Source organism: Bombina bombina, chromosome 3, assembly GCF_027579735.1.
Source record: "Bombina bombina isolate aBomBom1 chromosome 3, aBomBom1.pri, whole genome shotgun sequence".
NCBI classification, from domain to species: domain Eukaryota; kingdom Metazoa; phylum Chordata; class Amphibia; order Anura; family Bombinatoridae; genus Bombina; species Bombina bombina.
The window spans coordinates 160,362,104-160,506,282 of record NC_069501.1 but is presented as its reverse complement, the minus strand read 5'-3'; positions in this window follow the sequence as shown (position 1 = coordinate 160,506,282).

The window sequence follows — 144,179 nt, the reverse complement described above, 5'->3', positions numbered from 1 at the left end:
AGCTTACTTTAAAAGTCACTCCTTGAAAACTATACCCTTTCCCCTTTTAAAGAATTTTAACAGATCATTATGTTTCCAAATAGCAAATTACAAAGGTGATTTAAGATGTGAGAGGAATACTAAAAAGCAGAGCATCTCTTAACTTTGAATTTCAAATACGTTTAAAAACTAAAAGCACAAGCCCACAACAGAGGCACCAATAAGAGCATGATATTGTTCACCTTTAGTCTAAAAAGGATTAATCTATAATTGTAAATTATCAATGGAATTATTATTTATTAGATGAGACAAATACATGTTGACCACTTGTGTGATGTATAAGTTTAAAGCTGAGGCTTCAGGTAAAGTATAGAATTTATTTATCTTCTGAAGTTTTATTACACCATCAAGTTAAACACATATGTGGCGGACTCCGTCTAACCTGACTGGGTAGCTCTGGCAAAAGGGTCCTTCCTGTACCTGGAACTTGTAGCTATTGAGCGGAGAATGTGATTTTAGCAAGAGCCCACCCTAATAACTAAACAAGACCATTATTAAGGTTACGCAAGAAAAAACTTTATTGGAAAAAATACACTGCTTTTATACACCTTGGCCATCTTGATAAGAGCCTTATCTGATCCCAAAATTCCATCCATTTCCACCCCTCCAGACAGGCCGGTGCCTCCATAGGATCAAAAGTCACATAGGGATCCCATAATGGCTAGGTCGCCATTTCGGGGTGACCCCGAAGGAGTGACAGCTATTACGGGTACCGTTGGAAAGCTCCGGGCCCCAAAGAGTCACAGTCCAAAAAGCGGCATGATTTGTCATTGGGGGCCGGAGTGGCAGTTGATCAAAGGTACACCGGGTAAGCCAGTGGTAGTAGGGGTAGAGGAGAAGTCCGAAACCCAGAATTACTAAGTGAGCTCCCTCCTGGCAATCACCCCACTCCTTCCCTTCATAGGAATTACAAATCCCCAAAAGAGCGAAGCTCTGGGGTAAAGGGCCTCTAGAGCAACCTAGGTTGAAATTCAACGGGGATCCCTAGCGAGTCCAGTCGGCGAGTAGTTCCACAAGCCCAGTTCTTCTGAAAGGGGCCAATCAGCCAGAGATCAGCTCTTTCAATGACAAAGTACAAGCAGCGTAGAAACAATTGAAAGGGGGGTTGGGGGACAAAGTAATCCAATATTGAGGGAGGGTAGCCTTGGCAGCTTGGTATCCGTGACAACATATGAGGGCCCCCATTTATTAAATAATAAACACACAAGCTTCACAACTAGATCACACTTTGTGTGACCAATTACCTGAGAGCAGGGTCTGTCAATCAGCCCTAACAAATAAGTTTGGGGTATTTTAACTTTGCCATCTCTGTGGTTGTGGAGAATTTAAAAAGTGGTGGTTAGATAACTGCTGCTCCCTAACTTGCAACAATTGAGCCTTCCTCGCAAGGGCTCCAAACCAGCTTATGCTGCTTGGTAACTAGAGTCTATGATGTCCACCTTGAAAGCAATATTAATTTTTATTTTTGGTGATTAAAAATAAGTATTGCTTTAGAAAGAGCAATGAATCATATTTCTTTAATCAATAAAAATAAATTATACCATTTGTCTGTTAATTTAGTATCAACTGCTACAACATTTTGATTCATACTTTTATGTAGTGGAGAATGGGATGAACATTTGAATTATTAATCCATGAAAATGTTCTCCTTTTTAAATAACATGCCACTAAAATATTCACTCATTTTGTCTCTGATTGGTTCTCTCAACCCCACAATTCTCTGTGAAATTTTGTTTTATTGTTTAACCTATTGATCTTTTGTTCAAGAAAATACACACAAATACTCTGCTCTCATGTAAATCAAACAATATATCATATACACAAAAAATAACTTAAAGGTATATGGAAATAAAATGTAATGATTTTGAAGAAAACAAAAACAAAACAGCTCCTATCCATCATAGCATACTATGAAAGGATTATGAGTGTGCATGTGTCTTGAGCACTGAACGTGTAAACAAAGTGATCAAAACAATGTGTTTGACCCCAATGTTAGTTACATTATAATATATATTGTGCTCAAGACTATATATTATGCTCCTGAGCACACATTACTATGCTGTCATGGACAAGAAAATAGGTTTGAAACATTACTTTGAAGAAGCCCCATGCCCTATGCTGAGTTAAAGTCACTACAGAATTATATCATATACATCTTACCACATCTGTGGCATACACTTTTTTGCACTACTAAGCAAGTCCCAATATACCAAATTTAGATGTTTGCTGATATGGGCATCTAATTCCCATGAGGAAAAAAGCTGTTTCAGTAAAACGAGTACAGTTCATTTTATTTGAATTATACATAGAGTATAGTTTACATGGAAAGTTTCAAAGAATATGAGGATGCTAAACCCAACATTAATTATGAATATTTTACATTCCAATGTTCTTCACATAGAATATATATATATCTTACATTTCAGTCAAACACCTTGTCATATACCATATATCTTTAAACTATAATAACTTTTTTAATACTATTTTAATATTTTTATTAGTGTATATATAAGTGTATATATATATGTGTATCACTTTATTTTAATATATTTATGTTTGTGTTTAATGCAACATTTTTTTTTAGTCCTAGCCCTTCATGCAAGGACAAATTTAGTTTGCGCTTCTGCTGTTTAGTGATGTCGCGAATAGTTCGCCGGCGCATATTTCCCGGCGAACATAGCATGTTCGCGTTCGCTGCGGCGGGCAAACATATGCGATGTTCGATCCGCCCCCTATTCGTCATCATTGAGTAAACTTTGACCCTCTACCTCACAGTCAGAAGAAACATTACAGCCAATCAGCAGCAGACCCTCCCTCCCAGACCCTCCCACCTCCTGCACAGCATCCATTTTAGATTCATTTGGAAGCTGCATTCTTAGTGAGAGGAGGGACGGTGTAGCTGCTGCTGATTTAATAGGGAAATCTATAGCTAGGCTAGTGTATTCAGTGTCCACTACAGTCCTGAAGGACTCATCTGATATCTGCTGTAAGGACAGCCCCCCAAAAAGCCCTTTTTAGGGCTACAACATCAGTCTGCTTTTTTTTTTTCCCTGTGTAATCTAATTGCAGTTGCCTGCCTGCCAGCGCGTGTGCCCACTTGCCCAGTGCCACCACTCATATCTGGTGTAACAGTAGTGTACATTTAAAAAAAAAATAAATAAATTAAAAACCTTTTATTTTAGTACTGGCAGACTTTCTGCCAGTACTTAAGATGGCGGGGACAATTGTAGGGTGGGGGAGGGAAGGGAGCTGTTTGGGAGGGATCAGGGGGTCTGATGTGTCAGGTGGGAGGCTGATCTCTACACTAAAGCTAAAATTAACCCTGCAAGCTCCCTACAAACTACCTAATTAACCCCTTCACTGCTAGCCATAATACACGTGTGATGCGCAGCAGCATTTAGTGGCCTTCTAATTACCAGAAAGCAACGCCGAAGTCATATATGTCTGCTATTTCTGAACAAAGGGGATCCCAGAGAAGCATTTACAACCATTTGTGCCATAATTGCACAAGCTGTTTGTAAATAATTTCAGTGAGAAACCTAAAATTGCGAAAAAATGTAAGTTTTTTTTTAAAATTGATGGCATTTGGCAGTGAAATGGTGGCATGAAATATACCAAAATGGGCTAAGATCAATACTTTGGGTTGTCTACTACACTACACTTAAGCTAAAATTAACTCTACAAGCTGCCTACATGCTCCCTAATTAACCCCTTCACTGCTGGGCATAAAACACGTGTGGTGCGCAGTGGCATTTAGCAGCCTGCTAATTACCAAAAAGCAACGCCAAAGCCATATAAGTCTGCTATTTATGAACAAAGGGGATCCCAGAGAAGCATTTACAACCATTTATGCCATAATTGCATAAGTTGTTTGTAAATAATTAATGTGAGAAACCTAAAGTTTGTGAAAAAGTGAACAATTTTTTTTTATTTGATCGCATTTGGCGGTGAAATGGTGGCATTAAATATACCAAAATGGGCCTAGATCAATACTTTGGGTTGCCTACTACACTACACTTAAGCTAAAATTAACTCTACAAGCTGCCTACATGCTCCCTAATTAACCCCTTCACTGCTGGGCATAAAACACGTGTGGTGCGCAGTGGCATTTAGCAGCTTTCTAATTACCAAAAAGCAAAGCCAAAGCCATATAAGTCTGCTATAATGGCATGTCTGGCACACAGTGTTGGGGCAAGGGTCCATCTGACCACTGATACCTGGTCTGCAAAGCATGGTCAGGGCAGGTATATCACCTACACTGCGCACTGTGAAGCGGGTGTAACCCTTACACTACCTGATCGATACAACATCATACCTGCTGTTTTAAAGCACGTTATTCCAAACAATTTAGGAATGTTAGGTGATTAATGCCCTTTATGGATTAAAACCAGACTCTGCATCAACTATGTAATTTTCCATGGGAGTTTTGCCATGGATCCCCCTCCTGCATGCCACAGTCCAGGTGTTAGTCCCCTTGAAACAACTTTTCTATCACTATTGTGGCCAGAAAGAGTCCCTGTGGGTTTTAAAATTTGCCTGCCTATTGAAGTCTATGGCGGCTCGCCCGGTTCGCCAGTTCACGAACTTTGCGGAACTTCGCGTTCGCAGTTCGCGGACCCAAATTTTTAGGTTCGCGACATCACTAGTGCTGTTGCATTTACTTGTAATATGCATGCAAGTTATAGGTGCAATATTTTAATATCGTACGCTAGCTAGCATTAGCGTGTAGTGCATTTTGTGGGTGATACTGAATCCTGACCTTCTTATATGCTGTGTGTTAATTTGTTGCAGGAGCTCATTTATATTTGTCCTTAATTTGCGACTGTAAAGAAGATACATTTTATAACACTAAGGGCTCATTTCCATTGAGCCGTTAAAAATTGAGCCGTAGGTTACAGAAGAGGCCAACAGCTAAAAGTAAATTATGGCTCTATTTTAGTACCAGGTTTCCATTTAAAAATGTTCTGTTTTGCGTGCGGTTGCTTTTTTTGTGTAGGTGTAAGTTAGCGTTGTGTTAACGCTTCCATACAATGCCAGATTTCTAAAATATTAATAGGTAACTATGGTAACCCGACCTTACACTACACTTGTGCAGATTTACGGCGTTGCATACAAGTGCAGCGTATATATTTTACCAGTCGCTCGCTGTTAAAATAAATTCAAACACCTAACGCATGTGCAATATCTACCTCTCAATTGCAACCCCCCCAATGCAATAGCAAATGTATTAACCCATAATCCGCCAACCCCCATATCGCCAAATATCTATTTAAACTATTAACCCCTAATCTGCCAACCCCCATATAGCAAGTATCTATTTAAACTTTTAACCCCTAATCCACCAACCCCCATATTGGACAGTATTTATTTAAACTATTAACCCCTAATCTTTCATGCCCCGATATCGCAAAGTATCTATTTAAACTGTTAACCCATAACCCGCCATGCTCCCACAACGCAATCCAGCTATTTAAACTATCAATCCCTAATACGCCATGCCCCCACAACGCAAATAACTAATCACTAAGCCCCCTAACCTAACACCCCCTAAATTAACCCTATTACATAAATTAAAATAATCCTAAATTACAATTAAAATAATAAATCCTAAATTACAATTAAAATAAAAAACCTAACATTACTTTAAAAATAAAAAATAAAAATTTTAATTAATCTAAAATTACAAAAAATAAAAAAGTCTAACATTACATAAAATAATAAACCAAATTATGAACCCCCCCAATCCCCATGAAAATAAAAAAGCCCTCCCAAAATAAAAACACCCCCTAATCTAATGCTAAACTATTAATAGCCCTTAATAGGGCCCTTTATAAGGCATTGCCCTAAGTTAAACAGCTCTTTTACCTTTAAAAAAAAAACTAAGTTCACCCTAATAGTAAAACACCCCACCCACCATACCCCCCAAAATAAAAAAAAACTAACACTAAAAAATCCTAAACAACCTATTGCCCCTAAAGGCATACCCAGGACATACTTGAAAACAAGATAATTCTCAATGTATCCTTCCTGGTAAAATATTTTATAAATAAATAAATAAATAAATTTGTATGGGTAAGCTCTTTTACTGCCCTTAAAATGGCATTCAGCTCCTTTACCGCCCATTAAATCCCTAATCTAAAAAGGTATTTATGGTTCCTGAAGTCCGGCGGTGAAGTCTTCTTCCAAGCCGCGACCTCTTCTATCTTCATCCTGGACCCAAGAACTGAAGACAGGCGACCGCGGAGCCACGGAGCATGGACTGTCCTCTTTGTATGATCACCGCCGTACACTGAATATTGAATGCAAGTTACGCATTTAAATGTGGCATACTTTGCATTCCTTTCGGCTGATTTGATTTTTCAAATTCAAATCAGCCAATAGGAGGAGAGCTACTAAAATCCTATTGGCTGATTTGAACAGCCAATAGGATTTCAGTAGCTCTGTTACTGTTAGGGGGAACGTAGTTTTTTTTAAAGGTAAAAGAACTGTTTAACTTAGGGCAATGCCCTACAAAAGGCCCTTTTAATAACTATTGGTAGTTTAGTATTAGATTAGGGGGTGTTTTTATTTTGGTGGAGCTTTTTTATTTTTATAGGGATTAGGTTTAATTTTAATTTTTTTAATTTTATTTTTGTAATTTTAGATTAATTTAAACTTTTTTTTTTTAAAGTATTTTTAGGATTTATTATTTTAATTGTAATCTAGGATTATTTAAATTTATGTAATGGGGTTAATTTAGGGGGTGTTAGGTTAGGGGGCTTAATGATTAGTTATTTGCATTGTGGGGGCATGGTGGATTAGGGGTTAATAGTTTAAATAGCTAGATTGAGTTGTGGGGGCATGGCAGGTTAGGGGTTAATAGTTTAAATAGATACTTTACAATATGGTGACAAGGCGAATTAGGGGTTAATAGTTTAAATAGATACTTTGCGATATGGGGGTTGGTGCATTAGGGTTTAATGTTCTAAATATATACTTTGCGATATGGGGCATGGGGGTTTAGGGGTTAATAGTTTAAGTATCTAGATTGCGTTGTGGGGCATGGCGGATTAGGGGTTAATAGTTTTAATAGCTAGTTTGCATTGTGGGGCATGGCAGATTAGAGGTTAATAGTTTAAATATCTAGTTTGCATTGTGGGGGCATGGTGGATTAGGGGTTAATAGTTTTAATAGTTCGTTTGCATTGTGGGGCATGGTGGTTTTAGTGGTTAATACATTTATTATAAGTTGCGATGTGGGGGGTGGCAGATAGAGGGGTTTTGATGTGTCGGGTTATATTTCTATGGGAAAAAGGTCTCATAAAGCACCTTTTTCCTGTTTTACACCTAGTTGAGGTGTAATTTTTCTTACTGTATCGGCAGCTTCTGACAGTGTATTAACGGTTTGCTCGGGCATTAGAAACCGGGTATAATTTAAAGATTACAAACAAAGTCTATGCGGTACAGCACAGTGGTAGCGTGTGGTGCAAGCTGTAGGGGTACCACACAAATCCCCTTAACAATATAGCACAGTCCAAAAGAAACAGCAGCACTCACCACTTATGCAAAAACGTCCATCTTTATTGAGACTTCAAAGAAAGTCTTTTTCTTTGAAGTCTCAATAAAGATGAAAGTTTTTGCATAAGTGGTGAGTGCTGCTGTTTCTTTTGGACTGTGCTATAATTTAAAGATTAGCAGCTTTTGATACTTTGTATGGAACATGATAATTGCCGAAATGGAGTTATAACGGGCCGTTGGAAGCAGTCTGTGACTGATATTGCTTCCAACAGCTTATTTAACGGTTTGTGAGTGCACGCAAGCCAAATTACAGCTCAATGGAAACGAGCCCTAAATAGGGTTCTCAAAGAGCATGTCTCTGGTCTGCAAAAAAAAAGTTTTCCTTAGGAAATGGGTCGATTCCAATCTTATGTTGCCAGTTCCAATAGCATTGCAAACTCTGTCAGTACTAGAATCAGGAGTCCATTAGGAAAAGATGAATGGTCACTTAGTGGCAGTCCTAAAGAATGTTTTGGATGTGACCAAGAACTTAAGCCAAACAATGCCAGTCTGGGTTAAGTCATTTCCTTGTTCCCTTACCTATCAAGCAAGATGCCTTTCTGGAAAAGCGTGAACCTAATTTGCATATCTCACCCAGAATCCTATGCTGCATTGGAAACAATGTAATCATAGAGTTTCTGTGGGAAAAGAAAGTCTTCTGACTTGTCTAGATTTGTAAATGTTTACACAATTAGTGATTCAACCTACTCCCAGTTAATGAGTGGCAAAAACCATGAAGCAGCTGTCCTGGGATTTGTCTGAATCACTGTACTAAACTTAGCTAAGCTTAAGAGCTATGTAATGCAGTGATGCTATGGCGTAAAGGGAAGTCTGCCTTAAAAAGCAGGCTAAAATTTAAAAAGTTAGTCATTGTGAACCTCATTTGCATATCTCGCCCAGATTCCTTTCCTGCATTGGAAACAATGTAATAAGAGAGTTTTGGTGGGAAAATCAAGTCTTCTGGCGAAAGACACGAACCTACCTTCTACGATCTACCTCCCCCGAGGATGGTAACAAGAGGTCTAGAAATCTACAAGACCTACTGGTTCTCAATGACCCGGTACACTGCTATGAATGCCAATCCTGGCTACCTAAGGTGAAACAGGGCTGTTACAGGTGTGGCAATTGTGTCACCTGTAACAACATGGTGACCTGTAATAACTTTCACCATCCACACACCAATAAGAACTTTGTCATCAGACACAGGTTGACGTGCACCTCAGAGTTCGTAGTATATGCCATCATCTGTCTGTGTTCCCTAAACTACATAGGCAAAACAGTGGCCACCTTTAGAGAATGGCTGGTGAACCATAAATCTGCCATGCTCCAGGCCATTAATAAAGGCAGTTCAGAACACAAAATATTTCCTGCAAGCAGGACACTCTGTATCAACGCTAAGAGTGATACTCATTGATCATGTCCCTCGGTTGAGACGGGGGGTGATAGGGCCTCAATTTGATGATAGACTTTGGATGTTGGTACAAATTAATTATCCACCTACGGGAACCTCCTCCATGGGACTATACATTTCTATCTATTTCTTGGGCATTGATGTCCTGTATATAGTGTCATAAAATGTCTAGCATTTTTTATGTGCATTGTACTTAAGATGGCCTGTACAAGTGTCATGGATACTTTATGTATAGATTGGCACGATAGGGTCAATTCTTAATATTGGGTTATATTTTATAATACCTGTTTATCTATGCACCATACATAGTATTTTCACCCCAGGTATTGGGCCATTTACTTGCGTTTCTTGTTAAAAAATGTTCATAGATATATTTTTTCTAATTAAGTTCAGTGTGCCCCCTCTGCATATTGTTATGTGGAGAGGTGCATTCTTAAACTGATTGTTTCCCTTGATCACCCTCCGGACTCGCCATGACATGTTTTATCTCCTCTATGAACGGTTGATTACTGTTCCCATGATGACAACACAGCTGTCTGGGACTCCCATGGCGGCGGTGGATGACGTCATTGGTAGGCGCGGTTGCACAGTGAGTACACGCAGCGTGCCTGGATGGCTGGCGTCTTGCGGTAGGGTGATAGGTATTGCACATATTTATTTCATATATTGGTGATTAGTAGGGGTATATAAGGGGGGTCTGGTTGGGTACACTTTATGTCTATAATAAGCTCCGTTTGATAAAGGTTCACATTAGAACCGTAACGTTATGGCTTAAGGCCCTATCTTTGGATTTTGCACCTTGTGGATTAAACTCTGATTTGCATCGTATCCTGTGTTGCTTGTTTTATTTCAGTATTGCCATATATCCTTGGCTAGGTTTGGTATACTAGGGACTGTTTGTATATATATATATATATATATATATATATATGTATATATATATATATATATATATATATATATAGTGATGTTGCGAATTGTTCGCCGGTGAATAGTTCCCGGTGAACACAGCATGTTCGCGTTCGCCTCGGCGGGCGAACATATGCGATGTTTGATCCGCCACCTATTCGTCATCATTGAGTAAACTTTGACCCTGTACCTCACAGTCAGAATACACATTACAGCCAATCAGCAGCAGACCCTCCCTCCCAGACCGTCCCACCTCCTGGACAGCATCCATTTTAGATTCATTTGGAAGCTGCATTCTTAGTGAGAGGAAGGACAGTGTAGCTGCTGCTGATTTAATAGGGAAATCGATAGCTAGGCTAGTGTATTCAGTGTCCACTACAGTCCTGAAGGACTCATCTGATCTCTGCTGTAAGGACAGCACCCCAAAAAGTCCTTTTTAGGGCTAGAACATCAGTCTGCTTTTTTTTTTTTTCCTGTGTAATCTAATTGCAGTTGCCTGCCTGCCAGCGTGTGTGTCAGGCTCACAGCGTATACTGTGCCCACTTGCCCAGTGCCACCACTCATATCTCATATTTAAAAAAAAAAAATGTGACTGTGAAATAATAGCAGACAGCTGCCAGTACCCAAGATGGCCGCCAATATGGAAGATGGGGAGGGTTAGAGAGCTGTTTTGGGGGGGATCAGGGAGGTTGGGGGCTAAGGGGGGATGCTACACCATATGTAAATATGCTAAAAAAAATCTAAAAAAAATGAAAAACCTTTTATTTTAGTACTGGCAGACTTTCTGCTAGTACTTAAGATGGCGGGGACAATTGTGGGGTGGGGGAGGGAAGGGAGCTGTTTGGGAGGGATCAGGGGGTCTGATGTGTCAGGTGGGAGGCTGATCTCTACACTAAAGCTAAAATTAACCCTGCAAGCTCCCTACAAACTACCTAATTAACCCCTTCACTGCTAGCCATAATACACGTGTGATGCGCAGCAGCATTTAGCGGCCTTCTAATTACCAGAAAGCAACGCCAAAGTCATATATGTCTGCTATTTCTGAACAAAGGGGATCCCAGAGAAGCATTTACAACCATTTGTGCCATAATTGCACAAGCTGTTTGTAAATAATTTCAGTGAGAAACCTAAAATTGCGAAAAAATGTAAGTTTTTTTTAAATTTGATGGCATTTGGAGGTGAAATGGTGGCATGAAATATACCAAAATGGGCTAAGATCAATACTTTGGGTTGTCTACTACACTACACTTAAGCTAAAATTAACTCTACAAGCTGCCTACATGCTCCCTAATTAACCCCTTCACTGCTGGGCATAAAACACGTGTGGTGCGCAGTGGCATTTAGCCGCCTTCTAATTACCAAAAAGCAACGCCAAAGCCATATAAGTCTGCTATAATGGCATGTCTGGCACACAGTGTTGGGGCAAGGGTCCATCTGACCACTGATACCTGATCTGCAAAGCATGGTCAGGGCAGGTATATCACCTACACTGCGCACTGTGAAGCGGGCGTAACCCTTACACTACCTCATTGGTATAACATCATACCTGATGTTTTAAAGCACGTTATTCCAAACAATTTAGGAATGTTAGGTGATTTATGCCCTTTATGGATTAAAACCAGACTCTGCATCAACTATGTAATTTTCCATGGGAGTTTTGCCATGGATCCCCCTCCGGCATGCCACAGTCCAGGTGTTAGTGCCCTTGAAACAACTTTTCCATCACTATTGTGGCCAGAAAGAGTCCCTGTGGGTTTTAAAATTCGCCTGCCTATTGAAGTCTATGGCGGTTCGCCCGGTTCGCAAACTTTTGTGGAAGTTCGAGTTCTCCGTTCGCGAACCCAAATTTTTAGGTTCGCGACATCACTATATATATATATATATATAAATCAACAACTATAACTAAATCTATCTATATTATAAATTAACTGAAGTGGTTTTTTATGTGCTCTGTTTGGAAAAAGGTTTGTAATTTATTTCAGCTGTTCACAAACAGTTTCTGCTGTGCTTTGCCTTCCTGTCACTGTCTCTGCACAGCTCACAGATACAGTTCTGGCTGATTATTTGGCCTTATCTTGGATAAAACAATTGTTATATTTTTGATCTTATTATCCTTTCTCTTTAATAAATGATTGTAAAATGAATGCTGATGTATATTGGGGGTTCTAAGATATTTAAACAAACATTTTGCAAATATTGAGTTTTTATTTTAACAATTGCAAAATTTAATCAGACAGGAAAATCTAATTTGGACAACAAATATACAATATACCCTGTAAATATACTATTTAATTTGAATTATATTATTTGAATGCAAGCTTTAAACAATAAAATTATAAAAACAAGATTTTCTGGCTAGAAGTGGTTCTCTATTAATTATATAAGGAAAATAGAAAGTTTAGAAGTTTGTAGAATGTAGGATGCACATTAATTGCATATTTATTTTTGTTTGGCCAGAGTCTTTAAATGTTAATGTAGCCCAGGGTAGCCATATGCTGCCGTCTGGTTGGAGTTAGTTGGCTGTGATTCTAAATATCCATTCTACTGAGCCAGAGGCAATTTCTATCTCAGAAAACCATGATCTCAGGCTTGTAAATAATTGATGTTTTTTAGAACATCATTTAGACTCATTCACTTCATGGTCTATATCTGAAACATTATGAACTATGCAGTGAGACATCTAAAAGTAATAAACTATGTATGTAATGAACCAGCAACAGAAGGGGGAGTTAAACTGTAATATACACCTTCAGGCACAGACAGATCATATTTATAAAAAATATTTCCTATATTATCAAAATTCAGATGATTTTCCAACAATACTGTTGCTATATTATTTCACAAAGGCTAACATTCCATAAGTCAATGGGAATCACTCCTTTAACCATTGCTTTATCATATTAGCACTTTAGTCCTCTCTTAATATACTTTTTTTAAAAGCTCTTGAAACATTAGATGAGCATTAGCATTAGCTGAGATTATTTTAAATAATTTTCCTTTTTAATATAATTTAATTTAAATGAAACAAGTTAGAGTCTAAGGGGCCGAATTATCAAGCTCCGAATATAAATCCAGGTTCAAGAGCTTGTTTCAATGCTTTCCGAGGAATGGCTGCAAAATCCTTAGAAAGGTTTATCTTGTGCATTATATTCAATATTCATAATTATTTAAGATCAGATATCTAAATAGCCACTATTTCTTAGGCTTTTAACTTGTCCATATTTAAACAATTAATAAAAAAAAGCCTTTAGCTCATGCAGAAGTTTGTCCATTAAGTAAAAAAGGAAAAGGTAATTTGTTAAGTTTAAGAAGAGATGGGTCTATAAAAAAGAAAAATCAATGTACTTTCAAAGGTGTTTAAGCATTGTTTAACTTGGACATTGCTGCATACACGAGTAATTGTCTACAAATTAAAAGAAATGCATGAATATCAGAACAAGTTTGAATTTCCAAAACTATATTTTTTTGTTATTGGTTTAAAACTTAAATTCTGGCACCTAAGGTAAAATTGTATTCTCTAATATATAAATCACTTTTTAAACATTTTAACTATTGTTTTAAAATTTAATTTAACCTGTTTTTAAATGAAAACATGTAAATTTAAAGCTGTTTATTTTGAGTTTGAAACTAAGAGAAAATGCAGATCTTAAAATGCCTTATTTTTTAATTGCCACAAAGAAAAAAAGACATGAATGTTTATTTTTAATGCTAATAATTATGTCTCTTTCCCCTTTGTCTCCAGTCATAAGCTCTGTAGGTAACAGTTTTATCTAATCCTTGTCTTTGTTTGCCTATCTCTGAGGTCAATCACAGTCCTTTAGAAAATCTTATCAAATAATTTATCTACAAAAGTCCCCTTAGATTTTAACCCTTTCACTACAGAGAATTTCAGAGGAAAACTTCCCAAAGTACTGGAGACTTTTTAGCATTTTTTTTAAAATGTACCTATGAAAACTATATATGTTTGGCATAAAAAGAGCTTTCAGTGGACTAGCTAATATTTACAGAATTAAGAAATTACTGTAAAAGTACAACAAAAAAATAAATAAAAAATAACATAAATGATTATTCATTAAAAACCTGAAGCTTTCTAGCTGTATACTCTGATTCAACAAAGACCAAACGTATATAATACTAACAAATAGTAATCTGACTCTCTAACAGTCTACAAAAATGAAAAACAAAAAGTACATAGGAAGCACTAACTGGCTATAGTTTGTTGGGATAAATATTTACACACAGGGCTAGATTACAAGTGGAGCACTAAATTATCACGCTACTGCAAATGGGCAAATTTGCCCATTTGTGGAAGCGTGATAATTAACCAGCCACTATAAGTGGCTGGTTTTGGCTACTGTGTGCTCGCAGTAGCAATTAGTGCTCCAAAAATTAACCAGATATCTGATCTCTGGTTTATTTTCTAAAAGTTCTCCAAATGCCCTCAAATAGAGGGCATTGTAGCTTTTTATTTTAAAACAATTTTTAAAAAAAACAAAAACAAAAAACAACTGCACTAGGCAGTTTTGGGGCTTTAAATTTGGTGGGAGTGGGGTGTCTTAACATTCCGGCTTATGGGAACTGTGTGTTCCCAGTAAATATATATGTATTTGCTTATATACATATACTGTATATTTATTTGTTAATATGCAAATCTACACATATTAACACAGAAATATATATATGTAAATAGTCATATACATGTATATTTACTAACTGCTGGCCATCACTGCTCTACTTACCTCTTCGTAGCATGAGGAGCCAATGGAAGTTTGCTCTTGTGAGCACAATGCTTCCCAGCAATGCAAACGCAAGCTCACGTTCACATTGTTGTAAACTTGTAATACCAGTGCACATTAGCGTTGGCTGGTATTACAAAGTGTAGCGCAAATATCACTTTTGCTAAAGAGATATTTTGCGCTGCACTTGTAATCTGGCCCAAAATGTTAATTTTAAGAAACAATATATATTAAAATATATATTAAAACAAATATTCTCCTAAATATTAACAGATACACACGCATATATTATAATGAACCTCTAAGGGAATTATATATATTATGCTCTTCTGATAACAATATTAATACAATAAATATTATTATTATTTTATTATTATCGGTTATTTGTAGAGTGCCAACAGATTCTGGCTATAAACATAGGCGGAATACAAGGAAACATTTATAGGGATCAGACAGGTAGAGGGCCCTGCCAAGAGTCGCACTGTTGTAGTCAGCTCTAAAGAAGGTTATCTACAAACAGTATGGCTCTTAGGCTTACATGCTAAGGGGGTTCAAGGGGATAGCAATGGAGGAGAGGAACTTGTATAACGAAAGGTAAGTGTAGGTTTTATGCATTCCTGAACAGTAGAGTCTTTAGGGAGCGTTTGTAGCTTTCAAAACTAGGGGAGAGTCTTATGGAGAGTAGGAGGTCATGAGCAGAGCGAAGGGGACGGGAGGGAGAGTATCTGGAGATAAGGTCTGAGATATAGGGGGGAGCAGTGCAGTTGAGGGCTTTGTATGTCAGAGTGAAATGTTTGTGTTTAATCCTGGAGGCAAGAGGAATCCAGTGAAGGGATTGGCAGAGAGGTGCAGCAGATGTAAGGAAGATGAGAGTTGAAGTAATCGAGGCAGGAAAGGATGAGTGAGTGGATTAAAATCTTAATTGTGTCTTGTGTAAGGAAATGTCTAATTTTATAGATGTTTTTAAGGTGGAAGCAGCAGGATTTAGCCAAGAACTGAATGTGAGGAGTGAAAGAAAGATATGAGTCAAGTGTGACCCCAATACATCGGGGTCGAGGTAATGATGGAGTTGTCGATAGTTATAGAGAGATTGAGGGTGGAGATTTTGGAAGAAGGGGGGAAATAAGGAGCTCAGTTTTAGAGAGATTTAGCTTGAGGTAGTGAGAGGACATCCAGGAAAAGATGTGAGAAAGACAGTTAGTGATATGGGTAAGCAAGAAAGGAGATAGGTCTGGTGCAGAGAAGTAGATTTGGGTGTCGTCGGCATACAAATGATATTGGAACCCGTGGGACTTTATTAGGGGACCTAATGATGACATGTAGATTGAGAAGAGAAGGAGACCGAGGACAGAGCCTTACGGTACCCCAACAGAAAGTGGTGATGGGGTAGAGGAGGCTCCAGAGAAGGCTACACTAAAGGAACAGTTTGACAGGTAGGAAGAGAACCACGAGAGGGCTGTGTCACAAATGCTGAAGGATTGGAGGGTTTGGAGCAAAAGAGGGTGGTCAACAGCATTCCCTCTAAGGCCAGTTTTCTGTGCGGCCCAGCAATGAAACAGTTAATTGGATCAATTAGCAAACATTATATAATGCAGACTGCAAGGTGTGGTTCACTAATTAACCATTTTATTGCTGGGCCACTCACAAAACTTGCCTTAGACAGAACACTGGTGGTCAACTGTATTAAAGGCTGCGGACAGATCAAGGAGGATAAGAAGAGAGAAATGGCCTTTTGATTTTGCTGTAAGTAGGTTGTTAGTAACCTTAACAATTGCTGTCTCTCTGGAGTGATCGGGACAAAATCCAGATTGCAGTGGGTCAAGGAGGGAGTTTAATGGAAGGAAATGGGATAGGTGGGCATATACTAGCTTTTCGAGAATCTTTGAGGCAAGAGGGAGTAAGGAAATAGGGTGGTAGTTGGATGCCGAGGTTGGATCAAGAGAAGGATTTTTTGAGGATTGGTGTGACCAGTGCATGTTTCAGAGATGAGGGAAATATACCGGTGCTGAGGGAGAGGTTAAAAATGTGTGTGAGTATAGGGGTAAGCGTAGAAGAGAAGAGAGAGAGAGAGGGGAGTAGCTTTGAGGGGATAGAGTCAAGGGGACAGGTAGTGAGGTGAGAGCGCAGGAAAAATTCAGAAATATCTTCCTCAGTAACAGGGGAGAAAAAGCTAAATTTATGGCTATGTGGAATGTGGTTGATTACGAGCGTTTGAGGGGGTGAGAGAATGGAAGTATGTTGAGAGTTGATTTAGTTTCTGATCGAGTCGATTCTGTTATTGAAGTGGCTAGCAAAGACTTGATGTTACAGAGTAAACTGCTTGTGTAATATGGATATGCATGTATATATATATATATATATATATATATATATATATATATATATATATATATATATATATATATATATATATATATATGTATATGTGTGTGTGTGTGTCTATGTATGTATGTGGGTGTAGGTATATGTATTAGTGTGTGTGTGTGTGTGAATGGATCTGTATGTCTGACAGTCTGATAATAGCCCCTAGCAATGGAAAGAGATTGCCCCTTCAACTTTTACTGCCCTGTCTCAAGAACAAAAGCCATACAAGCCTTTTTGTTTATCATGCCCTGTTTATCTCAAAAAGAATCAAGAGATAGTAAACAAAGGAGTTATTTTCTCAGGCTTCCTTCCATTCAATATAGTCACCAAATGTTTACATGTAAATAGGAGTCTTTCATGTACCTGTTGGGGTGTGGATGGTAAATAACAGGTTATCATGGACAAAAGAACATCTGACCTTACAATCAGAACAGCTGTCCAAGCCATATGATTTATAGATATCACCCCTCCAATAGCCCCTATTTACATGTAAACAGCTAGGACCAACGGCATTCAGTTTTCCAAATATGGTGAAGCGGGAAACAAATTAACCAATTGCAGCAAAGCAATACTAACATATGGGGCAATTTTGGATATATAGAACAAGATTTAGTCAGTAGGGTTAGTCAGAAGTCAGAAGGGAAGGAGAGAGGACACAGAAGGAAGAGGAGAGAGCTAGCTGAAACAGAATTATTGACAGACTTTCCACAAGATAATCCCAAGGTACCTATGTCATGTATGTTTGTGTAAATGTATATTTTGTCTGATAAGTAAATGTTAATTATTATTGTCTTTAGGCCTATGCATTGAATATTGTGCCATTTTATGTTTTATAGCTGATCTAATAAATAATTGTGTATTTTGAAACCAACAGTCATTTTAAGAGTCTTATTATATTGGGTTATTTATCAGTTTCTCATCTATATGTGTATTTATGCAATATTTTAAACTAGAACTTAGTCAATTCTATCTATTAATATAATATAGAAATATTTAATCCCATAGCTACAATTTGTACATTGTAAGCCCCTTTTTAGCTAAATAATAAGCCAGATTTCATATAATTTATGCCTTGCATGGTCAAGAAAATATAACATATATATATATCTGGATTAGTTAGAATTTAATTGTTAATTCCTCAATGAGCCATAAAAAGCTGTGTAAATAAAAAGATATATTTTATGGACGTATGCTATATTGTCACTCTGGGATGAAATCAGAAAATATTGCATAAATATACATATATATATGCACTTTACAAGTTAGATTAAGGATCTAAAATTCCTCATATTAAATAACCTTTAAGACTAAATATTATATTTGTACTCTAAATTATTACTTTTAAGAGATGGCGAACGACGTCAGGTAATAGAAATTTACGTCTCCATTAAGAAATTTTTATCCGACATATACGTTTTACACATATGGGGCGCGATCCGATATCGATCGCAGTTTGCGGCGCAAGCGAGGGAACCGGCGTCGCCCGCAGTTTCAGCTCGCAACTCGAGCTATCCCATATAGGTCGCCGTCAGATGCTAACGTGCCGTAAGTCTCACAAACCAGCGATGTCCAGAAATCTGCGTAAGTACAAATTTCTGGCGTCGCCAGTGACTTGCGCCACGTTAGAAACTGCCGGCGCCTATAAAACCTGACTAAAGTTTAAAACACCCGCACTGTCTAACACGCCTCCCTAACATAGCCCGCACTGTCTAACACACCTCCCTAACATAGCCCGCACTGTCTAACCCTCTATCCGCTATCCCCCCTCACTAGCCTAACAATAAAAATGCTATTAACCCCTAAACCGCCGCTCCTTTACCCCGCCGCAACCTAATAAAGTTATTAACCCCTAAACCGCCGCTCCCGTACCCCGCCGCCAGCTATATTATATCTATAACCCCCTAAAGTGAGCCCCTAACACCGCCGCCATCTATATTAAAATTATTAACCCCTAATGTAAGCCCCTTACACCGCCGCCATCTCTATTAAAATGATTAACCCCTTATTTAATCTACCTACCCCGCCGCCAGCTATGTTATCTATATTAACCCTAAGTATATTATAGTTAATATAGGTATTACATTATATATATTAACTATATTAACCCTAATTATATTAGGGTTAATATAGTTAATATAGTTACTATAGTATTTATATTAACTATATTAACTCTATCTAACCCTAACTAAATTTATATTAAATTAATCTAATTCATTTATAAACTAAAATATTCCTATTTAAATCTAAATACTTACCTATAAAATAAACCCTAAGATAGCTACAATATAATTAATAATTACATTGTAGCTATGTTAGGGTTAATATTTATTTTACAGGTAAATTGTTAATTATTTTAACTAGGTATAATAGATATTAAATAGTTATTAACTATTTAATATCTACCTAGTTAAAATAATTACCCAATTACCTGTAAAATAAATCCTAACCTAAGTTACAAATACACCTACACTATCAATAAATTTAATAAACTACAAACATCTATCTAAAAATACAATTAAATTAACTAAACTAAATTACAAAAAAAACAAACACTAAATTACAAAAAATAAAAAAAAGATTACAAGATATTTAAGCTAATTACACCTATTCTAAGCCCCCTAATAAAATAATAAACCCCCAAAATAAAAAAAATTCCCTGCCCTATTCTAAATTCAACAAATTTCAAAGCTCTTTACCTTACCAGCCCTTAAAAGGGCCTTTTGTGGGGGCATGCCCCAAAGAATTCAGCTCTTTTGCATACAACAAATACAATACCCCCCCCCCCATTACAACCCACCACCCACATACCCCTATTCTAAACCCACCCAAACCCCCCTTAAAAAAGCCTAACACTACCCCCCTGAAGATCTCCCTACCTTGTCTTCACCACACCGGGCCGAACTCCTGATCCGATCCGGGCGATGTCTTCCTCCAAGCGGCAAAGAAGAATTCTTCCTCCGGCGACGTCTTCCTCCAAGCGGCAGCAAAGTCTTCATTCTTCCGGCGGCATCTTCAATCTTCTTTCTTCGCTCCGCCGCCGCGGAGCATCCATCCCGGCCGACTGCTGAACTTGGAATGAGGTACCTTTAAATGACGTTATCCAAGATGGCGTCCGCCGAATTCCGATTGGCTGATAGGATTCTATCAGCCAATCGGAATTAAGTTAAAAAAATCTGATTGGCTGATTGAATCAGCCAATCAGATTCAAGTTCAATCCGATTGGCTGATCCAATCAGCCAATCAGATTGAGCTCGCATTCTATTGGCTGATCGGAACAGCCAATAGAATGCGAGCTCAATCTGATTGGCTGATTGGATCAGCCAATCGGATTGAACTTGAATCTGATTGGCTGATTCAATCAGCCAATCAGATTTTTTTAACTTAATTCCGATTGGCTGATAGAATCCTATCAGCCAATCGGAATTCGGCGGACGCCATCTTGGATGACGTCATTTAAAGGTACCTCATTCCAAGTTCAGCAGTCGGCCGGGATGGATGCTCCGCGGCGGCGGAGCGAAGAAAGAAGATTGAAGATGCCGCCGGAAGAATGAAGACTTTGCTGCCGCTTGGAGGAAGACGTCGCCGGAGGAAGAATTCTTCTTTGCCGCTTGGAGGAAGACATCACACGGATCGGATCAGGAGTTCGGCCCGGTGTGGTGAAGACAAGGTAGGGAGATCTTCAGGGGGGTAGTGTTAGGCTTTTTTAAGGGGGGTTTGGGTGGGTTTAGAATAGGGGTATGTGGGTGGTGGGTTGTAATGGGGGGGGGGGGGTATTGTATTTGTTGTATGCAAAAGAGCTGAATTCTTTGGGGCATGCCCCCACAAAAGGCCCTTTTAAGGGCTGGTAAGGTAAAGAGCTTTGAAATGTGTTGAATTTAGAATAGGGCAGGGAATTTTTTTTATTTTGGGGGTTTATTATTTTATTAGGGGGCTTAGAATAGGTGTAATTAGCTTAAATATCTTGTAATTTTTTTTTTTTTTTGTAATTTAGTGTTTGTTTTTTTTTGTAATTTAGTTTAGTTAATTTAATTGTATTTTTAGATAGATGTTTGTAGTTTATTAAATTTATTGATAGTGTAGGTGTATTTGTAACTTAGGTTAGGATTTATTTTACAGGTAATTGGGTAATTATTTTAACTAGGTAGATATTAAATAGTTAATAATTATTTAATATCTATTATACCTAGTTAAAATAATTAAGAATTTACCTGTAAAATAAATATTAACCCTAACATAGCTACAATGTAATTATTAATTATATTGTAGCTATCTTAGGGTTTATTTTATAGGTAAGTATTTAGATTTAAATAGGAATATTTTAGTTTATAAATGAATTAGATTAATTTAATATAAATTTAGTTAGGGTTAGATAGAGTTAATATAGTTAATATAAATACTATAGTAACTATATTAACTATATTAACCCTAATATAATTAGGGTTAATATAGTTAATATATATAATGTAATACCTATATTAACTATAATATACTTAGGGTTAATATAGATAATATAGCTGGCGGCGGGGTAGGTAGATTAAATTAGGGGTTAATCATTTTAATAGAGATGGCGGCGGTGTAAGGGGCTTACATTAGGGGTTAATCATTTTTATATAGGTGGCGGCGGTGTAAGGGGTCAGATTAGGGGATAGATAAGGTAGATGGCGGCGGTTTTAGAGGCTCACAGTAGGGGGTTAGTTTATGTAGATGGCGGCGGGGTCCGGGAGCGGCGGTTTAGGGGGTAATAACTTTATTAGGGATTTCGGGGGGGGGGGGGGGATCGCGGTTGACAGGGAGATAGACATTGCGCATGCGTTAGGTGTTAGGTTTATTTTAGCAGATCGCGGTTGACAGGGAGATAGACATTGCGCATGCGTTAGGTGTTAGGTTTATTTTCTAGTTAGTTTAGGGAGTTACGGGGCTCCAATAGTCAGCGTAAGGCTTCTTACGGCTGCTTTTTGTGGCGAGGTGAAAATGGAGTAAGTTTTCTCCATTTTCGCCACGTAAGTCCTTACGCTGCATATTGGATACCAAACTGCGCGGGTTTGGTATACCTGCCTATGGCCCAAAAAACTGCGGGCGACGGCACAAATATACGGGCGTAACTTCTAGGTTACGCCGTATATGTGATACCAAATCCGCGCAAATATTGGCGTCGCCGGCTTTTGCGGGCGACGATTTATATCGGATCGACCCCATGGTGAGGCTATTAGCAGTGTTCAGCCTGAGGCAGCCACCAGCAATACCTGAATTATAGTATATTCTGTTTATTGAGCTAGTAGTAATACCTTGTTGGAACGTTTACTTCTATTCAAAGAATCCTCATCATTTGAAACAAATATAGTTTAACTGTTGGTATTCATTTACAACAATTTCTAGCTATGGTTCTGACCATCGAAGATTATTAGGCGAGTCCAGGCTGCTCCAGCCGCTCAACAGTGATAAAACCACATTTATTCAATGCCATAAAATAAGCTTATTTCTGGCTTCATTTTGAACCAGTAAAATCCCTCAAGAGAGGATTAAACCTAAAACGTTTGTTTTTGAATTAAACAAATGAGTATTGCTGCCGGCTAAGTAAGGAAAACTTTCTTGTTTTATTTTAAGTTGTCTCCTTACTCTTGTTTGTTTGTTTTTTTTTTGTTTTTTTTAAATGGCATTATAATAGTCTAGCTTTTGTTCTTTTGTCATTGCACAGACTGCCATTATAAGCTAATGAGAAGTTTCGGTTTTATTGATTCTATTTAATTTTTTTTATTATTATTATTTCATTTCTTTCCATTTTATTTATTTTTTTTTGTTTTTTTTTATTATTATTATTGATTTCTGCTTTATTGCTCAGTTTTAAGTTTTACATATATTTTACTTGTGATTAGTTGGTTACAAAATGGCTACTGTTTCTAGTCTGGAAAGTTTTGTAGCAAAATACATAACAAAATATAATGTAAATGATTTTGCATGTGAAGCCAAATTGAATGAAAATCCATGGACCTATGTTCAGGATTTATTTGAACAAGAGGTTCAAAAACCCAGAAAGATTAAGAAAATGAACGGAAAAGCAGTAGCAGCCATGTTTGCTGCATGCTTAGCAATGAATACAAAAATTGAAAATTTAGAAAAAGCCCTTCAAAATTCAAATACAACAATTAACAATAATGAAAAAGAAATTGACAAATTGGAAAATCAAGTAAAAACTCTTACCTCCCTTAATGAAATCATTACTGAATCAAAGGACGAAATTACAATAAATTGTAAAACTGCACAAATTGAGGCAAAAACTTATAAAGAAAATTTAACTAAAGTAGAAACTGAAAAAGACCACATTATTAGTGCTTACACTGTGATCCAAAATCAAATTACAGAGGTTAAAAGGGTAAATCTATTGACCATACCCATTGTAAAAACAAAAGAATCACAGTTGCTACAAACTATTTCTGTTCTAAAAGGAAAAGTAGCCATTGCTGATAGAATTCATAACCATGCTTCTGCTCCCACATGTACATTATCAATGAAGGATTGTTATACAATAGACAATTGGGAGGATGATAATTGGGAGACAGATTCTACTGAGTCTGAATATACTTTGCCTGTAGCTATGGGGGAAGTTGTAAACACTGAATTACCTGGTAACTGTACTATCACAATATAACAAGAAGACAATGGGGAAGAGACACACACACATCAGACTCCAACCATGATTAGAACATGTCTATTTCCATCTACTGGGGTGGATGACACATTACTGGGATTCAACAGTACTGGAAAACCAGTGCATTCATTAAATAAAAATACTCACCCTACCCAACCCCTAAAGACACTTATGTGAGTTACTGGGTATCAGTGGCGGCTGGGGACTTTTGAAGATGGGGGAGCACTAGCCCCGCCCCTCAGATGGCTCTGCCCATTTTAATGTGTGTGTGTGTGTGTGTGTGAGTATATATACATACATACACACACACACACACTCTGCCAGTTACCTTAACACATCCTTATGTACAAGGTGAGGGCAGTATGTTATGTGAATTACTGTGTTATTAAAGTCTGTGTGCGAGGTATGTACATAACTAACCTGTGTATATAGAAAGACAAGAGCACCACATACACCCTGCAGTTACCATATATATATATATATATATAAAATATTATATATATATATATATATATATATATATATATATATATATATATATATAAATAAATATATATATATATATATATATATATATATATATATATATATATACTGGGTACAAGAGTCCTGTCACTGGGGCAGTATAAGGACATATATATATATATATATATATATATATATATATATATATATATATATATATATATATATATATATATATATAGTCCTTATACTGCCCCAGTTTTGCCCCAGTAATTTACTTTAATCATCAAATGTGCTTTGTTCTCTTTGTATTCTTTGTTTAAAGCTAAACTTAGGCTCATATGCTAATTTCTAAGACCTTCATATGATATATAATATTTGACTCCCAACAGAAAGCTAAAGCTATTGACATCCATAAAAAAGGAGAGGAACATTTCTCTATAGTTAGTAAAAATAAAAATATTTTTATATTTTATATGAGACTAAGTAAGTGACTGATGATGAATCTGCTGCCTGTATGAAAATCAGGCTCATCCTCACTCAAATACAGGCTCATCCTCACTCACTCACCAAGTCTCAGATATAATAATAAAAGATTTTTCTTTCTACTAACTTCAGAAGTCTTTATGTGTGTCTTTTTATTTAAAGTTGGGTTTAGAGGAAGGAGTGCAGTGGTGTCAAAAATGTCACTTTAAATACAAATAATCTTGTTATAGTAATAGTCCAGACAGACTCTCTGGATGATGATTGTACATATAAAATAATATATAAACAATCTATATTGATAAAATCACAGAGAGTCTGGACTATTACTATATCAAGATTATTTTTATTTAAAGTGACATTTTTAGCACCACTGCAGCCCTTCCTCACACCTCAATAAGCCTCACTTTAAATAAAAAGACACACACAAAGACTTAATGTGGGGGGGAAATGCATATACAGGGAACCAAATGCTTTGAGATGGAAGCATTAATGGAGCTAAAAGTTTTAGAGGCATCATTATATAGCAAAACATGTTTTTAATCAGTAGGGTCAGATGAAGAAGGGGTTAATATATGTTCTTATATAGGAACCCCAAGCCCCCTCCTCCCCAGCAATTACTTTTGTGATTTACTTTCTGGTGCCTGACATCTGTGAGAAACGAAGCACTCAAGCTAACCCTCCATGTCAGCTAGTTCTAACAAGCAGATTTCCCTGCAGTGAATATGCTTTGTATTGTAGGTTGATATTTATATACAACTAGTAGTAAGGGAGATAACATGCAGCACTGAGGTGGAAAGGAGAAATATGAGCAGGGGGAAGAAGCACTTATGGACACTGATTCTTTTCCATGAAGGTAGCTAAACACTGAGTGGAAAGGAATTTATGTAAAAGAGCTACTCACAGCTAAATCCATGGTTTCCTTTGCTCCAGCTCCACCCACATCCTTCATGCTTCATGCCACACAGCACAACACACGGTGTAAAACAGTTTCAAGCACCAGGTGTTATGCTGGGGGAGGTCAGAGGATCTCTTTGATTCTATTTAAGTTAAATGACCTGCCTGTTGCAGCTGTCACCACAGCACTAACCATACTGTGTCCTGAGCAATAAAAAAAGACTGTTTAACTAGCCGATCAGCTATACAAAAAAACAATAAAGCAGTGCGTTCAGCTGCCCTGTTTACCAGCCCCTAAAATGTCCCTGTCCTCCTCCTCCAGCTGAGCGGCTCCTGTGCTGCAGCTGCCTATGTCTGGTCACTGGTGTGTGTGAGACTGAGTGTATGCACGGCTTGCTGTGTCCCAATGTCAAAATACATTTTTGATAGATCATCCGATCATGGTGCAATCCCTCTATACTAATAGCAGGCACTTTACTTACTGAGATGTCAGACATCAGGACTCAACAACTCCGGAGGACCTCAGTTGCCCACACCCAGGCCAGTGCCCAACTGCCAAAATACCAGCCAGTTAAGCATTTGCAAAAGTAATTATGCTATCATATCTGCCTTTTTATTATTTATAATATTATGACGATTCAGTATTTGCATTTTTTTGCCTTGTAGACTACAAGGCAAAAAATTGCAAATACGGAATCACCATAATATTATAAGTAATAAAAAGGCAGATATGATAGCATAATTACTTTTGAAAATGCTTGGCTGGCTGGTATTTTGGCAGTTGGGCACTGGCCTGGGTATGGGCACCTGTGTTCCTCCAGAGTTGAGTCCTGATGTCTGACATCTCAGTCTGTCTCCAGTCACTAAAGTTTTGTCCCTGACCATCCCTCTCTCTCACTCAGCAGCAATGACAGTGACACACATGCCACACATGGAAAAAACTCACTCAGTAGGCAGACAGGCACTCAGTCTTTCTGCAGCTCCCTCCTCTTCAGTAGTTCCCACCAGCAGCTGATAAGATGAAGCCCACGATGCTCCTCCTCACACACACAGCTCTTAGTGTGCGAGTGTCACATGACAGCTGGCTCTCGCACACTAAGAGCTGTGCTCTTTAAGAAGGCTATGTGCTGGCCTGTAGGTGGCGCTGCAGTCAATGCAGTTTTAAAGTGGAATGGGCTTTTGCCTATACTTCTATCTATCGCACTGCACAGCATGTGCGATAGATAGAAGTATTAGGCAAAAGACCATTCTACTTTCAGCCTAAATAATTAAAATCTTCAATTTTAAATGGTTTTAGTAAAAACTGCAGTGGAGCCTGGAGGATTTTTTAAATTAAAATCAGCAAAAAAGGTTTAAAAATGTATTTTTATTTTTTATTTCTCATTCTTTTTTTTTTTTTTTTTTGTTCTTTAGGGGTCAGGGTATTCATCAAGGGTCAGGGGGTTCACGTGCTCAAGTGCTCCTATAGAGGAGCCTCCACTGCTGGGTATAAGAAATCCAAATGACCAAGTTAAAGTTTTGCAATTAACCATTGATATGCATGTGTGGAGTGCTTTACCTGACACAATTAAAGAAGGCAAATGGAATTATGATGAAACAGTAGAAGAATTACAAAAGATAATAAATCCCTCAGCAATAGGCTTAATGGCAGCATACCAAATTAAACAGAATAATGAGGAAAATCCTTTAGCCTATGCTAACAGATTATGGGCAGCATATCGCTCTGGTTATGGAAAACATGGTACAAAAGAGGATCATGAATATAAAAATCTGTTAATCTTAAATGCTCATCGTAGCATAAAAATGAAATGTGAACATATCATTGACCCTAGAAAACATGATTATGATGAAATAATTGGAATCATGCAAAGATCATTTCAGTCAATACTAACATATAAAAATAGATTAAAAGAGAAAGAAGAAAGGCATGCCCCTAAATGAATAGCAGCCTTTCAAACAAACCCCATCACAATAGAAGGTCCACAAATCCCTGCTGAAAAAACCACACCATATAACCCCAACTGGAATGCTAATACACACCTTAGAAGGGGTACAAACAGGGGAAGATCTCAATATAAAAACAGGGGAAGGGGTCAGACATATACAAACATAAACCACCAGCAGCAAAAATATGGGACACAACACACCCCAAATTATGCAGAATTAAGACAACAACTACATGAGATTCAAAATAACTCACAAAAGAATATAGAGGATAATTCAACACAACAGTTATAAAACACAGCACAGTTACAAAACACAGCACAGTTACAAAACACAGCACTATGACTGTCACAGGCCCCCAAAATAGTATCACCTATTACACTAGACAGGTGTGGGTGGCCTCAAGTTGCAGCATTGGTAGGGGGCCACCAATGCAATATGATACTAGACACAGGGGCAGCTATATCCATCCTTCATACAGAAAACCCCAAACAGTCCCTCTTATCATCAGGAAAACCATTACACCTTCAAAGCTTTTCAGGACACAATGTAAATTCTGCATTATCAAAGCCACTAAAAATTACAATAGGAAAACTGACAGTAACACAGCCCTTAGCACTAATGCCACTCCCAAATGAAACTAACTTTCTGGGGTCTGATTTCTTAGTCCCAAATGGATGTATGATAGATCTAACAAATTTACTTATTTTACAGAATGATGAACAAACAAGTTCTGACACTGTGATTATCCCTGATTCTCATTCAATTGCAGCCATAAAACTTAATGACTCTAAGTATGATTTATTCCAGGTAATTGCTGACCATCCAGAAAGAGATGTGCTTAAACCACTGCTGGAAAAGCATTCAGATGTGTTTGCAAAACATAAACATGATTGTGGAAAAGTTAATACATTCATAAACATCACAGGCACTGACCCACCTCCACAAAAACAGTACAATTTCCCAAAGGAATCTGTCTGTAACATACAAGAAACTATACAGTCGCTATTAGAGCAAGGTGTCATTAGACCATGTGTTTCCACAAACAATGCCCCAATCTGGCCAGTTAAGAAACCTGTTAACTCATGGAAACTGACAATAGATTACAGGAAACTTAACAGTGTTTCAAACAACTGTGCACCAACAGTAGCATCTGTCCCAGATGTTTTGAGCATGCTAACTCCCACACATAAATACTTCACAGCTCTAAATATTTCGAACGGTTTTTGGTCTCTCCCACTTTCCCCCCAATACCAATACAAATTTGCTTTTAATTTTTTAGGCAATCAATATACATTCAATTCTCTCCCACAGGGCTATCATAATTCACCCTCCCTCTTTCATTCTAAAATGAGAGAAATACTAACAAAATTCTCTTCCCCTAAGAATCTTTTACAGTATGTGGATGATCACCTATTAGCAACCGAGGACAACAACATCACTTGGAACTACTGGATGAGCTGTTAACGATACTTAAGGAAGTAGGATTAAAGTGCAATCCAACAAAAGCACAACTATTAAGTGGGTCTGTATCTTTTCTGGAGATCACAGTCACAGCAGGAGGTCGTGAAATAGCAACGGATAAGGTAAAAACAATCCTTAATTTACCCTTACCAGTAAGCATATCTACATTACGGTCTTTTCTAGGGTTGGTAAATTACTCCAGGTCATTCATACCAGAATTTGCACAAAAAGCTGCACCTTTGTATGACCTTTTAAAAAAAGATAGCCAATGGGAATGGACAGACGAACATACTATGGCAGTAGAAACACTGAAACAATTCCTAATTCAAGCACCTGCATTAGCCAATCCTGACCATCACTTACCATTTCACATAGGGACAGCATCCACTGACACAGCCATAGCAGCAGTTCTTTCCCAAGAAATACATGGCCAACAAAGACCAATATCATATGCCTCAAAACTTCTAAGCCCTGTAGAAATGAAATAATCTTCATGTGAAAGACACCTCCTAGCAACATTCTGGGCTGTGAAACACTTTACATATATTATAGGTCTCAATCCCATTATCTTACATTCAACACACACACCTACAAAATTCCTTCTCACAGACAGAATAAAAGATGGTAATGTTTCCAATGCTAGACTAGCACACTGGGCTCTACTATTACAAGACAGAGATATTACTATAAAATCCACCATGAATCCCTCAGCCCCAGCACATGGCCTTTTGTATAATGGAGTAGCACACAAATGGAATATCAAGCTCAAACAAAACATAACACAATTTTTTAAAGCTCTGCCCCAAGAAACTATTTCTCCTGACCAAGCGATACAGATTTTTACAGATGGTTCCTGTTTCTACATTGAAGGCTCACCCCATGCTGGATTTGGCTTGTACATAATTGATCCCAAACAAACAACCCCCACATCGATTTCAAGGTCATGCACAATCAAATCTGCCCAATATGCAGAAATGGCAGCAATTGCACATGCCCTTGAAATCATAGAGGGAGACAGAGAAGTGATCCTGTACTCAGATTCAGCATGGGTATGTAATGCCCTCACAGAATTCCTTCCCTTTTGGCAGACATATCAATACACATCCTCTGACGGGATACCATTAAAACACAAAACTTTGATACAGTATATTGTATCCCTAACAAAAAATTGACACACAAACCAAGTGTATGCAAAGTAAAAGGCCACTCAGTCAAATCCCCTCACTTTGATCAAAACAATGTAGCAGATACACTAGCCAAACAGGGATCACAAAGGGGGGAGATTTGGAATATCACACAAATGATAATGACTCAGACTTGTGCCCCACTGTTTGTGCCATAACAACTAACTTGCCTATTAATATACCAGACATTGCTGAAATACAGAAACAAGACCCAGAGATCAAGGAAATCATAAAATACATAAAACAGGAATAGCTAAACCTCACAGAGGGTAATCCACTTAACAAGTACATTAAATCCCTAAAATTATCTGAAGACAAAAATCTTCTTCTCCATATTGGGGAAGAAATAACGTGGGTAGTGCCTAGAGAATACAGGAAAGAAATTATTTATTTAGTTCATGACCTTCCAACAGGAGGGCACCAGGGGACAGAAAAAAACACATCAAAGGCTAAAAGAAGTAGGATGGTGGCCTAACATGAACACAGATATACAACAGTATTGTGACAATTGCATTGTGTGTGCTCAAGTTAACCCTGCCCCAAGAAAGATAAACGCTCCTCTCAGAATAAGGTTAAAAGAAGGAATTTGGAACTCCCTACAGATTGATTATATGGGCCCTCTTCCTACAACAGCTAAAAATAACAAATATGTCCTGGTAATAACTAATCTCTTTTCAAAATGGGTAGAAATTTTTCCCACTAAAAGTAACACTGCACAGAACACAGCAAAAATACTAGTAGAACAAGTATTTACTAGATGGGGTCTGCCAGCATCTATAGAGTCTGATCAAGGCACACATTTCACAGGAAAATTGATGCAAACATGCATGCAAATGCTGGGAGTCAAGCAAAACTTTCACATACTTTATCACCCTGAATCTTCTGGGCAAGTTGAGAGGGCCAACAGAAAAATGAAAACAATGTTAAAAAAGTTTGTAAATATAAATGCAAAAAATTGGGATAACCTACTACCCCTCCTGACAATGGCAATTAGAGCTACCCCCTCCTCCACAACGCAATTAACATCTTTTGAAGTTATGACAGGTAGAAAAATGAGGCTACCCAAACACCTATGGGTAGAAATGCATACCCCAACTATTGACAGACTATCAATGGACCAATACCTAATCAAATTAGAGAAGGCCCTCAGAGAAATACACACATTTGCAGCACAACACCTGGGGAAAGCCCAAAAGAGGGCCAAAATCCAGTTTGACAAGGGAGTGAGAGAAAACTGTTGGGACATAGGGGATAAAGTAATGCCACTGGAGCTACGCCCAACAGAAAGCAACCTTTAAAAAAAATGGAAAGGTCCCTTTACCATCATAGACAAACTTAGCCCATCAGTCTATAAAATCAGGATAAAGGAAAAAAGGTCAGAGGATAAATGGGTGCACGCCAATCAATTGAAAACATATAAGGGAGAAGGCAGCACAGAATAGGTTACATGTAAGAAAACAGATGGACAGAAAGGTAGATGGATGTAAATATTGTATTATTTATAGTCTCACTTGTTATAACTTCTATGTTTCATTATCACTAAAAAAAAATTGTTTTCCTTCCACCTCCTTATGTCACTCCAATCTATACTCTGACTACAGTACCATGAAGCTGATCATAATATGGATCGTTGTGCACAGAAGTTTAGCTGTCATCTGCAGTCCACTCTTCGGGATAAGAGTGGAAAATAATCCAGTTTACAGCCACAAAGGAGAATTGGTCCTTATTCCTGTCACAGCAGAGGGCATCAGTGGGCAAAGAGTATCTTGGTGGGGTCCAGACAAAATCAGAATATGTAAAGAGGGGGAAGTCTTGGAAACAGACTACAAGGAGAGAGTGGAAATTTTCCCAAATGGATCACTACACATCCACCAGACCCGCCCAGAGGATTCTGGGAGATGGGCATATCTATTTATCCTTTCTAGCAATGATCCAGCTCCCTCTAACCACCACGTCCCTGGTACCGTGATCCTACAAGTCCTCCCAAAATCCGTACAACAATTCACCTCACAAACACCTGTGCCATCCACTCTCACTCCTACAATACAAACTGCAGGATGCCCAGCAACACAGATAGGCCCTACAAGTGGTCTCATTGCAACACCAGTGCCAGGTGTTCTTTACAATAACGTACATTTTATCCATGTTCCAATATTGTTGAACATATCGAAATGGAATATGGCTGAATTCGGGGCCTGTAAGCACACCAATGTTTCTGCATTCTACTCATCTTTATTAAAGCAATTAATAACCTCACATGCCAGTCAAATTCAAAACACCATTCCAAAACATGACACTCCTAATTATCAGAACAGGGTTTTTAGATCTAGAAACTTGAATGGAATGGAAGGAGTTGCAGAAGCAATTCCAGAACTGTTTGGATCAGGAATGTCAATTTGGAATACGGCAGACCTGGAAGCAATACGCAAACATATTGCTAACTTTGAACAAAATGAAGGACACCATGTATTAAAACCCTCTCTAAAGGGAATAGGCGGACTGGCTGATGAGGAAAAATATGCTGTGTACAACATACATGACATAGCTAGCCTATTCAGTGAAACACAAGTTTAAGATAAATGAAATTATAAATGCTAGCAATGAGAGAGCTAGGAAAAACCATGAGGGGAGGGAAATAATCTGTACAGCCTAAGGTAGCTTTGTTATTGATAAGATACCAATGTCCTCAGAGATATACGTTTAGGTAAGATTCCGGACATCCTAAAAGATAAAGACTTGGCACAATGGTACTGTCCCCACAGGTCCATTAAACATTGTGAAATGCTTCCAACATCCATCATTCATGATATAGGTTTAGTGACACCACACCCCCGTAAGTATCACCACTGCCAGAGAAAACAAACTTCCTGTTCTCTTGGTTAAGATTTGTATGTATCTTTCACTATCTCCCTGCCAGTTTTTGATCCAGAGGGCTCCATTTTTGATAGACTGGCATTCTCACATTCAATTGGATACCTAGAAGGTACAATATACAAGGAGAGACTGAATATCCCAGAGCTTTTGGTACAAGTAAAAGGGAAATGGAAGGTACCTAACACAGCATGTTGCACTATGAGAGAAAACAGGTATCTATGTCGCTGCAATGCCTTTGAAATCAGTACCCCCATATGTGGCCTGAGGCAAGAAGAAAATCCAACAATTATGACATGAAGGGAACCCACAACAGCAGAGGCCATATTACTGATGGAGGGACAAGAGATTGAAGACAACAGCACCCAGGAAACCCAGAAAAGTACAAAAGCTATGACTGGATCTGAAGAAGAATCTAATTCAAGCTACTCTCCAACCGAACTTGGATGTCCAATTCAACTAACAAAGTGGAGAACACCAATGGTGAAAGCAGCATACAATATGGATGGACAATATTGTGTAGTCACAAACCACAAGGAATACACCCATGGAAGCCAGTTATGCCCAATAATATACCCTAACTTTTGCTATACCCCCCGTGAAGACAGTACCATTGGTAGCATAGTAATCAGACCTATTCCTGTCTTTAAGGAGGAAATACTCATTTACAGCGAACCTGATGTTCCGGAACCTGAAACATATATCCCTGTGTTCGACGTTTATATCGATCCAATATCACTAAATCTCCACAATTTATTAGAAAGGAAAGATAACCATATAATACAAATTAGTAACAATATTGATAAGGCAGGTGGAGTATTAGATGAGTTATTACACAATGGAGATTTTAGCCTTGTCTTAACTAACACATGGATAGAAATAGGAATTAAGGGTTTTCTTTTAGCACAGGGTATTCTTGTAATCATTTTAATAATTATATCCATACGGCTGAACAGATTATTTAAAGAGCACCGGGTAAAGTTGGAAAATTTATTGGAATTAAGACACAAGCAACTACTGTCATAGGTGTGGCCAAGCAACCCAGGTTTATTGTCCACAAGGGGACAACTGTTACAGAGTAAACTGCTTGTGTAATATGGATATGCATGTATATATATATATATATGTGTGTGTGTGTGTGTCTATTTATGTATGTATGTGGGTGTAGGTATATGTATTAGTGTATGTGTGAATGGATCTGTATGTCTGACAGTCTGATAATAGCCCCTGGCAATGGAAAGAGATTGCTCCTTCACCTTTTACTGCCCTGTCTCAAGAACAAAAGCCATACAAGCCTTTTTGTTTACCATGCCCTGTCTATCTCAAAAAGAATCAAGAGATAGTAAACAAAGGAGTTATTTTCTCAGGTTTCCTTCCATTCAATATAGGGGCGGAGAAGAGTATTGAAAGTGGAGAACAGGTGTTTTGAGTTTGAAGAAAGAGTAGAGATAAGAGTAGATGAGTAATGTTGCTTAAAGAGATTAAGGGCAGAATAGGGCTGAGGATGAGTGTGTGATTTCCGAGTTATGGTAAGAGGGGCCAGATTGTCAAGGACCAATGTAAGGGTGGAATTATAGTGGCAGATAGATTGGCCAGGGCAGGGAAAGGAGGAGATGGATAAGAGGAGAGGTTCGAGGGAATTAGCAAACTATGGCTGATCTAATGACGTAATGCTTCTGTTAAGTTTGGTGTGAGGAGTAGAAGGAAGGAGAGTTGTAGGGAGGGATGAGATGTTGCAAGTGAGGAGATCGTGGTCAGAAAGAGGAAAAGGAGAGTTTGTGAAGTTTGAAATAGTGCATCGATAACTAAAGATCAGGTCAACGGAGTGACCATCTTTGTGAGTGCTAGAGTCAGTCCATTGTGAAAAACCGAAAGAGGAAGTGAGTTGCAGAAGTTGTTTTGCAGAGGAGGCAGTGGGATTGTTAAGAGGGATGTTGAAATCACCAAGAATTAGGGCAGGGATGTCTGAGAAAAGGAAATAAGGTAGCCAGGCAGCCAAATGATCTAGAAATTGAGGTGAGGAGCCAGGGGGTCAGTATATGAGGGGAGAGAATAAGTGAATCACGTGGGTTTCGAATGAGGAAAATGTGAGGGAAGAGATGTGATGTATTTGTTGAAGGGTGCAATGAGAGAAAAGTAAAATACCTACACCACCTCCTTGTCTGTTACCAGACCTAGGAGTGTGGCTGAAGTGGAGACCCCCATGTGACACAGCAGCAGTGGATGCTGTGTCTAGGGGAGAGAGCCAGGTTTCTGTTAGAGCCAGAAGGTTGAGGGAGCGAGAGATAAAGAGGTATAGAAGTGAGATTATTGCAAACAGAGCAAGAGTTCCAGAGTGCACGAGTTAAAGGCATAGTGGCTTTAGATGCAAAAGGAATGTGAGTAAGATTACCAGAGTTTTGTTTTCTGAGTCTATGGAATGGTACACATGGGTGTGCATGGCTAGGAAGTTGTTGGGGACCAGGATTAGGGGAGATGTCACAGGCAGCTAGTATAATCAAGAGGGAGAGTGACATGAGATGAGAAACAGATTTGCAGTAATGAGACTGTTTTTGAGACAAGGTGCAGGGGGGAAGGAGAGTGCTTAGGAATAGATAATGTTCATGAGTACAAAAGTAAGGTGAGTTTAAGAGAGAAGGGCTTATGAACAGTGCAGGTGAGACAAGATGTAGCAATAAAGGAATATGAAGGTATTGAGCATTTTTACAAAAGTGGGAACCAATTAAACACATAAGACACAGTATTACAGCAGCACTTGGATAAGGAAACAATGAGATACATAAAACACAAAATTACAAGAGTACTTGCCTTGTGTCTTGCCCCTTGTCCAATCCTTGTTCAATTCTTGTATAATTCTTATCTTAGTGCCTCACTTATAAAATGTTTACTTAATTCTTGTATAATTCTTATCTTAGTGCCTCACTTATACAATGTTCACTTCTAAAAGATGAAAATATGCTGTTATGTTAATGCACACTGCCCAAGCATTGCACCCCATGTGCAATGCACCTCCCAAACTAGTGTGAAATACATACATGCAGGGCAGTCAGCTGGGTCCACTAAATTAGTTGATTGCTAAATCATAAGACAATTTAAAGGTAAATTGGAAATTTAGATTCTGGTCTAGTCAGGGTGAGATAAGTTAAGTAAACAGAGAGTAAAATTTGGAGGAGGTTTAGGCTCTGGCATAAGACAGCTTATAAATTTAAGAATAATAGCAAGTATTGATAAGGATTGAACATCACATGGTAATTTACAAAACATTAGAAGTAACACATTGGGAATAACATTATAATAAATGCAGGACTTATTTTTAACAACAAATATAATAATTAACGAAAATATTAATAAAAAATATATATTATTTAGCTAGTTATAAGATAACCCAGTTATACAATATTCAATTGTTTTAAAGATAATCAGTCCCAGTGTCCAATGTATCTTAAGCAATCTTTCCAAATCTCTTTCTAAAAATTAACAGTGAACTCTTCTAAAGTGATAAATAATGATAATTCAAGTGCTTGGAAGATAGAAATAAAATTAAAACTGACATAGTGCACACTGTATAAATAACAAAAGTATCAGCTCTTCCAAATAAAGGCTTACTGGATATTTGCACCTTCGAAGATCTTGAGCATTTGATGTCTCTCAAGCAAGCCTTTTTTTTAAGACTAATAACTGTTGCAGCTATTCATATCTGGTAAGCTTTTATTTTGAAGCACAGGTATTTTTGATATTTATACAGTGTGCAGTATGTCAGTTTTACTTTTAGTTTAGGAGCACTTTGATCATCACTATTTATCAATTTAAAAGAGTTCACTGTTCATTTGTTTTTTGGATTGGGATTTTGAAAGATTGTTTAGGATATATTGGATACTGGGACTTTTTATCTTTAAAACAATCAAATATTGTTATATCACTGGAATATCATCACTAGGTTGAATAAAATATTTTTTGGTTATTCTATCAATCCCTTAGATGTTAGTTATAATATATGCACATATATCTATTGATATTTAAGCAAATAGTGGATTGTGTTTTAACTATAGGTTTTATTATATATTTATTTTATTATATTTGACACTTTGTGTCATAATGATATTTATCCTCATAAGTTGTTAGGAAAGTTCTATAGAGGAAGCTTAGAACTTATACTCACTGAAGCTTCCTCTTTGTAAACCCTCTTGTGGAGATAAAGTGTTGCTTATACCAATTTTTAGGAAAGAAACCAGGATGATGTTATTATCCATATGCTATTTTACAATATTATTTCCAACAATAAAGAGGTGTCAGTGTGCCAGGAATCAGACTGAGTCGAGAAGTGCAAAAATAATCACACCTTTATTAATAGCAAAAAATAATAAAAAGTCCACAAGTCAAATAACAAGCCAGGAGTCAAAACCAGAGCTGGTAGTCAGACGAGCTGAGTCAGGAGCCAAAGCGAATAGTCAGATGAGCCAGAATCAGGAACAAGGAAAACCGGAGAGTCAGGAACAAGCCAGGGATCAGGAACCAGGAAGGACATCAGGCAGCCATGTAATACACAGGAACTCTCACAAACAGGTCTGAGACAACGCAAAGGCAAAGCATACTGAACAGAGGCCCTTTAAATAATAAGTGATGACATCACAATTCTGAGACTGCATCCTGTCTCACATGGATGATGCACACCAGTCTGGTCATAAAAGGAAGTGCAGGAAATGAGCAACATCCCCCACAATGCACCATAGTCAGGAAGAGAGGTGAGTAAAATGGCTGCCAGCAGCACATGGCAAACAAACAGGGGAAAAACCCTGACAGTACCCTCCCCCGCGGGAGGACAAAAAGCTTATTGGGGAAAACAGGCATGGAAGGCACGGAAGAGGGCGGGAGCATGAACATCAGAGGAGGGAACCCAAGAACGCTTCTCCGGACTGTAGCCCCTCCAGTGAACCAACTGTACACGGCCCCTGGACATACGAGAGTCAATAATGCTGCTGACCTCATACTCCTCATGGCTGTCAACAAAGATAGGATGGGGACGAGGCAATACAGTGGTAAACCAATTACAAACCAATGGTTTCAAGAGGGTGGCATGAAAAACATTGGAGATGCGCATAGCAGGAGGAAGGTCAAGAGCGTAGGCCACAGGATTAACCGGAGTATTCAAAAAGAACCAACATAATCGGGAGCCAATTTATTGGAAGGCACATGAAGGTTCAAGTTGCAGGAGGACAGCCAAACTATCTCACTAACCTGGTAGGAAGGTGCGGGCAGATGCCTACGATAAGCCTGGAACTTTTGGCGCTGCATACAAGGCAATCCTGAATCTGCACCCACGTGGAACGGAGTTGCCAGAGATGCTCCTCCAAAGCCGGAATACCCTGAGACATGAATGAATCGGACAACAAGGATGGTTGAAACCCATAATTCGCCATGAACGGAGATAACTTGGAGGAAGCATTAATAGCACTATTAAGAGCAAACTCTGCCCAAAGTAACAGTTCAGACCAATTATTGTGGTGATCTGAGACATAGCAATGGAGGAACTGTTCCAGAGCTTGATTAGACCGTTCTGCAGCCCCATTGGATTGAGGGTGATATGCCGAGGAGAAGGAAAGCTGGATCCCCATTTGAGCACAAAAGGAACGCCAAAATCTGGAGACAAACTGGCTACCCCGGTCCGACACTATCTCCTTGGGTAACCCATGTAAATGGAAGACCTCTCGGGCAAAAATTGAAGCAAGCTCCTGAGCGGTAGGCAGCTTTATCAAGGGAATGCAATGTGACATTTTAGAAAAACAGTCAACCACCATAAGGATAACAGTATTGCCATTGGAAACAGGGAGCTCAACAATGAAGTCCATGGAAAGATGTGTCCAAGGACGCTCACCATTAGCAATAGGTTGAAGAATACCCACAGGAAGACGTTGAGGAGTCTTATTCTGTGCACAAACTGAACAGGAGGCAACATACGCAGCAACATCAGAACGAAGACCTGGCTACCAGAATTGTCGAGTGACAGACCAAATCATATGGTTCTTGCCTGGGTCACCTGCAGCTTTAGGATAGTGGTAAGTGTGCAAAAGTTTAGTTCGAAGATTCTCAGGAACAAAACACTTGCCACTAGGTTTCTCAGGAGGTGCATTGGTTTGTGCTGCCAGGATCTCCTCCCCCAAGGGAGAAGTCAAATTAGTACGTATGGTAGCCAAAATATGGTCAGGAGGTATAACAGGAGTAGGTAGGGCATCAGCCCTAATATTCTTACTACCAGGCAGGGAGGAGACCACATAATTAAATGAGACAAAAATAGCGCCCATCTAGCCTGTCAGGGCGACAAACGTTTCGCTTCAGATAGATAAGTTAAATTCTTGTGGTCAGTTAAAATGAGCACTGGCACACTAGTACCCTCGAGAAGATGCCTCCATTCCTTGAGTGCCAAAATTATGGCCAGTAATTCCCTGTTGCCAATTTCATAATTGCACTCCGCTGGAGACAATTTCTTAGAGAAGAAACCACACAGATGTAAGGAACCGTCAGGCGTAGGACGTTGAGACAAGGGGGCACCTACTCCATCGACCGCAAGAATGAAAGGCAGGACAGGGTTAGGATGAGCCTGAACTGGAGCAGCAGTAAAGCAATCTTAAGACTATCAAAGGCCTTAATGGCAGTAGGTGACCAATAGAGTGGATCATTCTCTTTACGGGTCATGTCTGTTATAGGTTTGACCAAGGAAGAAAAGTTTTTAATAAACTTTCTATAGTAATTAGCGAACCCCAAAAAACGTTGAATAGACCAAAGACCAACTTTGTCAGGATCCATGGAGAACCCTGCAACGGAGATAACATAACGTAGGAAGGTTACTTGAGTCTGATGGAACTCACATTTCTCGAGTTTACAAAACAGGCCGTTCTCACGTAGTCTCTAAAGAACCCATGTAACATCAGAACGATGAGCCTCAGGTGTGGGTGAGTGTATGAGGATGTCGTCTAAGTACACCACAACACACTGTTGCAACATATCTCGTAGGACATCATTAATAAGTTCCTGAAAACAGCAGGAGCATTACATAGGCCAAAGGGCATTACAAGATACTCATAATGCCCGCTCCTGGTGTTAAATGCTGTTTTCCATTCGTGGCCCTCCTTAATCCTAACGAGATTGTGCGCTCCTCACAAATCAAGTTTAGTAAAAACCGTAGCTCCCTTGAGGCGGTCAAAGAGTTCGTAATGAGCAGAATAGGATAAGAATTCTTAATGGTAAGATGATTAAGACCCCTATAATCGATGCATGGTCTTAACTCGCCATCCTTTGTCTTCACAAAGAAGAAGCCAGCCCCCATAGCACAATTCTCTGCAACAGACAGAGGGTACACCCGGCCCCGAGGAGGAATGGCTCTGGGCTGCAGGTCTATGACATAATCGTAAGACCAGTGAGGAGGCAACGTACCGGCATGCACCTTGTCAAAAATGTCTAGAAACTCTCGGTACTCCTCTGGCAATTGAGATACTGAAGAAGTGCACAAGACTTTAACTGGTTTCCGAAGACAAGTGGAAATACATTGCGGGGACCATGACAAAATTTCGGACCTGTGCCAGTCGAGACTGGGATTGTGCTTTTGGAGCCAGGGATAACACAGACCAACTGGAAAATGCAGAGAGTTTATCACCTGGAACTGGAGGGTTTCAAAATGGAGAGCCCCAACAGCCAAGGACAATGGAGCAGTTTCGTGAGTAACGAGTGCGGGCTGAAGGGGCCTGCCATCAATGGCCTCAATAGCAAGTGGAACGGACCAAGGCAAAACAGGAATGGAGTGATTTGATACAAAAGCACTGTCAATGAAATAGCCCGCAGCACCGGAGTCAACAAGAGCCTGAGTGACTATGGAGGAGTCCACACAGTAAAGGACAACTGTGACCAAAGGTTTCTCCTTAAGCGGTTCTGGTGACGAGGATAAACCACCCAAGGTTTGCCCCCGACAGGACCTTAGGTGTGAGTGTTTCCCAACCGTGTAGGACAAGACTTCAAAAGGTGGCACTGTAACCCACAATAGAGGCAGAGCCCCTCCCTCCTCCTAAAGGCCTTCTCCACCACGGAGAGATGCTTAAATCCCAACTGCATTGGCTCAGCAGTACCTGGTGACTCAGGACCAGGAGGCATGGGAGGAGAGGGAGGCATGGGTGGGAACGAACACGTAGGAGACAACGGAACAGGAGGCTTCCGCAAGCGCTCCTTGAAAGAGGGCCTCTCTCTGAGTATGATGTCAATTAGGATCAAAAAAGACACCAATGCCTCAAGATCCTCTGGTAAATCTCTGGCAGCAACTTCGTCTTTAATCGCATCAGAGAGCCCATGAAAGAAGGCGGCAACAAGGGCTTCATTGTTCCAACCTACCTCTGCGGCAAGCGTACGGAACTCAATAGCATACTGAGCAACAGATCTAGTACCATGCTGAATGGACATGAGTCATTTAGCAGCAGAGGAGGAGCGAGCCGGAACATCAAATACCCTTCGAAAGGAGGCCACAAATTCAGGGTAAATTGAAATTACAGGTTTATTAGTCTCCCACAAGGGATTAGCCCAGGTAAGAGCTGTGTCAGAGAGTAACGAGATGAGAAATCCCACCTTAGCTCTGTCAGAGGGAAACTCCAGAGGTAACATCTCAAAGTAAATGCCCACCTGGTTCAAAAACCCTCTGCACTGAATAGGATCGCCTCCATATCACTGAGGTAGAGGTTCAGAACCGGACATGCTCCTGGTAGGCATAGGTGCAGCAGCGGAAACAGGAGCAGCTATAACTTGCGGGACACTTTGGTCCAAATGTGCAGTGCGAATCAGCAGGGTTTGCAGGGCTAGTGCAAATTGATCCAAGCAGTGATCCTGTACATCCATCCTGGAAATTATTGCAGGTAAAGGTGGATAATTTGCACCATTCAGATTCATGGCCTTTGAGTAATGTCAGGGTGCCAGGAATCAGAGTCGAGAAGTGCAAAAATAATCACACCTTTATTAATAGCAAAAAATAATAAAAAGTCCACAAGTCAAATAACAAGCCAGGAGTCAAAACCAGAGCTGGTAGTCAGACGAGCCGAGTCAGGAGCTGTAGGGTTACTTCTTTTGTTCCTTAGCTCTGCTCTGGCTGATAAGGGTGCGGCACACGTTTTCTTCAGGGCCCTGGGGTGACCACTGAATTCACACACACATGCAACTGAGTGTTTTCACAAAAGTCCCGTTTATTTGAAGAACACACAAAGAATTTATAGTGATGTATGCGTCATACATGAGGTCACAGGAAATATATAAAAAACGTAGTTAACTTCACATCTGCATAAGGGGCCCACAGGAAATAAGAATGTTGCTATAGCACATAACAGAATATGCTCATATAACCATTTGTAGAGAGGATCATATATTGGAACCATATGTTACAACTTATACAAAAAGAAACTTGTGGAATGCTGCATTATAAACATTTGATACAAGATTTAAAGTTACCCTCAATATGCTTAATATGTGAGATTCAAATTACCCATATAACATAATATATATAATATATATACATACACATATACACATATGTATACACATACATACATATACATACACATACACACATACACATATACATACCCATCATTCCCCTCTTTGATCACATTGTGATCACATAACCTGTAATGTTCCTACAATATAAACTATCTGGGTCTACCTCTAATTAAATTTTGCAGTTGAACTTTTTCTGCATCTTGTATCATACCTGATATTTTCTTTCGTAAAGTACAAGACATGTAACAGTTAAACAATGTTAATAGTAAACAAATAGGTGTAAAGTGTCCAACATCTTCAAGTGAGTAATAACATGCAGTTATTAATACTATTGGGATATACACAAATAACAATATTCCCATTAGGAAAAGGAAGATCTTGTCTTGGATTGAGATCGTCATCCTGGTCTTTGTGAGGAGTGATCGATACCTTATCACCCACTTCTCCTTTGTGAGGGGTAACCGATAGCTTGTCACCCGCTTCTCCTCTCTTTGGACAGCGTTTCACTCGTGAAGCGTGTATCCAGATGTCCTTGTCGTCAGTCAGTACGGCAGTCCTGGTTACAGCGATCACAGTGACTGGCTTGCTGAACGGGAAACCTCCTTTCTTTGCTTTATTCAGCTGGCGAATGCAGACCAGATCTCCAGGCTTGAAAGGATGGGTTGGTTCCTGTGAGGGAAGAGGTAAACGGGAAGACACATCACCATAGATGCCATTCAATTTATCAATCAATTGTTTTACATATTGTTCCTTAATACAATCTAAATCACCATTTTTAATGATAAGTGGGCCTTTTACCCATGGAGTCGGGAATGGTCTACCCATTAGGACCTCAAATGGAGACAACCTGGTTGTCCTATTTGGGGTCATTCTGATTTCTGCTAAAATAGCAGGTAAATAGTTTTGCCATTTAACCCATGTACCTGCTGTTGCCTTTAAAAGTTTTTCCTTGATATTGCGATTCATTCTTTCTACAATCCCTGAGCTTTGAGGATGGTAGGGAATGTGAAAGTTCCAATTAATCTGTAACCATTCTACTAACTCATGTGTGATTTTACTAATGAACGCTGGACCGTTATCAGAATTAATCTGAAGCGGACAACCAAATCTGGGAATTATTTCAGTGGCTAAAATTTTAGCGACTGTTTTTGCATCTTCCCTCTGGGTAACAAAAGCTTCTGACCACTTAGAAAATTGGTCAACTATTACAAGCAGATATAATTGTTTAGTGCCAGTTTTTGGAATATGTGTAAAATCAATTTGTAGATGTGTGAATGGGGCTGTAGGTGGGGGTAAGTGGTCATGCTGGGCTTTATTGGGAATGGTTGCATTGGTCTGTAAGCAATATACACATCTATTAATATATGCCTTGCAATGATCACCTATACCTCTAATGTAGAAAGATTGCTTCAACAAGTTAGTTGTTGGTTTTATACCTAGGTGTCCAACACCATGGGCTTGTGCTATAAAGAGTGGTGCACTGCTTTCCGGTATGCCCACCTTCCCCTCTTTAGAAAACAAACCATTCTCATCTAAAGTTAACCCATTAGTAGTCCAGAAAGATATGTCACTAGGAGTGGTATGTCCCTGGAGTTCAAGAAGCATATGGTCTGTAGGACATGAAGGTGGGGCTAAAACAGCATACATACGGATGGTGGATCCGGGTGTATGAGAAACATAAGCAGCCTCTTTAGCAATTTTATCTGCAAGTGCATTACCCAAGGAAATAGGGTCAGACTTGTATGTATGTGCACGGCAATGTATGATCGCTATGTCCTTTGGGAGTTGTATGGCCTCTAAAAGTTCATTAATCAGGTCTGTATGAGAGATGGTCTTGCCATCTGCTGAAACAAAACCACGTTGTTTCCATATCATACCAAAATCGTGCACAACCCCAAAAGCATAGCGAGAGTCAGTGTAAATGTTAACAGATTTATTTTCAAACAATTTACATGCTTTTGTAAGTGCTATTAATTCTGCAGCTTGTGCAGAAGGATAAGGAATGGGGCCTGCATCTAGAACAATGTCTGGTAGTTGCACAATGGCATAGCCTGTCTTATAAATACCATCACTAGGTCGGGAACAAGAACCATCAACAAACACATTATCAGCATGGTCAAAAGGTTTATCCATCAAGTCAGGTCTTGGTGTGGGAATGTGGTGTATTACCTCTATACAATCATGATCTGTTGGAAAGTCTGGTGATCCTGTAAGTAAGGCACTAAGTATTTGAGTTGGCCCTGAGGATACACTACTATATTTAATAGTCAGATTTGTATTATTCAGTAATATACATTCATAACCAGAAAGTCTTTGAGAAGTCATGTGTTGGGTAGTGACATTTTTTACAAGATGTAAAACTTGGTGACTAGTGTGTAGTACTATTGGATGGCCTAATGTGATTGTTTCAACCATCTCTACAGCCATGGCGCAAGCCGCCAATGCTCGGAGACACGCCGGCATCCCTTGTACCGGTATTGGAACTACTTTGGAAAAGAAAGCTACGGGACGCATATTGCCTCCACCATGCTCTTGGGCACAGACAGCAGCCATGGTTTTACAATTGTCCCTCGCATACAAGTGAAATGGTTTACAATAATCAGGTAGTCCTAAAGCAGGGGCACTAATAATGCTAGTCTTCAGAGCTATGTAGGATTTAGTCATGTCTGTGGTCCATTGTATATGTTCAGGGCTATCCCCTTTTGTGGCTTGCCTTAGAATGGAATCATGATGGGAGCACTCAGGAATCCATTGTCTGCAATAATTAATCATACCTAGAAAGGTTAGCATGTCCTTTCTAGTAACTGGCTTTGGGATCTGTTGAATCGCTTGGATTCGTTTGGGACTAATGGACCGGTGGCCTTGGGAAAGCACAAAACCAAGGTAATCCACTTTTGTCACTCCTACTTGTAGCTTATGTTTTGCTATTTTATGACCTTCAGCAGCAAGGTGTTTTAACAGACTTATTGTATCTACTGTATTAGCCTCCTGGTTAGGACTACACAACAGTAGGTCATCGACGTACTGAAGGAGGACGGAACCTTGGCTGGGAGTCCATGACCGCAAGATACGTTGGAGCACCAGCGACTAGACCGCAGGTGAGGCCACATAGCCTTGAGGGGGGCGTGTCCAGGTAAGCTGACGCCCATCATAATAAAAAGCCATAAGTAGCTGTGTCTCAGGGTCCAATCGGACTGAAAAAAATGCGTTAGCTAAATCAATGACTGTAAATATACAGGCGTCATGTGGAATGGCTGTGAGTAAGGTTGTAACATCTGGGACTATTGGGGCAATTGGGATTACTATTTAATTAATTGCCCTTAGGTCTTGTACTAACCTATATTCATTGTCTTTCTTTGGGATCGGATTTATGGGGGTATTATAGGGAGAAACTACTGGACAGAGGATTCCTTGTTTAAGGAATTCCTCTATCATGGGTCTTATCCCTTCTTTCTTTTCTCTAGACAATGGATATTGTTTAATAAACACTGGAGTAGTATTAGGTTTTAATCTGGCTTTATATGGGGTACACTGAACTAAACCAACGTCAAGTTTTGAAGATGCCCAAACAGAGGATGGGACATCTGTCAATATGTCATTAAAAAAACACAGGTTAGTGGACCCTAGACTCACTTCTAACCCACCCTGTCTAGTGACAGCTACTTTCAAACCAAGGGGACCCATAAGATCACGACCCAAAAGGTTAAGGGGACACCCAGTTATAATACGAAATGGGTGCAAAAGTTGTTGGCCAGTACAGGGTACCCTAACTTCAAGTGGCGGTGTGATGCGAGTCTGAGTCAGCACTCCATTAATCCCTAGAGAAGGTTCCGATTTTCCAGTAATGCCATCATACATATCTGAGCATAAGGCAGAGCATGTAGCTCCTGTGTCTACTAGAAATGGTAGGGGTTCTCCCTCTACTTCTAGGACTAAGTACGGTTGCTCATGATAACTTGTTGACACCACTGGAAAAATTGGAGTGCTACCTTCTAGGCACCCCTATGGCCATTGTATGTTGTGTTTGGGTGCCTCCATCAGTGCAGGGGCTATGTAAGGCTGTCTGTTATACTGTCGGGGATTGTAAGGGGGGCCAGAATTATTAGGGGGTTTTGGGCATTCATTTTTCCAATGTCCCTGTTCCCCACAGTTAAAACAATGTGTTCTGTTTGAAGTATAATTCCCTCTAGCTCTTCCTCTAGCTCTCCCTCTACCTCTCACATACATTCTATTACTCCCTGTATTATCCCTTTCCCTGGCCTGGAATGGATCACAATGTTGTAAACTCTGCTTTTGATAAAAAGCAGCGTTTTTTCCCTCTAATTTCCTGATGTCAAAACAACCTGCCCCTTCTTTTTCATGAATTATTTTCAAGAATTCTGCTGGAGTCAACTCTGGCCAATCAGAGACAAGTTGTTTCAGCAACAAAGAAAGCTGAGGTTGCATATTACTAATGCAAGTCTGGACCTTCAGAGAGCCCATTGCATCTCCTGATTCCATTCCAGCCTCTTCCTTCCAACATTTATAAAAACGCTTAACAAATTCTACTACTGTTTCCTTTGTATTCTGTTTGCACGCTAGTGCAATTGACATACTTTGTTTATCCTTACATATTCTATGCATTTCTATACTTAATTCTGTCCACATTTCATCAAGTCCTTCACGTGTGTTTAGGGCATAGTTAATTGTTGGATCTCGACTCAATTTGCTAATACTCTTTACATTACCCCACTCCCAACCTGACTCAGGGTCATAGTCTAGAAGTGCATCAATAATAATTCTTATGTCTGTCTGTGTCATGTTTTGTCCTTGTAACATTCTTTTTAAATACATAATACAAGCTGATGGATGTTGACGGGGGTTTGGGGCTCCCTTGGTAATTTCCCTTAATTCACCCGGGGACAAAGGTTTAATAATTAATTGGTCTCCCACAGTAAGAAATGGCATACTAGCTTCTGGTACAGCTGCCTCCTCCTCCTCCTACTTCTTCATTCCCTCTTTTATATTGTGGGGTTATTGTAGGGGGGTAGGAAGGTGTTACTGGTTCAACCTTAATCGGGGGTTTGGGCATAATTGGGGGTTTAGTGACCTGGTATCGGGGAGTTACAGAAGGTCCTGGCAAGGTCCATTCCTGGGGTACCTGAGCAGAGGCAATAGCAATAGTCTCTAAATCTATGTCACTAGGGGATGGGAGGCTAGGATATAGTCTGTTATATGATGGCAAAGGTAGGTGAGGGGCATTATATGGGGCAGGGGGGGGCTTTCTGTTTTTGCTTCTCACTTTTACCCTTCTTTTTATTCCCATCTATATCAATATATCGCCAGTATGGAGCAACAGTCAGCCAATTTTCCCCACCCTTTTTCATATAATCCATCTTCCATCTTGGATCACCTTTATACCATGGAAATGCCTCTTCATCACCTAGACACAACCCTTTTACCATATTCATATGAAATTTATCATTATCCCCCTCTCTGGGGAATGGATCAGAGCTTCTCATAGCTTCTGTCCAATCTGCCATATTCTCCCACATAATCTTTACATTTTTCTCCTTGCATAGGTGATGGAAATTGTTTAGACTGGGATTTGCCCGTTCTCAACTCCTAACTTATCTTTTAAAACATTTACAACAAAATACAATACAACACAAAAAAAAATAAAAAAAAAATAATAAAAAATAATAAAAATAAAAAAATACAATACCTTTACCTTTAAGAGCAATTAATTATTGAATCTTTTTGCAAAAAACACATTAACTAGAATGGTTGTACTCCGTTACCAGTTATTGTGCTTAATGCTTAAGTTTACAACAAGAGAAAGAAAAAAAAAATATCACTATGCTGATCCTTTCAGTAGTTTCTGGCATTAATTATCTCTAGGTCAAAGGTCACCCTTCACCAGAAAAAATGTAGCCTTTTAACTAACATTCAGAAACAGCAATACATATAAGCAACAGTTTACTTTCTTAATACTTTAAACAATAAGCAGTATTTTACTTCCTTAACACTTTATACAAATAAACAGTATTTTGCCATACAGCATATTTAAAAACAAGCAGCAAGAAAATGTGTGGTTTAACCCTTCAGCCAGACTTTATATAATCTGATTTCTACCAAAGAAATCTTATTCCCTTTTTATTTTTTATTTTTTTTAATCAAAGATTTGATTAGAATCTACCAAAGATTCATATATATATTTAACCTGATTTTTACCAAAAAAATCTACTATTCCTCTTTTAGAATCTACCAAAGATTCACATATATATATTCCCCAACTATTCCTATGTAAAATGAAACTTAAGGGGTCTCGTGGTAAGAGAAAAAAGGTCAGAATAAAAAGACTCTTTGTTCAGCTTACCTTCCGAGAGTTCCCTGTTTCATTCCACTTCTGACGCCAGTTTTGTAGGGTTACTTCTTTTGTTCCTTAGCTCTGCTCTGGCTGATAAGGGTGCGGCACACGTTTTCTTCAGGGCCCTGGGGTGACCACTGAAATCACACACACATGCAACTGAGTGTTTTCACAAAAGTCCTGTTTATTTGAAGAACACACAAAGAATTTATAGTGATGTATACGTCATACATGAGGTCACAGGAAATATATAAAAAACGTAGTTAACTTCACATCTGCATAAGGGGCCCACAGGAAATAAGAATGTTGTTATAGCACATAACAGAATATGCTCATATAACCATTTGTAGAGAGGATCATATATTGGAACCATATGTTACAACTTATACAAAAAGAAACTTGTGGAATGCTGCATTATAAACATTTGATACAAGATTTAAAGTTACCCTCAATATGCTTAATATGTGAGATTCAAATTACCCATATAACATAATATATATAATATATATACATACACATATACACATATATATACACATACATACATATACATACACATACACACACATACACATATACATACCTATCAGGAGCCAAAGCGAATAATGAGACGAGCCGGAATCAGGAACAAGGAAAACAGCAGAGTCAGGAACAAGCCAGGGATCAGGAACCAGGAAGGATGTCAGGCAGCCAGGTAATACACAGGAACTCTCACAAACAGGTCTGAGACAACGCAAAGGCAAAGCATACTGAACAGAGGCCCTTTAAATAATAAGTGATTACATCACAATTCTGAGCCTGCATCCTGTCTCACATGGATGATGCACACCAGTCTGGCCATAAAATGAAGTGCAGGAAATGAGCAACATCCCCCACAATGCACCATAGTCAGGAAGAGAGGTGAGTAAAATGGCTGCCAGCAGCACATGGCAAACAAACAGGAGAAAAACCCTGACAAGAGGAGAGCATTATAAATGCTCTCTATTCTCAATCAATCCAAAGATAAGGTTCAGTGGTGGTATAGTGCCCCTCATTTGACCCTGCTTTGTTACTTATTAAACTAATTAAAGGAACCTAAAAGCAATTATTAATTATTTAACAATCTAAAGGAACCAATTAACAAGAAATTGCCACTGCACAAGTTTACACTGAAAGGATTATAGCATGTAACTGAAGAGTTGATGGTTTGATAAAAAAATAATCTAATTTTTGGAGGTGAATATTATAATCCATAATTTCAGACAAAGTTAAATATCCCATTAGTCAACACGCAAACCAAGGAACTGCATATAAATATAGTGGGTAACCCTAGAAAGGATAGTATTTAATATATAATGGTCTTCTTAAAACTGTGGTGTTCTTAAAATTGAGGTTTTACTGATTTTTTTTTTAAAGGCGGTTCTTTGAGTAGATGGGAGTTGTGGATAGTGCATGATATTTTATTAGAAATCAGTAGTTTATGAAAATGGGTGCACAATATGAGAGTATTCAATATCCAAAAGGTTAGCAATTTAGTTACTCATGTTATGAGAGTAATGCTCTCAGGAAATATGGTGGTTGGTAGATGAATTCATGGTTGGTGGATTTCTTGCATAATATTTATGTAGTGAAGAAAATATTATTACCATTGTTAATGGAAGATTGCATATAAATGTAAACCTTATAGTGTTTTATATAAACACCACAGGAGGTGGGTTAATTAAAAGTACAATTTTTTTTTAAACAGTTGTCTGATTCTTATAGAGCCATCTGTAAAAAAAATGCTAACATGTCAGTATGATTTAAATAGGATTACTAAATATTATAAAGGCAAGATTGGGATGTTGTCATAGTGATTTTTGAGTCTGAGAAATGTAAATGGGAAGATTACAATTTAGATCTTTATCCCTTTGTTTGCACCATAAAAAATGATCTATAAGCTTTTCAAATGTGATTAAAAAGCCTCACACTAACACAAACTGTGCTGTTGATATAACCACACAGTTTAGTAGATAAGGTTAGACTATCTACTGCTGTTTTATATTTGTTTGACAACATGTTTGTGTAGATGTAAGAGTTGAATAGAAACATATCCTCTGATATCTTCTGTTTGTTAGATGTATCTTAATGTTTGGGTACAAGTTATAAAAAATACAAGAAGCATATGCTGTCCTTCAGTCATATCACCTTGATCTTTGGTTGCAAACTAATCTGAGATAGTTTAAAGCAAATTTTGATTTATAAACCAACTTTGATTGATGTAATTGTTTTTTATGTTATTACATATAGTTATATAAAGAAAAATATGATATAATTTATGGAGTTAATCAAAAGATCATACTGTCTTCTACATCAGGTTCTATATAGATGTGTATTATTTATACTGAATTGAGTGGGGTTGCCTTTTCTTGAAAAGCAGCAGTAAATATATAAAGTTAATTTTTCAATGCAGTGGGTTAGGTACATAGGTATTTATTCTAAGTTGAATCTTTTCATTAGCTTATTTATTTTGTTTTGTATAAAGTGTCTCCTTAAACCTGTTAAAGACGTTGCATGCTTAGATGATGAAACTCTAGACCAGATACATGGAACCAAAATGAAACCAAATTCCCAGCAGCAGATTTCAAATGCTTCTACATCAAAATACGGCACATCAGATCAAGTGCATTATCCAGAATTGTTTAAATACATAATAATAAAAAAAAGCAATGCAATAGAACTTACTCTGAATTTCAGATTATCAGTAGAATTTTTTTGTTTCCCAGCCCTCTGTATCATGTGACAGCCACCAGTAATTCACAGACTTATAACTCTTGCACATACTCAATAGGAGTTGCTGTCTCAGAAAGTGTGCATATAAAAAAAATAAGCATAAGTTAATAATGGACGTTGAATTAAAAAAGAGACGCCTAGATTTAGAGTTCTGCGTTAGCCGTCAAAAGCAGCGTTAAGGGGTCCTAACGCTGCTTTTGGCCGCCCGCTGGTATTTAGAGTCAGGCAGGAAAGGGTCTAACGCTCACTTTCATGCCGCGACTTTTCCATACCGCGCATCCTATCTTTTCAATGGGATCTTCCTAAAACCGGTATTTAGAGTCTTGGCTGAAGTGAGCAGTAGAGCCTCTACCGACAAGACTCCTACCGCCCATGGAAAGGCTGTAGTTAAGAGCTTTATGGGCTAATGCCGGTTTATAAAGCTCTTAACTACAGTGCTCTAAAGCAGTGATTTCCAACCTTTTTTTGGCCGTGGCACACTTTTTTACATTAAAATATCCTGCGCTACACCACCATCCCAAAATTTTACAAAATAACACATTGTAGCTTAATACAGTGTGTATATATATATATATATATATATATATATATATACATACACAAACATACATACATACATACATACACACACACTGTACTGTGCTGTCATGCTATGCCTCCTACAAACTATACATGACATATTGACATTCATTCACAAACATTCATAATGATTGTCTGTGAATGAATGTCAATATGTCATGGTTGTAAATGACGCCTGATGAACCTGTCGCATACCTCCCAATATTTCAAAATTTGAAAGAGGGACACCCCCGTACTGGGAAAAGTCCCCCCCCAATCAGTCATCATCTCACTTAAAATAAAAAAATGGCCCAGAATAAAAAATCAAGCAAAATTTAAAAAATATGTCACATTGTTGTCAGTATTCTGCGGCACACCTGAGGATCTCTCACGGCACACTAGTGTGCCACGGCACACTGGTTGAAAAACACTGCTCAAAAGTACACTAACACCCATAAACTACCTATGTACCCCTAAACCGAGGTCCCCCCACATCGCCGCCACTATAATAAATATTTTTAACCCCTAATCTGCTGATCGCACATCGCCGCCACCTACATTATCCCTATGAACCCCTAATCTGCTGCCCCTAACATCGCCGACACCTACATAATATTTATTAACCCCTAATCTGCACCCCCCCCATGTTGCCGCTACCTAACTACACTTATAAACCCCTAATCTGCCGATCGGACCTCACCGCCACTATAATAAATGTATTAACCCCTAAACCGCCACACTCCCGCCTCACAAACACTATAATAAATAGTATTAACCCCTAATCTGCCTTCCCTAACATCGCTGCCATCTAACTTCAAGTATTAACCCCTAATCTGCTGACCGGACCTCGCCGCTACTATAATAAATGTATTAACCCCTAAAGCTAAGTCTCACCCTAACCCTAACACCCCCCTAAATTAAATATAATTTTAATCTAACAAAATAAATTAAATCTTATTAACTAAAGTATTCCTATTTAAAACTAAATACTTACCTGTAAAATAAACCCTAATATAGCTATAATATAATGAATAATTATATTGTAGCTATTTTAGGATTTATATTTATTTTACAGGCAACTTTTTTTTTATTTTAACTAGGTACAATGGCTATTAAATAGTTATTAACTATTTAATAGCTACCTAGTTAAAATAATTACAAAATTACCTGTAAAATAAATCCTAACCTAAGTTACAATTAAACCTAATACTACACTATCAATAAATTAATTAAATAAATTACCTACTATTACATACAATTAAATAAATTAAACTAAATAAAAAAACAAAACACTAAATTACAAAAAATAAAAAAGATTACAAGAATTTTAGGCTAATTACACCTAATCTAAGCCACCTAATAAAATAAAAAAGGCCCCTACCCTATTCTAAATTAAAAAGTAACCAGCTCTTTTACCATCCCTTAAAAGGGCGTTTTGCGGGGCATGCCTCAAAGTAATCAGCTCTTTTGCCTGTAAAAAAATACCTCCCCTAACATTAAAACCCACCACCCACATACCCCTACTCTAACCCAAACCCCCCTTAAATAAACCTAACACTACCCCCTTGAAGATCTCCCTACCTTGAGTCATCTTCACCCAGCCAGGCCGAAGTCTTCATCCGATGGGGCAGAAGAGGACATCCAGACCGGCAGAAGTCTTCATCCTATCCAGGCAGAAGAGGACATCTGGACCAGCAGACATCTTCTTCCAAGCAGCATCTTCTATCTTCATCCATCCGGAGCGGATCGGAGCCATCTTCTTCTAGCCGACGCGGATCCATCCTCTTCAACCGACGCCTACTCGCCGAATGAAGGTTCCTTTAAATGACGTCATCCAAGATGGCATCCCTCAAATTCCGATTGGCTGATAGGATTCTATTGGTTTTTACCGCCCTCTGGTATTTGGAGTCAGTCATTAAAGGGTCTAACGCTCACTTTTCAGCCGCGACTTTTCCATACTGCAGATCCCCTTACGTCAATTGCGTATCCTATCTTTTCAATGGGATCTTTCTAACGCCGGTATTTAGAGTCTTGGCTGAAGTGAGCGTTAGAAATCTAATGACAAAACTCCAGCAGCAGAAAAAAGTCAGTAGTTAAGAGCTTTCTGGGCTAACGCCGGTTTATAAAGCTCTTAGCTACTGTGCTCTAACGTACACTAACACCCATAAACTACCTATGTACCCCTAAACCGAGGTCCCCCCACATCGCCGCCACTCTATTAATTTTTTTTAACCCCTAATCTGCCGACCGCCACCTACGTTATACTTATGTACCCCTAATCTGCTGCCCCTAACACCGCTGACCCCTGTATTATATTTATTAACCCCTAACCTGCCCCCCACAACGTCGCCGCCAGCTACCTACAATAATTAACCCCTAATCTGCCGACCGCAAAGCGCCGCTACTTACGTTATCCTTATGTACCCCTAATCTGTTGCCCCTAACACCGCCGACCCCTATATTATATTTATTAACCCCTAATCTGCCCCCTCAACGTCGCCTCCACCTGCCTACACTTATTAACCCCTAATCTGCCGAGCGGACCACACAGCTACTATAATAAAGTTATTAACCCCTAATCCGCCTCACTCCCGCCTCAATAACCCTATAATAAATAGTATTAACCCCTAATCTGCCCTCCCTAACATCGCCGACACCTAACTTCAATTATTAACCCCTAATCTGCCGACCGAATCTCGCTGCTACTGTAATAAATGGATTAACCCCTAAAGCTAAGTCTAACCCTAACCCTAACACCCCCCTAAGTTAAATATAATTTAAATCTAACTAAATAAATTAACTCTTATTAAATAAATTATTCCTATTTAAAGCTAAATACTTACCTGTAAAATAAACCCTAATAAACCCTATAATTATATTATAGCTATTTTAGGATTTATATTTATTTTACAGGTAACTTTGTATTTATTATAACCAGGTACAATAGCTATTAAATAGTTAAGAACTATTTAATAGCTAAAATAGTTAAAATAATTACAAAATTACCTGTAAAATAAATCCTAACCTAAGTTACAATTAAACCTAACACTACACTATCAATAAATTAATTAAATAAAATACCTACAATTATCTACAATTAAACCTAACACTACACTATCAATAAATTAATTGAATAAAATACCTAAAATTACCTACAATTAAACCTAACACTACACTATCAATACATTAATTAAATACAATACCTACAAATAACTACAATTAAATAAACTAACTAAAGTACAAAAAATAAAAAAGAACTAAGTTACAAAAAATAAAAAAATATTTACAAACATTAGAAAAATATTTCAACAATTTTAAACTAATTACACCTACTCTAAGCCCCCTAATGAAATTACAAAGCCCCCCAAAATAAAAAAATACCCTACCCTATTCTAAATTACAAAATCGGAACAGCCAATAGAATGCGAGCTCAATCTGATTGGCTGATTGAATCAGCCAATCGGATTGAATTTTATTCTGATTGGCTGATTCCATCAGCCAATCAGAATTTTCCTACCTTAATTCCGATTGGCTGATAGAATCCTATCAGCCAATTGGAATTCGAGGGACCCCATCTTGGATGATGTCCCTTAAAGGAACCGTCATTCTTCAGTTGGACGTCGTCGGAAGAAGATTGATCCGCGCTGGAGGTCTTCACGATGGAGCCGTTCCTCATCGGATGAAGATAGAAGATGCCGCTTGGATCAAGATGGTTGCTGGTCTGGATCGCCTCTTCTTCCCGGATAGGATGAAGACTTTGGAGCCTCTTCTGGACCTCTTCAGCCGCAGGATTATGGATCGCCAGCCCCCGCTTGGGTTGGATGAAGATTTTGGAGCCAGGACCGATCGGTGATACCCGGTGAGGTGAAGATAAGGTAGGAAGATATTCAGGGGCTTAGTGTTAGGTTTATTTAAGGGGGGTTTGGTTTAGATTAGGGGTATGTTGGTGGTGGGTTGTAATGTTGGGGGGGGTATTGTATGTGTTTTCTTACAGGCAAGAGCTGAATTTCTTGGGGCATGCCCCGCAAAGGGTCCTGTTCAGGGCTGGTAAGGTAAACGAGCTTTGAACTTTTGTAATTTAGAATAGGGTAGGGCATTTTTTTATTTTTGGGGGCTTTGTAATTTCATTAGGGGGCTTAGAGTAGGTGTAATTAGTTTAAAATTGTTGTAATATTTTTCTAATGTTTGTAAATATTTTTTTATTTTTTGTAACTTAGTTCTTTTTTATTTTTTGTACTTTAGTTACTTTATTTATTTGTAGTTATTTGTAGGTATTGTATTTAATTAATGTATTGATAGTGTAGTGTTAGGTTTAATTGTAGGTAATTGTAGGTATTTTATTTAATTAATTTATTGATAGTGTAGTGTTAGGTTTACTTGTAACTTAGGTTAGGATTTATTTTACAGGTAATTTTGTAATTATTTTAACTATTTTAGCTATTAAATAGTTCTTAACTATTTAATAGCTATTGTACCTGGTTAAAATAAATACAAAGTTACCTGTAAAATAAATATTAATCCTAAAATAGCTATAATATAATTATAATTTATATTGTAGCTATATTAGGATTTATTTTACAGGTAAGTATTTAGCTTTAAATAGGAATAATTTATTTAATAAGAGTTAATTTATTTCGTTAGATTAAAATTATATTTAATTTAGGGGGGGTGTTAGTGTTAGGGTTAGACTTAGCTTTAGGGGTTAATACATTTATTAGAATAGCGGTGAGCTCCAGTCGGCAGATTAGGGGTTAATGTTTGAAGTTTGGTGTCGGCGATGTTAGGGAGGGCAGATTAGGGGTTAATACTGTTTATTATAGGGTTATTGAGGCGGGAGTGAGGCGGATTAGGGGTTAATAACTTTATTATAATAGCGGTGCGGTCCGCTCGGCAGATTAGGTGTTAATAAGTGTAGGCAGGTGGAGGCGACGTTGTGGGGGGCAGATTAGGGGTTAATAAATATAATATAGGGGTCGGCGGTGTTAGGGGCAGCAGATTAGGGGTACATAGGGATAATGTAAGTAGCGGCGGTTTACGGAGCGGCAGATTAGGGGTTAAAAAATATATGCAGGTGTCAGCGATAGCAGGGGCGGCAGAATAGGGGTTAATAAGTGTAAGGTTAGGGGTGTTTAGACTCGGGGTACATGTTAGAGTGTTAGGTGCAGACGTAGGAAGTGTTTCCCCATAGCAAACAATGGGTTTGCGTTAGGAGCTGAACGCGGCTTTTTTTGCAGGTGTTAGGTTTTTTTTCAGCTCAAACAGCCCCATTGTTTTCTATGGGGGAATCGTGCACGAGCACGTTTTTGAAGCTGGCCGCGTCCGTAAGCACCGCTGGTATCGAGAGTTGAAGTTGCAGTAAATATGCTCTACGCTCCTTTTTTGGAGCCTAACGCAGCCATTCTGTGAACTCTAAATACCAGCGGTATTTAAAAGGTGCGTCCAGAAAAAAGCCAGCGTAGCTAACGCACCCCTTTGGCCGCAAAACTCTAAATCTAGGTGATAGGGTTTATTTTATAGGTAAGTATTTAGTTTTAAATAGTAATAATTAATTTAATAAGAGTAATATCTATTTGGATTTATTTAATTAATATTTAAGTTAGGGGGGTGTTAGGGTTAGTGTTAGACTTAGGTTTAGGGGTTAATAATTTTATTATAGGTGGCGGCGGTATAGGGGGCAGGATAGGGGTTAATTAGTTTAATATATATGGCGGCGGTATAGGGGGGGCAGATAGGGGTTAATTAGTTTAATATAGATGGTGGCGGTATAGGGGGGCAGGATAGGGGTTAATTTAAATTTATTATAGGTGGCGACGGTGTAGGGGGCAGATTAGGGGTTAATAAGTTTAATATAGGTGGCAGCGGGGTCCGGGAGCAGCGGTTTAGGGGTTAAACTATTTATTTAGTTGCTGCAGGGTATGGGATCCGCAGGATAGGGGTTAATAAAGTTATTATTGGTGGCGGCGGTATAGGGGGGGCAGGATAGGGGTTAATAGGTATTATGTAGGTGGCGGCGGGGTCCGGGAGCGGCAGTTTAGGGGTTAACATTTTTATTATAGTTGCGGCGGGGTCCGGGAGTGGCGGATTAGGGGTTAATAAGTTTATTAGAGTGGCGGTGAGCTCCGGGAGCGGCGGTTTAGGGGTTAAACAATTTATTTAGTTGCGGCGGGGTACGGGATCCGCAGGATAGGGGTTAATAAAGTTATTATTGGTGGTGGCGGTATAGGGTGGGCAGGATAGGGGTTAATAGGTATTATGTAGGTGGCGGCGGGGTCCGGGAGCGGCAGTTTAGGGGTTAACATTTTTATTATAGTTGCGGCGGGGTCCGGGAGTGGCGGCTTAGGGGTTAATAAGTTTATTAGAGTGGCGGTGGGCTCCGGGAGCGGCGGTTTAGGGGTTAAACAATTTATTTAGTTGCGGCGGGGTACGGGATCCGCAGGATAGGGGTTAATAAATGTATTATAGGTGGCGGCGGTATAGGGGGGGCAATATAGGGGTTAATAGGTATTATGTAGGTGGCGGCGGGTTCCGGGAGCGGCGGTTTAGTGGTTAACATACTTATTATAGTTGCAGCGGGGTCCAGGAGCGGTGGTTTAGGGGTTAATAAGTTTATTAGAGTGGCGGTGGGCTCCAGGAGCGGCGGTTTAGGGGTTAATAAGTTTATTAGAGTGGCGGTGGGCTCCGGGAGCGGCAGTTTAGGGGTTAATAAGTTTATTTGAGTGGCGGTGGGCTCCGGGAGCGGAGGTTTAGGGGTTAACATGTTTAATATAGGTGGCAGCGCTGTAGGGGGGGCAGATTAGGGGTGTTTAGACTCGGGGTACATGTTAGGGTGTTAGGTGCAGACATCTCCAATGGGAATCAATGGGATATCGGGCAGCAGTGAACATGAACTTTCGCTATGGTCAGACTCCCATTGATTCCTATTGGATCCGCCACCTCCAGGGTGGTGGATTGAAAACCAGGTACGTTGGGCCGGAAAAGTGCCGAGCATACCTGCTAGTTATTTGATAACTACCAAAAGTAGTCAGATTGTGCCGAACTTGCGTTCGGAACATCTGGAGTGACGTAAGAATCGATCTGTGTCGGACTCCGTCCGGCGGATCATAGCTTACGTCACAAAATTCTACTTTTGCCGGTGTGTAGGGCTTGATAACTTAGGCGAATCAGCTACTTCACAAATACGCTGCGGAATTCCAGCGTATTTGAGGTTGACGGCTTGATAACTAGAGGCCAATGTGTTAATTGCTGACATCATACAAGCACCACTTGCACTCTGAGCCGCAGCAGTATTTAATATGCTGGTACACTAAGAATATCTAGCTATGCTTCACATGCACGTGCAGAGAAAAATGCTAACACTAACCAGTGATAACTTGAAGTAGAAGCAATTTTGCCAATACAAGTATATTGCAAATCTGTTTCTATTCAAATATGTAATTCAGCTATGTGCATTTACATTTCGACCGGAATGTCCCTTTAGGGGTACAAATGTTTGCACCTGCATTTTTAAATTGATAGTATTATAATATGCTCATTGTAGGTCATTAGAAAGGATGGGAAGGAAGGTCCTTCAACAGATTTTTTCAGGGACCCACAATTGTTTGTATTTTGGCTTCTTTTGCCTCCTCTCTGGAATTTTGTTCCTTATTTCTAAGCAAAGCACCTACTTGAGTCGGTTTCTTGATGCCAATAAACCATAATTTGTAAAGTTATATATAGCTCATATGTATAACTATCAATTTTCTTCTGCACATGTTGCACAATATATTTTGATATTAAGTTGTTGGGGCCATTTTTTTTTATTTTATTTTTTTAATTTCTACTGGCACCTATTATTGTGACCTAGCAGTCCCTTCAGTCCTAGTGAAGCATCTTATGGGTTTATAGATTAATTTCAGATTTATATACAAACATAAATGAATTAAATGTATTAACAGTCTAAAGAGAACATATAGATGTTATCAATAGGTTAGTTTTTTTTTTTTTCTTCTGTTGCTTTATGATCCAAATCATTTGCTGAAATGAATTTATCGTGTGGATATATACCTAATACCCCCTAAAATGGTAAAATTAGTCACCCGTAATGAAAGCAACAGGAACATCAGATCTATTGGACATGACACAATGATAATGGGAAGGAAATTACTAAAATTGAATTTTCCAGCCCAAAAGTGAACAATCACTTTTCAGAGAAGAATAATGTTTTCATGTGTCAGCTGACTCAGCAACACCTCATTTATGAATTTCATGAAACATTTAGCAGCAACACTGAAATCAAATACAGGTGGCTTTCGGAGGGTGAAACTGTTACAAAGATGAATTGATCCATCACAAGAAATGTGTGAAGACACGGAGAAAGTGCTGATCATTCAATTTATTTTACAATGAAGTACTTTTCAAATATTGTTTCTAGTTGATGAGAACAAAAATAAATTTGCTATGGCAATTTACGGAATCTTGTTTTCAGAACATTCAACTTTAATCATAAATATGACACTTTTTTTATTATAAATGTAGTTGTAAATCAAAATGTTTCTCTTAGGTAGCATTTTACACAATAAAATACCATAATCACAAAAGCAAAAGAATATTTGCTGTCATTTAAAATTGTTATAATCATTAGAATATAGATATTATTAAATTGATTTAATTTACTTATGATATAAAATGTAGATTAGTCTTACAATTCATGTGAACATCTGTTTTCAAATGACTTTTACAGATGTGTTATTCATTGTGTCCTTGGCAGTTCACTGACCTTCAACATCTGTACTGTATATAAAGACACAAAATGGTTCCATTTAAGAAGCTGTGAATGTGAAGATAGATAAAAAGCAGAGGTCATCAGACCGCTGCTTCTTAACCTACTACTCCAACTCTAAAGCGACGTATCTCCATCCCCTTCAACTTCTTTGACCTAGGTGATTGACATCCCCTGCTTGCCTTTGCAAGCAGGTGGTGGCATTGCTCAAGCAGAGGCTTGTACAATGATAAATACAGACAGCATACTGCTGCCCACTAGCTGCGATTCTGGGTGGACAGGGGCTGCCCTTGTCTGTCTTGCTCTTGTTAAACTGAGGCCTTTTAGAGAGTAAAAAGCTTAGGGGCAGTTTATAATGAGGGTTGTGGTGGTTAGGGGGTTAATAAGTTAAGCGGTTGTTTTCAATGGCGGGTTATGATGGTTAGGGGGCTAATAAGTTAGGGGGCTAATTAGTGATGGAGGGTTGAGGTGTTAAGGGGTTAATAGTATAGGGGGTAGTTTGCAATGTGGGTGGTAAATGTTAGGGGGTTAATAGGCAAGGGGGTAGTTTTTGATGGGGTAATGGTGGTTTAGAGGTCAATAGAGTAATGCTTGTAATACCAGCGCTACCCAACACATGCAAAAAGTTAACTAGCTATGTTAGCGCTCGAGTGGGAACACTAAATTGCGCTCCGCTGGTAATCTAGCCTTAAGTATGTATACTTTTTTTTTTTTTTTTTTTTGAGTTTCAAAAGAGCTTTATTTAGCTTATCATTCTTACAAATAATAATATGCATACAACGAGAGAAGGGAACAGAACATAAACAAGATTAACAATTCGAGGACTCATAACATCCTCTAAATGGTCTGTAAACACACCTTTTGAGATGTATAATGAGTAATACACAAGAATTCCGCATGTACAGTGGTTAATTTAAAACATATAAAGAGGTTTTGTAATACAGATGGGGGAGAACTAAGTAGTTCCCACCCGGGCGGAAAAGAAGGGGGGGGATAAAAGAATAGAAATAAGAAGGGTGTAGGAGAAGCAGAGGGTTTGGGAAGTATATCATTAATCTAGAGTGGTCACGTCGAGAGGGAGGAGATTAATTCTGGAGAGGTCTATCTCTAGCTCAGGCTCCCTGATCCGTCCAGAAGGGCTAAGAGGGAGAGAGAACATTGGGTCTCCAAGTTGTGTCGTAAATAACTTGCCAGTCGGCCCATATAAGCTCAAATAGGTCAGAGTTGCCTAGATTGTAAAATATGCTTTTTTCCATGGTGTATAAGTAGGCCATATAGGAGCAGACTCTCGCCCAGCTGGGGGGGGATTCTGACTTCCAGTCAGAGGCTATCAGGTGTTTGATGGACATGAATAGGTAGATACTTATGCAAGCATGATGTTTGGGAATGGAATGAGTGCCTATGTGTAGGAGGGCTACTGCTGGAGAATTATGTAGGGAAATTCCTAATTTGGGAAGGACTCTGAAACATTTAAGCCACAGGGGGCGTATTTTGGGACATTCCCACCAAATGTGTAGGGAGTCCCCTCTCTGGCCACAACCTCTCCAACAGTACGGGGATGTGCCAGAATATATTTTAGCTAACCTGGTGGGCACATAGTACCAGTGGGCCACCAACTTATAAAAAGTTTCAAAAAGGGTGATGCAATGTATAGTTTTTTTGGTTCGTTCAAGCGCCTGTTCCCAATCGGTTGCTGTAAAAGTTCTGTTCAGCAAGGATCCCCACTTTACTAGATGTGGAGCCAGGTCTGAGGACGGTTCAGAGTTCAACAGAGTGTAATGCCTGGAGAGGGGTCTGTGGAGCCTCTCACCCTGTTTCCAGGTGGACTCCCACAAGGTTAAGGGCCAATTTGACTGAGGCTTAAAGCCCCAGGAGATCAAGAAGTTTTTAACTCTAAGATATTCAAATTTCAGAATGTGGGGCAATGCTCCGTCTGCTCCAAGCTGTGAATCAGACTTGAATCCACATTCCGGTGTCGGAAGACAAAGATCCGAAACCGTCAGTATTCCTAATTGGGACCATTTGGATGGATGGGCATCCTGTAGTCCCACTAATAGGCCGGGCAAGGAGGCTATGGGAGAGGGGTGGGGAGCAACCTGTGTGGAGTGGCGGATTTTATCCCAGAATTGCAGGCATTCCCGAATGATAGGATTTATTAGGAACAAGTCCCTGCGACAGTGTGCAGGCGTCCAGATCAGGTCACGTAGGGTTAGGTTGAAGGGCAAGGAGGCCTGCTCAATAGACTTCCATTTAGAAGAAGACTGTGAAGCTCCCCATTGAGAGACATGGGTGAGCATGGCTCCCTCATAGTATTTTACTATCGAGGGAGAGCCCAGACCTCCCTGTGACCAAGGCAACTGTAAGATTCTCTGCGCCACCCTTGGGGGTTTACCCTGCCAGATGTGCTTAGTAACCTCACTCTGAAACTGCAGTAGGATATGCCTGGGAACTTTGATTGGCAGACAACGGAATAAATATGTGAGTCGAGGAAGGAAGGACATTTTTAGGGCAGCGATTCGTCCAAGCCAAGAGACTTGGGAGAGGTTCCACTTCTCATTGAGGGAACGAAGGTCTGACAGTAGGGGGAGGTAGTTGTCCCTGATAACCCGGGGGAAGTCGTTGGACAGTCTAACTCCCAAGTGGGTCACTGAAGATTCCGACCATTTATACGGGTATTTAATCTTTAAGGGGGCAATATACGAGTTCTGAAAGCCTTGGGTGTAAATCTCAGTTTTAGAGATATTTAGTTTATAATGAGAGTGAGCACCAAATTCCCTGACTAATAGTAGGAGTCTAGGTAGGGTGGTCGCGAGGTCTGACGAGAACAGGGTAATGTCGTCAGCAAATAAGGCTATGTTGTGTTTAGTGCCACATAGGGTGATGCCACTCATATGTGGGTCAAGTCTGATTTTTTCTGCCAACGGCTCAATGGCCAGTGCGAAAAGGAGGGGTGATAAGGGACAGCCCTGTCTAGTCCCGTTGGAGATTTGAAAAGGGGGAGTTTGGAAGCCGATACCCTTTACCGTAGCGGAGGGAGTAGAGTATAAAGCTTTGATTGCGCCCAACAGGGAACTTGGGAACTTAAGGGTGTTAAGTACTTCCCACAGGAATCGCCATCTCACCCGATCAAAGGCCTTTTCTGCATCTAATGATATAATTGCCACGGGCTTGTTCATACTGGAAGACAGAGCCATAATATTCAAGAGACGTCTAGTGTTATCCGGGCCCTCCCTTTTAGGGATAAATCCCACCTGATCTGGGTTGATTAGAGAGGGGAGAAGGTTGGCGATACGATTGGCTAAGATTTTAGAGAAAAATTTAATATCAGTATTGATTAGTGAGATTGGCCTGTAGCTGGTGCAGAGGGAGGGATCTTTACCAGGTTTTAGTATAGTTACAATGGTGGCTACAAGGAATTCACTCTTGAATTTACCCTCTTCTCTAGCTAGATTGAAGAGTCTAAGAAGTAGGGGGGAAATTTCTTGGTTATAAGTTTTATAGAAGTGTACTGGGAAGCCATCCGGTCCAGGTGATTTGAATGATTTAGAATTTTTAATAACTTGTTGAACTTCTCTAAGAGAGAATGGCAAATTTAGAGTATCGCTTTGATCGGGTGAGAGGGACGGAAGGTTTAGAGATTTTAAATATTCACGAATGGAATCTACCGGGGTTACGGGGGGGTTCTCGGATTTTTCTATATTATATAGTTTGGAGTAAAACTCAGCAAAAGATTCCCCTATGCGCGAGGGGATTTTAAGGAGAGAGCCTTCCCTGACAATACCATGTATACGTGAAATACTAGTTCTATTCCTGAGTTTCCTGGCTAAGAGGGTGTCCGCCCTGTTGCCCTTATAAAAGTATAGTTGTTTGAGTTTGGTTAGGTTATCCTGTGTTCTCCGAAGTTCTAGTTGGGAAATGTGGTTTTTAATATCGATTATTTGGGCTGTTAGGGGGGCAGTAGGTTTAGTTCTATTTTGGCCTTCAAGTTCTCTGAGCTTAATGTGAGACTGAGCCAGCGAGAGACCCGCTTGCCTTCTAAGTTTAGCTTGTTCAGATATCATAAAGCCTCTTATGGTTGCTTTAGCAGCTCCCCATAGGGTATCATCAGCTACCTGTGCCCGGTCGTTAACTTTAAGGAAATGCCCAATTTCCGTGCGTAGTTTCTCCCTAAAAGGAATATCCTGTAGTAATTGGTGGGGCATGCGCCAGGAGGGTCTAGAGCGGGTGGTATTGGTAGAGATGAGGTCAATGATAACGCAGTCATGGTCTGACCAATGGCAGATATGGATGGACGCGTTAGTAACTAGGTCTAGAGAGTCTGCTGTGGAGAATATGTAGTCGAGGCGTGAGTATTGTTGGTGTGAGTGTGAATAGTGCGTGTAGTCTCGGTCTTGAGTGTGGATAGACCTCCAGATATCAAATAACCCTGAACCCGTCATGAGGGTGCGGAAGTTTGCTGCCAGTCGTTCATTAGGAGAAAGGGCCCCAGCCTTGTCAGGGGCTGTCCTGTCTAATCTGGGTTCCCAGGTCATGTTGAAATCGCCCGAGATAATAACCCTACCTTGTTGATGTTGGGAGATGATATGAAGTATGTGTTTGAGGCACTTAGGTTGATGAGTGTTGGGTAGGTAAACTGATGCAAGTGTGTAGAGCACATGATTAATGTTACAAATTAGAATGATATATCTGGCTTGTGGATCTTTAACAGTCAAGATTGACTCAATGGCTAGCCTCCTGTGAAGGAGGATTGCAGTACCCCTAGCTTTTTTTGTGAAGGGAGCGTACTCAATATGTGTATAATCTCTAGAGGAGAGTCTAATCGGTTCGTCTTTGAGCCAATGAGTCTCCTGTAGGAACACCACATCAGGGTTGTGGTGTTTCAGTGAGCGCAGTAAAAGACTTCTCTTAAAGGGAGTATTAAGTCCTCTTACGTTTTGAGTAAGAAACCTCAAAGGAGAGCCTGTCATAGATAGTAATGATTAAGAATTGAAGGAAGGGAGTACGAGGTTCTGGGTCAGGGGGACAGAAAGGGGGAGAGAGAGAGGGAGGGTAAGTAAGTAGGGAAGGAAGGCACTAGGGAGTGCCTCTGGAGTGGTGGAAGTAGTCCACCTCAGATGAGCCCTAGAGTGGGCTTCAGTTGGGGGGTTGAGAAAACAACTCCGGAGCTAGCACATCGGAGTAGAAACGTCAGCCCCGCTCTAAGAGTAATTTTATCAGAGTATAAAGTGCTTAAACCTTAACAAATACAAAACAACAAGTAGCATAACTTATCATAACTTATTATATATAACTTATTCCATAAGTAAACAATTTAACAGATCAACAGGTCTCACTACAGCCCCATCTTGGCAGAGATGTAGGCCAGGTAGCGAGAGCCATCAGGAGAGATCCCAGGGTCAACTAACTTCTGAACCAGGACGCATGATTTCCGCAGAGGTCTACTCAGTGGGCTCAGAGTGTCCCAGAGAAGGCTGTGGATGTTGTGTCTTAGGCCTTTTTATTCTCTGTTCTTTTGTCGACCATTCAGGGGCTGAGGCTCTCAGGGCAGTTTGAGATTGAGCCCGGGTATTGAGAGGGTCCACAAGAAGACCCCATGAGGCCAGTAGAGTCGTACCCTGAGAGGGTGTAGTGATGGTTATGGTTTGGTTGTCCTTGGTGACTATGAGCCTAGTTGGGAACCCCCAGCGGTATCGGTAATTAGCCTTGCGCAAAGCAGTGGTCACTGACTGGAAGTGTCGACGTTGCTGGAGAGTATGTGCAGAAAGGTCAGGTAAGATCTGTATCCCCTCAAATCTGCCACTTAAACTTGGTTTACGGTAAGCAGCTTGAAGGAGGCGATCTTTATATAAATAACTGTGGAAGCACACCACAATGTCTCTCGGCTTGTCGGAGCTCACTGATCTGGGGCGCAATGCTCTGTGCGCTCTCTCCATTGTGCTAGTTAGGCCTTCAGGGGTGCCTATGAGCTCTTTAAAGAGGTCTTGGAGGTAGCCTTGGATATCCGCTGAAGTCACTGTTTCCGGGACCCCTCTAAATCTGATATTACTTCGTCTCGATCTGTCTTCCATGTCAGCTAATTTAGATTCTAGTTGCGAGATCTGCTCAGCAAGATTTTCAGCGTAGGCCAGGATGTTGGATTGGTCCACAGCCTGATCATCTTGCTTACGCTCAAGAGCGTCAACTCTGTCACCGATTTCCGAAATTTCCTTCTTGAGCTCCGCAGAACTGCGCTGAATTTCTTGGGTGATGGACTTGGTCTGGATGGCTAGAAGTTTCTTAAGCGATGATTCTGTAATATAATGTTGGGAAGAAGATGCTGAATGTTGACTAGATTGGGACTCTTCATCTTGGGAGTCCTGTTCGCTCATCTCACCTCCTGGTTGGGGTGGGGGTTCCTTGGTTATGTGGGTGAAATGATCAAAGACTGTTTTCCTAGGTTTGGGGTTGGACTTTGAATGCTTCTTTATCATGTGAGGCATCTTATATGCAAGTAATCAGATATCCAGCGGATAAAATAGGCAGTCCCTGGGGGTTCAAGATAGTGTCCTGCTGTTTTGGAAGGAATTCAAAGGTTATACATACTAAAGTGAAGCACTTAGTTTACATGACACCTGTCTCGTAGTTAGAGCGGGGCTGAGTCACATTTAAAGAGGAAGAGTTACATTAGTACAGAGATGTGTTACAGCTACCCAAGTCCCCCACCTCAGGGAATGAGGGATACGACCCGAAGGAAGGGAAAAAGGAAGTTGGAGGTGACCCACCCGGACTGACCGGGCGGGAGCGGGGAGGTGAGGGGTTAAATAGCAACAGCCAAAAATCAGATAATATGTCACAAGTAGTTATATCAAGTCTGACTGTGTCAGAGCGCCAGCTAAATGACGGGCCCTCACACACCTGCGGGCTCGTGGGCCCAGGTTACCTGACACACAGTGGCCCCTACTGCTCAGTGCACGGGAGAGAGGCTAAGGTTACTTTCTCATGTAATGAATGGCTTAAGCCAGCGCAGTGAGCAGGTAGGAGAGACCGGGGCCTAAGAGATATGGGGACACAGGGCTTGTGTATGAAGATACAGCAGTTATACAGGGCTAATGTGAGTAAATAAGACAATAAACAAGGCCCCGGGGGGGTAGAGGCAAATAACTAGTTAAGGGTTACAGGGAAGCCTGTGGAAGGAAAGAGTTGTTATTAAATGACATTACACCATAGGCATCACGCCTAAGGACAATTGCACTGACGCAGCAGCCTTTCACATTTATTCTTACGTTAAGAGTCCAGTTTATAGTTCCACATTCTCAAAAAGAAAAGAAAAATTGAAGTGAAAGTGAAGTGACAATGGCAGAGTCATCCAGGTTAGCTGGCAAAGTTAGAAATGGTGTAAGGCATTAATTAGGAATGAGATCAGTTATCTTCCTCCCCAGATATATAATGCGAGGGGATAGGGGTCTCTAGCATGATACAAGTTAACCCTTCTATATTTCTTTGTAGTTTGCCAGGTGGGGGATACAGCCGTTAGGTAAGCAGAGACTAGATGAGGTATGCAGTAGTAAGTGTATCTGGGATATATATCCTTGGGTAGGGAGCAGGGTATGTATAACTAAAAGAAAGCACCTGAAGCAAAAAGGGGATTATTTCTTTTAATCTCTCCCCACTGTGTGATCCAGGCCTCTGTAGGGCCCTCTGTAGGGAGCGTAGTTGAGCTCTGATGAGGGGATGTGTGGGTATACGGTGCTTTGGTTACAGTGCACAAGGAGGGCCAAGAGAGAGTCCAGATGCAGGACAGAGACAGTCTAAAGTGCGGGAGAGAATAGAATTTTTGCTGTAACAGGTATGTGGGGGCTGAGGCCTGCAATGCAGAGGAACGGCCACTTTGGTGCACAAAACAAGATTTGGGCAAAAGTTCCTTACCCTGTCTGGAAGCTGGTCGGACCTGCAGCGTAGGCTCAGCAGAGAAGAGCTCTCCTTCCTGTTAGTGACAGACACCGGTTGCTGCGGGTGAGAGGGGCCTTCTGGACCCAAGATGGCGGATATCCGCGCCCTTTTTCTCCTTCCCCTCTGGATGATGAGCGAGGGGTCCGACAAGGGCAGAGATCCTCGGCCTGACCAGCCAAATCCCCCGTGTCAGTAGCTGCAAGCAGGGAGTGTGAGGTGAGTGCTCCGGCGCTGGATCCGAGTACTCCGGAAGCGATGAGGCCTCCCGGCACCTCCGAGCAGGACGCTCGAGTAGAGGATAGCCTCCCGAGAAGAGGCGGCACCTCCGCCAGCGCGCTCCGGAGCGGATCCCCGGCCCTCCGGAGCGGTGACGAGCAGGCACTAGCAGCGGCAGGTAGGAGAAGGCAGCGCACCCCAGCAGACCCTCCGGAGTGGAGCCCCAACCCTCCGGAGTAATGGGTGCAGGTGCAAACTGGAGAGGGAGAGGAGTCCGGGGTTCGCTGGAACCAGTCTTCACCGTCTGGGCAGTAACAGTTGGGTGCAGGCTGCAGGAGGGAGAAAAGTGGTCCTAGATTGAGGTGGTGGGACCCGGAGTGGATCCCCAACCCTCCGGTAGGGAAATAAAAAAGGCCTGTTCTTTCCTCAGCTGTAGGAGGCCCAACACCCAGCTCAGTAGTTGCTCCGCTCCTGGGAGACTTCTAGATCGAGCAGAAGGGAGAAAAGACCACTTTAGTGTAAGAGTAGTGTTCACCCCCGAGGGTATATAATAAATTTCTTTTGTAGGCAGTGATAATTAGTTTAGATGGCTATTTTCGACTTTTAAGGTCAGGAGCTCTAGACCAGCACGTCTTGTCAGCTCAGTGGCTAGCTCCGCCCCCCGTATGTATACATTTTACTACATTAATTGGAATTGCTGAAAACAGTTTATATTCTCAGAAACAATCCTATAAACATACTCAGATTTATTTTGCTTCTATATCCCTTTTTTGATCACAAACTTAACTTGGATTTTGAATGGACATTTTTTGAATTAAATCTAATTGTTCCGTTTGTGATCCAACAAAAAATTATTTGCTTAAAGGAACAATAAACATGTTGGTAAATCTCTTCAGAAATAACCCACAGCTAGATTGCGAGTTTTGAGCGCGAGTCTAAACACCCTTAATCTGCTGCCTCCAACATCGCCAACACCTACATAATGTTATTAACCCCTAATCCGCCATCCCCAACATCGCCACCACCTAGATTACAGTTATTAATCCTTAATCTGCTGCCACCTACATTACACTTATTAACCCCTAATCTGCTGCCCCGAATGTCGCTGCCACTATACTAAAGTTATTAACCCCTAAACTTAACCCTAATGTAACCCTAAATCTAACCCTAGCTCTAACACCCCCTAACTTAAATATAATTAAAATAAATCTAAATAAACCTTACAATTATTAACTAAATCATTCCTATTTAATACTAAATACATACTTACCTGTAAAAAAAAAACTATGCTAGCTACAAAATAACTAATGGTTATATTGTAGCTATCTTAAGTTTTATTTTTATTTCACAGGAAAGTTTGTATTTATTTTAACTAGGTAGACTAGTTAGTAAATAGTTATTAACTATTTACTAGCTACCTAGTTAAAATAAATACAAAGTTACCTGTAAAATAAAACCTTACCTGCCTTACACTAAAACCTAACATTACAATAAAATGAAATAAATTAAATTAAGAAAATAAAATTTACAAAAAAAATAAACACAAAATTACAAAAAAAAACACAAAATTATCAAAAATAAAAACGAATTACTCCTAATCTAATAGCCCTATCATAATAAAAAAGCCCCTCCAAAATAAAAAAAAACCTAGCCTACACTAAACTGCCAATGGCCCTTAAAAGGGCCTTTTGCGGGGCATTGCCCCAAAGAAATCAGCTCTTTTACCTGTAAAAAACAAATACAAACACTCCCCAACAGTAAAACCCACCACCCACCCAATCAAACCCCCCAAATAAAAACCTATCTAAATAAACCTACGCTAACCATTGCCTTGAAAAGGGAATTTGGATGGGCTTTGCCTTTAAAAGGGCATTTAGCTCTTTTGCGAAGCCCTTTTTGGGCAATCAGCTCTTTTTGGAATTACCCAAACCCTAAGCTAAAAAAAAAAAACACCCAAAAAACCCTTAAAAAAAACCTAATACTAACCCCGACGATCAACTTACAGTTATCGAAGTCCGGACATCCATCCTCATCCAGCGGGCGAAGTCCTTATCCACGCGGCAAGAAGTCTTCATCCAGGAGGCCTCTTCGATCTTCATCCAGCCAGTGAAGTCCTCATCCAAGCGGAAAGAAGTCTTCATCCAGAAGTCTTCATCCAGACAGCCAATAGGATTGAGCTTTCATCCTATTGGCTGATCCAATCAGCCAATAGGATTGAGCTCTCATTCTATTGGCTGTTCTTGGATAACATCACTTAAATGGAACTTTCAGTTTATGCCGACGACTGTAAGAAGAGGATGCTCAGCGCTGGATGTCTTGAAGATGGACCCGCTCCGCGCCGGATGGATGAAGATAGAAGATGCCGTCTGGATGAAGACTTCTTTCCGCTTGGATGAGGACTTCGCCGGCTGGACGAAAACTTCTTTCTGCTCCGCTGAGGACTTCGCCGGCTGGATGAAGACTTCTTTCCGCTTGGATGAGGACTTTGCAGGCTGGATAAGGATGGATATCCGGACTTCGATAACTGTAAGTGGATCGTCAGGGGTTAGTGTTAGGTTTTTTTAAGGTTTTTTTAGTGTTTTTTTTTTAGCTTAGGGTTTGGGCAATTCCTAAAATAGCTGATTGCCATTTTCAGGGCATCGCAAAAGAGCTATATGCCCTTTTAAGGGTAATGCACATCTAAATGCCCTTTTCAGGGCAATGGTTAGCTTAGGTTTATTTAGATAGGTTTTTATTTGGGGGGTTTGGTTGGGTGGGAGGTGGGTTTTACTGTTGGGGGGTGTTTGTATTTTTTTTACAGGTAAAAGAGCTGATGTCTTTGGGGCAATGCCCTGCAAAAGGCCCTTTTAAGGGCCATTGGCAGTTTAGTGTAGGCTAGAGTTTTTTTTATTATGGGGGGCTTTTTTATTTTGATAACGCTATTAGATTAGGAGTAATTCATTTTTATTTTTGATAATTTCATTTTTTTTAATTTTTGCAATTTAGTGTTTTTTTTTTTTGTAATTTAGAAAATTGTATTTTAATAATTTAATTTATTTTATTTTATTGTAATGTTATTTTTTAGTGTAAGGCAGGTTAGGTTTATTTGACAGGTAACCTTGTATTTATTTTAACTAGGTAGCTAGTAAATAGTTAATAACTGTTTACTAACTAGTCTACCTAGTTAAAATAAATACAAAGGCATGTATTTTTTTTTTTTTATGGAATTCCATAGCGTATTTGTGGCGAGCCTGATTCACCTTAGTTATCAAACCCTACAGACCTGCAAAAGTAGAATTTAGTGACGTAACATACGATCCGCCGGACTCAGTCCGACACAGATCGATGCTTATGTCACTACAGATGTTCCAAATCGATGCTTACGTCACTACAGATGTTCCAATCAGCCAATAGAATGCGAGCTCAATCCTATTGGCTGATTGGATCGGGTAATGGGTAATAAAGGGAACTTAGGTTAGGTTTTATTTTACAGGTATATTTGTATTTATTTTAACTAGGAAGTTACTAAATAGTTAATAACTATTTATTAACTATTGTACCTAGTTAAAATAAATACAAACTTGCCTGTAAAATAAAAATAAACCCTAAGCTAGCTACAATGTAACTATTAGTTATATTGTAGCTAACTTAGGGTTTATTTTATATGTAAGTATTTAGTTTTATATAGGATTAATTTATTTAATGATAGGAATATTTATTTAGATGTATTTAAATAATATTTAAGTTAGGGGGTGTTAGGGTTAGACTTAGGTTTAGGGGGTTAATAAATTTAATATAGTGGCAGCAGTGTAGGGGGGGCAGATTAGGGGTTAATAAATATAATATAGGTGGCGGCGGTGTAGGGGGGGCAGATTAGGGGCTAATAAATATAATGTAGGTGGCGGTGGGCTCCGGGAGTGGCGGTTTAGGGGTTAATACATTTATTAGAGTTGCGGTGGCCTACGGGAGCGGCGGTTTAGGGGTTAATACATTTATTAGAGATGCAGCGGTTTAGGGGTTAATACATTTATTAGAGTTGCGGCGGGGTCCGGGAGCAGCGGTTTAGGGGTTAAACACTTTATTAGAGTTGCGGCGGGGTCCGGGAGTGGCGGTTTAGGGGGTAAACTGTATAGTATAGTGTGGGTGTTTAGTGACAGGGTACCAAGAAAGCTGAAAAAAAGCAGAAGAGCAGCGAGATCAATGACTGTTCGTTAACAACAGTCCGCTGCTCATCGCACCGTACTTGGTGCGCGGCTTTTTGACAGCTTTTTTGGTAACATTGGAGAACGTATTCAGGTCTGCGGCCGCGATGTTAGGCGATCTTAGGCGAGCATATTGGTACCTTCGAATGCAAGAAAGTCGACGGCTTGATAAGTAGATGACAAAGTTACCTGTGAAATAAAAATAAAACCTAAGATAGCTACAATATAAATATTAGTTATTTTGCAGCTAGCTTATTTTTTTTACAGATACGTTTGTATTTAGTTTTAAATAGAAAATATTTAGTTAATAATTGTAAGGTTTATTTAGATTTATTTTACTTATATTTAAGTTAGGGTGTTTTAGGTTTAGGGTTACGTTAGGGTTAAGGTTAAATTTAGGGTTAGGGTTACCTTAGGGTTAGGATTAGAGGTTAATATATTTATGTAGAGTTAGTGATATGGGAGGTCAGAGATTTAGGGGTTAATAATTTATTTTAGTATATTTCGTTGTGGGGGGCTTGCGGTTTAGGCAGAGGCGTAACTAGAAACCACAGGGCCCAGGTGCAAGAATCTAGGAAGGGCCCCCCCCACTGCCCCTCCCCCCTCCAAAAAAAGGTGAATTTAATACATATCATTTTTTTTAATTTATTTTTTACATTTAACACAGAAAAAAAATGTGAATCAGATTACAGTCTGCAAAAGGAGGTATCCTGTGCCCACAGTCTGTGAGATGGTCTGACCCCCTATTGTATATAGTGACGCTATTTAACCACCCAGTACTGTATATAGTAAGTTAGTGACACAGTCTGTAATCTGCCGGTGAGATAGCTGGCCTGACCCTACCTGCCCAGTACTTTATAAAGTGACCACAGTAGTCAGTGACATGGTCCACCCCCATACTGTATATAGTGGTACTGTATAGTGACACTGTTTACCCCCTGCCCCCCCATGCTGTAGTAACAAGGTCTGTAATTTGCTGGTTCCACAAACATACACACACACACATACATGCATAAATACACACACAGTCATATACATACACACAAACACACATACATGCATAAATACACACACAGTCATATACATACACACACACATAAACACCAATGGGTAAAACAGAAACACTAACCCATGTAGTCATGTCACACTCACATGATATCAGTGCAGGCAGTGGTAGGTTAACGTTTTTTATAATATAGGGGTTAATAGGTTTATTAAAGCAGCGGTGTGGGCAGACAGCAGATTAGGGGTTAATAATATTTAAATAGTGTTTGCGGGAGGCCGGTGGTTTGGGGGTTAATAGGTTTATTATAGTGGTGACGATGTCAGGGAGCGGCGGAATAGGGGTTAATACATTTTAATAGTGGCGGCAATGTCCGGATTGGCAGATTAGGGGTTAATAAATGTATTATAGCATTTGCGATATGGGAGGGCCTCAGTTTAGGGGTTAATAGGTAGTTTATGGGTGTTAATGTACTTTGTAACACTTTAGTTATGAGTTTTATGTTACAGATTTGTGACGTAAAACTCATAACTACTGACTTTAGATGGCGGTACGGATCTTGTGGTTATAGAGTGTACCGCTCACTTTTTGGCCTCCCAGGCAAACTCATAATACCGGCGCTATTGGAGACCCATTGAAAAAGGACTTTTTAAAAAGTGCGGTACTGAAGTTGCGTGGCTGCCAAAAAGGTGTGCGGTACACCTATACCTACTAGACTTGTAATAGCGGCGTTAGGGAAAAAGCAGCGTTATGAAGCATAACGCTGCTTTTTCACTCATAACGCAAAACTCGTAATCTAGCTGTCAATGATTAATTTAACATTCCAATAATTAAATTGTTTTAATGTTTAGTGATAGAGAATAAAATACAGAAATATCTTAAAGGTACAGTCAAGTCCAAACATTTTTTTCATGATACAAATAATTTTAACCAATTTTCCAATTTACTTTTATCAATAATTTTGCTTTGTTCTCTTGATATTCTTAGTTAAAAGCTAAACCTAGGAGGTTAATATACTAATTTCTTAGACCTTGAAGGCCGCCTCTGCATTTGACAGTTTTTCACCACTAGAGGGCATTAGTTCATGTGTTTCATTGAGCTCATGCACGTTAATTTACCGAGGAGGGAGCACTGATTGGCTAAAATGCAAGTCTGTCAAAAGAAGTAAAATAAGGGGGCAGTCTGCAGAGGCATAGATACAAGGTAATCACAGAGGTAAAATGTGTATTATTATAAATGTGTTGGTTATGCAAAACTAAGGAACGGGTAATTAAGGGATTATCTATCTTTTAAAACAACAGAAATTCTTGGGCTGACTGTCCCTTTAATCTACTTTCTTTTGGGATAGTGCCCTGCCAAACTTTAATTGATGCAAACTACAAATATAAAGCAAACTGTTTAGTTTTACACCTTCCATAATAAGTCCCATGAACTTTGATTTTGAAAAATATAATAACCATTATAAGAGGTTTAAAATTATTCTGTGTTTAAAGGATTACTAATTTTTACTATTTGATTATAAACAAACCCCATATAACATGTAATAAGCATAAACTAAAACATACTGACCTATAAATGTTGTAAAACGAAGAAGCATAACGGTGGAAAAATCATATTTAGTTTTCGGCGATTACGTAAAGATATGCAGCCCACAAATGTCGGCACTACGTGTTAGGAAACAGTAACCAATCATATTGCATGTTTATGCATCTCATTAAGAGACTAATTAGCCCTACTTTTCGGCAAAATATTGCATGCGCATTTTCAACTAGTGAATCAGATGTTACCCACAGATAGGAATCACGCTTGCGCATTACAAGGAGTGACGTTTTCTGTGATGTTGCGCAATCTTGCGCATGCGCATAAATTATTAGAGGCACCATATTCAAACCTGGGTTGTCAGCCTGGATTGCAAAGGAGCTAAGGATACCCACGGAGTGGGTTTGGAAAGCAATAAATAATTGAAGAAAGAAATTGGCAAAACGGTAACAATCTCATTAGGAGATTATATTGAGAAAATGTTTGATTAGGGTAGTTAGTTTGTTACAAGCTTAGTTATTTTTTGCTTACAGTGTCCCTTTAAACAAAATAATTTTTTTTCAGACTTTTAAATGGACATGATACCCAAATGTTTAACCCCTTAACGACCAAGGACGTACGCCACACGTCCTCAAAAAAAATGCAGTTAATGACCGAGGACGTGTGGCGTACGTCCTTGGTCTGGAAAGCAGCTGGAAGCGATCCTGCTCGCTTCCAGCTGCTTTCCGGTTATTGCAGTGATGCCTCGATATGGAGGCATCCTGCAATAACCCCCCTTGGCCATCCGATGCAGAGAGAGCCACTCTGTGGCCCTCTCTGCACCGGACATCGATGGCCGGTATCGTTGGTGGGTGGGAGCCGACTTGGGAGGCGGGTGGGCGGCCATCGGTGAGATCTGGAAGGTGGAGGGGGCGTGATCGGGGGCGGAGCCTTCGGGGGTGCGCACGGGCGTGCGCGCGTGCACGGGGGGTAGCGGGCGGGCGCGTGCACGGGGCGGGAGCGGATGGGAACCGCTACACTACAGAAATTTTTTTATAAGTAAATTGTCAAATAAAATTAAATACTTTTTTACCAAAGCATCTAAGGGATCTGGAGGGGTGGGGGGTTGGTATTGGGAGGGGAAGCTACACTACAGAAAAGGGACATTTTTTAATAAAAAAAAAAAGCATATTATTCACTAAAATGGGTACTGGCAGCTGCCAGTACCCAAGATGGCGCACATTAAGTCAGAGGGGGAGGGTTAGAGAGCTGTTTGGTGGGGGATCAGTGAGGTTGGGGGCTAAGGGGGATCCTACACAGAAGCATATGTAAATATGCAAAAAAAATGCACAAAAAAGCCCAAATTTTCCTTTTATTTTAGTACTGGCAGAGTTTCTGCCAGTACTTAAGATGGCGGGGACATTTGTGGGGTAGGGGAGGGAAGAGAGATGTTTGGGAGGGATCAGGGGGTCTGATGATTCAGGTGGGAGGCTGATCTTTACACTAAAGCTAAAATTAACCCTGCAAGCTCCCTACAAGCTACCTAATTAACCCCTTCACTGCTAGCCATAATACACGTGTGATGCGCAGCGCCATTCTAATTACCAAAAAAGCAACACCAAAGTCATATATGTCTGCTATTTCTGAACAAAGGGGATCCCAGAGAAGCATTTACAACCATTTGTGCCATAATTGCACAAGCTGTTTGTAAATGATTTCAGTGAGAAACCTAAAATTGTGAAAAATGTAAAGTTTTTTTTAATTTGATCGCATTTGGCGGTGAAATGGTGGCATGAAATATACCAAAATGGGCCTAGATCAATACTTGGGGTTGTCTACTACACTACACTAAAGCTAAAATTAACACTAGAAGCTCCCTACATGCTCCCTAATTAACCCCTTCACTGCTGGGCATAATACACGTGTGGTGCGCAGTGGCATTTAGCGGCCTTCTAATTACCAAAAAGCAATGCCAAAGCCATATATGTCTAATATTTCTGAACAAAGGGGATCCCAGAGAAGAATTTACAACCATTTATGCCATAATTGCACAAGCAGTTTGTAATTAATTTCAGTGAGAAACTGAAAGTTTGTGAAAAAAATTGTGAAAAAGTGAACAATTTTTTGTATTTGATCGCATTTGGCGGTGAAATGGTGGCATGAAATATACCAAAATGGGCCTAGATCAATACTTTGGGATGTCTTATAAAAAAAAATATATACATGTCAATGGATATTCAGGGATTCCTGAAAGATATCAGTGTCCCAATGTAACTAGCGCTAATTTTGAAAAAAAATGGTTTGAAAATAGCAAAGTGCTACTTGTATTTATGGCCCTATAAGTTACAAAAAAAGCAAAGAACATGTAAACATTGGGTATTTCTAAACTCAGGACAAAATTTAGAAACTATTTAGCATGGGTGTTTTTTGGTGGTTGTAGATATGTAACAGATTTTGGGGTTCAAAGTTAGAAAAAGTGTGTTTTTTTTCCATTTTTCCTCATATTTTATAATTCTTTTTATAGTAAATGATAAGATATGATGAAAATAATGGTATTTTTAGAAAGTCCATTTAATGGCGAGAAAAACGGTATATAATATGTGTGGGTACAGTAAATGAGGAAGAGGAAAATTTCAGCTAAACACAAACACCGCAGAAATGTAAAAATAGCCTTGGTCCCAAACGGACAGAAAATGGAAAAGTGCTCTGGTCACTAAGGGGTTAAGCACTTGAAAGTGATGCAGCGTATATGTAAAAACACTGTCTATTAAATATCACCTGAACATCTCTTTGTAAAAAAGGAAAATATTTTACCTCAAAATGTCGTCAATAGCCACATCTTATTGTAAAGGGATGTTAATCAGACAATCAGAATGGTAGTCTCAGGACTTGCAAAGGTGCGTGCATCTGGCATGTGCAAACATGGTCATAATATTTCCCTCCTCAGTTTAAAGAAATTTACTCAAAAAACTTTCAAGATTTCATTGAAATATACTACAGTTCACAGTAAAGCAAAGTGTGGCATCAGCACTGATGAAGCTGATTGGCTGTTTTTGCTTCAATATGCAGCTAACAATAGTTGAGGGTTAACTCTTAACAGAGCACTTACGTTTGTGAGTTGAATACATTTTGAGGTAAAATATTTTCTTTTTTTACATAGAAATGTTCAGGTGATATTTTCTTGTCACCTTTTACAGCTATGCTGCATCATTTTTAAGTGATTTAGCATATGGCTAAGTAATTGTATACTTGCGGCCAGATTACGAGTTTTGCGTTATGAGCTGTGCGGTGCTAACATGCAGTTTTTTCTCACCGCTCACTTACCTGCAGCGCTGGTATTATGGGTTTTTACAAACCCAGCGTTAAAAGACAAGAAGTGAGCATAGAGCAAAATTGAGCTCCCCACTACACTCCAATACCAGCGCTGCTTAAGTGAGCGGTGAGCTGGTTGTACGTGCTCGTGCACGATTTCCCCATAGACATCAATGGGAAGAGCTGGCTGAGAAAAAGTCTAACACCTACCAAAAAGCAGCGTAAATCTCAGTAACGCAGCCCCATTGATTCCTATGGGGAAACTAAAGTTATGTTTACACAAACACCCTAACATGAACCCCGAGTCTAAACACCCCTAATCTTACACTTATTAACCCCTAATCTGCCGCCCCTGACATCGCCGACACCTACATTATATTTATTAACCCCTAATCTGCCGATACGGACATCACCGCCACCTACATTATATTTATTAACCCCTTATCTGCTGCCCCCAACATCGCCGACACCTACATTATATTTATTAACCCCTAATCTCCCTCCCCCAATGTTGCTGCAACCTACCTACATTTATTAACCCCTAATCTGCCGCCCCCAACGTCGCCACCACTATTCTAAATTTATTAACCCCTAAACTTAAGTCTAACCCTAACCCTAACACCCCCTAACGTAAATATTATTTAAATAAATCTAAATAAAATTACTACCATTAACTAAATTATTCCTATTTAAAACTAAATAAATTAAAACTAATTTTAACTAAATAAATAAAACTAATAGTTACATTGTAGCTATCTTAGGGGTTATTTTTATTTTACAGGCAAGTTTGTATTTATTTTAACTAGGTAGAATAGTTACTAAATAGTTATTAACTATTTAATAACTACCTAGCTAAAATAAATAAAAATTTACCTGTAAAATAAAACCTAACCTAAGTTACACTAACACCTAACCTAATTCTACAATTAAATCAATTACCTACATTAAATACAATTAAATAAATTAAATTAAATTAGCTAAATCCCAAAAAAAACACTAAATTACAGAAAATAAAAAACAAATTACAAGATCCAATTACACCTAATCTAATAACCCTATCAAAATAAAAAAAAAAAAAAAAACAAACAAAAAAAAACCCTAGCCTAAACTAAACTACCAATAGCCCTTAAAAGGACCTTTTGCGGGGTATTGCCCCAAGGAAATCAGCTCTTTTACTTGTAATAAAAAATACAAACAACCCCCCCAACAGTAAAACCCACCACCCACACAACCAACCTCCCAAATAAAAGCCTAACTAAAAAAACTAAGCTCCACATTGCCCTGAAAAGGGCATTTGGATGGGCATTGCCCCTAAAAGGGTATTTAGCTCTATTGCTGCCCAAAGCCCTAACCTAAAAATAAAACCCACCCAATACACCCTTAAAGAAATCCTAACACTAACCCCCGAAGATTTACTTACTGGGAGAAGTCTTCATCCAAGCGGTAAGATGTCCTCAACGAAGCTGGCAGAAGTGGTCCTCCAGACAGGCAGAAGTGGTTCTCCAGATGGCAGAAGTCTTCATCCAAACGGCATCTTCTATCTTCATCCTTCCGGTGCAGAGCGGGTCCACCTTTAAGACATCCGACGCGGAGCATTCTCTTCTTCCGACGGACTAACGACGAATGAAGGCTCCTTTAAATGACGTCATCCCAGATGGTGTCCTTTAGATTCCTATTGGCTGATAGAATTCTATCAGCCAATTGGAATTAAGGTAGAAAAAATCCTATTGGCTGATTGGCTGAATTTAGCTCATCTTTAAACAAAACAACTGAAGTACAAGAAAACACCCCCTGAAAATAATTTTTAATATGTTATATTATTTGTATCCTCTTGGCCAGGGTGTAGGTGGGTCAGGCACACTGCAGGATACTTAAAAGGACAGTCTACATATTTTATTGTTTAAAAAGATAGATTATCCCTTTATTACCCATTCCCCAGTTTTGCATAATCAACACTGTTATATTATTACACTTTTTTTTTACCTCAGTGATTACCTTGTATCCAAGTCTCTGCAGAATGCCCCCTTATCTCAGTACTTTTTTTAAAATTTGCACTTTAGCCAATCAATGCTCACTCATGCATAACTCCATGGATGTGAGCCTAATTTTATTGATATGGAACATATGAACTAGCACTGTATAGCTGTGAAAAGCTAATAAAATGCACTAAGAAAGGAGGCTGTGTTCTAGGCCTTAGACATTAAGCGATAAAGAATACCAAGAGAACAAAGCCAAGTTGATGATTTGATGAATTCGAAATTTATTTAAATTTGCATGCCCTCTCTGAATCATTAAAGTTTAATTTTGACTTCACTGTCCCTTGAAGTATACAGTGTACACTTGCAGAGGGTGTAACAAGCACAACTGATATTTACAGCAAAAATAGGCAACAAAAAATTCTTAATCTATATAATGTTTTATTTGGATTAATAAAACTTTTTATGTGTGATTTATTTTTAAATCTGAAATGCTTTAAAAACGTATATTAGAAACTTTTAGTATACCTACAGCAAAATCTATTAAACAGAGATAAACATATTGCATAAAGATAAAGGCTAAGCATTATGGGAACCTTTTGTTTAAATCATCTTAATCGGCTTAATAGATTCATAGATATTTAGCATCAAAATAGAGATTATTTTGTGTTTATCCCCAGAAGTGTAGCACATTCAGTAACAAAAATCCATAATGTAATTAACGTTTGCAGTGTCAGACAGGGACTGCTAAAGAAAGAAACAGTGAATTTTAAACAATCATCCACAGCTTTACATGTTATTAACCTATTAATAATATTTTAGTTGTCATTGTTATTTTTTACCAGTTGACTGGAAGAACTTTGGAGCAGGACTTTCCTTCTCTTTATTAATTTGATTTGTTCAATTTTAAGTATCTGAATATTTTTTTTTACTATGTATTAGTGTAATTTTGTCCCCTACACATCCTACTAATAATTTTGTACCATCACATTTGAAGTCACTATACCTGGGTGCATTAAGTAAAAAATAGATATAGATACAGTATAGAAACCCAGCCAGAAGAGTCTGAGGACCCTCTCAAGTGCGTTCACATTGCAAAGGTTTATGTTTTTTGAAGTTACATAGAGAGCTTCTGAGTTTTTGTGTTGCAAGCTTGCAAGAGCGAACCTGCAACCAATTATGAAGTAACCTTTTTGCCACCTAGATATGGTGAATCAAAATAACTCTGAACTGATCCCATGAGGGTGACTGACTCTAATGATTATGAACAGAAAAACATCATTAAAGTCTATAGAGATTTTTGTAGGTAAATTATTTGATCAATTATTTAAGCGTTCACATTCCAAAGGTTTATTTTTTTTCAAGCTACAGAGGCAGCTTCTGAGTTTTTGGGTTGCAAGCTTGCAAGTGCGAACCTGCAACCAATTATAAAGTAACTTTTTTGCCACCTCAGATATGGTAAATCAAAATAACTTGGAACTTATCCAACAAGGGTGACTGACAGCCCCTGCACTCTCATGATTATGAACAGAAAAACATCATTAAAGCCTATGGAGATTTTTATAGGTAAATTAATTGATACATTTTTCTAAATGATCGAGATAAGTAAACTATATGGGGTCAATCACTATCCTTTAAAAAAACGTATCAAATTATTTATCTACAAAAATCTCCATAGACTTTAATGAGGATTTTCTTTTGAAAACTATTAGAAGTAACCTTTTTTGCCACCTAGATATGGTGAATCCAAATAACTCTGAACTGATCCCATGAGGGTGACTGACAGCCCCTGCACTCTAATGATTATGAACAGAAAAACATCATTAAAGTCTATAGAGATTTTTGTAGGTAAATTATTTGATCAATTATTTGAGCGTTCAAATTCCAAAGGTTTAATTTTTTTCAAGCTACAGAGGCAGCTTCTGAGTTTTTGTGTTGCAAGCTTGCAAGAGCGAACCTGCAACCAACTATAAAGTAACCTTTTTGCCACCTCAGATATGGTAAATCAAAATAACTTGGAACTTACATTTTTCTAAAATGATCAAGATAAGTAAACTATATGGGGTCAATCACTATCCTTTAGAAAAATGTATCAAATTATTTATCTACAAAAATCTCCATAGACTTTAATGAGGATTTTCTTTTGAAAACTATTAGATACGTTTTTCTAAATGATTGTGATCGACATGTAGGTCACAAAATTCATTTTGTCCCCTCACTTTTCATTTCTCATTATATAATGCTTTGTTAATGGATTCCTAGTCGCTGTAAATCTGAATCTTGTTGTAGGTTGTTCCTAAATCTGCCCTAGATGAGGAGCAAGAAGGAGCTCTTTGTCTCTCTCTCTAATTTGCTCACTCTGTCTCTCCTGCCAACATTATCAGGAATAGTAAATCATAGCTCCAAATGGTTCTACCATCATCTGCCTGCATGTGTTCTATTAAGTATGTCTTCTTTTCAGTACAATCTACTCTTCATTCATTACAACACATTTGCCAAGCCTCTTGCACAAGCTGGGCACCTCTCATCCCTCACTGGCACACCATCTGGCAGGGGCTGGATGTCACCCACTCTCTCTTACACTAGCCTAGCCTTAATAGGAGGATGAACCCCTCTCGCTTCTATTTATTACTAATTAATATTTTTCTCACAAACCTACTACATTGTGGACTTTAAAGGGACATGAAACCCAACATGTTTCTTTCAAGGATCAGATAGAGTATACATTTGTAAACAACTTTCTAATTTATTGCTTAGGAGACGGCCCGTTTTTGGTTCAGCACCTGGGTTGTTCTTGCTGATTTGTAGGTAAATGTAGCGATACTCAGGTTTCTTAACCAAAAATGGGCCAGCTCTTAAGCTTACTTTATTGATTTTTCAAATAAAGATACCAAGAGAACAAATAAAAAATTTACAATAGGAGTAAATTAGAAAGTAACTTAAAATTGCATGCTCTATCTGAATCATGAAAAAAAAAAATGTGGGTTTACTATCCCTTTAATAATCTGCCCTATGTGGCCCAGGTGGACCCACTTAATTCTATTTCTCAAATTGGACCAGTTCTGTTCTCTGCTATGCATATCCACTATCCCTCTTAGAGGTCATCCCCTCCCACAGGCTTCACCCCCCCCCCATTCATCTCAGTTGCACTGACCTTATCTATCTAAAAGGATGGGACCCTCTTTTTGTCCACAACAAAGTAAACTTGTCAAACCACATCCATCTGCGATTCAACTGTCATCCATTGTACTGGTGCTTTATATATTAATAAGCTCAATTGGTAAAGGATGTTTGATTATGAAGTTGTATATTTTGTGACATTTATGGGTATATTTGATATTGTAATAATGTTTTTAATAAGGCTTTTTTATGCAAAATAGTGTATGTGTTTGTTTAAATAAATGAAGGGACTGGGAATAGTTGAAAATGTTAGCTCATGGATAAATAACTGGATAAAAGACAGGGAGTAACAATTAGTAGTAAACAGATCATACTCAGATTGGACAAAGGTAATCAGTGGAGTCCCCCATGGATCAGTACTGGGCCCTGTCCTTTTTAATATGTTTATTAATGACTTGGAGCAAGGATTAAATAGCAAAATCTCTGTTTTTGCAGATGATACAAAGTTGTGTAAGGTTATTAGTTCAGTGCAGGATGAAATTGCTTTACAAGGGTGATCTACAAAAATTAGAAGAATGGACAGGTAAATGGAAAATGAGATTTAATAATAGAAAATATAAGGATCTACATTTTGGAAGATCAAACAGTCAACCTATTATTTAAATGGCACTAGACTTAGCAAAACAGAAGAGGAAAGGGATTTGGGAGTACTTATAGATAACAAGCTAAAGATGGGTACGCAATGCAGGCCAGCAGCTTCTAAGGCTAATAAGGTACTAGCATGTATTAACCCTTGGTCTACTGACAGGGTCCAGTGGATCCTGTAGGTAGTTTGTGTTGTGTTTTTTAATGGAATTTATTATTATTATTATTTGATAAGAACTTATGACTTTTTTACTGCTAATTAGACAGTTATAAATCCGAAAGCATTATTTTGTTGTATTTACACTTTTCCTGTAAATTCAAATTATAGCATTGTACCCTGGAAGGGTCCATCTGATCTATGTTGCTCTTCAATGGTTTCTCCATTATGACTCATCAAGTCACATGATTACTGTACTGCACTCTGTGAGCCATTTTCAGTCTGCAAGTTAGGACATGTTTCTGCATGTTAGGACTTGCTCTCTTAGCTTTTGAAGATTTGTTATGCTTTCCTAACTTGGTGGTGTAATTTTATCATGGCTCGTAAATGCCTCAGTAATGAAGAAATACTTACGGCTAGATTACGAGTTGTGCGTTAAGGTAAAAAAGCAGCGTTAAGAGGTCCTAATGCTACTTTTTTACGCCCACTGCTATTACGAGTCTTGAAGGTTTAGGGTCACCGCACACTTCTTTGGCCTTACCGCAAAACGACTTACGTAAACTTTGTAAAGTCTTTTTTCTATGGGACTTCCATAGCGCTGATATTACGAGTCTGTCCTGGGAAGCTAAAAAGTGAGCGGTACACCCTACCCTGTCAAGATCCGTAACGCATTTAAAAGTCAGTAGTTAAGAGTTTTATGGTACAACGCCGTAACATAAAACTCATAACTAAAGTGCTAAAAAGTACACTAACACCCATAAACTACCTATCAACCCATAAACCGAGGCCCTACCGCATCGCAAACACTATAATACATTTTTTAACCCCTAATCTGCTGCTCCGGACACCGCCGCCACCTACTTTATATTTATGAACCCCTAATCTGCTGCCCCCAACATCGTTGACACCTACATTATATTTATTAATCCCTAATCTGCCGCCTCCAATGTCGCCGCAACCTACCTACACTTATTAACCCCTAATCTGCCACCCCCAACGTCGCTGCCACTATGCTTAACCATGCCACAATGGTTATATTTTATAACATGTTGGATGTTAGTGCTATCAATGCCTACATTATCTGGATTTCGCTAAAACCAGACTGGAATGCAAGTAAATTGCACAAAGAAGGTTTTTCTTAAACATCTTGGGAAAGCACTGGCTGGAGTATCTGAGGGGCCTGACATTCCTCTAACTTCTACCTCTAAAGTACCACCAAGAAAGAAAGCACGTTGCAGTATCTGCCCTAACAGCAAAGACAGAAAAACTCAAACAGTGTGTTGTGTGTGCAAAAAAATGTATGTCAAGAACATCTGAAAGTGGTGTGTTTGAACTGTGGACAGTGAAACTTTTTCATCATATTAGCATAACTTTTCTAACTACCTATGCCCTACACCTACATATCAAAATTTTTATCATTATCTGTGAGTTTATGTGCAAAACAATATAAAATGAAATACGCTTCACAGTGCTAAAAATATGGAGAATACAGTTTATTATCACTAAATGATTAAGCATTTCTTAGTATTTCATGATTATTCAATATTTTACTAGCTAAAATTATAATCAAAATTCATAATTTCCCTGTTTCACAATAAAAATAATTATACTAAAACTTGATGCAACATTTATTCATTATATGTACCAAACTATAGAACAGGGTCCATTGGACCCTGGTGGTGCAAGGTGGTACAAAAAAAAATATGGTAGACCGAGGGTTAAAAGAGGCATTGATGCAAGGGAGGAAAGCACAATTCGGTCACTAAATAAATCCTTGGTAAGACCTCACCTTGAGTATGGAGTGCAGTTCTGGGGATCAATCTCAAAAAATAAATTGCAGACTTAGAAAAAGTTCAGAGAAGGGCCACAAAACTAAGGGTAATGGAGAACTTAAGCTATGAGGAGAGGTTATCCAAACTGGATCTGTTTTCTCTGGAAAAAAATGCTATTGAGAGGTGACATGATTACTTTATATAAATATTTTCAAGGCCCATATACAGAGATGGAAGAAGCTCGGTTTATTCCAAGAAAATTGTTTGTGACAAGAGGTTACAATTTAAGGCTGGAGAAAAGGAGATTTTAATCTCCTGCAACATAAACGTTATATGGGTGGTGGTTAGGTAATTAGGTTAGGGGAGCTTAGGGATTAAAAATGTATTTTAGCACTTATCTACAATGTTTAAAGTAGTGTGCATTCTCAAGTATGATGCATATTCTTTTAAGTATTGTATAAAAATTTATATGTATTTGATTTTTCTTGTATTTATTATTGTACACATAAAAAATATTTTTTTAAATGTATATTTATGTTAAAAAGTCATTAGTATTACAATTGTATAATTACACAACAGGCATGCACTTATGTAATACTATAATTAGAATGTCTTTTATAACAAATATATGTCATGACCCGATCATTGCTGTGTGGCCGTGGCTCCCGGATCTCTCTGTATGCCTAGCAACGTGACGCGACTTTCCTGTGTATGCCCCCCTATGTTACTGGGCTTTAAATATTCAGCGGGACTTCTCTCTGGTGCCCGTTTGTTGGATAGCGTTTCCTGCTTTCTGCTTCTTGGGTCTGTGAGTGTTTGCTCTCCTTCTTGCCTGCTAAAATTGGATATTTGACGATTGCTTTGCCTGACCACTCTGCTGCATCATCATTAAACCGACTTAAAAGGACATGAACCATTTCTTTGCCTGATCACTCTGCTGCCTCATTCTTATACCTGCTTAAAGGGACATTAACCAATGCTTTGCCTGACCACTCTACTGCCTCATCCTTAAACCTGCCTAAAGGGACATTAAACATTGCTTTGTCTGACCACTCTACTGCCTCATTCTTAAACCTGCTTAAAGGGACATTGACCATTGCTTTACCTGACCACTCTGTTGCCTCATCCATAAACCTGCTAAAAGGGACATTGACCATTGCTTTGCCTGACCACTCTGCCGCCTCATCCCCTGTCTGCTTTAAAGTGATACTGACCTCTGCTTTGCCTGACAACTCTAACAGATCATCCTCTGCCTGCTATAAAGTGAAACTGACCTCTGCTTTGCCAGACCACTCTAACAGATCATCCTCTGCCTGCTTTAAAGTGATACTGACCTCTGCTTTGCCTGACCACTCTAACGGAACACCCTCAACCTGCTTTAAGTTTCTGTACCTTGTATTCCCTCATCTCATCTAGAGACTGTTCCATGACCCTGCATCATCTGTGAGTACACAGTTTTTCTTTTTCCGCATAATAACTGTTTTATTTCTTTCCTGGGAGGGTCACGTCCTGGTTTCATCTCAGTGTGCTAGCATGTGTATATAATATCACTCTAGCAGTTGGGTCTAATCCTGGATTGATTCTATATGGCTGACAGAACAAATGGGCCATAATATTGACCCCGCTGAGCTATCCTTGGCCGTGGCCCACCAGGGACAATTGCTGGGATCTCATTCTTCACATTTGCAATCCCTGGACTCCAAACTGGATCAGATAACTGCTTTACTACAAAGTCTGGATGCTCCAATCCAATCCAACCCTACCTCACTGGCTTTGCCTCCCTCTTCCGTTCCAGCAACCCTTCCACAAGGGCAAATTGACCCCAGGATACCCCTTCCTGACAAATATGATGGTAACCCCCGAAGACTGTCAGGGTTTCTTGAAACAATGCCGCCTTCATTTTCACAACAGTGCTGCACTGTTTTCTACACCTTCGGCTAGGATAACATTTCTTATATCCTTGATGAAAGGAAAAGCCCTGGCCTGGGTATCTCCCTTGTTGGGAAAGAATGATCCTATTCTTCAGGATGTAGATTCCTTCCTGTCCGTATTTTTGACTGTGTGTGGGAGATCCTCAGCTGCAGAATCCTGTCTTTTAGACCTACATCAGGGAACCCAGTATCTGGCACAAAATGCAATTGAATTCTTGGAATCAGGGTGCTTTTAGAACGGCTTTTCGTAAGGGTCTCTCTGAACGCCTCAAAGACGAACTAGTATATCGGGATCTCCCAGAATCCCTAGAAGATCTAATCAATCTTAGAGATAATCAACTTTTTGCCAAGATGGAAAAATGTTCTTTTCACCAGGACTCCGTTCCCTTCCTAGGATATGTAATATCTAAAACAGGCTTCGAAATGGATCCAACTAAACTTAATGCCATAATCAAATGGCCTAGACCTGACTCCCTTAAGGCTCTCCAGCATTTCCTGGGCTTCGCCAGTTACTACAGGAAGTTTATTAAAGGTTTTGCCACCATTACGGCACCCCTTACTTCTCTGACAAAAAAGGGGCAAAACTGCAAAGAATGGTCTCCCAATGCTATTCAGGCTTTTGATTCTCTTAAAAGGGCTTTTGTTTCTGCACCCATTCTTTGTCATCCTAATCCTGAATACCAGTTTATCCGTGAAGTGGATGCTTCCTCAGTAGCTGCAAAAGCAGTCCTTTCTCAACGTATTCCTGAGTCGGGCAAGATACATCCCGCCGGTTTCTTCTCCAAGAAGTTCACCTCTTATGAATTAAACTATGATGTAGGCAACAAGGAGTTGTTGGCCATCAAAATGGCCTTAGACAAATGGAGACACTAGTTAGAAGGTACTATTCAACCCGTCTCGATCCTTACTGATTATAAGAATCTACTTTATCTACAGAAAGCCAAAGTCTAAATTCCCTGCAAGCATGATGGTCCTTGTATTTATACCGGTTCCACTATGTTTTATCCTACATTCCTGGCACAAAGAATATCAAGGATGATGCTTTGTCAAGGCAATTCCAATCCACTAATTCTCCGGAATCTGGCAATATTCTCTATCCTCATGAGATCATAGCTCAACTATCAGTCTCTACCATACAAGAGTTACAAGCTGCTCAACAGGACCTTCCTTCCACTTGCAAACCCCCTGTTGGTCTACTCTTTGTTCCTAAGCACCACCGATCTAAATTGTTACCTTTGGCTCATGAAAATCCCCTTTCCGGACATCCTGGTATCAGCAATACTATTTGGAACTGTAAGCAACATGTCTGGTGGCCCTCCTTAACTTGTGATGTTAAAGATTACGTTTCTGCTTGCACTGTATGTGCATCCAACAAGATACCACGTCATCTACATTCTGGCTTGCTCCAACCTCTCCTTATTACTCATCAGCCTTGGACTCATTTATCCATGGATTTCATTACTGATCGCCCTCTCTCAGCAGGAAACAATACTGTTTGGGTTATAGTCGACAGATTCACTAAATCAGCCCATTTTGTTCCATTGTCTGGTTTACCCTCTGTTAAAACTATTTCTAAACTTTTTATTCAGCATGTAGTGAGACTGCATGGTTTCCCACTTGATATTGTCTCTGACAGAGGGGTTCAGTTTGTTTCACGATTCTGGAAATCTCTTTGTAAATAATTTGGTACTTCCATCTCTTTATCTACATCTCATCACCCACAGTCCAATGCCCAAACCGAGAGGGTCAACCAGTGCTTGGAAACATATCTTAGGAATCATGTGGACCTTCTCCACTCTAACTGGATCCACTACTTTCATCTTGCTGAATTGACTCACAATGCCCAATACAACACTTCTCTTAAAACCTCACCCTTTAAAGCAGCATACAGATTTCAACCTAGAACTTTCCCACTTTGTACCTCCTCTACAGAAATCCCCGCTGCAGATCTCTCTGTCCGCAGACTTTGTCAGCATTGGCGAAAAATCCGCCTTCTCCTCACCAAAGCTTTTAACCAACATAAATTATAAATTCTATGCTGTTTGCAAATAAAAGAAGGTCCCCAAGTATCGTCCTGGAGACAAGGTTTGGGTTTCTACACGTCATCTTCGTCTCAAGCAACCTTCTACTAAACTGGGACCCCGCTATGTAGGTCCTTTCCGGATCTTGATTCAGGTTTGCTCTACTGCTTATCGTATTAAACTTCATAAGACTCTTAAAGCTCATCCAGTTTTTCACATCTCTCTTCTTAAACCAGTCACTTTTAATAGGTATTCCAAACCTGAGACAAATCCTCCACTTCTTCTGGTTCTTGGACAATCTGAGTTTGAAGTTAGTCAGATCATAGATTCCAGACTTCATAGCAAGTCTTTGTATTATCCACTAGAAAGGTTATCCTGTCACAGAACGGTCTTGGGAACCGGCTCGTCAAGTTCATGCTCCTGCTTTAATTAAAGCTTTTCATAAGGCTCATCCTTCCAAACCTAGTCCTATCCCCTGAAGGGGTTGTTGAGGAGGGGGTGCTGTCATGACCCGATCATTGCCGTGTCGCTGCGGCTCCTGGATCTCTCTGTATTCGTCGTGTCACGTTGCCTATCAACGTGATGCAGCCTTCCTGTGTACGCCCCCCCCCCACGTCACTCGGCTTTAAATCTTCTCCCTCGGTGCCCATTTGTAGGATAGCATTTCCTGCTTCTTGAGTCTGTGAGTGTTTGCTCTCCTTCCTGCCTGCTAAAATTGGATATTTGACCATTGCTTTGCCTGACCACTCTTCTGCCTCATCCTTAAACCTGCTTAAAGGGACATTAACCATTTCTTTGCCTGACCACTCTGCTGCCTCATCCTTAAACCTGCTTAAAGGGACATTAACCATTGCTTTGTCTGACCACTATACTGCCTCATCCTTAACCTGCTTAAAGGAACATTGACCATTGCTTTGCCTGACCACTCTGTTGCCTCATCCTTAAACCTACTTAAAGGGACATAGAAACATAGAAACATAGATATTGACGGCAGATAAGAGCCATAGGCCCAGCAAGTCTGCCCGACCTTACCTAACAGTATAAACTTATCTAGTTCGTAGGATAGCCCTATGCTTGTCCCATGCATTTTTAAAGTCCCCCACAGTGTTTGTTGCTACTACCTCTTGAGGAAGTTTATTCCATAAATCAATCACTCTTTCTGTAAAGAAGTGCTTCCTCAAATTACTCCTGAATCTACTACCCTTTAGCTTGAGCTCATGACCCCTTGTTCTTGAATTTTCCATTTTATGTAAAATACCCACAGCCTCAGTTTTACTAAACCCTTTAATGTACTTGAAAGTTGCTATCATATCACCTCTTTCCCTTCTCTCCTCTAAGCTATACATATTTAGGTAATTGAGCCTATCCTGGTAAGTTTTATTTTTTAGACCATGTACCATTTTGGTAGCCCTCCTTTGCACAGATTCAAGTTTGTTAATATCCTTCTGAAGATATGGTCTCCAGAACTGCACACAATACTCAAGATGAGGCCTAACTAATGATCTATAAAGTGGCATAAGAACCTTACTATTTCTGCTGCAAATACCTCTACCAATACATCCAAGCATTCTGCTAGCCTTACTCGCTGCATTACTACATTGTTTACTAAGTTTTAAATAATCTGAAATAATAATTCCCAAGTCCTGTTCCAGTGACCATTGGTTTGCCTGACCACTCTGCTGCCTCATCCCCTGCCTGCTTTAAAGTGATACTGACCTTTTCTTTGCATGACCACTCTAACGGATCATCCTCTGCCTGCTATAAAGTGATAATGACCTCTGCTTTGCCTGACCACTCTAACGGATCACCCTCTACCTGCTTTAAAGTGATACTGACCTCTGCTTTGCCTGACCACTCTAACGGAACACCCTCAACCTGCTTTAAGTTTATGTACCTTGTACTCCCTCATCTCATCTAGAGACTGTTCTGTGACCCTGCATCATCTGTGAGTACACAGTTTTTCTTTTTCCGCATAATAACTGTTTTGTTTCTTTCCTGAGTGGTTCACATTCTGGTTTCCTCTCAGTGTGCTAGCGTGTGTTTATAATATCACTGTAACAGTTGGGTCTAATCCTGGACTGATTCTATATGACTGACAATATATATATTTAAAATACATTTTATATTTAAAATAATTAACACAACAAGCAAGAATATCTACATTTTAATTTATATCCAATACATAAACTAATATTTATTATACATGCATTTTATTTAAAACATTGTAGCTATAATATATTTTGGCCTTGCATTTATACTCAATATTTAAAATGGTATGCATTGCCATGTATATTGCATATTATTTTAAGTATTGCATGTAAATTAAAATGTATGTTAGCTTTTTGTTTTTACTAGTGATAACATAGATATATATGTTAGCATGTATTTATGATATAGTTGTCAGTAGCAATCAATTATATTTTTACATAACAGGCATGCAGTTATGTAGAACTATAATTCTAAGTATACTGCATTTAATAATAAATAATAAACACAAAAAGCAACACTAACTACATTATTCTTTCTACATAACAATGAATAATTTTGAATATTGAATACTTATGTGTAGGGCCTTAGCATCTACAGTTAGTATTATGTTATGGCAGTTTAGGGGTCAACGTTTAAATGAAATGTATAGTCATGTATAATGCATATAGTTTAAAGTATTTTATATATCTATAGAGTAAAAGGTATTTAATGTTCCTTTCTTTTATTTTAAACATAAATGTATATATATATATTCAAATGTATATTTATGCTTGAAATACTAAACACAGCAATCAACAATAAATCCCTTTTAAGATATATACAATACTTAAAAAAATCTACATTGTACATGACAATGCATATTTTGTCAAGGAGATATGGTAAACACCGGAGGACCGGCAAAATCTTGCTCCTGGAACTATATGTTGTCGGCAATTTGATGAGGCATCTGGGCATACCACTTGTTTGGGGGTTCTTCTTTCTGGGAGGAATAGGGAACCAGAATAGGAGTGTCCCCTATTCTCCTCAGAAGGTAGCAGCCCCAAACAAGTGGTATCCGCAGGTTCCTCATCAAATTGCCGACAACAAACTAAAAGGGCAACTTGATCCCCTGCACCCTGCTCGATCGGCATCCCTTTTAAGAAGTGTCAGACGGGGCTCAATTTCAGTCTGGCGCATAGTTCCAGGAGCCCAGCCAGGCCAATGAGGTTTTGCCGGCACTCCAGTGCTTGGCTGCTGGCATTTAGCTCATCTCCATGACACATCACTTAAACATTGTTTATAATTTTAGTGACATAGCTCCTGTAGTTATAATTGGGAGGTTTACTATTTAATATAGTTTATTATAGTTAGGTATTTTTCAGAGAGAAGGCAGTATGTGGGAGTTAGCTGGGGCATTCCAGTAGAGTGTAGGTTAGACATTACGTAAGTATAGACAAAGTTAGGGACTTAGCTGGGCGTTCCAGGGGTGTGTAGGTTAGGCTTGATGTAGGTGTAGGCAGTCAGGGGAAGTTAGCTGATGTAGGTGTAGGCAGTTAGTGGGAGGTAGTGAGGCAGTGTAGGGGGAGTGTAAAATTAGATGTGATGTAGGTATAGACATTCAGGAGCAGGGTGTGCTATTGGGAGTAAGCTGCACTTTGATACTGACATATCAACCCCAGTGTGATGTTTAAGTAAGTGAAGTTCTGGTTTCAAGGAGGGTAGCAGCTATGTTTGTCTCACCAGCTATCAGCTGTGGAGACTACATTACCTGAGGTAGTTAGCATAGGTGTAGTACAACTTAGGGCACACTATCTGCGTCTTATAGGCCAACTCCAAATGACCCCCCCCTTCCCGGGTCACAGCAAAATGCAGATTAGCGGCTATCTTGGCAATGTGGGTGGTGAAGTCATGCTCCCATTGACTTCTAGGGGAGAGACATCTCCCTTCACAGTCATTTCTTGGCCACTCCCTTTGTCAATGTTTTGAATATTGTGCTCTCTATCTGAATCATTAAAGTTTATTTTGACTTAAAGGGACAATCAAGTCCAAAAAAAACTTTCATGATTCAGATAGGGCATGTAATTTTAAACAACTTTCCAATTTAATTTTATCACCAATTTTGCTTTGTTCTCTTGGTATTCTTAGTTGAAATCTAAATCTAGGAGGTTCATATGCTAATTTCTTAGACCTTGAAGGCCACTTCTAAGCTGAATGAATTTTGCAGCTCTTGGATGATCACTTTCAAAGCCTGGAACAACAGCTCAATTCAGTGTTCTCTGTTATGCCGAGACTGGATCAATGTGGTACTGTGAAACTAGATCACACTAGTAATACTCACCTCTGCACTGATGTTTCCAGGGAACTCGATCATCAGAGCATGGAGGCTTACGAACAGGATGAGATGCTGTTTTTACAGGCCCACGGATTTAAGTTTAGTGCCCTTGTGAGCATGGCTGGGAAGCCTGATGAGATTCACACACATGTATTACATGCAGAGCAGCGTTACTCTATTAACCCCTAAACCGCCACCCTCTCGCATCGCAAATAGTATATTACACCTATTAACCCCTAAGCTGCCGTCCACCCACATCGTTGACACTAAAATAAACCTATTAAACCCTAAACCGCCGCCCCTTACTTTGCCAACACTATAATAAAGTATTAACCCCTAAACTGCCACCCTCCCGCATCTCAAATACTATATTACACCTATTTACCCTTAAACCTCCAGCCCCCCCACATCTCAACTAATAAACCAAACCTATTAACCCCTAAACAACCAGCCCCTCACATTGTAACTAATAAACAAAACCTATTAACCCCAAAACCACTGACTACCCACATTACAAAAAACTAAATTAAACTATTAACCCCTAAATCTAACACCCCCTAACTTTAAATTAAAAGTTACAATATAACTATCTTAAAATATATATAAACTTTCCAGTGAAATATAAGGAAATCCTAAGATTATTATTATAATAATAATTATTATTGTAATAATAATCTTAGGATTATTATTATTATTATAATAAATAATTATTATAAGACTATAAATTAACCTAACATTACTATTCTAATAAAATAAACTACCAATTAAAAATTCTAAATAAAATGATTAAAAAAACTAACACTACGGAAAAAAACCCCTAAATTACACATTTAACCCCTTAATGACCGGACCATTTTTCAATTTTCTTACCCTTAATGACAATGGCTATTTTTACATTTCTGCAGTGTTTGTGTTTAGCTGTAATTTTCCTCTTACTCATTTACTGTACCCACACATATTATATACCGTTTTTCTCGCCATTAAATGGACTTTCTAAAGATACCATTATTTTCATCATATCTTATAATTTACTATAAAAAAATATAAAATATGAGGAAAAAATTGAAAAAAAACACACTTTTTCTAACTTTTACCCCCAAAATCTGTTACACATCTACAACCACCAAAATACACCCATTCTAAATAGTTTCTAAATTTTGTCCCAAGTTTAGAAATACCCAATGTTTACATGTTCTTTGCTTTTTTTGCAAGTTATAGGGCCATAAATACAAGTAGCACTTTGCTATTTCAAAACCACTTTTTTTCAAAATTAGCGCTAGTTACATTGGAACACTAATATCTTTCAGGAATCCCTGAATATCCCTTGACATGTACATATTTATATTTAGAAGACATCCCAAAGCATTGATCTAGACCCATTTTGGTATATTTCATGCCACCATTTCACCGCCAAATCTGATCAAATAAAAAAAATTGTTCACTTTTTCACAATTTTTTTCACTAACTTTAGGTTTCTCGCTGAATTTATTTACAAACAACTTGTGCAATTATGGCATAAATGGTTGTAAATACTTCTATGGGATCCCCTTTGTTCAGAAATAGCAGACCTATATGGATTTGGCGTTGCTTTTTGGTAATTAGAAGGCAGCTAAATGCCGCTGCACACCACACGTGTATTATGCCCAGCCGTGAAGGGGTTAATTAGGGAACTTGTAGGGAGCTTTTAGGTTTAATTTTAGCTTTAGTGTAGTGTAGTAGACAACTCAAATTATTGATATAGGCCCATTTTGGTATATTTAATGCCACCATTTCACCACCAAATACAATCAAATAAAAAAAAAAACTTAAATTTTTCACAATTTTAGGTTTCTCACTGAAATTATTTACAAACAGCTTGTGCAATTATGGCACAAATGGTTGTAAATGCTTCTCTGGGATCCCCTTTGTTCAGAAATAGCAGACATATATGGCTTTGGTGTTGCTTTTTGGTAATAATAAGGCTGTTAAATACTGCTGCGCACCACACTTGTAATATGCCCAGCAGTTAAGGGGTTAATTAGGTAGCTTGTGGGGTTAATTTTTAGCTTTAGTGTAGAGATCAGCCTCCACTTGACACATCCCACCCCCTGATCCCCCCCCTGACCCCCCTCAAACAGCTCTCTTCCCTCCCCACCTCACAATTGTCACCGCCATCTTAAGTACTGGCAGAAAGTCTGCCAGTACTGAAATAAAAAAAAAAATTTTTTTTTTTTTTTATTTTTTTGCATAAAGTCTGCAGTGATAGATCCCCCCTTACCCCACAACCTCCCTGATCCCCCCATACATCTTTCTAACCCTCCCCCTCTGTCTATTTGCCGCCATCTTGGGTACTGGCAGCTGTCTGCCAGTACCCAATTTGCCCCCCAAAATAGTTTTTTTTTAACTTTTTAAATATAAAATATTTGTCTGGAGTGTAGCTGGCCCCCTTAAATAATCTTCAACCCTCCCCCTCCCAGATCCCTTATTAAACAACCGAGATGCCACTGCATCTAGATCGATCGGTTGTTTTTTTCAATGGGCTGTAAATTTGGACACCCGCCCCCCGCCCCCCCCCTCCGCAACCGCCAGACCGGCAGCATGTTGTGAGAAGGAATGATCGGTTAAATAGTAACATCTAGATGTGAGGCTAAGTTAATGCAGCTCCCACCCGCCAACACATTTGAATAAATACATAGCCGATGCAGATGGGGCCACAGAGTGGCCCTTTCTGCATCGGTATGTAAAATGGGGGATTGTAGTGATGCCTCAATATTGAGGCATCACTACAATCCCTTGTAAGCAGCTGGAAGCGATCATGATCGCTTCCAGCACTTAAGACAACAGAGGACGTACCAGGTACGTCAACTGTCATTAAGGGAAGTTTTTTCAATGACGTACCTGGTACGTCCTCTGGTTAAATAAACCTAATACTATGATTTTTTTTTAAATCTAACATTACAAAACCCCCCACTAAAAATACAACCCCCCCCCCCACTAAGATTAAAAAAAAACGAAATTATCCAAAATACAAAAAATAACAACTTATCTAATAGCCCTTTAAAAACAAAAAAGCCCCCCAAATTAAAAACTCCCCCAAACCTAACAATAAATTACCAATAGCCCTTAAAAGGGCCTTTTGTAGGGCATTGTCATAAATTAAACAGCTTTTTTACCTAAAATTATTACAAAGTCCCCCCTAAAAGTAACTCCCCCACGCAACCAACCCCCCAAAATAAAAAAACCTAAGTCTAAAAAAATCCTAAGCTACCCATTGCCCCTCAAGGGGCATTTGTATGGGCATTGCCCTTAAAGTGCATTCAGCTCTTATACTGCCTTTCAAAATCTACTCACGGTTCCTGAAGTCCAGACATCCATCTTCACCCAGACAGCGAGAAGTCTTCATCCAGGCGCCGACATCTTGATCCATCGCGGGGGCATCTTCTTTCTTCATCCCGATGTCGAGGAACTGTGGCAGTGCGGAACTGTGGAGGAACGGAGCATCTTTGCCGACGGCATGGACATCCAGCGTGGAGGATCCTTTCATTCCTATTGGCTGACATTTTCAAATCAGCCAATAGGATGAGAGCTGCTGAAATCCTATTGGCTGTTCAAATCAGCCAATAGGATTTCAGTAGCTCTCATCCTATTGGCTGATTTGAAAATGTCAGCCAAAATGAATGCAAGGTACCCCATTTTTAAACGGGTACCTTGCATTCAAGCTTCAGTGTACGGCGATGATCGTATGAAGAGGATCCTCCACGCTGGATGTTCGTGCCGCCGGCAAAGATGCTCCGTGCTTCCACAGCTCCGCGCCTCCACAGCTTTGCGACACTGGGATGAAGAAGGAAGATACCACCGTGATGGATCAAGATGTCACTGCCTGGATGAACACTTCTTGCCGCCTGGAAGGACTATTGGTAGTTTATTGTTAGGTTAGGGGGTGTTTTTATTTTCGGGGGCTTTTTTATTTTTATAGGGCTATTAGATTAGGTGTAAATTTTATTATTTTGAATAATTTAGTTTATTATTTTTTGTAATCTTAGAGTTTTTTATATTTCGAATTTTAGTGTTTATTATTTTTTGTATTGAAAAAATAAAATGTTATTTTTTTTTAAATTGTATTCATAGTTCTAGGATTATTTAATATTATAATGTTAGGTTTTTTATTTTTTGATTATTTTATTTATTTAAAATAGTAATGTTAGTTTAATTTATAGTTTAAACAGATTTTTTTTATTTCACAGGTAAGGTTTTTTTATTTATTTATTTAAAGATAGTTATATTGTAAGTTTAATTTAAAGATTGGGGGTGTTAAGTTTAGGGGTTAATATTTTAATTTAGTGTGTTGCAATGTGGGGGTGCTGGCGGTTTAGGGGTTAATATGTTTTGTTTAGTCTTTGCAATGTGGGGGGCTGGCAGTTTAGGGGTTAACAGATTTAGTTTAATGATACCAATTTGGGGGGCTGGCAGTTTAGGGGGTTAATCATTTTATTTAGTGTTGGCGCTGTTGGGGTGGCAGTTTAGAGGTTAATAGCTTTAATTAGTGTTGGCGATGTCGGATGTGGCAGTTTAGGGGTTAATAATTGTATTTAGTGTCGGTGATGTCAGGTGTGGCGGTTTAGAGGGTAATAATTTTTTTTAGTGTTGGTAATGTCGGGGCGGCGGTTTAGGGGTTAATCATTTTATTTAGTGTCGGCAATGTCACGGTAGGCGGATTAGGGGTGTTTAGACTAGGAGTTTATTTTAGGGTGTTAGGTTTTAATGTAATTTTCTTTTCCCCAGAGACATCAATGAGGTTGCGTTATGACGATTTGCCATTCCGCGATCGCAGGTGTTAGATTTTTTCTAACACTCTTTCTCCATTGATGTCTACGGGGGAAAGCGTGCACAAGTACGTAAACTCAGCCCTTGGCTTTCGTGCAGAATGGAGCTTATCGCACCATAACGCATAGTACAAAGAGGTTTTTCAGTAACTCGCAATGGCAGCGCTATGAAAAGTGCAATACCGCAACATTTTTTGCGTTCTTTACGCACCTGGTATAGCGCAAAATTCGTAATCTAAGGGTATATTTGTTAGTAAATACATAGGCCAAAAGTGCCTACTAAATATGATCAACTTAACTATCTCTAGCACTATATAAAGCAGCTTACTCTTTATATGAGAGAAGGCTTATTTAAATTGCCTTTCCTATATAAATATACCTTCTAGACTCAACATTATATAGGTGATACATAATTAACCTCTTATAAACAAGTTTTAGGTTTTCTAGTTATCTTATTAAGCTGTCATATTTTCAATGTGGTGTAGAAGGTGCCAGACAACTCCTGACTGATTATACAACAATGCATATGTGGAAATTTTGCTCAAGAGATTTAAATATAATCCTTATAGTGATGTCGCGAACTTAAAATTTTCAGTTCGCGAACGGCGAACACGAACTTCCACAAATGTTCACGAACAGGCAAACCGGGCGAACCACCATAGACTTCAATAGACAGGCGAATTTTAAAACCCACAGGGACTCTTTCTGGCCACAATAGTGATGGAAAAGTTGTTTCAAGGGGACTAACACTGGGACTGTGGCATGCCTGAGTGGGATCCATGGCAAAACTCCCACGGAAAATTACATAGTTGATGCAGAGTCTGGTTTTAATCCATAAAGGGCATAAATCACCTAACATTCCTAAATTGTTTGGAATAACGTGCTTTAAAACATCAGGTATGATGTTGTATCGATCAGGTAGTGTAAGGGTTATGCCCGCTTCACAGTGACAGACAAAACTCCCCATTTAACGCACCACAAACAACTGCAAACAGTCCATTTGCACAACCGCAAACTCCCCATTTGCACAAGGTTGGACCTGAGCTCTGCAATGACGGCATTCTGGTGGTGGCAACAGCATGCGTTGATTGGCGTGCTGTCTGGCTGACCCCGGGTGCTGATGCATGCTGTCTGACTGTGCCACTAGCTCTTTGCGATGACCTCCCCCTGCTTCAAACTCGACTTGTCCTCCTCTCTGTCTCCCCATCTGAACTTTCCCCCTGTTCTTCTTCTCTTCTAGCGGGCACCCACATGACATCCACGGACGCATCGTCATCATCAACCACTTCACTTGTATCTGACAACTCAGCAAAGGAAGCAGCAGCGGGTACAACATCATCATCATCACACCGTACATCCATGTGTGTAATGCTGCCTGACTGAGACATATCCCTGTTATCTACATCCTCTGGCAATAATGGTTGCGCATCACTCATTTCTTCCAACTGATGTGTAAATAACTCCTCTGACAGATCAAGTGAAGCGGCTGTGGTGCTAGTGTTGGTGGTGGCGGCAGGCGGGCGAGTGGTAACTTGAGAGGTGCCCGAAGCTAAGCTGGAGGAGGATGGTGCGTCAAGGTTCCGAGCGGAAGCTGTAGAAGATTGGGTGTCCTATGTTAGCCAGTCAACTATGTCCTCAGAACTTTTCGAGTTCAGGGTACGTGGCCTCTGAACACTGGGCATTATTCTAGGGCCAAAGGGAATCACAGCACCACGACGGCCCCTGCGGGGTGGCCTGCCTCTACCTGTCATTTTTTTTCGATTAGTGGTACTATGCGTGCAAGCTACTGTGACAACAGATATGAGTGGCACTGTGTACTGGCAGAAGTTGGCAGAGTAGACACTGTAGGCCTGACACACACGCTTGCAGACAACTAACTGCTATTCAATCTATTACAGTGAAAATTTAATTTTTTTTTTAAATGTACACTACTGTTACACCAGATATGAGTTGCACTGGTGTGACACTGTGCCCTGGCAGGCCCTGAAACGCACACGTGTGAAGGAAACTGACTGCTATTATTTCACAGTCAAATTTCTAGGTTTTTTTTTTAATGTTCACTACTGTTACACCAGATATGAGTTGCACTGGTGTGACACTGTGCCCTGGCAGGCCCTGAAACGCACACGTGTGAAGGAAACTGACTGCTATTATTTCACAGTCAAAAAAGTGTTGTTTTTTTTAAATCTACACTACTGTTACACCAGATATGACAGAATACACACAAACAGTGCACAGCTCCACAGTATCACAGGTGCAGGTGGTAAGAGGGACTGTCAACCTCTATAATATGTAGAAAAGTAGAAAATCCACAGCACCACGATAAATTTTCAATGCTTTATTGGAACATCTTTATCCCATGCAGGTACAAAGTAGGTAGGCAGCAACATTTCGGGATGTTATCCCTTAATCATGCTAATGAGCCTCATCTGTTTGAGGTGCATTTATAGGCCTACATATTAACCCCATGTATAATGTTACAAAGTGAATTCTATCACTTAACACCACCACCTAGTGGTTACAAAAATTATTACAATGTTAAACACATAAACAAAGTTAAAAACAATATACAATATACCTATTCATATGTTGTTAAAATACATATAATTTTTACCAATACTTGATTTTTACAAAGCAATTCATTCTCTAAGGACCATTGCAATATTTTATAATACATAAGTATATATTACAGAAACACTTTGAAGTCCAGCTCTCTATTAATACCTTTAGGAATTAAAGCATCCAATTTATGTATCCAGTATGACTCCTTTTGTTTTAATATGGTTTCCCTATTGCCCCCTCTTCTTAAATTATCCACTCCATCAATTATTTGCCACCTTAACTGACTTATGTTGTGGCCTGCACTCAAAAAGTGACATGATACAGGGGCTTCTTGGTCCCCACATCTAATATTGGATCTGTGTTGACTCATCCTATCTCGTACCCTTCTGGTGGTCTCACCGATATAGATTTTGGAACATGTATAAAAATTGTTAATGCTAAATTTTTTCCCTGTTTGAGGGTGTTGAAATTCTGTCCCTTTAATGACTGCACTACAAGTTGCACAGCCCAAACAAGGAAAGGTTCGATAACTCTTTTTAGTTATGTATTTCTGTTTCTTCCTTGATCCTAAATCATTTCTAACTAGAATATCTCCCAGATTTTGGACCCTGCGGTATGCCATCATTGGTGGGTTTTTAAAGGATACAACATCCATATTACAGTTTTTCAAAATATGCCAGTGTCTGGATATAATGTTTCTAATTTCTCTACTAATGGGGTTAAACTGTGTTACACATACTACCCTCTCGTCATTCTCTTTCTTAGAAACACTAATTCCTTTTTCCTCTGGCTCCTGAACCCTTTTAATCTCACTCTCAATCAATTTCACAGGGTATCCCCTTTGTATGAATTTATCCCCCATTTCTTGTAGTCTATTTTTGACTAGGGACTCTTCATTAACTATCCTTTTCACTCTTTTAAATTGGCTACGTGGTAGGGAATTTTTTAAGGGTTCATTATGAAAGCTCTCATACCTTAGCAAAGTATTTCTGTCTGTTTCCTTTTGATGTAAATCAATCTTAAAATTACAAGTTTCCTTATTAATACGTATTACTGTGTCCAAGAATACCACCTTTTCTTCATTGAAGGTCAATGTGAATTTTAAATTATTAACAGCCAAGTTTAATTCTTCAACAAATGCCAATAGGGTACCAACGTCGCCCCACCACACACCAAATATATCATCTATGAAGCGCCACCATGACGCTCCATGTTTAAGGAACAACTCATTTTCATATACAAATTTTTCTTCAACACTGTTCATAAATATATTGGCGTATGCTGGGGCGATGTTGGACCCCATGGCTGTGCCTCTTATTTGGAGAAACCAATCGTCTTGAAACAGGAAATAATTGTTATATAATACCATTCTTAACAAACTCTCAAAGAATAGTATTTGACCTCATTATATAATGTGGAATTTCTAAGTGCCAAAAGGCATGCACCTATGCCACTCTCATGGTTAATTACCGTATATAGACTACTTACATCAAGTGTATACAAAATACATTTTGCTTTACCCAATGGTAAACCTTTTAATTTTTCAATGAAATCATTTGTATCTTTAATGTATGATGTTATTTTCTGTACCTCTGGCTGCAAAATCCTATCCAGATAAGTAGCTATATTAGTAAAGACAGACTCTACACCTGCCACAATCGGCCGCCCAGGGGGTTGTGATAGATTTTTATGTACTTTTGGGACTGTATAAAAGATTGGCGTTTTAGAATATTCACTTAGTTTTTTATCTATAATGCCAATCTTAAATGCCCAGTTTAACACTCTTTTTATTTCTGCCTGTATTTTAATCACTGGGTTACTCTGTAATGGCTTATAGGTATTAGCATCCCCCAATTGTTGTTTAATTTCTGTTACATAATAGTTGGTATCTAAAACTACGGTGGCTCCCCCCTTGTCGGCTCTCCTTATCAAAATATCTTTTTCTTTAAGTGTATCTATGGCTTTTTTCTGTAGTGCTGTTAAATTTGGTTTATATCTCTTAGATTTTTTTGAATAAATGCTGTTGTAATTAGCCTTTAATTTCATCACATCACATTTAACCAATTCAATGTAAGTTTCCACACTATTATTACCCTGGGTTGGTATGTAAGTACTTTTCTTATATAAACCAGTAGATTTTAAAGTTAGCATATTCCCTCTAGGTATAACAGTGTTATTAATCATTTGTGGACTCTCATTAAACATACATTTTAATCTTAGTGTCCGAAAAAATCTGTATAGGTCTTTCTCTAATTCAAAAAAGTTAATGTCTTTTACCGGACAAAATGACAATCCTTTCTCTAATGTCTCGTACTCACTGTCTTGTAGAGTCTTACTTGAGATATTAATCACAGTGGGCTCTTCTTTTTCGCCTTTTTGGCTTTCCTCCTCGGCTGATATCTGCGGTCTTTCTCCATGCCGCTTGTGTTTGCGGCCGCCTCGGTGGCGCTTCCTGATGACGTCAGCGATTCGTCGCTCGACTCTAAAAAACTTTGCCCATCCGACGATTCAGTACTGCTGACTCTGTGAACTTCTCTTTGCCTTGGTTTCGATTGGCCCTCTGTGTTTTACCAGCCCCTCTTCTCCTCCAATGTGTAGGCTCACATCTCCATCTGTAGACATGCCCCTGGAGGTAATCCATTTCATCTCGCTGGAATTTTAACCTCTTCTGTTCCTACAGCTCTTTCTTCAAGGTATTAATTTTATCGTCGACTTCCTTTATTTTTTTATCAAATTCGTTAACACTATGATGTCGTAAGAACATTTATTTAATATTGCCTCAAACTTCTCACAATATTGTGGATTGTCCTTAAGTAGAGTAGGTTGTGTAGACATGTGTAATCCTCTTGGGATCCTTTTCACCCTAAAGTATTCAGCAAGGGTAATCGCATGTAGTTCCCATATCATATTTTTTCTTTTTAACCTCTCATATTCTTGTCCGCTTTTTTCTTTTGGGGCTTCTTTAAGAAAATCCCTAGATCCACTAATGAGAGTGGTAATCCTGGCCGCATCAACATCTGAATAGGTAAAGGTCTTTATACCGTCAGCTTTGGGTATTGCATCCATTATATCCAGACACAACAATTACCTGGAGCAGGTAAACACCATTGACAGTCTGTTATATCACAGAATACACACAAACAGTGCACAGCTCCACAGGTATCACAGGTGCAGGTGGTAAGAGGGACTGTCAACCTCTATAATATGTAGAAAAGTAGAAAATGTTTATGTGTTTAACATTGTAATAATTTTTGTAACCACTAGGTGGTGGTGTTAAGTGATAGAATTCACTTTGTAACATTATACATGGGGTTAATATGTAGGCCTATAAATGCACCTCAAACAGATGAGGCTCATTAGCATGATTAAGGGATAACATCCCGAAACGTTGCTGCCTACCTACTTTGTACCTGCATGGGATAAAGATGTTCCAATAAAGCATTGAAAATGTATCGTGGTGCTGTGGATTTTCTACTTTGTTACACCAGATATGAGTTGCACTGGTGTGACACTGTGCCCTGGCAGGCCCTGAAACGCACACGCGTGAAGGAAACTGACTGCTATTATTTCACAGTCAAATTTCTATTTTTTTTTTTAATGTACACTACTGTTACACCAGATATGAGTTGCACTGGTGTGACACTGTGCCCTGGCAGGCCCTGAAACGCACACGTGTGAAGGAAACTGACTGCTATTATTTCACAGTCAAATTTCTAGTTGTTTTTTTTAACCCCTTAATGACCGAGGACGTACGCCATACGTCCTCAGAAAAAATACAGTTAACGCCTGAGGACGTATGGCGTACGTCCTCGGTTTGGAAAGAAAGCTGGAAGCGATCCTGATCGCTTCCAGCTGCTTTCCGGTTATTGCAGCATGCCTCGATATCGAGGCATCCTGCAATAACAATTTTTACCCGCATTCGTTGGTGGGTGGGAGCTGAAGTGGGAGGCGGGTGGGCGGCCATAGATGTGGTCCTTGTCAGAGAGGGGGGCGGGATCGGGGACGGGATCGCCCGGGGCGCGCGCACGTGCACGGGAGGAGGCGGACGGGCGCGTGCACGGGGAGGGAGCGGGTGGGAACCACTACACTACAGAAAAAAATGTTTTTATAACTGGGAGAAAGGGGTGCAAAATATTTAGTACTTGGGAATCTAAGTGATCTGGGTGCGGGTGGGGGATTGGTCTTGGGGGGGGGGGGAAGTTACACTACAGAAAAATGAAATAAAAATAAAAAAAAACATTTTATTTGTAAACTGGGTACTGGCAGACAGCTGCCAGTACCCAATATGGCCCCCAATAAGGCAGAGGGGGAGGGTTAGGAAGCTGTTTTGGGGGGAGCAGGGAGGTTGGGGGCTAAGGGGGGATCCTACACAACAGCATATGTAAATATGCTAAAAAATATATATAAGAAAAAAAGATACCTTTTATTTTAGTACTGGCAGACTTTCTGCCAATACTTAAGATGGAGGGCGCAATTGTGGGGTGGGGGAGGGAAGAGAGCTCTTTGGGAGGGATCAGGGGGTCTGATGTGTCAGGTGGGAAGCTGATCTCTACACTAAAGCTAAAATTAACCCTGCAAGCTCCCTACAAGCTACCTAATTAACCCCTTCACTGCTGGGCATAATTCATGTGTTGTGCGCAGTTGCATTTAGTGGCCTTCTAACTACCAAAAAGCAATGCCAAAGCCATATATGGCTATTACTGAACAAAGGGGATCCCAGAGAAGCATTTACAACCATTTGTGCCATAATTGCACAAAATGTTTGTAAATGATTTCAGTGAGAAACCTAAAGTTTGTGAAAAAGTTGACTATTTTTTTTAATTTGATCGCATTTGGCGGTGAAATGGTGGCATGAAATATACCAAAATGGGCCTAGATCAATACTTGGGGTTGTCTACTACACTACACTAAAGCTAAAATTAACCGTACAAGCTCCCTACAAGCTCCCTAATTAACCCCTGCACTGCTGAGCATAATACACGTGTGGTGCGCAGTGGCATTTAGCGGCCTTCTCATTACCAAAAAGCAATGCCAAAAACCATATATATCTGCTATTTCTGAAAAAGGGGATCAGAGAGAAGCATTTACAACCATTTGTGCCATAATTGCACAAAATGTTTGTAAATGATTTCAGTGAGAAACCTAAAATTTGGAAAAATGTAACTTTTTTTTTATTTGATCGCATTTGGCGGTGAAATGGTGGCATGAAATATACCAAGATGGGCCTAGATCAATACTTTGGGTTGTCTACTACACTACACTAAAGCGAAAATTACCCCAAAAAGCTCCCTACATGCTCCCTAATTAACCCCTTCACTGCTGGACATAATACACGTGTGGTGCGCAGTGGCATTTAGCGGCCTTCTAATTATCAAAAAGCAATGTCAAAGCCATATATGTCTGCTATTTCTGAACAAAGGGGATCCCAGAGAAAAATGTACAACCATTTATGCCATAATTGCACAAGCTATTTGTAAATAATTTCAGTGAGAAACCTAAAGTTTGTGAAAAAATTTGTGAAAAAGTGAACAATTTTTTTTATTTGATCGCATTTGGTGGTGAAATGGTGGCATGAAATATACCAAAATGGGCCTAGATCAATACTTTGGGATGCCTTCTAAAAAAATTATATTCATGTCATTGGCTATTCAGGGATTCCTGACAGGTATCAGTGTTCCAATGTAACTAGCGCTAATTTTGAAAAAAAAAAATGGTTTGGAAATAGCAAAGTGCTACTTTTATTTATGGCCCTATAACTTGCAAAAAAAGCAAAGAAAATGTAAACATTGGGTATTTCTAAAATCAGGACAAAATTTAGAAACTATTTAGCATGGGTGTTTTTTGGTGGTTGTAGATGAGTAACAGATTTTGGGGGTCAAAGTTAGAAAAAGTGTGTTTTTTCCATTTTTTCCTCATATTTTATAAAAAATTTTATCGTAAATTATAGGATATGATAAAAATAATGGTATCTTTAGAAAGTCCATTTAATGGCGAGAAAAACGGTATATAATATGTGTGGGTACAGTAAACGAATAAGAGGAAAATTACAGCTAAACACAAACACCGCAGAAATGTAAAAATAGCCCTGGTCCCAAACGGACAGAAAATGGAAAAGTGCTGTGGTCATTAAGGGGTTAATGTACACTACTGTTACACCAGATATGAGTTGCACTGGTGTGACACTGTGCCCTGGCAGGCCCTGAAACGCACACGTGTGAAGGAAACTGACTGCTATTATTTCACAGTCAAAAAAGTGTTGTTTTTTTTAAATGTACACTACTGTTACACCAGATATGAGTGTTGGCACTGGGCAAGTGGGCACCGTATACGCTGTTAGTCTGACACACATGCTTGCAGGCAGGCAACTGCAATTAGATTACACAGGAAAAAAAAAAAAAAAGCAGACTGATGTTCTAGCCCTAAAAAGGGCTTTTTGGGGTGCTGTCCTTACAGCAGAGATCAGATGAGTCCTTCAGGACTGTAGTGGACACTGAATACACTAGCCTAGCTATCGATTTTCCTATTAAATCAGCACTGTCCCTCCTTTCACTAAGAATGCAGCTTCCGAATGAATCTAAAATGGATGCTGTCCAGGAGGTGGGAGGGTCTGGGAGGGAGGGTCTGCTGCTGATTGGCTGGAATGTGTCTGCTGACTGTGAGGTACAGGGTCAAAGTTTACTCAATGATGATGAATAGGGGCGGACCGAACATCGCATATGTTCGCCCTTCGTGGCGAACGCGAACATGCTATGTTCGCCGGGAACTATTCGCCGGTGAACTATTCGCGACATCACTTACAATAGGGGGCCCTCTCAGCTAAACAGCCATAACCCCCTAAATATATTTGGTGGGTTACTTCTAATAACTTACCTTTTACAGCTCAGTTACCTAGTACAGCTGTGTTGCCAGTGGCTAAGGATGCATTCTGTGCTTATTATATTCATTAATACCCCTACTTATAGAATTAGTTTACATTTCTTCACCTCCTAGATTATGACTGGTCCCTCGCTCATATTTGTAACCCTTAAAATCGCCTCATGTGAAGTTGATTTTAGTACATACTTTTAAAAAAGTGGATACCAACAATTATATAGATGCAGAAAGTAACCATCTTGATATTTGGAAAAAGAACATACCCAAAGGGCAGCTATTAAGAGTAAGAAAGAATTGCACAAAATCTGATGAATATGATAGCCAATCACGAACTATTATTAATAGATTCAAACAAAAAGGGTATGACAGTAAAAATATAGAAAAACTGGCAAGTGATATCAAAAAGGTTGATAGAAAAGATCTACTAAAAAAGAAACATAAACAGAAAAGGATAAGTTTTAATGTCACAAGTGATGAGGAATTAGATATACCAATAATTACTACCTTTTCGTCTCAACATAAACTTTTTAAGAAAGTGGTTAACAAACACTGGCACTTACTGCTAAAAGACCCTTTAATTGGCCATAATATAAGCAGAAACCCTAGATTTATTTATAAAAAAGCCCAAAATTTTAAGAATTTACTGGCCCCTAGTGAGTTTAAGAGAAATAAAATGACTATGGTAAATGGAAGGATGAAGGACCTTGAAGGGAATATAATAGAGGGCTTTTACCCTTGCCATTCATGCAAATCGTGCAGATACAGTAGCAAATTGAAAGGTCTAGAATCTAGCAAAACAGGGAAATTATATAAAATTAATGGAATTATTAGATGTTCAGACGAGAATGTTATCTATGCCATTAAATGTGACTGTAATCTTTTGTACCTCGGTCAAACGAGTAGAAAACTCAGAGATAGGATTAGGGAGCACATCCTAAGTATTGAAAATTATAGGAAAGACACGACACTATATAAACACTTTTATGAAAAACACCAGGGAAATTTAAATTGTATGAAATACTGGGGGATAAAAAAAGTGCATGGAGATGGGAGAAGGGGAGATATGGAGAGGAAGCTCCTTAGACAAGAAGCAGAATTGATCTATAATTTTGGCACGTTACATCCATCAGGTTTGAATAGTGAGCTTGATCTGAATAGACTTATCTGAATATGGCCTATAGAATTTAAACCCTAAATCCTAACACTTAGTCTATCCTGGTCCTTTTTTGAGTTTTTAGATTTTTTAGATTTTATAAAAAAAAAAATTGTTTGGTCTGTCTCAATTTTATCTTATTAAATATTCTTAACATTTCCGTTTTGGATCTATAACAATAATTTTAAAATATACCATTAAATACATTTTCTATCTAGACTGATATTTTTGTATATATAAAAACTTAGGTTGTTTATTACATTTATTATATTATACATTTTGTAAGACATATGAATTTTGTATATATAAATGGACTACTGTCATCTAATATATATATATATATAGATCTTTCTATATAAAATTTGGAGGCTTCCAGCTAGTATTATGTTAATTTTAGACTTAATCTCATAGTAATAAATTAATTTTTTTATATCCATTTTGAAATGTATAATAGATATCCAAGTTGACTTATTCTCTTTCCCCTTATTTAAAATGGACTTATGAAGAATGTTTTTAGGTGGTGAGAGGTGTAATCCACATTTAGAGATGAATGTTTAGCATGAAATTCCAAAATATGTAGTATTATACTTCTATCATTGATAGTAACCTTGCAAGTCTGGAATACAAAACAATATATAATAAAAACTCTTCAACAAAGGATTTAAGATACCAATTTATTTATTATTTTTTGAAAAAACAAAAACTGTTAAGAAAGAAAACATCTTGATGAGCTAATTGACTTGAACACTAAGGGGTTAATTTTACAGCCTTTATTAGGAGAGAAACAATGGGAACAGTTATCTTGACAAAGGCCCCATGAGAGCCGATACGCGTGGATTGACTGATTTCCCAGCACCTGTGAGCTTTGTGCAAAGCAAGGAGAGGCTGATTGAGATCCTGTATGTACCATCATTGTGCTCCCAGAACCGTATACCAAGAAGCCAGGATCTGTGCAAACAAAAGGAAGACAGATTGGTTGAACGGTAGGAGCGGCAATTTCAAAATAAGTGTGCGCACTTCTGCAAACGGATCGTTATACCCTCTGAGGATTTTCAAGTATTAAAGCGAAGAAACTGCTGATCTGTATTTGTCGCAAATTAAGAAGGAAAGTCCAACTGTTGGTGAGATAGCCTGGCGGTTATACAACAGTGAAACCAGACTGTGCTACACTGAGGGGATATTTGGTGAGTAAGAACTGATAATACAAAAGCTTGCCAATATCGCTGAGACCCAGATTCAGCATACTAGATTTATCTTACACGCATCAATACTGAAAAGATCAGCCCGGGCTAATTTGATGTAACAAGTTTGATGTAACAAATTGGAAAAATATCTTAAGTTGCAACTTTATTACACTTATCCGGAATAGGAGTAAATCAGAATCTGACTAATGTTATCGCTGCAAGGTTACTAAAAGGGACTTTGAGAGCTGGTATCTGTATTATACTTCCACTAACCTGCATCACACGAATCACCTCTCATCTTATGTTCTTTATTTTAGATTGTTTGATAAGTATAATGTATTGTGTTTTAGGAAGAAGTATATTATAAGTATAATAAATTGTGTTTTAGGAATAAGTATATTATATTGTGTTTTAGGAATTGTTTTTTAGGAATCATTGTTCTATTAGATTTTTTAATACTAATTATTTTAGGGGCACCGGTGCAATTCTACTCCAAATGTCCTAATGTTTTGACTAGTCTATGTATTAAAATAAAATATTATCTATTTATTTAAATAACTTGTTTTTTAGGATTATTTTTTTATTGTCCTTAGAGCTGAATTAGTTTGGTAATATTATAAATAATCTCTTTTTACAATAGGTATAGTTGTGATTTATATATATACTTTTATTTTTTGGAAATTGTGACTCACACTTTTAGACATATTCCCCACCAGAAATCAATTACTCTCACAGTTAGCCTTCACTGGCGCCACCCACAATCTTTCCTTTCAGTCTTTTCAACTTTTTCACACTTTGTGAGGAGTGTGAACAGTGGGCAGGCTTAAACTGTTTTACTGAGCTCCCTGACACATCCACTTTTTACCTATTTAGTACATACAATGTCTAGTAGACATGTGCACAGCGGAAAAATTCCTTTCAGTTTGTTTCAGACCGATTCAGATTTTTACGAATTTCTTTACAGATAGATTCAAAATTCGGATACATTCTAATGTATTCGTTTCATCTTCATTCGGATTTGAATAAATTCGGATGTATTCGGATGTATTCGTTTCGGATTTGATTCGTAAATTCGGAAGTTCGGTATGTGTTATGTTGATTCAGATGGTTTCAAGTTACACAAACGGAATTATTTCACTGTTCTATCTCACTAAATCTCACTAAATTTAATTTTTATACTGAATTGTGATTATAAATTTAATTTTTATGATACCACACTAGCGGGCACAAAAACTTAGCTGGAAACGGAAATAGCTGTATTGTAATGCTGTAAAGCAGGGCTGCCCAAACTGTGGTCTAATAGGTTACATATTATCCTTCAATGTTTATTGGAATTGGAAGAATTAGAGTAGTTGTTGTTAGTATTAGAGTTGTCTTTAGTATTAGAGTTGTTGCTGTTAGTATTAGAGTTGTTGTTGTTGTTAGTATTAGAGTTGTTGTTGTTAGTATTAGAGTTGTTATTGTTAGTATTAGAATTGTTGTTGTTAATATTAGAGTTGTTGTTAGTATTAGAGTTGTTGTTGTTGTTGTTAGTATTAGAGTTGTTGTTGCTAGTATTAGAGTTGTTAGTATTAGAGTTGTTGTTGTTAGTATTAGAGTTGTTATTGTTAGTATTAGAGTTGTTGTTAGTATTAGAGTTGTTGTTAGTATTAGAGTTGTTTTTAGTATTAGAGTTGTTGTTAGTATTAGAGTTGTTGTTGTTGTTGTTAGTATTAGAGTTGTTGTTGTTAGTATTAGAGTTGTTGTTGTTAGTATTAGAGTTGTTGTTGTTAGTATTAGAGTTGCTGTTAGTATTAGAATTGTTGTTGTTGTTAGTTGTTGCTAGTTGTTTTTTTATAGTGAATTGTGATTAGTCCATGGCCATTCGAATGCAATGAATAAATCTGAACTAATTTGGATTTATTTGTTACAAAAGCATTCAAATTAGTTTAGTTTCGTTGCTAGGGTAATTCAGAAATTCAAATAGATTTGACTCGATTTCGATTCGGAATGAAACAAAACGCACATCTCTAATGTCTAGCTAGTTCCTCATATACTTAAGTACTCAAAGTTCAGGGGTATCCTTGCTATGGTCCAAACATTGCTCAAGCCGGTTAATTATTTTTACTATTTCCCTCCCACCACCTCAAAAGTAATCTGGTAATTGTAAATTGCACTGAGAGACTTAAAGCGCGGTTTATCTCGTAAACATATTATAACTTGAGAGATTTGATATATATAGACTAATTGACACATATTTATCTTACCTTCTTTTTCTTCAAAGTTCTAGGATGTCTTATCATTGATTTAATTGGTAAATTGCTTTTATTGTTTGAAAAATACTACTAAAGGCGTGACAGCATTTGTTTATCTTTATACAAAGATTGCATTCTTTATAATGCAATTATGATATTGAATCTCAACAATGTTTACCATATGTCTCACATATTGATGAAAACATTGATATACAAAGTCCTCCTCTGAATTGTTTGAGATTATGTGGGTCCATGAGTGGCCCTCTGGAGTTACGGAGTTACTTATATTCTTTTTTTTTTTAAAAACTGAGATTCCATTCTTATGATTCAGTAGCGCCTTGGTTGATTAGAGTGTTTTGATTCCTAGATATCATATAGTATTTTGTACTCCAATTTTTCACTTTGTATTTGCACGTAACAGCAAAACAATTATTTAATGTATATGCTACTGAACAATTGCTTCATGTTGTAATTTTTTTGAACAACCTCAATAAAAAAAGAAAAAACATAATTTATGTAAGAACTTACCTGATAAATTCATTTCTTTCATATTAGCAAGAGTCCATGAGCTAGTGACGTATGGGATATACATTCCTACCAGGAGGGGCAAAGTTTCCAAACCTCAAAATGCCTATAAATACACCCCTCACCACACCCACAATTCAATTTAACGAATAGCCAAGAAGTGGAGTGATAAGAAAGGAGCGAAAGCATCAAAAATAAGGAATTGGAATAATTGTGCTTTATACAGAAAAATCATAACCACCACAAAAAAGGGTGGGTCTCATGGACTCTTGCTAATATGAAAGAAATTAATTTATCAGGTAAGTTCTTACATAAATTATGTTTTCTTTCATGTAATTAGCAAGAGTCCATGAGCTAGTGACGTATGGGATAGCAGATACCCAAGATGTGGAACTTCCAACCAAGAGTCACTAGAGAGGGAGGGACAGCCAATTCCGCTGAAAAAAGAATCCACAACCCAAATCAAAAGTTTTAATCTAAATAATGAAAAAAACTGAAATCATAAGCAGAAGAATCAAACTGAAACAGCTGCCTGAAGTACTTTTCTACCAAAAACTGCTTCAGAAGAAGAGAAAACATCAAAATGGTAGAATTTAGTAAAAGTATGCAAAGAAGACCAAGTTGCTGCTTTGCAAATCTGATCAACAGAAGCTTCATTCCTAAAAGCCCAGGAAGTAGAAACTGACCTAGTAGAATGAGCCGTAATCCTTTGAGGCGGGGACTTACCCGACTCCACATAAGCATGATGAATCAAAGACTTTAACCAGGACGCCAAAGAAATGGCAGAAGCTTTCTGACCTTTCCTGGAACCAGAGAAGATAACAAATAGACTAGAAGTCTTTCTAAAATCTTTAGTAGCTTCAACATAATATTTCAAAGCTCTTACTACATCCAAAGAATGTAAAGATCTCTCCTTTGAATTCTTAGGATTAGGACACAATGAAGGGACAACAATCTCTCTACTAATGTTGTTAGAATTCACAACCTTAGGTAAAAATTGAAATGAAGTCTGCAACACCGCCTTATCCTGATGAAAAATCAGAAAAGGAGATTCACAAGAAAAAGCAGATAACTCAGAAACTCTTCTAGCAGAAGAGATGGCCAAAAGGAACAAAACTTTCCAAGAAAGTAATTTAATATCCAGAGAATGCATAGGTTCAAACGGAGGAGCCTGTAAAGCCCTCAGAACCAAATTAAGACTCCAAGGAGGAGAGATTGACTTAATGACAGGCTTGATACGAACCAAAGCCTGTACAAAACAATGAATATCAGGAAGATTAGCAATCTTTCTGTGAAAAAGAACAGAAAGAGCAGAAATTTGTCCTTTCAAGGAACTTGCAGATAAACCTTTATCCAAACCATCCTGAAGAAACTGTAAAATTCTAGGAATTCTAAAAGAATGCCAGGAGAACTTATGAGAAGAACACCAAGAAATGTAAGTCTTCCAGACTCTATAATAAATCTTTCTAGATACAGATTTACGAGCCTGTAACATAGTATTAATTACTGAGTCAGAGAAACCTCTATGACTAAGAATCAAGCGTTCAATTTCTATACCTTCAAATTTGATGATTTGAGATCCTGATGGAAAAATGGGCCTTGAGATAGAAGGTCTGGTATTAACGGAAGTGTCCAAGGTTGGCAACTGGCCATCCGAATAAGATCCGCATACCAAAACCTGTGAGGCCATGCTGGAGCCACCAGCAGTACAAACGAACGTTCCATTAGAATTTTGGAAATCACTCGGAAGAAGAACTAGAGGCGGAAAGACATAGGCAGGATGATAATTCCAAGGAAGCAACAACGCGTCCACTGCTTCCGCCTGAGGATCCCTGGATCTGGACAGATACCTGGGAAGTTTCTTGTTTAGATGAGAGGCCATCAGATCTATTTCTGGAAGTCCCCAGATTTGAACAATCTGAAGAAATACCTCTGGGAGAAGAGGCCATTCGCCCGGATGTAACGTCTGGCGACTGAGATAATCCGCTTCCCAATTGTCTACACCTGGGATGTGAACCGCAGAAATTAGACAGGAGCTGGATTCCGCCCATACAAGTATCCGAGATACTTCTTTCATAGCTTGAGGACTGTGAGTCCCACCTTGATGATTGACATACGCCACGGTTGTGACATTGTCCGTCTGAAAACAAATAAACCATTCTCTCTTCAGAAGAGGCCAGATCTGAAGAGCTCTGAAAATCACACAGAGTTCCAAAATGTTGATTGGTAATCTCGCCTCCTGAGATTCCCAAACCCCCTGCGCTGTCAGAGATCCCCATACAGCTCCCCAACCTGAAAGACTCGCATCTGTTGAGATCACAGTCCAGGTTGGGCGAACAAAAGAGGCCCCTTGAATTAAACGATGGTGATTCAACCAAGTCAGAGAAGACCGAACATTGGGATTTAAGGATATTATTTGGGAAATCCTTGTATAATCCCTGCACCATTGGTTCAGCATACAAAGCTGAAGAGGTCTCATGTGAAAACGAGCAAAGGGGATCACGTCCGATGCAGCAGTCATGAGACCTAGAATTTCCATGCAAAAAGCTACCGAAGGGAATGATTGAGACTGAAGGTTTGTTAGAGACAAAGTCATGGACACTGAATCTATTTGAAAGCCCAAAAAGGTTACCTTTGTCTGAGGAATCAAGGAACTCTTTGGTAAATTGATCCTCCAACCATGTTTTTGAAGAAACAACACAAGTTGATTCGTATGAGATTCTGAAGAATGTAAAGACTGAGCAAGTACCAAGATATCGTCCAAATAAGGAAATACCGCAATACCCTGTTCTCTGATTACAGAGAGAAGGGCACCGAGAACCTTTGAAAAGATCCTTGGAGTTGTTGCTAGGCCAAACGGAAGGGCAACAAACTGGTAATGCTTGTCTAGAAAAGAGAATCTCAGAAACTGATAGTGAACTGGATGAATTGGAATATGAAGATACGCATCCTGTAAATCTATTGTGGACATATAATGCCCTTGCTGAACAAAAGGCAGAATAGTCCTTATAGTCACCATTGTGAATGTTGGTATTCTTACATAACGATTCAATATTTTTAGATCCAGAACTGGTCTGAAGGAATTCTCCTTCTTTGGTACAATGAATAGATTTGAGTAAAACCCCAGACCCTGTTCCAGAACTGGAACTGGTGCAATTACCCCAGCCAACTCTAGATCTGAAACACATTTCAGAAATGCCTGAGCCTTCACTGGGTTTACTGGAATGCGAGAGAGAAAAAATCTTCTCACAGGAGGTATTATTTTTAAACCTATTCTGTATCCTTGAGAAACAATGTTATGAATCCAAAGACTGTGAATCGAATTGATCCAAACATCTTTGAAAAATCGTAACCTGCCCCCTACCAGCTGCGCTGGAATGAGGGCCGCACCTTCATGCGGATTTAGGAGCTGGTTTTGACTTTCTAAAAGGCTTGGATTTATTCCAGACTGGAGAAGGTTTCCAAACGGAAACCGTTCCTTTAGGGGAAGGGTCAGGCTTCTGTTCTTTATTCTGACGAAAGGAACGAAAACGATTAGCAGCCCTGTTTTTACCTTTAGATTTTTTGTCCTGAGGCAAAAAGGTTCCCTTCCCCCCAGTAACAGTTGAAATAATAGAATCCAACTGTGAACCAAATAATTTATTACCTTGGAAAGAAAGAGAAAGCAAAGTTGACATAGAAGTCATATCTGCATTCCAAGATTTAAGCCATAAAGCTCTTCTAGCTAAAATAGCTAAAGACATATATCTGACATCAATTCTAATGATATCAAAAATGGCATCACAAATAAAGTTATTAGCATGTTGAAGAAGTTTAACAATGCTATAAGCATTATGGTCTGATACTTGTTGCGCTAAAGCCTCCAACCAGAAAGTTGAAGCTGCAGCAACATCAGCCAAAGAAATAGCAGGTCTAAGAAGATTACCTGAACATAAATAAGCTCTCCTTAGAAAGGATTCAAGCTTCCTGTCTAAAGGATCCTTAAAGGAAGTACTATCCGCCGTAGGAATAGTAGTACGTTTAGCAAGAGTAGAAATAGCCCCATCAACTTTAGGGATTTTATCCCAAAATTCTAATCTATCAGATGGCACAGGGTACAATTGCCTAAACCTTTGAGAAGGAGTAAATGAAGTACCCAGACTATTCCATTCGCTAGAAATTACTTCTGAAATAGCATCAGGAACTGGAAAAACTTCAGGAATAACTACATGAGGTTTGAAAACCGAATTTAAATGCTTAGTAGATTTAGTATCAAGAGGACTAGACTCCTCCATATCTAATGCAATTAACACTTCTTTAAGTAAAGAACGAATAAACTCCATCTTAAACAAATATGAAGATTTATCAGTGTCAATATCTGAGGCAGAATCTTCTGAGCCAGATAGATCCTCATCAGAAACAGATAAGTCAGAATGATGACAGTCACTTAAAAATTCATCTGAAATATGAGAAGTTTTAAAAGACCTTTTACGCTTACTGGAAGGAGGTATAACAGACAGAGCCTTCCTAATAGATTTAGAAACAAATTATTTTACATTAACAGGGACATCCTGAACATTAGATGTTGAAGGAACAACAACAGGTAATGGATTATTACTAATGGAAATACAATCTGCATTAGAAAGTTTATCATGACAGTTATCACAAACAACAGCTGGAGGAACAGTTACCAAAAGTTTACAACAGATGCACTTAACTTTGGTAGAACCAGCATCAGGCAGCGTCTTTCCAGAAGTAGATTCTGATCCAGGGTCATGTTGAGACATCTTGCAATATGTAATAGAAAAAACAACATATAAAGCAAAATTATCAAATTCCTTAAATGACAGTTTCAGGAATGTGAAAAAATGCCAAATGAATAAGCCTCTAGCAACCAGAAGCAATGAAAAATGAGACTGAAATAATGTGAAAAAAAGGTGGAGACAAGAATGACGCCCACATTTTTTGGCGCCAAAAATGAGGCCCACATTATTGGCGCCAAGTACAACACCCATATTTTTTGGCGCCAAGAATGACGCCACATCCTGTGACGCTGAAAAAACGAAGCCCACAATTTTGGCGCAAAAAAAGTCTGAACGTCAAATATGACGCAACCATACGCAAACTTCCGGCGTCAATCAAGGCGCCGGAAATGACAAAATTTTTGCGCCAAAAAAGTCAGCACCAAAAATGATGCAATAAATTGAAGCATTTTCAGCCCCCGCAAGCCTAACAGCCCACAGGGAAAAAAAGTAAATTGAAAAAAATTCTTAAGGTAAGAAAAAAATATTTCATATGCATTATCCCAAATAATGAAACTGACTGTCTGAAATAAGGAATACTGATTATCCTGAATCAAGGAAAATATAAGTTTAAACACATATATTTAGAACTTTACATATAAAGTGCCCAACCATAGCTTTGAGTGTCATAAATAGAAATAAGACTTACTTACCCCAAGACACTCATCTACATATAGTAGATAGCCAAACCAGTACTGAAACGAGAATCAGTAGAGGTAATGGTATATAAGAGTATATCGTCGATCTGAAAAAGGGAGGTAAGAGATGAATCTCTACGATTGATAACAGAGAACCTATGAAATAGATCCCGTAGAAGGAGACCATTGAATTCAAATAGGCAATACTCTCTTCACATCCCTCTGACATTCACTGCACTCTGAGAGGAAAACCGGGCTCCAACCTGCTGCGAAGCGCATATCAACGTAGAATCTAGCACAAACTTACTTCACCACCTCCATGGGAGGCAAAGTTTGTAAAACTGAATTGTGGGTGTGGTGAGGGGTGTATTTATAGGCATTTTGAGGTTTGGGAAACTTTGCCCCTCCTGGTAGGAATGTATATCCCATACGTCACTAGCTCATGGACTCTTGCTAATTACATGAAAGAAAAAAACTACATTACAAAAGTACAGTTACACAAAAAAAAATATATATATATTGCACACAAAAGTTATAAGGGCTCACAGATAAGAGATCTTGGGTGCTAGAAAAGAAAAGCTGATGCAGGGATTTTACATTGACATACATACACATACATAGAGAAACATGGATTTATAGACATATGTTTAACTATGGAGATAATGAAAATATTTCACATTACAATCTTATTCACATTAAACAATATCTCAGATGTATTTTCAAAGAGATATTTACATATAGAGCTATCTAGACATATTTATATTCATATACATATCTCACTATAAATAGATATATCTGTTCAAAATCATCAGCTATATATAGAAATATTTATTTACAAATAAATAGAACATATTCTGTTAACAAAACATTCTTGCAATATGAAATATTCACATTTTCATGTACACTTTTCGAGGAGAATACATCATGGGCTTTGCGCAACAGATTAGGGTGTTAGTTGTTTTTTTTTCTATTTGTCTTCTCCATTGACTTCTGTGGGGGAATATGTGAACATGCACACGATATGGCTTTTCAGACTACGTGGGCTAACGCGCGTGCAAAATAAGTTATTTTGCAACTTGTAATACCTGCCAACCCCAAATGCGAAAAACCATAACGCGCCTGGTGTTTTCGCAATTGTGTAAAAAAGATTTGCCGTGCGACTTGTAATCTTGCCCTCTGTAAGAACTGGCTTGCATGGAGCTTGAGTTTACATACATGCCCTTCTTACAGTCAGTAACAACTGTATCTACAAGGCTGTAGTCTGTGCTTTAATGCATCTGCACCACTATTATTCAAAGTTCCCATAAAGTAAATATTGTTACATATCACCTCTAGCTTCATGTCACAGGTAGATCAACATGAGAGCCCACTGATAAATGCAAGTTTAATTAACAGAAATGTGCTATAGCTGATGCAGCATGTTACAGAATGATCTAAGTCACCCAGGATTTAGCATACCAATATTTTCTGCTTTACTTGCTTATCATGCTATAAACCTGCACTATACATACTGTATGTGCATATATATTGTGCAATTAGCAGACAAATCACTCTGAAATGTGTAAATCTCAGTGCCTGAATTAAAGCATGGTAAATAAGTATATGTGTTCCATCAACGTGTAATTAAGGTTACATATGTTTAATGGTAATCACAACCAGTCTTTACTCATGCAAGGTATGCAAAAGCTAAAGTTTGTGCAAATAGTTCTTATAATGTTTTTCAGATTATCATTAGAATCTTAAGATATCTGCTCTCCTGGCCATAAAATCAACTTTCCTATTTAATTCACACACCAGATCTATTGATGTACTGTATATGCTTATTCTAGTACTTTATTCTGGACTTCACATCTCAGTCTAAGGCCAATTGGTTCATTACAGCAAATGCAAACAACATTTTATATATTGTATGAATAGTGTGTGGTTAGGGACTATATTTGCCATGTACAATTCTGTGACTATTCTTTTCAATAAAAATGATTATTCAAATATGCTCATCTTTAAGTACATTATAAGAGCATTACATATAATGCGGCCATCTGGGTACCAAACACACTCTGTGTGAAAATGTAATTGTGAACTCTGTCTCCATATTTAAAATGAACCAAACAATAAGGACAGCTGTCTCTGGTTTTTAAACGCTATTAGACCCAACATCAAATTTGTTGAGGCAGAAGGCTCTTAGTGATAGGAATTGTTAGAAGAGGCGCATATATATGAGAGCAATAAGATTACAACATTAAAAGGAAAACAATGGGCAGGTTATCAGTACTACAATTTATAACAGGAAATTATGCTATCTATTAATGAAAAAAAAAACATAATTAAAAACTAAATTTTGCGCAGCATTATTTAGAATGTGCTCATTTCAAATATATTTGTGCTGTACTCACTTTTTAAATGTCTCATTATTCAGAAATTGATAAACGTGATATATCATGGTCATAATATTAAAGGATGTATATAATACACAAAATATATGTAACACAGCAAATTGATTACATTTCTTCATCAGAAATAGTGATACAATATACTAGGTATGTGAAAAAATTCAGCATTCATTATTTGTTAGTGAACTGAATGCCATAAATGTCAGTGATCTGTTGCATTTGGTGCATTTCATTGCCCGATTTATTAGAGTAAAAGTCCAACACACAAACAAATGCAGTGCAAGATGAGCCAAATGCAGCAGACTGCAGCTATTTTCACTAAATAATAACAAACGCCAAATGTATGCACTACAATATACTGCTACAGACTGTTTCACCTTTATTTGGGGAAGCAAGGCACAGAAAAAGTAGGGGTATGATGAGGGGTGATATAGTAGCAAATGTGGATAAAAAGAATAGTTAGTTACTCAATCCAAGATACAAGCTACAGTTGATACAAGTTGTGGGACATTAATCATACCTCAACATTATGAACCCAGTAGAAGATGTTATGGGTTGTATGATTCCATTATGGCATAATGTTTATTGTGGCCAGCAGATGCTGCACTTATGACCCCCATCAGTATGCTGCTGTTTAGATGTGCGTGTCCCCTAGATGTGCTCCAGACTACTGTCATAGCCCAATAATTTATATGTGACTGTGCTCTGTAAATATAGTTTAGAACAAACACACTTTTCCTTGTTGACCATAAATGCCTGTGCATCCTGCTGGTCATTGCTCACTGAGGGCAAGATTACAAGTTGCGTGGTATGTGTTTTCCATGTGTGATATGGTCTTTTTTCCATTGTGCAGGCGCAATTGCCTTTTACACAACAATCCTTTCCACACTTGAGCTGCAGTTAACACTTTTCTGTAACATAAAAGTTTCACGAAACACTTCAAAAATACATTACAAAGTACAGTGACACTCATATTAACACTGTCTATTAAAAAATATTTTAAAAATATATTGCACACATTTGGTTATAAGGGGGCTGAATTATCATTGTGCGAGCGGACATGACACAATATTGCGGATCAATCATGTCCGCCCCACATCGATAAATGCCAACAGCATATGCTCTCGGTATTTATCATTGCACCAGAAGTTCTTGTGAACTGCTGGTGCAATGCTGCCCCCTGCAGATTCGCGGACAATCGGCCGCTAGCAGGGGGTGTCAATCAACCCGATCGTATTTGATCGGGTTGATTTCTGGCGGTGTCTGTCCACCGCCTCAGAGCAGGTGGACAGGTTATGAAGCAGCTGTCTTTAGACCGCTGCTTCATAACTTGTGTTTCCGGCGAGCCTGGAGGCTTGCCGGAAACACGGGGCATCGAGCTCCATATGGAGCTTTATAAATATGCCCTATGGGCTCAAAGATAGGAGATCTCGGGTGTTAGAAAAAAAAAAGCAGATGAAGAGATTTTATTTTTTAGTCATGGGAGTCAAATTGTTTTTTATTGACAGATTATATGGATATTTATTATAATCTGTTCAAAAGAGGGTATTTAATAATAAAATGTTGATTATTACCATTTAAAAAAAAAAAGTTCTTTTAACAAAAAAAAATATTCCTGGAAGTCATCAGATGAAAATCTGAAAATAAAAAAACATATTTTACAAAGTTAATACACACGTTGTAAAATATTCATAAAATACATTTACAATCATCTTGTGTCTATGCTCTAACTTTGTGCAAAATTTTATCAAGATATTTATTAATTAAATTTTTGGATTAAAAACCAAAAAAACTATACACCATTATATTGTGTAATAAAAATTACATTTAAATATCAGCATTTCTAATTATACATAATAATGTATATCACATTTAAATAATAAATATATATGTATGCTGAACATAAATGTAATATTTCATGTCCATTCAAATACCTCTATATCAACTATAATATGTATTCCTTTGTCTGATTGTGATACCTAAATATCTAATTATGAACAAAGTATGACTAATGTATGTAAGCTACAAATATTCTACATTCTTCCTGTGATTCTTAACTATGATGCATTGGTAAACCAACCTGGATAATGCATGGTCTTTGAAAGTCAATTCAGGGGAAAACAGTTGATCTTCAATAGGTGTCTTATTCATCATTTCAAAAATAGAGGACTGTGAAATACCATCTAAAAATTAAAAAATAATCTAAGTGTCTCCAATAGGATGCCTCCACAGCCTTATTCTATCAAATAGTTGGCACTTACCATGTGAACATGTCTTTGTATGGTTTTCAAGGTCAGCAGATTTGAAAGATAATGCCAGACATGATCCCATTGGTATTCTTCAATTTCAATCTTGTCTTTTTCCACTGTCAGTCTGGGAATTCTTCACTGTCATTCTTCAAATTCTTCCCTTTCAGTCTTTACATGAAGTCATCTCCCTAATGGCATAAAAAGGTTTATTAAAATTACTACTACAAGTGTGTGAATCAGTTCTGTACCCCTCTCCCTCCCCCCATTTCTGAATCAATTTCTGTCACTAGCTTACTAAGCGTGTGTAGCATCTTGTGTTATGTTCTATCAAGTGTGAAGATGAGTCATATTGAGCAGAACGAACCTCTAATGTGTGACTTTGAACAATAGTCATGCTAGAGGATAGTTATGCTAGAGGATCCCTTTCTGAGTATTTACATTTTAAGTAATGTGTAAACTAAATACTAGTTTTGAAAATGTATGCCATATGATGTATTTGTGTACAATTCATGCCAGCAACAGTCCATACATTTATACTTACCAGCTGATGTCCTCTTTAAAAACCAGGTGGCAAAGACTCGCTACAGGACCCAATGACCAGAGCATCACCTATATTAATAAATTAAACACATTTTTAGCATTTGATGAACAATCCTAACATGTTTGCACAATTCTCTACTTGTCATTTCCCTAGAGTTCACATCTATTGACAATACTCCAATCTAACTTCTATTATTTACCGTCTAAAGTGGCGGTTGATGATGTCTGCTCTGACATTGAGCCCCTCATCCTGGAATGGCCCCTCTAGAACTGGATCGTCCTCCTCATCTCTGAGGAGGTTTCAGTGCGCCTGGACGGCCTGCAGCATCCCAGCCCGCTGTGCAATATTATGCAGGACACTACAGGCTATAACGATCTTAGCCACCTTCTTTGGGTTGTACTGGAGGGCTCCTCCCGACCTGTCAAGGCACCTGAACCTCATCTTCAGGAGCCAGAACATTTGTTCAACCACCGCCCTGGTTCTCTTATGAGCGCTATTGTAGCGCTCCACAGCCACATCAGTCGGGCTACGCAAGGGGGTAATAAGCCAAGGCCGGCTCATGTAACCAGAATCACCTATAAATTATGAACAGAACATAATTCAAACTGAATCCTAAAAATTGTATTTTGATTCCAAAAAAAATTTGTGTACACGATAATCCACTAACAAATGTTTATTTTTTAAAAGAATAATCTAGTTCAATATTATTCTCTATCTTCCCATTTCAGCTAAGACATGCTAAATATCCATATTTCTCCTAAACCAGACCTTGTGTAAAATACCAACTAAATGGTTACATTGCATTCTCTATCTGAGCATTTAAGGTAAGACATGCTACATATCTGCATTGAACTAAAAGTAGACATTAGCGGAAAGAGACAATGACATGGTTAAATTGCATTGGCTGCTATCTTCCCATTTCAGCTAAGACATGCTACATATGCGTATTTCTCCTAAACCAGACCTTGTGTAAAATACCAACTAAATGGTTACATTGCATTCTCTATCTGAGCATTTAAGGTAAGACATGCTACATATCTGCATTGAACTAAAAGTAGACATTAGCGGAAAGAGACAATGACATGGTTAAATTGCATTTGCTAATTTCTTCCCATTTCAGCTAAGACATGCTACATATGCGTATTTCGCCTAAACCAGACCTTGTGAAAAATGCCAACTAAATGGTTACATTGCATTCTCTGAGCATTTAAGGTAAGACATGCTACATATCTGCATTGAAATAAAAGTAGACATTTGCGGAAATAAAAAAAAATGGTTAAATTGCATCCTATAGCTGAACATTACGCTAACATTTTAAAACTACAGTGGCAATTGTCTAACTAATTAACCATGTTGTGCACAAATACTCACCAACGAGATAACCAGGGGGCATTTGTCTTTCCTCAAACAGCCGCCACAGGGATGACAGAGAGAGGATGCGGGCATCATGACAAGCTCCTCCAAAATTTGCACACACATGCATAATCCTCATCTGTGCATCACAAACATACTGCACGTTGAGGCTATGAAAATGTTTGCGATTTCTGAAGGGCAAGTCATCAATTGGAGCACGCAGCGCAATGTGGGTACAATCAATGGCTCCCAAGACATTGGGCAATTCAGCAATATCAAAGGATTCCCGCTTCAGGCGCCTCCAATCACCATCATTCTGTGGGAATCCTATGTATTGCTTACTGATACGTACCATGGCGTCCAGAAAGTTATCAAACACCACAGAGAATGTACCTTGAGACAGGCCATGCATGTACATTTCTCCGGATTGAAAACTCCCGGAGGCCAGGACGTATAGACAACTTAGCATCTTACTCATGCTGGTAACAGCAGTCCTTATTCTTATACGTGGCTCCAAATGAGGTTTAAGAAGATCGTAAAGGCCAATGAGCTGTTCGCGATTGAGCCGATACTTATCATAAACCTCAAAGTCGCTCATGTTTTCCAAGGTGGGTCTCACCCTGTAGACACGAGGACCGCGAACCAGACGAGCCCTTCGTCTCACTCGGAGCCGCCGAGGCTGCCTGATTCTATCAACAGCTAGTTTGCCAATAGCAGCACCAGCAACGTCTACCATGTCATCATCATCCATCTTTCAAAACAGCAGAGCAAGGCGTAACAAGGTATGCAAATTGATCTGATGTGGATCACAAGGGATGCTTTGGCCATGTTGTTTGGGGGTTTTATAGTACAATTAGTCCAATGGTAGTGAGTTTGTAATGATTGCTAATTGTATTCACTTGTTTGTATGTGAGCGGCGCGAATGCTTTCACAGTGGGCATTTTTTGGGTGTTTGCTGAAATGTTGTTTTCCCCAAATGAATCTCAATGTGAAAGTGTCAAATATCACACATACAGTGCATGTTTGTAATGTTTGATCATATGCGTAATCAATATTTATTAAACGCGATCTTATAGTAAAAAGCACACGTCCAGGCTAACATGAATGAAAGTGCATAGTTGTGTATAATGTGCATCGAATCTGATCGATCAATGTTGCTGCAATATTGTTTGTAAACGATAAAGTAACAGCTGCCATCTGTAGTATTGTATATATAAGTGATTGCTTAGCTGTCAATATTGTATGCGTCCCATTAAATCGCACTAATACTGAATAACTTCCGGCTGTCATTTGTAGTATTGTATATATAAGTGATTGCCGAGATGTCAATATTGTATGCGTCCCATTCAAATTGCACTAATACTGAAGAACTTCCGGCTGTCATCTGAAGTATTATATATATATAAGTGATTGCCGAGATGTCAATATTGTATGCGTCCCATTCAAATCGCACTAATACTGAATAACTTCCGGCTGTCATCTGTAGTATTGTATATATAAGTGATTGCCGAGATGTCAATATTGTATGCGTCCCTTTAAAATCGCAATAATAATTCAGAACTTCCCGTCTGCCATCTGTAGTATTGTGTATATATAAGTGATTGCCGAGATGTCAATATTGTATGCGTCCCATTAAAATGGCACTAATACTGAAGAACTTCCGGCTGTCATCTGTAGTATTGTATATATAAGTGATTGCCGAGCTGTCAATATTGTATGCGTCCCATTAAAATGGCACTAATACTGAAGAACTTCCGGCTGTCATCTGTAGTATTGTATATATAAGTGATTGCCGAGCTGTCAATATTGTATGCGTCCCATTCAAATCGCACTAATACTGAAGAACTTCCGGCTGTCATCTGTAGTATTATATATATAAGTGATTGCCGAGATGTCAATATTGTATGCGTCCCATTCAAATCGCACTAATACTGAATAACTTCCGGCTGTCATCTGTAGTATTGTATATATAAGTGATTGCCGAGATGTCAATATTGTATGCGTCCCTTTAAAATCACAATAATAATTCAGAACTTCCCGTCTGCCATCTGTAGTATTGTGTATATATAAGTGATTGCCGAGATGTCAATATTGTATGCGTCCCATTAAAATGGCACTAATACTGAAGAACTTCCGGCTGTCATCTGTAGTATTGTATATATAAGTGATTGCCGAGCTGTCAATATTGTATGCGTCCCATTAAAATGGCACTAATACTGAAGAACTTCCGGCTGTCATCTGTAGTATTGTATATATAAGTGATTGCCGAGCTGTCAATATTGTATGCGTCCCATTCAAATCGCACTAATACTGAAGAACTTCCGGCTGTCATCTGTAGCATTATATATATAAGTGATTTGCGAGCTGACAATATTTATTAATTGTCCCATTCAAATCGCCCTAATAATGCTGTTCCAAACTGTTGTTTACGTATATGTTGTATTGTAGTATTGAGTGGTAAATTTCTGAAAGGGGCGGTACAGTTGTGAATCTGTAATGTGTATGGTTGAATCTTCTAATGACGTCATCATATTATTAACCTGCCTATGTAGTTCTGAAATCATCATTGTGTTGTTGTATTTGACTACATTGTTATTGTGTGCTGAATAAAATATAAATGTGTGCTTTGTGGTTGCGTGATGGGTGATGCGTGTTATGTACATATACGTATATATTATGATTGTGTCCCACATATGCTGACTTCTATATAGCGGTCTGGCATTGTTGTTCCTTCCCATAAAGTGACATCTGTAATCTGGTGTAATGATGTTCTTCTTGTACGTAATTCCTAATGGTTTATTGTGATGGAATCATGATGTTAAAAGTACAGTAAAATCCATATGTTCTGTTTTGTGATTCCTAGAGAGAATGTAATGTGTTTTTCCCCCATCATTTGAATGCACATGTATGAGTGAATGCTAAAAGTAATGTATGTGCATCAATGACTGATCATGTGTTAAGCCTATGTAGATATGCTGTTGCTGCAAGCATATGAGTTGAATAAATGAAATGCAATAATAAAGGTAAATGAGAGGTGTTTCCCATTGTGTACTGTTTGTGAATCCTGAAATGTTGTAATTATTTTTGTGTCCGTTTAAATGTGATTTTATTTGTAAAAATGTTTGTTACTAGTGATGTTGATTTGTAGTTGATGTAATGTAAAAGTATGAAACAATTTAATGCTGTTGTGAATATTCAATAAGTAAAATCCATAAGTCCACCATAGGGAAATAGGCATTTCTTGATCTATTTGTCATAGCTGGGTCTAACGCAGAAAAGCATTTTTTTTCCCGATTTCTAGCGCTGGTATTTGGAGTTTTTTTGTCTACGCTTTTTGCGTGCGTTAGGGAAATCTGTCTGTCGCGTGCACGAGCACGTCTTCCCCATAGAAGTCAATGGAGGCTCAAAATTTTGGTAAAAAAAATATCAAAGACTGGTTTTCCTCGTAAAGTGAATGATGTAATGAGCCTGTGTGAAAAAGTAGCTAAATCGTGTTCATTTTGTAATAAATAACTTGTTTGTGTATGTAATGTGGTGTATATTTTTGGTATGCATCGATGAGTGTATGTTTGTGATAATATTATTAGTTAGATGTAGATATATGAGGGTCTTTTCCCGTGTGTCAATGTTAGTCTCGCAACTTTGATCCTTTCTATTTTGAAGAAAAAATATTAAATCTGAAAAATAATTATAGTGTAGTGTTTGTATGAGTGTAAGTGTACTTTGTGTAATATTTGTTTTGTGATTCATGGATGTTTATTTTGTCGGTAGATGTTAACTACTGGGTCTGAGCTGTCGGTAGAGATTTGTGCGTTGGGTGTTTTTTGAGTGTATGTAACTAAACTCTAAATACCGGAGGGCGGTAAAAAGCAGCGTTAGGAGCCTCTAATGCTGGTTTTGACGGCTACCACCAAACTCTAAATCTAGGCCATATTTTTCTGTTTAAAAATGCCAAGAATGCTTTTTTCAACAGGACCAAAACTACTAATGCTTGAAAAGTATTTGGTGATTGATTGGAATACTGCAGCCAGAGTCTACCAGCACAAAACACATGAAAACTGGGTTTTATAATTGATTGGAAAATGCTTGAATTTTAAAACAAAAAAGAAAATGCAGTAAAAAGATCTCTATATGAGTATTTGAATGAATTGGAACAGACCACCTTTGATTTTAGTTTTATTACAATGAATAATTGTATTGTATATAATGATATGGTACCTCAAGTATATTGCTATGATTAACTTCTTGCCACAAAGAGCGAGTTCCAATGCCAAGGATACTGTATGTATGTATGTATTGGGTACTTGTAAAGCATGGCTAATCACCTGTAAGGGTCTCAAGGAACTGCTCATTTTATCAACCTCAGAAGGATGAAAGGCTGAGTGGACCTCACCAGGGATCGAACCTGCAACCCTTGTGTTGATACAGAGCTCAGCCACAGTGCCTTAGCATGCTGAGCTATCTGGCTAATACCCACTCCAGTAGCAGTACTGAAATCACAAAAACACTTGAGACAAGCACATAAACTTTGAAATATCTACACTCTATAGCGAGATACTTCACAAAAGAGGCCAATTTATCAGGATCAGGTCCGCAAGACCTCGCTGAATGCGGAGAGCAATACGCTCTCCGTATTCAGCATTGCACCAGCAGCTCACAAGAGCTGCTGGTGCAACGTCGCCCCCTGCAGACTCACAGCCAATGGGCCACCAGCAGGGGGGCTTCAATCAACCCGATTGTACTCGACCGGGTTGAATTGTGGCGATTCCTGCCTGCCTTATCAGAGCAGGTGGACAGGGTTATGGAGCAGCGGTCTTTAGACCGCTGCTCCATAACTTGTGTTTCTGGCGAGTCTGAAGACTCACCAGAAACACAGGCCCTCAAGCTCCATACGGAGCTTGATAAATGGGCCTCATAGAGTCTTTATGAATTTCACATGCTTGAATGAGATTTAGGTAAAAAGCCCAGACCACAATTTATATAGAATATTTTGGAACATCCACAGTCTCATTTGGCTCTGAAAGGTTTCAGACATGTGAATATTTCACAATTACAAACATTTACTTAATACATTTAGCCACTGTGTTGTGGTTGTAATTATTATTTTTCCACGTTGCCAACAGTTCACATTTGCTGTGCAAGATATATGTATTGGCGTCATATGTTAATGACAGGAACAACATTGTAAAATATAGTGGTGTGCCTAAACGGTGTGCATGATCTTGCCTTAACAACTGGCATCCACAGCAGTCCAATGCACATCTAGGCATTTTAGACATTGTTTGTGTGATATTTTTTTTTTATTTTCATGCCTGGTGTGTGTTTTAGCATCTAAGTGTTAAATATTCATGTTGATTATCCGTATTTATATAAGAAAAAATCCTAATTTCTGAATCTGACTGAGTATCCTTCTGAAGAATGTGATAGTTTATGATCTGTAAATGTATATTTGTAGATATTTTACACTGTTAATTCTTATGAACCTTAAAAATACTATTAAACCTGTATTCCATCTAGGGGCTTTTGATAATAAATGTATAATTTTGGCTTCTGCAAGACAAAATTTCTTTTTCAGTTGTCCAGTTTTTGATTTGGCAGAAATGTAAATCATGCTAAGGATATTTTTTGTGTTATTTGCAAATAGCCATTCCTTCTATTGATTCCCCATAAGCAATATAACTTACAGGTCCTAACACTGATCTCTTAGATTACTTTATACCTATCTTCAATCAAATTTTAATCCACTCAGCTGCAAATAAGTCAGTTTCCAAACAAGTAATTTATTAATTTAGGCTTTCAAATAATAGTTTGTGTGGAACTGTGTCAAAAGGCTTAAGCAAAATCCAAATAGGCTTAATCAATTGTTTAATAGTGTTCTATTAATTTTATTACATATTTAAAAAACAGAGGCCTAGATTATGAGTTTTGCGTTAGCCTTAAAAAGCAGCGTTGGCTGGTCCTAATGTTGCTTTTTAACGCCCGCTGGTATTACTAGTCTTGCAGGTACAGGTGTACCGCTCACATTTTTGGCCAGACTCGGAAATACCGCAAATCCACTTACGTCAATTGCGTATCCTATATTTTTAATGGGACTTGCATAGCGCTGGTATTATTAGTCTGCCAAAAAGTGAGCGGAAGACCCTCTCCTGTCAAGCCTGGTACTGCATTTTAAAGTCAGTAGTTTAGAGTTTTACACTACAACACTGTAGCATAAAACTCTTAACAAAAGTGCTAAAAAGTACACTAACACCCATAAACTACCTATTAACCTCTAAACCATGGGCCCCCCCCCCCCCCCGCATCTCAAACACTAAAATTATTTTTTTAACCCCTAATCTGCCGAACCGGACATCGCCGCCACTATAATAAATATATTAACCCCTAAATCACCTCACTCCTGCATCGCAAACATTAGTTAAATATTATTAACCCCTAATCTGCCATCCCTAACATCGCCGACACCTACCTACATTTATTAACCCCTAATCTGCCGCCCCCAACGTCGCCATCACTATATTAAAGTTATTAACCCCTAAACCTAAGTCTAACCCTAACCCTAACCCCACCTAACTTAAATATAATTTAAATAAATCTAAATACAATTACTACAATTAACTAAATAATTTCTATTTAAAACTAATATTAAATATTATTAACCCATAATCTGCCGTCCCTAACATCGCCGAACCTACCTACATTTATTAACCCCTAATCTGCCGCCCCCAAAGTCGCCGTCACTATATAAAAGTTATTAACCCCTAAACCTAAGTCTAACCCTAACCCCACCTAACTTAAATATAATTTAAATAAATCTAAATAAAATTACTACAATTAACTAAATAATTTCTATTTAAAACTAATATTAAATATTATTAACCCCTAATCTGCCGTCCCTAACATCGCCGACACCTACCTACATTTAATAGTTACATTGTAGCTAGCTTAGGGTTTATTTTTATTTTACAGGCAACTTTGTATTTATTTTAACTAGGTACAATAGTTATTAAATAGTTATTAACTATTTAATAACTACCTAGTTAAAATAAAGACAAATTTACCTGTAAAATAAAACCTAACCTAAGTTACAATTATACCTAACACTACACTACAATTAAATTAATTACAATTAAATAAATTACCTAAATTAAATACAATTAATTACAATTAAATAAAATTATCTAAAGTACAAAAAAATAAACTCTAAATTACAGAAAATAATAAAGAAATTACAAGAATTTTAAACTAATTACATCTAATCTAATCCCCCTAACAAATTAAAAAAAAGCCCCCACAAAATAAAAAAAGCCCTACCCTACACTAAATTACAAATAGCCCTTAAAAGGGCCTTTTGTGGGGCATTGCCCCAAAGTAATCAGCTCTTTTACCTGAAAAAATAATTACAATTCCACCCCCCAACATTAAAACCCACCACCCACACAACCAACCCTACTCTAAAACCCACCCAATCCCCCCTTAAAAAAACCTAACACTAACCCCCTGAAGATCACCTTACCGGGAGACGTCTTCACCCAACCGGGCCGAAGTCCTCAATGAAGCCGGGAGAAGTCTTCATCCAAGCTGGGCAGGAGTGGTCCTCCAGACGGGCAGAAGTTTTCATCCAGACGGCATCTTCTATCTTCATCCATCCGGCGTGGAGCGGGTCCATCTTCAAGACATCCGACGTGGAGCATCCTCTTCAAATGACGGATAAACACAGAATGAAGGTTCCTTTAAATGACATCATCCAAGATGGCGTCCCTTCAATTCCGATTGGCTGATAGAATTCTATCAGCCAATCGGAAATTAAGGTAGAAAAAATCCTATTGGCTGATGCAATCAGCCAATAGGATTGAACTGGCATTCTATTGGCTGATTGGAACAGCCAATAGAATGCCAGCTCAATCCTATTGACTGATTGGATCAGTCAATAGGATTGAACTTCAATCCTATTGGCTGATTGCATCACCCAATAGGATTTTTTCTACCTTAATTCCGATTGACTGATAGAATTCTATCAGCCAATCGGAATTGAAGGGACGCCATCTTGGATGACGTCCTTTAAAGGAACCTTCATTCTGTGTTTAGCCGTCGTTTGAAGAGGATGCTCCGCGTCGGATGTCTTGAAGATGGACACGCTCTGCACTGGATGGATGAAGATAGAAGATGTCGTCTGGATAAAGACTTCTGCCCATCTGGAGGACCACTTCACCCGGCTTGGATGAAGACTTCTCCTGGCTTCGTTGAGGACTTTGGCCCGGTTGGGTGGTGGGTTTTAATGTTGGGGGAGGAATTGTAATTGTTTTTTCAGATAAAAGAGCTGATTACTTTGGGGCAATGCCCCCCGCAAAAGGCCCTTTTAAGGGCTATTTGTAATTTAGTGTAGGGTAGGGCTTCTTTTATTTTTGGGGGGGTTATTTTGTTAGGGGGATTAGATTAGGTGTAATTAGTTTAAAATTCTTGTAATTTCTTTATTATTTTCTGTAATTTAGTGGGGGGGGTTGTACTTTAGATAATTTTATTTAATTGTAATTAATTTAATTGTAGTGTAATGCTAGGTGTAATTGTAACTTAGGTTAGGTTTTATTTTACAGGTAAATTTGTATTTATTTTAACTATTTAATAGCTTTTGTACTTAGTTAAAATAAATACAATATTGCCTGTAAAATAAAAATAAACCATAAGCTAGCTACAATGTAACTATTAGTTATATTGTAGCTAGCTTAGGGTTTATTTTACAGGTGAGTATTTAGTTTTAAATAGGAATTATTTCATTAATTGTAATAATTTTATTTATATTTAATTAAATTATATTTAAGTTAGGGGGGGTTAGGGTTAGACTTAGTTTTAGGGGTTAATATGTTTATTATAGTGGTGGCGACGTGGCGGCAGCAGATTAGGGGTTAATAAATGTAGTTAGGTTGCGGCGACATTGGGGGCGGCAGATTAGGGGTTAATAAATATAATGTAGGTGGCGACGATGTTGGGGGCAGCAGATTAGGGGTTCATAAGTATAATGTAGGTGGCGGCGGTGTCCGGATCGGCAGATTAGGGGTTAATAATATAATGCAGATGGCGGCGATGTTGGAGGTGGCAGACTAGGGGTTAATAAGTGTAATATTAGGGGTGTTTAGACTCAGGGTTCATGTTAGGGTGTTAGGTGTAGACATAACTGTATATTCCCCATAGGAATCAATGGGGCTGCGTTAGGAGCTTTACGCTGCTTTTTTGCAGGTGTTAGGTTTTTTTCAATCCCCCATTGATGCCTATGGGGAAATCGTTCACAAGCATGTTTAGCCAGCTCACCGCTAAGGTAAGCAGCCCTGGTATTGAGGTGAGATGTAGAGCTAAATTTTGCTCTACGCTCACTTTTTTGCGGTTAACATCGGGTTTGTAAAAACCCGTAATACCAGCGCTGTCTGTAAGTGAGTGGTGAGCATAAATTGCTCGTTAGCACCGCACAGCCTCTAACGCAAAACTCGTAATCTAGGCGTTAATTAGTCTGCCATAATCTTCATCTTATGAAATCATGTTGTCTTTTTTTTAAAAGTAGAGTTCAGTTTTCTTGTCTTAAATTATCTCTACTTTCACGAGCACGATATTTGAGCTCAAGTCATAATACCAGCGCACGCAAATGTGCGCTATTATTTGAAGTTGAGCAAAATGCAAATCTGACCTCTAGTTCGCATTGCATGGAAGCTTTGCGCTCACAAGAACGCTCTTCCATAGGCTGCAATGGGAGCCTCATTCTAAAGTTGTGCAGCGATAAGCAGCAAAGTTTATATGCAAAGTTTAAATTTATATTTATATATATTTATGTATTAATATGTGTATATACACTTATTAATACATAAATATATATGTATATAAGCATATACATATATATTTACAGTGAACAAAATCCCCCATAATCCGCAATGTAATGGCACTTTTCAGTGCTGTAATTTTTTTTCGAACACCCCACACCCCCTCACTTTAACCCCTTATAACTGCTTTGTACAGTTGTTTTAAAAAAAATAAGATGCTACCATTTTTTATTTTAAAAAATTAGCTCAACACTTTTTTTGTGGGGAATTGGGGGACATTTTTAAATAAATCTGGCATCTAGTTAATTCTCAGAGCACAAATTGCTACTGCAAACTTGCAGTAGCAATAACCAGACACTCATAATGGCTGGTTATTTAACGTACGACCATAAATGGGCAAATTTGTCAGTTTATGGTTACACATTAAATTAACGCTCCACTTGTAATTTAGCCCTTTATTATTAGTTTTTAGTAGCTAACTTCTGGTTGGGTAAATTGTAACCTGTGAAGCTGATGCTATCCATGTATTATATGATCGACATTTCCAATACAAGAATAGTATGACAATTTGCGTGTCAAAAAGATGTATTAGGAGACAGAAAATAGTTTTGAAAATGAGAAAACTACCATACAATCTAAATAAATTACAACAATTAACAGAGTTTATTAAATACATGCAAGGAAAAATACTTTATTATTTCATGTCCTCAGTAGTATCTCTTTATCAAAAATATAATGTACAATGCTATCATCAAGCTGAGAATACTAAAGCTTCTGTTTGACACAGGAGCTAATAACTTTTATTATTTTTCTATTTTTATTATCTCAGTGTAATTTTTTTATTATGACATATTTCACCTGTAATCCTTTTATTATTGTTGTAAAAAAGCAAGCTTTAACTACAATGCTTTCCTTCAGTTCTCCACACTTACTTTTGTTTTACAATTTTTCCCATGGGAAATTTAGCTATGCTCCTCTTACAGCCATAAAAACTATAGACAATAGAATTCAATTAAATTTTACAATACTAGTTGTGTTAAAGTATTGCTCACAGCTATTTTACGAACACAAATGCTGTGTTTTGTTTAATTAAACACAATACATTTTTTGTACCCACATCAAAAATAATTGATAGTAAGTGCATAAAACTTTACAATTACTTAAGTAAACTTAAATGTTGCAAAAATCAATGTACGAAATACAACAGGGGCGTTGTAACTGAAAAGTCATATTCAAACTTAAAGGGTCATGAAACAGAAATTGTTTCTTACATCATTTGGAAAGAACATGCTGTTTTAAACAATGTTCAAATTTACTTCTATTATCTAATTTACTTAATTCTCCTGATATCCTTTGTTTAAAAGCATATCTAAATAAACTCAGTAGCTGCTGATTAGTGGCTGCACATAGATGCCTTGTGTAATTGACTCACCCATGTGCATTGCTACTTAATTTCCCTTTAATTCGGTCACTTTATTTATAGTTAAAATGAATTGGTCTGAAGTTGTATTTCCTTTTCAGGTTTCTATTGGTGGTTAAAAAAATAAACTACTTGGTAAAACTCTATTTAATTATAAACTATTTATGGACTAATTGCCAATAGTTTGAAAATAAATAATATCTATCTATCTATCTATCTATCTATCTATCTATCTATCATCTATCTGTCTATTTATCCACAAACAAAAGAGAAGGTATTGGTGTAACTCCACTTGCAAATATAAACACAAACATTTTTCTATGCTGTAAAACTTGCCAGCAAAAATCACTTGTTCTTTATCGTTAAAACAAAATATCTTTATTAATATTCTGCACAGCCAGTCACCAAATTACAAAGTACCCCAATATTGATTGGTCACAGCACAACAAGACTGAAGTAGAGTTCAGTTTTATGTTCTTAAATTATCTCTACTTTTTTTTATCAGCTTACATTCATAACTCAAGAGCGAAACCTGAGGCAGGCTAACTTCAGGACTTCGGATATTTTGACTGCACTAGCCTTCTCCCCATAAACATCAATTGAGTGTACTTTTAAAAAGAAAACCTAACACGTATTGCTTGCATGCTAATCAGTCACCACGTTAGACCTACAGTGCTAAACCAGAAGTGAGTTATTATTATTTCAGATTCCAATGTTCTTCACATAAAAGGAAATGTTCTTTTTATTTTTAAATATATATTTCTATATATGCATTATTATTTTTTTGTCAAACATATAACTATAGTATATAGTATTATGAATATATACAGATATAGATGTATATGTATAGACACACACACACACATATATATATATATTTATAAATATATATAAAATGTCCCCAAGAACAGCACTCTCCTTATACTCAACTGACAGGAGCTCTGCCAAAATTTATCCAGTTGCAAACATGTGACATCCTAGGGTTTGACTTTCCCCCCTCAATGAGCCTTTAATTAAAATCTTTACTCCATCAATCCATCTTCAATGTGGAGTTCCTCTTCATGTGGTCTCCAGCCGCACACTGAATAGTGAATGTGAGGTACCCCTTTTATATAGGGGTACCCTTGTATTCCTTTTAATTTCAGAATAAAGTGCAAATTAAAAACATACTTGAGAAAGTCTGACCGTGTCCAGAAGAAACGCGTTGAGGTATTGTGTCATCCACCAGCTACTGACAAGTCCTGACCACGTGATTTGAAAATCCAAGCTACACAGCCGGCATAGTCACGGAGGCTTCTGTAGTTAACTCCAGGAGCAGGGAATTGGACCTAGCACTTATTAAAAACAGGAGGTACCTGGTGGGAAAGGTTATTTCGGACGTTGATATGCTGTTTTATTTGTGTTACACTGTAAGTGTGTTTTTAACTTGTGCTTTATTCTGAAATTAATGGTTTACGCTTAGAGCGGCATTTGCGCTCTGTTTATTTTTGTCTTTTATAGTCTCCTAAGGGATTGTTTTGAAATGCTTCCCTATATCTGGGAGCAGCAACGTTGGAGCAGACTTATATATTCTGCCTTCAGTTGTGGAAAACAAGTAACATTGTATGTTTAATTGCACTCACTGGGGTATAATTTGGTGACTTCATACAACTGTATGGGACATTTTCTTTTTCTCTTGCACATGAACTATAACTTACTTATATTCCACTCAGTGTGCATTATTATCACAGGGATTTATTTTCAGTGCTAGTACATCATTCATTGTTGTACCCTTGTATTCCTATTGGCTGATTTGAACCTTCAAATTCAAATAAGCATATAGAATGAAAGGAAAAGCTTTTATTCTATTGGCTGATTTGAATTTAAAGATTCAAATCAGCCAATAGGAATGCAAGAGTATCCCTTTATAAAAGGGGTACCTCACATTCACTATTCAGTGTGTGGCTGGAGACCGCATGAAGAGGAGCTCCATGTTGAAGTTCTGAAGAGGAGGACTGACGTCGCCATCACAGCCCTTCTGCCGGGATGAAGATGCATCAAGAAGGAGCGTTGCCCATCCTCATAGGTGAGTACCCACTTTGGGGTTTGTGTTATTTTTTTTTATTTTTTTGGGCAGCAAAAGAGCTGAATGCCTTTTACGGGCAATGCCCATTCAAATGGCCTTTTCAGGGCACTTTTTAAATTAGTGTTTTTTTTAGATAGGCTTTATTATTTTGGGGGGGGGTTGAAATGTTGTGGGGTGGGGGGTTGTAATGTTAGAGAGTTTAGTGGCTTTTTCCACCATAAAAGCTGATCACTTTAGGGCAATGCCTTACAAAAGGCCCTTTTAATGGCTTTTTATCTTTAGAATAGGGCTTTTTTTCATTTTGGGGTTGTTGTTTTTTTAAGTTTTTTTTTATAGGATTAAGCTTTTTATTTTTTGGATAATTACCGTATTGTCCCGAGTATAGGCCACACTTTTTTCACCTAATGCAAGTTTTTAAACTAGGGGTGCGGCCTAGGGGTGCATAAAACACTATAAAAATACCGGTATACGTTAACGTTATGTACCTTGAAGCGCTGTTCTTTTTACAGGGGTTTGGGCACACTTGACACTCTGCCAGCCACTGCTGACCACCAAAGCTCCTGCAGGGACTTTGAACACAATTCCCCTTACTGTATGTATGTATTGGGTACTTGTAAACCACGGCTAATCACCCATAAGGGTCTCAAGGCGCTGCTCATTTTATCGACCTCGGAAGGATAAAAGGCTAAATGGAGCTCACCAGGGATCAAACCGGCAACCCTTGGGATGCTATAGAGCTCAGCCACAGTGCCTTAGCATGCTGAGCTATCTGTCCGGCTTCCTCACCTTGGCTTACTCAACATATATAGATCGCAGACTGCTGATCTAGCTGCTGCTTTACCACTAACCTGGCTCCTCTGAGTGCTGAGAAGCAGCCGCAAGGTACAACAGCAACTCAAGCTACCTCTTCTGTTTCCTCCATGCTTACTTCTATTTTTTTCTCCCACGCCGTGTATGCCAGGTCCCAAGAGCCCATATCTGGGACAAACCATGCTAGCACACCACTGGAAAAGTCCACAAGTTACCGGTATTACCGTACACCCCTGTAAGGCATCCATAGCTCCCCATGCTTACTTGGGAGCATTACAAGTTAGTGCAGAGGGTGTCTGATCGTTTAGAATCTTTACGACCCCGTGAGGCATCCACAGCTCTGCACGCTGACTTGTGAGTCATCACAACTTTCTTGACAACGAGTTTTAGGTTTTTATGATGCTTTTAATTATGGTATTTACGTGTGAGGGTTATTTCTGTGTGGGGTTCAATACATTTATTCATATTTGTATCCTCTACACTTGAATCTGTTTTTGTAGAAGCCCACTGCCCAATATGTGAGGAGCTCAGGATGGGAGTAAGAGGGGTTTAAAATGAGAGCGGGTTATCAGCTGAGGGCGAGAAGGGATTTATGATAAGTGGTGAGGAGGGGGTTGTGCAATAAAGAAGGGGCTAAGAGGGTGAGGAAGGCTGAGAGCAGGTAGTAAATAGGGTGAGTAGTGGACACTGTGAGGGAAGGAGGCTGAGTGGGTTAAGAGGAGACTGTTATCTGTCATAGAAAATTTTAATTTCTTTAAAATGGCATCAAACTTCAAGGGTACTTTTTTATTTTCTGTAAATTTAGACTTTATTATTTTTGTAATGATAGGATTTTTTAGTTTTTGTAATGTTAGGATTTTTTAAAGGTAAAATTAGGGGCAAGTCCTTACATATGCGGCGTCGCCCGCAAAAGTCAGCAACGCCGGTTTTTATGCGGTTTTGGTATCACATATACAGCGCCGCATATAAATGTGGCGAGTATATTTCACCCATTGCCCGTAATTTTTACTCCCATAAGCTAACATAGAACCCCGTAGCGAATCAGTATTACATATTCAGCGAAAGGACTTACGCGGCGAAAATGGAGACAATTTACTCCATTTTCACCTTGCCACACATAGGCAGTTGCAGCAAGACTTGTGCTGAGTATGTGAGCACCGTAACCCCCTGAAAACCCCCTGAAAATAGTAACACCTAACGCATGCGCAATATCTATCTACCTGTCAACCGCCAACCCCTATCACAATAACTAATAAACTATATTAACCCCTAATCCACAAACCCCCACATCTCAAAACATTTTATTAACCTATTAACCCCTAATCCGCCATCCCCCCACAACGCTATATACCTAATAAAGTGATTAACCCCTAAACCGCCATCACCCCACAAAGCAATATACCTTAATAAACTATTAACCCCAAATACGCCATTCACCCATATCATTAAGTACCTATTAAAACTATTAACCCCTAAACCACCATCCCCCACCAACGCAATAAACTTAATTAACCTATTAACCCCTAATCCACCATTAACCCACATCACAAGATAGAAGACATTGCCGCTTGGAAGAAGACTTCACCACCAGACTTCAGGAACTATGAGTACCTATCTGGGGCATAGAGTTAGATTTTTTTTTTAAAATAATTATTTTTTAGATTAGGGATTTAATGGGCCTTTGAAAAAGAGCTGAATGTCCGCCCATATAAATGCCCCTTTAGGGACATTTTTTAGGATTTTTTAGTGTTAGTTTTTTTATTTTGGGGGTTTGGTGGGTGGGGGGTTTTACTTTTAGAGGGGGAACTTTTTTAAGGTAAAAGAGCTGTTTAACTTAGGGCAGTGCCCTACAAAAGGCCTTTTTAAGTGCTATTGGTAATTTAGCATTAGATTAGGGGGTGTTTTTATTTCGGGGGGCTTTTTTATTTTTATAGGGATTAGGTTTCATTTTTTTATTTTTGATAATTTGGTTTATTATTTTATGTAATTTTAGAATTTTTTATTTTTTGTAATCTTAGATTAATTTAATTTTTTATTTTTTTATTTTAAGTAATATTAGCTTTTTTTATTTCACTTGTTTGTAACTTAGTATTTTTTAATTTAGGTAATTGGGGTTAATTTAGGGGGTGTTAGGTTAGGGGGTTTAGCAATTTAATTAGTCATTTGCATTGTGGGGTGTTGGTGGTTTAAGGGTTAATAGTTTTATTAGGATTATTGCGTTGTGTGGGTTTGGCGGTTTAGGGGTTAATAGTTTTATTAGGATTATTGCGTTGTGTGAGTTTGGCGGATTAGGGGTTAATAGATTTACTAGGTAATTTGCGATGTGGGTTAATGGAAAATTAGGGGTTAATAGTTTTAATAGGGACTTTGTGATTTGGGTGAATGGTGGATTAGGGGTTAATACATTTATTAGGTAGTTTGGGATGTTGGGGTTGGCGGATTTAGGGGTTGATACTTTTATTATTAGTTCCAATGTGGGTTTGTTGGGGGATATAGGGGTTTTACGTGTCTGGTTTATTTCTGGGAGGCGGGTTAGACTTTTACAGGAGATTTGACATTTTTCTTAGGCACTGGCATTTTCTAAAGTGCCGTAAGTCACTGGCGACTCCACTGGTGCTAGTTTATCTGACTTACGGCACTTTATGAATTGCCGTCTGGGTTTATGTGATACCTCGATGTGCAAGGTGAAATTACGGGGTCGAAGGTTTCAGCGGTTACGCTGAAGCTTGCGCCGCATATGTAATCTCGCCCTAGGTTTTAATTTAGTTTTACAAGTAAGATTTTTTTTTTAAATAATTTATTTTGTAGTTTTTGTGTATATTAATTTGGGTTAAGTTAGGGGGTGTTAGGATAGGGGGTTTAGATGTTAGTTTATGACTTTGCAATGTAGGGGGTTGGTGATTTAGGGGGTAATACTGTAGTTTATGACTTTGTAATGTGGGGGTTGGTAGTTTATGGGTTAAAAGTGTGTTTTGCGGAAAACGCCATAACCTTAACCTACTAACTGACAACGACTCTCCCAACCTGTGAACACTCCTGCTCACTCCTCATTTCACCTCTCACTAAGGCAGTGCTTTCCAAACTGTGTGTCGGGACACACTAGTGTGTCGGCAGCAGTGTGTAGGTGTGTCCCTGCTTCAGCACAATTTTTTTTAAATTTAATTGTTTAAAAAAAAACGTTTTTTTGTTTCTGACTTTCCGCCTGCCTGCTACGCATATCACATGGTTGACACGTGATTGATACCTTGGGGGTCTCAGATCATCTTAACCTATTGGCGCAGCTCAGTGGGAACTGAAAGTTTTCCCATTGGTGGCTTTGGCGGCACATTGGCTCCTGACTGCACGTGTAGTCTCCTTAATTGGCTCGTGCTGCACGTGTAGTCAGTGAATGGGACAGCAGTGTGTTTGCAGCGCAGGCAGTAGTCAATCGCACTCACCGAGCTCTGAGGGCGGCAGCTTAAACGCTGAGCTGAAGTCAGAAGTCAGTGGGGTTTTTTTGCAACTAGCTCCCAGTAGTGCATTGCTGTTCCTGCTCTTGATATATGGATAGGAAGAGGAAGCTTAAAAATGCGAGTGTCTAATATTCCACCAAATATTCATAAACTGTGTTCATCCCGTCAACCTCATACATCCCATTAAAATAGTAAGTAGCTATTGGTGTTGTTAAACTTTTTTTTAATTCTTGCACATACTTACATACTGTTACTTGTAAATGCATTTCGTTATTATATCATTTATTTATGTGTCCGTATCTCTTAAAACAAGTTAGTTTAACCTCTTGTTTGCCAGTGCAACTGAATTACTGTGTCGCAAAATGACGTAGGTCTAA